Raw genomic sequence first — 119541 nt, 5'->3', positions numbered from 1 at the left:
AGTTCTGCTCTAATTCCTCTATTTCTGCTTTCTTATATTTGCATTGCAACTATTGACTTTTTTTTGTAGGTCTAGGCTTTGGAGATCAACCTTCTGGTAGGCTCACAGCCTATCTGCATATCACGAGTTTTCCCTTGCTTGACTCGTTAAGGCTCGAGCAGGAGCATCTCGCTATAGTGGGCTGAAGTCCATATGCACCTCATGTGGATCAACTCTCTGACCTGGGATAAGGTAATAAAAAAATTTCATTAGTTATATTTATAATTTACATGTATTAGTTACTCACCTTTGCAATTTGCAGATTCATAACGATTGACTCGAGGAGCACCGTTGTGGGTAGTGGTTTCGGGCGCGCATTCAAGTGTCTTTAGAGACTACGGAACCGCAAGGCTTTTCAACCGAATCGGAAACACGCTAACTAGTCATAGAGACTAGCACGGAGATAGGAGTCGCCGCTCGAATAATTCACCGGGACACTTTTACTAATTAATGATATTTTTTAATTCCATAAGGAAGCTTTACACCAGAAATCCAAAGATAGATCCGGAAGCCAACTTCTCTATTTGTGTATCTTTGTCTTTAATTTTATTGTTTAACGTGCCATTTCTATAAATGTAATAGTTATATTTTTATACATCAAGCACTACAATATGTGAGATCCACTTAAGTCTAGTCCATTTTATTAAATCCAGCCCACGTTTAAGGTTATCAATCTAATTTACCAATTAATTATGTACAAGACCTTTCTAGTCTAGCCCAATTATAAATTAAGCTTTGGATTTCAATCTTTAAATCTAACGGACTACCTTTTATGATAAAGCCCATTTAGGTGAGCTTAAATCTAATGTGTCTCAATTAGCCTAATCAAAACATGACAAATCCCACTAGGTCTATATTGATTTTAGAATTTAAAGCCAATTACCATTAATCAATTTAATGGATTTTAATTTTTATGCCAAGTCTAATTTTAAGGCCTAATATTTATATATCCAATTTTAATTAGGTAACCATAGTGCATCTATTTGGCATTCATCCAAAAAAAGGCGAGAAATAAAGTGCAAAAAATAAATATAGCTATTACAATCTACCTACAACTAATGGACCTATACTCCTTAATGAATTAAGGCGACTTGATCTTAGGGATTAAAACAGTGAAAGTATAATTAAGGAAAGATGGGTCATGACCATTATTCAAGATACTTAAAGCAACATTACAACATCATCATGAACAATATGCCAAAATCTTTGATAAAACAAATGAGACATACCATTAGGTCCAGGAGATTTTGAAGGATGTATATGTCTCAAGGCTCTGTAAATCTCATTTTGAATGTAAGGTTGAGTCAATTGTTCATTTATTTATATTGTGACCCTAGACTCTATTGAACTTACAACTTTGTGCATATTTTTAGGGACATTAGACTTGAAAATATTCTTAAAATAATCAGTCATTACCAGAGCAACCTCCTTCAAATCTCTCCACCACTTACCATTATCATCTCGAATTTCCTCAATCGAATTTTGTTTATGGTGCCAGGTTGCTTTCCAATGAAAGGAAGTAGTATCTTTATCACCCTCTTGCAACCATTGAACCTGAGACCTTTGTAACCATAGTGATTCTTTCAGCAGTAATAATTGATTAACTCTTTCTCAAGTCTCTTACATTTGACCATGTTATACTAAGAATGTGGCAATCCTTGTGAAATCTCCAACTTCCTTTGAGCCCTCACATACATTTTTTTTCTCATATTTCTGAATACCTCTTTGTCCCATTTCATCAACTTACTTCCGCATGTTTTTACTATGTCACAAAAAGTACCACCCGACCAACCCTTTCTAACAATCTCCTTAGAACCCTAATGGTGAAGACACATTCTCTCAAATTTGAATATTCTTCCTTTTGTCCTTCGATTATATGTATCAATTCTTTTGCCTTCTACATTATAAGCCATCAAGAGCAGGGAATGGTCAGATTTGATGCGTACAGGATGTTGCACCTAATAGTTAGGGAAGAGCATGCACCATTTATCATTTGCCAACACTCTATCCAACCTCTCTATGACTTATCCAATAATATGCAAATATAATTATACATTTAATTTTATTTTTTTATAATCTTAATTAATTAATATGAGATTAATAAAATATCTTTATAATGTCCTATAGATAATGATATAAAATAAAATTTAAAAATATATAAAGAAGAACTAGCAAAAATAATAATAAATTACAAAATATCGACATACAAAAAAAAACTAAAAATCATATGATATAATTACTTTCATTTCTAAACCAACAATCGAGATATTTGCATAACTATTAAAAGATAAAAATATAAAAATTGATGGTTTTAATTCTTGTTTTAGTGTTGCTTGTAATGGCGATGGTACTTCCCAGAATGGTCTCTGTGCCTTTTGAAATAATGATATGGATCTCTCATTAATTTCTTATTCCATCCGTCAGTCTCTTTTAATGTTAATTCTCATAACTTTTCTCAGGCTTGGGTATTTTCAGGAATTTATGGTTGGCCAAAATCAGATCGATGTCACAAAACATAAAACTTGATGCAATCTCTAAAATCGAGTGTTTCTGATGCTTGGATGGGGGATTTCAATAAGATAATATGGTCTTTTGAGAAAGTGGGTGGTAACTTAAGAGCAAATGGCGCTATATGTAGATTTTGAGAAACAACTAAGGCATGGAGGTTGATGGATTTAGGCTGTGAAGGAAACAAATTTACATGGACAAATGCGGAAATGAAAAAAATGGGATAAATATTGTCCGACAATATATAATATTTGATACAGTTTCAATCTTTTCTATTTAAAAAAAATGAAAACTAAAATTTTATACAGTATTAATTGTTTAGATAGCTGTGCTGGACCCACACAATGAAGCATTGATAATAAGTGACAAAACGACATGTCAATGCATTAAAAACACAAGAGAAGAGGGTCATCACGGTATTCCAAGAAATGGTATTTGTTTTGTTCCATTGTACAGGAAGATAAACTCTCTAAATTCAAAGATGACAAAAGTAGTTAGCAATAGTAACTATAGAATCTTAGGATGTACTCATAATACAGTACTTCCTAGTACTTTTAGTTTGTGCAAGTAATTCCAATAATAATAATAATAATAAATAATAATAATATTATTATTGTTATTATTATAAGTTAACAAGTAATAAAATATTCTTAAACTATCAATTAAGGTGCAATTGAGTTTTAAAATTTTAAAATAATTTAATTATATTCTTAAACTTTGAAAAATAGAATAATAATATTCTTAAAATTAATTTTATTTTTCTTACTTTATATTAATATGAGACTCGGTCAATTTTAAACAGTAAAAATATTATCTTAATTATTGCTCATATGTGAAAATGTATTAATTTTATTTTTAGTAAATAAAATTGTAAAATAATAATTTTTTTTATTTTAATAACGAAAAATAAAAACTATTATTATTAATTAAAATATTAGCTCTAAGAAATATTATACTTTTATACTTTAAAGATGCAATTAAACTATTATAAAATTTAAAAGTTTAATTATATTTCAATTAAAACCTTAGAGGCTTGTCAATTCTTTGTGCCTAAAATAATAATAATAATAATAATACTCTTTTAACAAACACAAACTTTCATATGCTTTCCAAGTGCTTTGTTGCCTCCAAATTTACCTTATTATTTTTTGAATTTATTTAATTTACTTAATATTAGGTTACATCTTTTTTACATAAAAAGTTCTATAATTAGGTTACATCTTTTTTACATAAAAAGTTCTATAAACTAATATTACAGGGCAAATATCTAATTTGTTAAGTTATTTCCAGGTTACATCTTTATTTTATCATTGCTATATATATTCATTTATCTTATCATGGTTAACTTTTTATTTATTACAAGTTAAATATATAGTATTGTTAGAATATATATATATATATTTATATTATCATATATATCAACTAGTGTAAAATAGTTTTACTGGTTTGAACTTAATTTTTTTTATTAAAATCTAAATTGCCTACGTATCTTTTTGGATTTAAAAGAATCAAAATCTACGTAGTTATTTATTTAGTTTTTAAAAAAATTATTTATTCCTTACCCTTTTAATTTAATTCTTTTTCTCACATTTGAATCGAAATAAATGATTCCAATTCCGACTGGGTTGAGTAATTTGAATCTAATTTTTGACTTATTTTGAATATAATTTATTCGATCTGATTTTAGTCCGAATCGACACGTAGTCCAAAATATATATATATAAAGCTATATTATTTTATTTTTTAATGAAAAATGACACATGAAATATTCATAAAAAATATCAACTATAAATATTTTAAAAGATTTTAATGTAATTTTAAATGCTGATAACTAGTATGATAAAAATTAATAACTTATTTAAAAGCTAGGATTATGCCATTTAAGTCTAATTTTGAGTTATTTCGATCCAATTTTAATCAATCTATTTTTAAGTCGAACTGATATGTCTCTATAATATATAATATATATCTAAAAAAAGGTTAAATTTTTTCATAAGATTCTATATGGTAGAATTTTATAAAGCCATAATATGTTGTTTTTTAATAAAGACATTGCATATTTACAAAGTATTAATTATAGTATTTATAAAATAATTAAACATGATCTTAAATGCTAATAATGAATATGGTAAAGATTTATGACTTATTTAAATATAAGACTATAATATTCTTAAAAAATAATTATAATAAGTATAATAATTATTGTAGCTACTACATATTAATAATAAATATTATTATCTTTCTAATATATATATATATATATATATATATATATATATATATGTATAAAATAAAAGTAAAAGAATAAAAAGTTCTAAATTTGGATTGTAAAAAATGTTAAAAGAAATGTGTGACACATTTAAAAATTTATTGATCGAATATAATAATTAGAGAAAAATTTCAATTTATATGTATTTAATATTAAAAAGTAATAATAATAAAAAATAAAAAATAAGAATTCTAATAATATGATTTTTAAAAAATATATTTATTATATGGATGTGAGAACTTATTAATGCAATGAAATAGATAAAAATTAAAATTGATAAATATATATACTTCTCATGTCTATTTACCTTAGTATATAATAAATATAAAATTTTCACAAGATTACATTATATATCTTTTATAAATAACTAATATAGATGTAAATAAAAATATCATAAAGATAAAAGTAAAACTTATATTTTTTTATTAATGTTATTATAAATTAAACTAAATATAATATATAGAATAAAATATAAAATGAATGAAATAATCTTGCAATAACATGAGCAAATTGCTAATATATATTGTTGATATATATATAAGAAATGTCAAGTTTTTTTTTATGAAATTCCACATCATAGAATTTCATAAGACCATACCATGTTATTTTTTAATGAGAAAATGACATGGTATATTTATAAAAATGCTAATTATAAATATTTATAAAAGAATTAAATGTGATCTTAAATGTTAATAATAAATATAGTAAAAAGAATTTATAATTTAAATATAAGAATAGTGTTACAAAATATTATAATAAGTATAATAATTACATGCTAATAATAAATTTTATTATTTTTATAACAAAATATATATTTATATTTATATATGTAAAAATAAAAAAATAAAATAGTAAAAATTTAAAATTTAAAATTTGGAATATGAAAACAGTAAAAAAAAATCTTTTAAATGTTAAAATTTATTGACATAATATAATGAATAGAATAAACATTCAAAAATATATATATATATCAAAAAGTAATAAATAATAATGAAAATAAATAGTAAGAATTTTAAAAATTGATTTATTAAAAATAATTATTATATATAAGTATATGTGAATTTATTAATGTAATATAATGGTATAAATAAAAATTAAAATATATATATATATATATATATATATATATATATTTCATATATATTTATCTTACTATATGATAAATATAAATTTTTTATAAAACTATATATTACATAATTTATATAAAATATTAATATAGATTATAAATAGAAATATCCTAAAAACATGAAAAATAATATTTTTATGTTAATATAATTTAAATTAAATCATATATAATATATAAATAAGACTTTTAAATATAAAATAGATAAAATAACCATCTAATAGTATGAATAGATTGCTAGTATATGTATATAAAGAAAGCCAAATTTTATCATTAAATTTAATGTGAAAAGTTTTATAAAGTCATGTTATATTATTTTTCAATGAAAATGACATGTTATAATATTTATACAAATATTAATTATAAATATTTATAAAAAATAAATATATAATATTAAATACTAATAATAAATATAGTAAAAATTTATGATTTATTTAAATACGAGACTATTATATTTTTAAAAAAATTATAAAAAATATAATAATTTTTTTAAAAGGATAGTAAGTATAATAATTATATGTATACTGCATATTAATAACAAGTCTTTATCTATCTTTTTAATAAAATATATACTTATATATATAAATAAAGAATAATAAATGAAATAGAAAAATTTAAACTTAAATTATAAAGACAGTTAAAAGAATTTGTGATATGTTAAAAACTTTTTAATCCAATATAATAACTAAATTTTCTTAATATATATAAATATCAAAAGTAATAATAATAAAAATAAATTATAAAAGTTCTAACAATTAGATTTATTAAAAATAATATTATTTAAAAATATAAAAATTTATCATTGCAACAAAATAAATAAAAATTAAATTACATATATTTTTTTACTTTAGTATATAATAAATAAGGAAATTCACTTAAAATGTATTGTACAATTTTTATAAAAATTTATATAAATTCTAAAAATATTATAAAATAATAAAACTTAATTTAATACTAATAATTATAGATTAAGTTATTTATAATATCTAAAATAAGATTTTTAAATATAAATAAATGAAACAATAATGCAATACCATAAACAAATTAATAGTATATGTATCTTTATATTAGATTTTCGGTTTAATTTCAATTAGATTTATTTAAATATAAATTTATTATACTTTTAAAATTGTAATAAGTATAATAATTATTATAGCTACTATATATTAATAATAAATTTTTATTATTTTTTTAATATAATATTTGTCTATATTCATATATATTAAAGTAAAAATAAGAATAAAAGTATAAAAAATAAAAATTCTAAGGTAGATTACAAAAATCATAAAAAGAATTTGTTATACATTAAAATACTTATTAGTTCAATAATATAGCAAATATAAATTTTTAGTATAAATATAAATATATGTATATTATTATATAATATCAAAAATAATAACAATAAAAAACAAAAAATAAAATAATTATTATAATAAGAAATTAAATTTTTATAATTATTTTTATATTTATTAATTTTAATATATAATAAATATAAAAATTTCATAGAGTATATTATAAAGATCTTTATAAAAACAGATATAGATAATAAATTATAAATAAAAATAAAATTTATTTTGTATCTAATATTATAACACTATTAAATTATATAAATATATAAAGTAGAATTTTTTAATACAAAATAAATAAAATAATTATATAGCCAGAGAGGGGGATTCAGAGACAGAGCAAAGAGGGACATGTGGAATTAAAGATCGGGCTTTTATGAAAAGAAAAAAGTAGTTGTCTCTGCTTTAACTCTGTATCGTGTGTATGTATCTGATCCATCTTTACAATTTATTTATTTATTATACCTTCAAAATCTCAAACCCCTAAAAATCCATTCCTTCTTCTTCTTCTTCTTCTTCACAGTACACAAATAGCAGCAGCCATGGTTGATGACCCATTTGCAACTAAAGATAATAACAATAGTAATAATAATAATAACACAAAGAGACCAAAAGATGATAGTAATAATAATAATAAAAAGAAAAAGAAGAAGAAGAAGCGTGGTGGAACCAAGAAAAAGATGACAGCGGAACAAACTTTAGCGTTCAAGGCTGTTACTGAATGGGTTTATTTAGAACAGCAACAACAACAGCAACCTTGTCCTTTGGTTTCTTCTGCTTCTTACGTTGTTGATGATTTTGGTGTGCAAAAGGCTAAGATTGTTGAGAAAGTTGTGTTTGAATTGCATTCTCATTCTAAATTCAGTGATGGGTTTTTATCTCCTTCTAAGCTTGTTGAAAGAGCTCATGGAAATGGGGTGAGTTCTCTTCTGAATTTTGTTTTTTACTTCTTTTGCACCTTTTGCTTTTTTATTTTTTTATTTTTTATGATGGAGATATGAACTGGGTATTTCTTTTTAAGTTGATATATGTGCCATGTGTTCATTGGTTTTTTGGCTTGTGATTGCTAAGTTAACTGGGTTAAGTCTGTACTTCTTATTTTGTTAGGGATTTAATGGCTGAAATTAGCTTTCCAATTAATGGCTTTGATTATATACTTTATGAATTTAAGCTTTTAATTTAATAAAACATAAAAAGAGAAAAGAGCGAGAGAGAACATGAAAATTGTTCACTTTCTGAAATATAATTCTTCCACATTTTGATTTGCCATGATAAAGGTGGAGATTGTCAATTATCAGCTTTTCTCTCTACTTGTTAGTTAAGTAATGGAGCTGCAATACTTCTACCTGATATAGTTTAGAGATGCACTGTAATCTAAAATAGAAGACATCTTTAGGGTTATAAACACCCTGACAAAATGGATTTCAGATTTTAGATTTATGTTTGGTTTTGCTTGATTTGAGCTTCAAGTGCCAATCTAGACTGAATTTGTGCCTTTTTCAAGTTGTCTTGGTCAGTCTAGATGCAGTTTGGCTTTGAATTGTTTTATAGACATTGATTATAGGACGAACTGAGATTACAAAATCTATGGTTGCAAGTCTCTTTTATAGGGAAGAAGTAATATGGTTTAGTTTCTTACCAAATCATCTAAAACAATCTTCTTCATAACTATTCGAAAGGAGCTAGTTCATCTTATCATTGGCTTAAGAAAAATGATTTGGAACTGATTTTGATGTTCTGAATTGCAGTGAGCTTTAGAATCATTTGTGCTTGCAGTGAAGTTTTTCGCTCTACTTCTGTTCTTCTTTTTTCTTATTTATTTACATCTTAATATTTGTACTTTTATTTTCAAAATGTAGTTATTGCATCCGCTGGAATATTGCAAATGACTATGCTTTAATGTTCTTATGCTTTGTGTATCAAGATTTAATTAGAACACTGCTCAGAACAGGTGAAAGTTCTTGCTTTGACAGATCATGACACAATGGCTGGTATACCTGAGGCTATAGAAGCAGCTCGGAGATTTGGCATCAAGATAATCCCAGGTGTTGAGATCAGCACAATATATTCTCCAAGGTATTTGCTATCATTTATTGTAATCCTTGTATGCAGTTCCTTGTTTACCTGTCAGACGTATATGTACTGTTTGATTAGTTACTTTATCTTTTGTAATTATACTGTGATTTTACTCAATAATCATCTTCTGAGCATAATAATGCCAGGAGAACCAATGCAAACAGAAAAAGAAAAAGAAAAAGAAATAAAAAATTAACTTCAAAAGATTCTTCTCCCTACTTCTGACTTGATTTACGACACAGAAATCCAGAAATAGAGGAGCCAGTCCACATCCTTGCATACTACAGCAGTTGTGGGCCAAAAAAGTCTGAGGAACTGGAGAAGTTCTTGGCTAACATAAGAGATGGCCGTTTCCTTCGTGCAAAAGATATGATCTTGAAACTCAACAGACTCAAGTTACCTCTTAAGTGGGAACATGTTGCCAGGATTGCTGGTAAAGGAGTTGCTCCTGGGAGACTGCATGTGGCTAGGGCTATGGTAGAAGCAGGCCATGTTGAGAATCTGAAACAAGCTTTTGCCAAATATCTATATGATGGTGGACCTGCATACTCCACGTAAAAATCAATTGCTTTTGCTACTAACTGATTGTTTATTCTTATTCAGAATAGTGGACTGAATGTATTTGTCTGTTCTGCATCAGGGGAAGTGAGCCTCTTGCAGAGGATGCAATACAGCTGATATGTGAAACAGGGGGTCTTGCAGTGCTGGCTCATCCATGGGCATTGAAGAATCCTGTTGCAGTCATCAGAAGGTTGAAAGATGCTGGTCTTCATGGGATGGAAGTTTACAGAAGTGATGGAAAACTGGCAGGCATGTCCCTCTTCCTCTTCCATTCCCAATTTTTATTTGTTCCAACTTCTAACAATAGTTTCTTTTAAATTGTTTTGGGAGAGGACCTATGTGAATGTTTTGGAATGGGTTTTTTTTTTTTTGGAATAAAATGCTATTGACTCGTAAAAGTTTATGTTTTTCTGAACTCTAAATACATTAAATATCAGTAGATTTGTGCTTAAAAGGGAAAGTTGATCCACTGTGTACCATCATTCTGAACAAAATTAATAAAGGTTAGCTAGAATTGATCCTCAGTTCATCCTTCTCGTGATAGTTAATGAATGCTAACCTGCTTTTAGAGGAGGTGCATCAGAGTTTGAACAGGTATACTTGCAAACGAATGGCTGACAGTCCTCATAACATATTCAGTATCAGTCAAATTGTTAACCAGGAGAAATCAGTTGTTATTTGAATTAATACACTTGTTTTTCTCTACATTTGATGCAAATGATAGATGCCCCCATTTAATCTATAATTTTCTATGTTTATTATTGCAACCTTGAAGCTTGACTTTCCTATATTCAGAATTCAAGTCCGATGAGTTATTTAGGACAAGTAGAAACACAGAGTGCAGCTCTTAAGTTTTTGTTTGCTTTAGATTTTTTATCCAATCATGGTCATCTGCATGATTCATAGATATTTACTTCGATATCAATAACTATTTTCCAGTCTCTCAAGTCCCATTGGATTTCCAGTGTATGCCAGTGGAGTTTTTTAACAGAATAGTGTCACTAGCTGTCTTAGGATACTTATCGGTACCTCTACTTGTTATTGAACCTAAATTTAGTGTTGATTTTATTTTTTCTCTCTTTAAACAGTATATAGCGACCTAGCAGATGTATATGGTCTTTTGAAGCTTGGGGGGTCAGATTACCATGGAAGGGGTGGAAATAGCGAGTCTGAAGTGGGAAGTGTCAATCTCCCAGTGTTGGCTTTACAGGACTTCCTCAAGGTAGCTCGACCAGTCTGGTGTGGTGCTATAAGGGATATCCTTGAGAATTATGCCGAGGAGCCCTCTGATTCTAATCTAGCTAGAATAGCAAGGTTCGGAAGAACACGAGTTTTAAAGGGGACTTCCACAATGAGTTGTGGAGCAGATTTGATCGAGCGTTGCTTATCATTGTGGTTAACAAATGAAGAGAGGCAGAATGCTGGATTTGAGGCCATTAAGCTAAAGCTTTCTCATATTTCAATTAATCAGGGGGGAATTCATGTTCCCATAGAGAGTAAATAACTCGATTCTAATATTTCCTTTGTACCAATTTTTCCAAAACGATGATGACTTTTTTTTTGCCCTTTTCTTTTTTGCTTTCTGTTAGGAGCATTAATAAGGATATTATAATAGCTTTTCCATTCAAATTTTCTTTTCCTGTTCTTTTGAAAAGCAGTTCTAGGAAAACAAAATGTTACCAATGAGATCTTGAAAAATATGCAAATGCAGTTACTACTTTTCTTCAGCTTTTTGGTTAAGTTGAGTGTTACTGATATACTTTCTTCAGTTCTTTTTCTTTCTTTCCTTTTCTTGTCTCTTTCATGTTTATTGATCTTGTAGGAAAGCTGATATTATGTGCATATGAGACATAAGCAATTGAATCATCTTCTTTTCATTCCAATGGCTGATAGGACACTGGCAAGAATTTATTAGGATCTTAGGAGGAAGCTGATTAAGACATAGCTGAAATTTACACGCATGCTCATATTCAGTCTTGTAGGAAGTTGGTATTGCAGATTCATTTCAGGATTTCAGGACTATTAGGATGAGCCTGGTTGGTTCAGTAATCAAATGTTAGAAAATTATAAACCAAAGTCAGAACCCAAATGTCTATAAAATTGAGCCGAACCCTTCAGTTCAACAATTTTGTCATACTCAGTATAATCCAATATATATATCTTGAAATTGAAACAAAGAAAAAGGTTTAACCACATTACCATGTAGGATGATTAAAAAATGATATTTTTCACTTTTTCTTATAAATACTAATTTATAAAAAATTATTTTTTTCTTTTTTAATCTATAATTGTAATAATATCTACTCTGTTTATTATTATTTTAATTAACTAATTTATTTATTTATTCTATTTTCATATGATAATATATATATAACAAATTTGATATTTTTCAATTTAATTTTTCTTTATTTTCTAACTTAATGAATTTTATGTTCACTTTTCTTTATAGTTTAATAATGTCTTTTGTTCATTTTTTACTTTTACTCATTTTAATCTATTTATATCTTTTATTTTTCTTTCTTCAGTAATTTATTTTTCTCTTTTTATTTATTAATTATAGTATAAATGTTGTATAATCTTATAATATTTTATGATTTCTACCTACAAATAGCTTTAAAGAATAAAATAAAAAAATTTATTTTAATAAAAAGATGTTAAAATCATTTAAAATTTTCTTTATAGTTTAACCATTTATTTGTTAAATAGTAATAAATTTAGAATTTAAGTATGAATTTGTTATTTTCTTTTGTATTTCATATATTCTAACATTATTTATATTAATTTTCAACATTCAGATAAAAAATTTATAAGTTAGATAAATAGAATCAAATTAATCAAAAAGAATTAGAACCAGCTCAGAATCAGAAGAATAGTTCAAAATCGGTTTTTTCTCTATTGAAATTGGAATTATTGAATCGAGTTCCAATTCAAAAAAAGTAATTTATTTTAGTTAAAAATAATATTTTTAAAATTATTTTTCATCATTTAAAAACACGAAAAGGAAACAATTTTATTTTTTTATTATAATTTTATTTATATTTTTCTATATAAAAAAAATCAAATGAGATTGAAATAACTGAAAAATCTTAGTTTCAAATTGAAAAGCCATCAAATTAGAATTATTTGAGGTTTCTAATTTGAACCATATTTATGAGCATTTATTTGGTCAATCTAGGGCCAGAGCCTCCACTTAATTTTCTGGTGCAAAAAGAGTGATACATTCATTTAGTTCTTCTGTTCATATTTTCAGAAAAAAGGACTGAATTCTTCGTTCAGGATAAAACTGACAAGACATGGCAGAAATATTTATTAATAGGTGGGGCCAAAAGGAAACGTCATCAAAACACCCATTTAATTATTTTATGACGTGTAATTTTATTTTTATATATTGATTTTATTTTTAAATTGATAAATCAGTTAAAATATTAATAAAATAACTATTTTTTTAAGAAAATAAAATAAAATATAAGAAAATAAAATAAAATATCATTATTCATTGTGTACTTTGGAGGCTTAGGTCATATACCGAGTTTCACATTGTTTTTATATTTGGAAAAATATATTCTTTAAGCCTTTGAATTTTTTATTTTCTATTTTATACTTTTATTTTTATTTTAACAACTTTTGAGTCCTCAATGAGAATAAAAATTATTAAGTCTTAATAAAAATAAAAATAAAAATAAAAATAAAAATATAAAAAATTCAATAAAATAAATAAAAATTTCAGACAATATTTATAAATTTTTTTAATCCATGCAAAAGTAAAAGTACAAAAATCTTATAGAATAAAATAAAAATTTAAAGATTGAGTAGTATAATTTAAAAACTCCAATGGCTTAATAATCATTTTTTTTCATTATATTTCTTTAATTAAAGTGATGCCCCATTCAAACATTTTTAGTTTCTTTATTTCCTTCTTAAATAGGTAGTAATGCGTTTTTCTTTTTGTTAAATGATGAAATGTATTAATAAGAAGAGTCAGAGTCCACAATATCTTAGAAATCCCTAAGAAGGATAGACAGTCAAGCAAAGGGGAGACTCCTATAAATAAACTAAGGCATTAACCATCTAGTTGTCTTATTGGCTGATTTGCCAATATACACAAAACTAATCCTATTAAAGCTTAAGAGTCTCTCCTTGTTTGGTCCAGATCGACAAACATCTTTTACGGAAGATCACGATTGAGAGAAAGGTATTATAAATGTCTTTACTTTCTACATAAATAACAAAGTCCTACCATTAAAGGCCTTGAGCAAAGCCGAGACTGAGATAGACAACAAAGGCATGGTCAGCGGCTATAGAAGCTCTCTAAACAAACAAGTTGCACAATCCAAAACCTGACCGTTTAGACTTCTTCATAGGATAGCAATGGCAATCTTTTTTGACTCCCTCTCCCGTTTAACTGCAATGTGGATCATAGCCCGAGGAACGAAGCAGGGCTGAGACTGAATGCACCTAGAGTTGAAATCTATGGGAACATTGGTCAGAAGAAACTGGTTAGCTAAATAATCACCTAGCGTAGCAACTTTAACAGGAAAAATGACATCATCCCCCCCTCCATATGGAGCAGCTAAGAAAACCTATCATGCTGCCAATATCCTTATTCTAATCCCCCTTCCACATCTTAGCCATAGTTTGCCACCAATTAAGATAAGATCCATGCCCTTCCATCTCAGGAGAATAGTGCAAGGAGGACGAGAACCACACTTGCCTCACCCAAGGATAGAAAAGAAATGCATGCTCAACTGACTTCGCACCTTGGTTACAGATCCTGCAGGAGTTGAATTGGACCTCACCTATAGAGGACCTCAGCCACGGGGATCAAATTTGATATAGCCTTCTAGATGAAAATCTTGATTTTAGGGGGAAGCTTAATGTTCCAAATAAACCTCCAGAATTTTGGATGGCCAATAGGGAGAATGATGAGGTTGAGGGGTTACTAGAGCTACGGGACCGTTGAATGGCAACATAGGCAGATTTTACATTAAAGGAACCAAGTTTATTAAACTGCCAAATCCACCTATCTTCCTTTAAGGCTAGGCCAATCGAGCAAGATTGAATAGCACTAAGTTCCATAGATGAGAGAAGGTCAGTTATAGGTTGTAGGTTCCACCTTTCCTGCTAAATGAGTTCAATGACTCTATGAACTTGACAATTCTCAGGTTTCAGGGAAAATAGCTTATTCTCGAGTAGGGATGGGATCCAAGGATCCTCCTAAATAAAGGAATTTTTGGCATTACCCACTACCTTTCTAGCTCCCAAAGTGATAACATGTCCGGCTGCCAACATGCTCCTCCACTCTCATAAAGGTCTAGAGCCTGTGCCCGCTAATCAGAAGCTATAATGAGGAAAATAAAAAACTTACATAATTCTAGCCCATAATGATTCAGGTTTAGAGATTAAAGCCCATGCCTGCTTGATAAGTAGGGCTAGGTTCAAGAGATGGAGATCTCTAAACCCCAGGCCCCCACATATCTTTCAGCTTAGACATCCTATCCCAACTGATCAAACTGAGCTGGTGAGTAGTCGGATCTTGGCGCCTCCAAAATCTAGCAATAAGCGAATTAAGATCATCGCATAGAGTTTTAGAAACTAGGAAATAAGTCATGAAAAATGAGGGTAGAGAGGTTAGAAATATCTAATGAGGACATCTCTACCACCAAATAATAATAAGCAGTGCTTCTAGGATTCGATTTTAGACAAGAACCTCTCCTTACGGTAATATAAGGTCCTTTTCTTACTGTTGCCCTATACCGGAGGAGTCCCCAAGTACCTATCTTTCTCATTGATCTGTTTGACCCCTAAGATGGAAATAATCTTATCTCTAACCAACCTAGGCAAGACGGTACTGAAGATCACCCTTAACTTATTGAAGTTAATTAACTGGCCAAAGGCTTCTTGGTAATGATCAATTAGACCCTTAATTTTAAGCACCTCCCCCTTATTGGCTTTGAGGAAGACTAAGGTATCATTCACGAAGAGCATATGGGAAAGGGGAAGGCATCTCCTATTCAGCTTGACTCCCGAAAAAATACCTCTTTGCACAGTCCTATTCATGAAGCTAGAGAAAGCGTGGGATATCATCAGGAGTAGATAAGGGGACAGTGGATCCCCCTTATCTTAGGCCTCGAGAGGGTCTAAAGGAAGATGATAGGCTCCAATTGGTAGGATTGAGAAGAAGACTATGGATACATACTGATGGATCATATGTACAAAGTCCTCCTGAAAACCATTCTTAGCATGACCTTGAGTAAAAGAATCCCATTCCACTCTATCATATGCCTTAGAGACATCTAATTTGAGGCCCAAGTTAGCATTTCTAGGGGAGGATTGCTTCTTGAGAGAATGAAAAAATTCATGACTTATAAGAATATTCTCCTAAATATGCCTTCCCGGAATGAAAGCAGATTGATTCTCATCAATTAAGGATTGAAGAAAAAGCTTAACCCTATTAACCAAAACTTTAGAGAAAAGTTTGTACGCTACATTACAGAGGCTAATTGGCCTAAATTAATCAATGGTTTTAGGATTAGGTACCTTGGGTATCAATACAATTTGGGTTCTGTTAAGGGCATTGAGAACATACTTGTAGCCAATGAAATGATTGGAAGCCCTAACTAGATCGGGTTTGATTGATGGCTATAATTTTTAGAAAAAGACCACAAGGAATCCATCAAGCCCGAGCCTTCGACCCTCGTACTAAATACTGCCGCTTTAATTTCTTCCTCAGTGATGAGTTTTAGGAACTGGTTATTCATGTAACCTTCGGTTGGATCCTCTCAAGAACCTCTTCATAGTCACGGATACCCTAGCTGGTATATACTTTAAAAAAGTGATTAGTGATCTCCCTTTCAACATCCTTTTCCTTGTCCAGCCAAACCTCCTAAGAGGATTTTAACACATGGATATTATTCCTGCTTCTCCTTTGGATAATGCTAGCACGAAAAAACCTAGAATTCTTATCCCTAAAGTTTAGATATTTAATTCTAAATCTCTGAAACCAATATTGCTCCTCTTGCTTCCACAATTCTTAATGAGTTCATTCTCTCTCGCCACATCTTGACTACTCGGGCTTTTTTGGATTGCACTGATTTTCCCTAATATTTGATTGATCTTTATCCTGGAATTACCAACCTTTCTCCTATGCCAAGATAGAAGGTTCCTACTATAATTAACCAACTTTTAACAAAACATAAACTGATGAGACCCTAGAGTGGGCTTTGCCTATGCCTTTAAGTTATGGCAGGACATGATTGCTCCTCAAGCCATTTGAGTTCAAGCTTGAAAGATCTCCTTGTTTTGATCGGGAGACCTTTGGGCAAAAGGTGGATTGGTCTATGGTCAGGACCAATCCAGGCGCCATGCTTCACCAGAGCATTGGGAAAAAGTTGTAGCCAATTGAAATTAGCATATGCTCTATCTAGTCTCTACTGCACACTGTGGATCCCTTGCCTCCTATTTGTCCAAGTGAAACGAGGGCCTTTAGAATTGATCTCTAAAACTTCACAACTGCTAACCCAACTATTACAGTGACTACTTTTAGATGGAGACACATCGTTACCACCCAATTTATCAATACCAGACCCTATGATATTAAAGTCTCCTATAATTATTTATGGCTCCTCATTTATTGGCTTTAAACTGGCTACCTCATTTAAAAAAGACTATCTACCATTTCTAGTAGGATCACCGTAACAAAATGATTCAAACCACACAACATTTGACCCAAGCAAAGAATAATATGCATGAATTATGTGATTGGATGAGTAAATAATACTAACCTAAACCTCTTGGTCCTACCAGACCGCCAAGCCTCCTAATAGACTAGTAGCGTCTACACAAAAACCATTTGTGTAATACCCGAAATTTTATATTTAATAATAATTATATTAATAATGAGTTTTTATTTAAATTAATTTTATTTTATCTTTATTTGGTCTAGTTGGAATGATTTAAATGCAAATTTTAAATTTTAATATTAGACTAATTAATGAGTCATTCTTTTTATATCCTATTAGTTTGAATTTTTAAGAAATTAATTAAGTAAATTATTGAGAAATAATTACATTTTGGTTATTCAAATTTTCCCCAAATATATATATAGCATATATATAAATAAATTTATATATTGGAAAATTATGGTAGAAATTGTAAAGGATGTTTTTATAAAAGAATTTTGGAGAAATGGGAATTTTAATTAGCTAGTGGTATTTAATTTTAAGTTGGAAAATATCTAGCAAATTGGTTATTTAATTTAATGGTGTGTTAGGACTAAATTGGAAATTTATTTTGGGATGAGGATTAAAAGTAAAATTTTATTATTATGGGGCTTAAATAGAAATTTGTATGTTTGGTATTTTTATAAATAAATATGTCGGTCAGGGGTATATATGTAATTGTGTATGTTTCAATAATTCTAATTTGGCCCAATTAATTAGTTAGGGGTTTAATTGAAAGGCTAAAGAAAAGTTTAGGGGTTAAATTAAAATTTCATAGATCAAAATTGCAAGTAATTAAGAAGGTTAAGGGACTAAATGGTAATAAGAAAAAGTTTGGGGGAATCTTGATATTGAAATAAAGGAAAGAAGAGAGTGTAGGGGGAGAGAAAGAAAATCGGGGAAAAAGGAAGAGAGAGAGAGAGAGAGGAGCCGGTCTTTGCGTCGTCCAACCGGCCGTGATGGCGGTGGCGGCCATGTGTGAGGAGAGGAAGCTAACCGAGACTTTCTTGCCGCCGTGTGTGCGTCTTCGGCGGTGGTAGCCGTTGATCTTGGTGGCGATCGACTCCTCTCAGTCTTGGCTTTATTTTGGCGGCGGCAGTGTCCACAATGGTGGCCGAAAACGGAGGTTCACGGTGGAGAGAGAAAATGGAGGCAGACGAGGTTTTTGGACATTTTCGGCGAGCTATGGACGATCAGAGGGCATATCCCGACTCTCCTCAGCTCAAGCTTCATAATGGCACCGGTTTCGTGGCCAATCGGACTTCGTTTGCGATTCGACGGCCGAGATCATCCGAAAATTCTCTCCAGATGATCGGGTGTCAGATCGGATAATCGGAAGTGGGGATCGTCTTCAGCGCGTCATTTCGAGTCCGATGGTGTGTTCGGATCGTCGATCGGACTCCGGCGGCCAGAGGCGAGTCGACCGAGCGATCGAGCGTCTCGGTAATTTTCTTTGGCTCGTTAATTTTGAAATTCTTTGATTTAATTTGTGTGTCTATTGATTGTGTTGAGTATTTAATGATATTTGCGAGTCAAAAATAATTGTTTGTCGGACTGCCTGCCATAGTCGTGTTTTTGTGCTGTGTGGCGGAGTCGAGAAAAATAGTGAAGTTTGGGGACCCGACTCCCATTGTTTGGTTTGTTGGATTTTTGAAGTGTTTTCTGGCAGGTCCTGGACCCGTTTTACAGAGGGTAAATGTCCGTGTTTTAGGGGAGGTTCTGCCGAATTTTCGGTAGAATTTACCGAGTCGGGATTCTTAGACAGTCAGTCCTAGGAGTCTAGACCTAGAATTAATGATCAATTGTTTCAGCGTTTTAACAAATTATTTTCCGTGATTGGATGATGCTTTTTAAAGTCATATATCGCTTATGCACGTGTCATGCATAAAATTTGATTTTGATACTGTGATTGTTCATTTACAATTCCAATTATTCATTTAATTACTATTATATGCATGATGCTTTTTAATTACTATTTAAATATGTTCTTCCTTTATCACCAATTTTAATATTGCATGATGACTCGGGATGAGGCTTTAGTAGAACATGCCACCTGATGGGTCGCATCAGGACCGCTTGCGCACCGGTAATGATCAAAGACAGGTAATAAGGTTATTATGAATTTGTTTGCCCTGATCGAGCATTGCTCTCTGGGCTGAGTTCAGTTGATTGCCGGAGTTAAGGTCCCTGATCGAGCTTGCTCTCTAGGCACCGGCTTAGTTGGAAATCAAGTGTTCAGGCTGGAGGGAAGGTCCCTGATCGAGCTTTGCTCTCTGGGCGCCAGTCCTGTTAGAATGAGAGAGTTGAGATATAAGTGACCAGGCTGGAGGCAAGGTCCCTGATCGAGCTTTGCTCTCTGGGCGCCAGTCCTGTTGGAATGAGAGAGTTGAGATATAAGTGACCAGGTAGGAGGCAAGGTCCCTGATCGAGCTTTGCTCTCTGGGCGCGAGTCCTGTTGGAATGAGAGAGTTGAGATATAAGTGACCAGGTAGGAGGCAAGGTCCCTGATCGAGCTTTGCTCTCTGGGCGCCAGTCCTGTTGGAATGAGAGAGTTGAGATATAAGTGACTAGGTAGGAGGTAAGGTCCCTGATCGAGCTTGCGCTCTGGGCGCCAGTCCTGTTGGAATGAGAGAGTTGAGATATAAGTGACCAGACTGGAGGTAACGTCCCTGATCGAGCTTGCTCTCTGGGCGCCAGTCTTGTTGGAATGAGAGAGTTGAAATATAAGTTACCAGACTGGAGGTAAGGCCCCTGATCGAGCTTTGCTCTCTGGGCGCCAGTCCTGTTGAAATGAGAGAGTTGATATATTAAAGTTGAGCTTAGTCGAGACATAAGTTTTGAAATTGATCGAGATGTTGAGTTAGGATTAGGGTTCTACTGAAGTACTCCGTCCCGTTGCGTGTGGAATAATTTTTGTTTAAGCATGGCATGACACATATGTTTTAACGTGACACGTATGGTTTGCGTGATTTATTAATTATTTTAAAATTAAGTGAATGTGATATTGAGATGTTTGAAACTGTTTTAGATATATGATTTTAGCTCACTCTCGAGACTGATAGTCTCCATTTACTGTTTTTCAGATTCGTGACTGTTAGTCTTCCCGCGACTCTTACTCAGTAACCCGACTTCTTCATCATCGGGTGGTGTTTGGGTTGGTATGTCAAATTGTAAAAATTTTAGATTCTCCGCAGTAGTAATAGTAGAGGTATCAGTGGTAATTTTCTGTAGTTTTGGGTCTTGCGTAATTCTTCTGGCAAACCGGTTCAATTGTGTAAGATTTAATGTTAAGATAATTTGTGGCTTTAATAATATTAATTTGAGATGAGATTTGTTTGAGTTGTGAGTGTCAGGCTTACTACGAGATTCGGTGGCCTTACGCCTACCCATTCCCTAGTGTCGGTCACGGGCCCACGAATGGGGTCGTGACAATTTGGATAACACATCTTACGCTTGATGTCCTCAACAAAAGAAGAATCTTGCTTCGTTTCAGACAGAAAACAAAAACTGGGGTGGTGAGCTTGAATATGCGCTTTAAATGATGAATTGTTAGGGACCTCCCTAAACCTTGAAAATTCGAGGCTAGGCAACTCATCGCTCATCGGTGGCTTTTGGTAAGACACCGACGCCTTTAGAAGAATCGACCAAACTACTTCCCTAACCTTTAGCATTTTCTTTTTGATCCACTTTCCCTGCGACATTGCGGGGCAATTCGTCAAAAAGCTCCTGAATCTTTAAAGTCTTTCTTTGTCTGGCAAGCAGTTTGATTTTCCTTTCCTTAATAAACCCGAGGGAAGCGAGCTCAGCACTAAGGCCCAAACTATTAATGAAAAACCCTATAGAACCTTTCGTTGAATCCCTTATATTTTGGAAATTCCCTTCGATCATATTAAGCTCCCTTACCTCCACTAGTTCACCAACTATCCATTCGATGACACTAGCCATAGCCTTAATCTTGCCTATCGGCTTCTCAATTCTCTTGAATCTCTGGACCTTTTTGACCCCCCAACTTAATGCCCTTGTCTTTGCGGGCCGGATTTAGATTCCCTCGTAATGCCTTGTTGGGCCATACCTTTGTCTGTAAGGTTAAGTCCCTAGATTCTGAACTAGAAGAAGAGTCACTGGTTTGGGCCAGCCCTTTGTCTCTGTCCATAGGCCCTTTTGCACTAATCCAGTAAAAGGTGTCCCTCTATCCAATGATTTGAGAGGGTCAGATCTCTCAGCTATGACTATTCCTTTATTTAGGCTAGGGAGATATTTGGCCATCGAGTACTGCCACCGCCAATAACCTCCTTAGGAAGTACCCTCAACTTGAGCTCTTGACTCAATGCCTTCCCCTAAGTGTTAAGTCTTCCCCCGACATAGGACAATAACCATATGATTTTATGATCCTTCTTCCATTGAGACCTCACTATTGCTTCACATTGGACTTATCCGAACTAATGTCCATTGGATCATCTTAAGAAGAAAACCGAGCACTATGGGTACCTTTGGTAAATGAACCACTTATTGGACTTTGCAACCTTGCATTGAACTTGAATTTCCCGGAGCTAAGATTGATTGATAGTATTTCTCATCTTGGAAGGGATAATATTTCAACATATGACCTATTCTGCCGCATAAGAAATAAAACTCTAAAAGACGCTCGTATTGGAAGACAACCTATTCATTTTCAGATTTCCCCACTGGAAGGTGCTTCCTATCATTCCAGAATCCTGTTGGGAGTGGCAGGTCCAACTCTACCCATACTTAGATCTTCATATTAAGGAAATATCTAAAGGATGGCTCCACTTTCTCCATCTTAATAAGACCTCTAAAAAGACGCCCAATCATTTTGGCATTCATGTCATTGATCTAATCCGAAGGTAGATTATGAACCTCCACTCAAAAGGCACACTTTGAGAAGTCCAATTAATCAATGTGGGTATTACTCGGCCACTTAACTAATACTAGCAGGGAGTTTGAGACCAACCAAGGGATACCCTCTACAATGCATTGCTTGTTACTCCCAGATTCAAACTAGAAAATGAACGTGTTCTGGTTTCTCTTCTGAACTAGGAAATCACCCTTAAGCTTCCATACCTTCTGAAGGACCCCTTTTACCATTTTCCCATAAAGGTTTTTGAAAGAGAGCAAACGCCCTACCAGAATCTTGTCCTTTTGAAACATTTTGGGCTCCGGTGTAGTAGTTAATTTTAGAGTCTTCTCTGAGCACCATAAATTTTATGTTCTTCTGATGATATCTTTTATGAGGCTCTCTTCAGACTTCGAACTACCCTCCTCCATTTTGCCTCCAAAAGGAGTCAATGCTCTTTAGAGAATATTAATAGATGCCATAGCTCACGAGTAAACGGCAGTAATAAATGAGACAAGAGGAGGGACATACAAAAAAATAAATGATACGAGAGAAAAGGAACCAATATGAAAAAATAACCCACAAGAAAGGCAAAACTAGGGCAAGCAATAAAAAGTAAGACCAAGTTACACATTAAACCCTCCCACAGCGAGGAGACCTTATGATGATGATGATGATGATGATGAGGTTGGTGGTGAGGTGTTGATACTCTTATTTAATCCTCCTATTATAAAGAATACATAATTTGTGCATAAGTTGCTTTCTCTAAATCACTAATTGAATACTAATAATGTCATCATTTAATTTAGAGATAAGTATATAAGAATCTCATGTGAGTTCATCCTTTTACAACTTTTAGTATGTGATTTTTTTAGACAAAAAGAGTTGTAGTCACAAATCGTGACAGAGAAAGGTATCTTACCGTTAAAAAGTTTCAATTTGCAGGATTCAACTACCTTTACACTGATCGGCCATCATTATCATGTTGTCTGTGTTTGATAAAGCGTTTTAGAGCTTAATAACTCATAATTTCAATATTTAACTATTAAATCGCGATTTAAGAAGTTATTATCCGACGATATCGAATTAATGGTCAAAAAATAACATTTTAAGTTGTTAAGCTCTAAACTTATATTATAAAATACGAGAAATATGATAATGATTGTTGATCGAAGTGAAGATAGCTAAATCCTTGCAAATTGAGACTTTTTAATGGTGAAATACATTTTTTTCATAATTTTAACATCTTCTTTTTATCTGAAAAAAAAATCACATACTAAAAATTATAAAATAATAAAACTATAAAATAATTTTATATACTTTATCTCTTTAATTTTTCTGTTAGGATGATTCTATCTCCAAATACATCAATGGATCTCTCAAATTGTCCTCCATAAAGTAGCAACAACTAATTCTCATAAAGGAAGGCCATTATTATATATATTTATATTTATGTTGCCAAATTATACATTTATATTAATGCATGCTAGAAGTTTTTTTAGATTGCCATTCTAATATACTATGAGTATAAGATATCTTATAAATTTATAATCTTAATATTCTTTTGATTTTAATAACTTATTAATATAATTAGTTACTAAGTTAGCCAATTATCTATAATAATTAATAAGATAAGGTTCAAAAAATTATTATGTATTTTGACGCTTTTGCACTTAAGGAATAAATATATTTTTTGTATCAAAATATTACCGTGTGTTTTATTTTTTTTTAACCTTTTAAGAAAATATTATGATTTTATCACTTTTCTATAATTTTGCATGGATTTAATTTCAACCATCATTACATCATAATTGTATAAGTAATATAATTTTTTATAATGCATCATAAGCTTTATAAATATGTCAAATGTTTATTTAATTTTTTAAAATTTAATTAAAATTTAAAATATATCTATTTTAATAATTTATTATAATTACAAAATGTTCAATCGAATGCTAACTTACTTAAAAGTACCTACTTTATTAAAATTTAATATTACATTAATATTCATGATATAAAAAAGAGAAAAATCATATTATGTATTTAAAAAGTGCTAAAAAATTATAATATATTTTACTACTCCGATGCAAAGAAATACTTATCCTTCAAATATAAAAATGCTAAACCACAAACTCTTAATTGGATTATTTTGGTATCAGAGCCAATTGGGTTCCGGGATTAGAAGCATATCTACATTATAAAGATTTTACATTCATTTTAGACTGCATCAGGTTTCCTATAGGCAAGTTCTGTTCATTTTATGCGCAGTAGTAAGACCCGACGGACAGGCGGTGAAAGTCGAGAGTGGTCCGTGCTTGTCTAGAAAGTTATTTTGGTTTAGGTTAAAATGAATTTAGAACCTTTTTTCTGTAGATCTTCTTCTTTCTCAAATTCTTCCGCCTCTGAATCATCGAGGTACAAGGTTCAGTAAATAGTGAAGAAATCACTATTGAAGATTTTTCAAAGCATATTGACGATTGGGAAATACCCAAAGTCCAAAAGAAACAAATTTATGAGTTTTCAAAGTTCCCTCTCTTCAAAATTGATTTTACAATCAAGATCAAGAAAGAGATATCCAAATTTCAAAACCTTTTGAAGAGATTTATCTCTTAAATCCAAAGACCCTCCAAAAGCATATGGAAAAGGATTATAAGTATATCCACATAGGTCTAGTCCAGGGTAGGTATTAAGCCCTTACCGGAGAAGGTCTAGATACTTCCATATTAGCCGTCCTTAGGGATGCTAGATTTACAAATTTCTATGATTCCTTGTTAGGAACTGTTGAGTCGAGCCTCAATAAATGACCTATTTCTTTCAATTGTTTTCCAAACATCACGATTTCTTTAAACGATAAAAATGTTTTAAAGAGCATCGTTCTTCAAATCAAAACTCACAATTACAAAATGCTTGAAGGATCTATTCCGATAGCATTAATTTTCAAAATACATTACAAAGCCATGATTTCTGCCTTTGGTTCCAAACACAAGCTTCACTCACCAAAAGGAGAAACACTGTTCCTACAAACAGATCTATCCAAATCCAACACAACTATTCCAAAGACCATTCAATGGAAAGACATTACACTTCCAGAAGAATGGATCCTTGAAGGTGCAACCCAACCTACTTCTCCAAAGCAAACAGAACCAAACACAAACCTTAAACACATAGCCCAATATCCAGATGGAAAGGTAAAGATCACATTCAACAGAAAGTCAACTTCCTCTAGATTTTCTGATGATGGTTCTTCAACCTCGACCATAGATATTGGAAGGGTATCCAAAATTCCTTCATTATCTATGCCCTTACAAAGAACCAATTCCATCTCAAACTCAACCCGGATTTTCAACATCTGATATTCCAAAAACACTCCAGAATGTTGATTACCAAAGCAACATCCCCAGACCAGTCTACACTAATCCAAAGAATGATGACAAAGATATAGAGATAACCTCTACCCCATCTTCACCATCACCATCGGCCCATTACCCAAAACCTTGGGCGAGAGATCAACATGATTTCAAAAGAGTTTGAAATTGATAAAAAAGTCTTGCATGAAGATTTCTATTCAAAGAAAAACCATCTTAAGAAACTTTGGTTTTTAAGAATTTTTAAAAGAAAAGATTGTACTCGGGAAAAATACTATCAATTTTGCATTCAAAACAAAGCCCAAATCAAATTTTTTGATTGGTTTCAAATTTACTGCAAAGAAAATGGTATCCTTTATCCCTTTAAGGATAAGTCCATTAGTCCTGTCACAGTAAGGAACAAAGCCCCTGAGTGGAAGGTAGGAGAAAACCTAACTGTCCAGTCTGAACATCCTCCCCTTAGGAAGATGACCATTCCTTATGGAGAGAGTGAGATAGAGGCTACACCTTACAAATTGGTAGGCGAAGACCTAGATAGGAATGTCAAGAACATTGTTCAGCAAAACAATTTCTCAAATACCTGTCTAAACACTATAGGAAAGCAACTGGTTAGAATAGAAAACCAGATTCAAAAGCCCCCTGTAGTGGCGACATCTCCAATCCCTAGTACTGGTCAACCAAAAGAGTCGAACCAGTCAGAAAAGCTTAAAAACCCAGTTTTTAAGCCTTATCAGCTTACAAAGCCTCCTCAATTGGGTTTCCTATTTCATCTAGGATTGGAGTTCCTTCTACTGTTGTTTGGATAGCACCTAGGATTTGGAGTTGCTGTGCTTGAGTGAGATGATAATCCCACCATCCTTTTAGCCGGAAAATCCAAATTTATCGGGAGCTCAAGAATGGCTCTATCGGAGGTACCACTTTGGGTTTTGTAGGCATTGGCTGCCATGGTCATCTGTTGGATTCCCAATCTGTTGATATTGAAGGGTTTTGGAATGGGGCTTTCAAGCTCTGAATCGTTAGACTCATCGCTTTGGGCTTGTCCTATAGCACTGATATTCCTACTACTTTGAGGAGTATCTGGTACTAGGTTTTTGGACGACTCAGAGGTTGCTAATCTACTTAAATTGCTCGATCGCTTTGGCAAACTCAGTTTGCTTTTGGAAATGGTCTTGGCTCGGCTTTGTAAGCTGATAAGGCTTAAAAACTGGGTTTTTAGGCTTTTCTGACTGGTTCGACTCTTTTGGTTGACCAGTACTAGGGATTGGAGATGTCGCCACTACAGGGGGCTTTTGAATCTGGTTTTCTATTCTAACCAGTTGCTTTCCTATAGTGTTTAGACAGGGTATTTGAGAAATTGTTCACCGAACAATGTTCTTGACATTCCTATCTAGGTCTTCGCCTACCAATTTGTAAGGTGTAGCCTCTATCTCACTCTCTCCATAAGGAATGGTTATCTTCCTAAGGGAGGATGTTCGAGTGGATGATTAGGTTTTCTCCTACCTTCCACTCGGGGGCTTTGTTCACTTCGTGAGGACTAATGGACTTATCCTTAAAGGGATAAAGGATACCATTTTCTTTGCAGTAAATTTGAAACCAATCAAAAAATTTGATTTGGGCTTTGTTTTGAATGCAAAATTGATAGTATTTTTCCTGAATACTATCTTTTTCTTTTAAAAAATTCTTAAAAAACCAAAGTTTCTTAAGATGGTTTTTCTTTGAATAGAAATCTTCATGAGTCTAATTCTCACAGAAGAGATTAGAGTAAAAAAGAGTGAGTAAGAGAGAGAGAATCTTGTAACTCCTCTTGTAAGTCTATATTTTCTTCTGTTTCAAAGTTTTACAAAGTTGTATGTTTATTTAAAGCTTTCAAAGATTGTTTATATGTTTATGTTCAAAGTCTGTTATTATTATTAATAAAACAATTCAAAGTTTATCTTCTTTATCTATCTTCTTCTTCTTTCCCCATCATCAAGCGTATGCTCTGTGCTTGCCTCGTAAGAGGATCCTGCACAACAGAAACTTGCTGATTCTTTCTGTTCAAATTTATTTTCAGATCTATAAGTTTATAGGCTGGAAAACAGATTCTGCAAGAGCATTTAAAGCTCCCACAGGCTGCTTAAAGCGTGAATCTGGTAACGACGCCACGATCTTAGATCTAAATCTTCACTGCTTATTATTTCCTTCTATTTCCTAGATCTTGGATTATTTTGTTTCTAGAAAAGGAAAAACAATTTTCGAATCTTTGGCTTTGAAAATGATACCAGCAGTTGTCACTTTAAAGGGAGTTATCAAATTGATAAACGGAGTCCCTAAGATGACAGTTTGCTGAAGATCCTTTGTAAGAATAAAAACATTTTTTAAAGCAATATTATTATTAAGAATTGCGGCTTTAGTTTTACCAGCAATCTTAATTTTTGAAGAATTGGCTGAAGTCAGCCTTTCTTTGGTTTCTTGATGAAACCTTCTAGGAACCAGTTCGCAGTTGATACAATTGAGGTATGCTCCTGTATCAAACAACGCGATGGTTTCTATCTGGAAATCACCAGGGAAAACAAGCTTTATTTGAATCAAATATTTTCTTGAAGTAATTTCCTTTAAAACATTGATAAAGTTTTCAGGAACATTTTCAGAAACTTCAAGGTTTTGAAAATCATTTTCCTCATCAGAATCAGAATCACTATTCTGTTTGAGGATCAGGCTTTGAAGCAAAACAGAATCATTTTGTTGTTTTTCTTTCAACTCTTTGAGTTCTGCTTTGATGGTTTTAATCTCCTTCCGGAGTTCCCCAATGAGTAGGAAGAGGGTTTTTCAACTTCTTCCCTTTGTCCAAAATCATAGTAAGATCATAAGTATTCTTACTAGAAGAAGGAACCAGAGATTCAGTTTTTAAAATTTCTTTTAAAACCTGTTTTTGAATAAGAGGATCACTAATATGCTTTACAGCCTCAAGAAGAGCTTCTTGTTGCCTAGTGAGCATATTAATGTTCTTAGAAGAGCTCTCTGAATCTGTCTCAGAACAATCAGTTGAGGTTTTGATTTCATCAATTTGAAATTCTTCCTCACTATTTGAGAACTCTGATTCAGATGAATCAACTAGAAGAGCAGAAATCTTTTGCATAACTTCTTCTTCTATTTGAAGCTCAAGAAGTCTTTTGGAAAACTTACAATACTTCGAAGTATGGCCTTTCTTACCACATTTAAAGCATGTAATTTTTGAAAAATCTTTTTTAGAATCTTTCCTTGGAAATTTAGAATGAAATTTGGAAGAAGATGGCTTTTTATAGAAATTCTCCTTGCTTTTAGAAGGCTTTCTATATTTGGAAAATCGCTTCTTTTTGAAAGACTTTGAATAAGAATCAACTTTGCATTTCCCTTTGCAACTAGACACGGGCTCTATTGGGTTGTACTCAAACTGGTTACAGAAACTACCTAGTTCCTGCCTAGTCTTTTCATCTCCCATTTGAAATTTGTCTTTGAAGCTTAAGGTCATGACAAATCTTTAAACCTTCTTTCTGGGTTAGACTAACTAACTCACCATAAGTGTAGAAATCATAAGGGATTTGACCGCTATGGGCTTCTCTTATGGTATTCCTAACTCTTTCACCTAAAATCTTAGGTAAATCGGCTAAGAACTTTTCTTTCCAGAAAGGTTGGCTAGAATCTTCCCTAAGCATGACTCTGGTTAGGAAAGTGTCTTTGTAACTTTGAAAATTGCTAAGCTTCTTACAGGTAAGATTGCTAAGGAGCTCGGCATTTTTGTCTTTGAGCAGAGAAGGGTCTCCTATGAAATGTAGGGAAATAGTGAGGATTAGGGTTGAAACCGCATCCTCAATTGGATTTCCTATTTCATCTAGGATTGGAGTTCCTTCTACTGTTGTTTGGATAGCACCTAGGATTTGGAGTTGCTGTGCTTGAGTGAGATGATAATCCCACCATCCTTTTAACTGGCCAGAAAATCCAGCTATCAGGAGCTCAGCAATGGCTCTATCGGAGGTACCACTTTGGGTTTTGTAGGCATTGGCTGCCATGGTCATCTGTTGCAAGAGACCAAGGATGTTGTACTCAGACATTCCATCTATATTCCATTCATAGACGGAGGAGGCATTGAATCTAGACTGGGTTAGGATGTTGTTCCTATTTTCAATTCCTAGATCTGGAGCAGTACTCCTAGGAGTATTCCAGGTCAATCTAGGGGCTTGGATTCCCAATCTGTTGATATTGAAGGGTTTTGGAATGGGGCTTTCAAGCTCTGAATCGTTAGACTCATCGCTTTGGGCTTGTCCTATAGCACTGATATTCCTACTACTTTGAGGAGTATCTGGTACTAGGTTTTTAGACGACTCAGAGGTTGCTAATCTACTTAGCTGTTCTCTGACTACTTTGGCAAACTCAGTTTGCTTTTGGAAATGGTCTTGGCTCAGCTTTGTAAGCTGATAAGGCTTAAAAACTGGGTTTTTAAGCTTTTCTGACTGGTTCGACTCTTTTGGTTGACCAGTACTAGGGATTGGAGATGTCGCCACTACAGGGGGCTTTTGAATCTGGTTTTCTATTCTAACCAGTTGCTTTCCTATAGTGTTTAGACAGGTATTCGAGAAATTGTTCTGCTGAACAATGTTCTTGACATTCCTATCTAGGTCTTCGCCTACCAATTTGTAAGGTGTAGCCTCTATCTCACTCTCTCCATAAGGAATGGTTATTTTCCTAAGGGGAGGATGTTCAGACTGGACAGTTAGGTTTTCTCCTACCTTCCACTCAGGGGCTTTGTTCCTTACTATGACAGGACTAATGGACTTATCCTTAAAGGGATAAAGGATACCATTTTCTTTGCAGTAAATTTGAAACCAATCAAAAAATTTGATTTGGGCTTTGTTTTGAATGCAAAATTGATAGTATTTTTCCTGAATACTATCTTTTTCTTTTAAAAAATTCTTTAAAAACCAAAGTTTCTTAAGATGGTTTTTCTTTGAATAGAAATCTTCATGCAAGAGTTTTTTATCAATTTCAAACTCTTTTGAAATCATGTTGATCTCTGCTTCAAGGTTTTGGGTAATGGCTGATGGTGATGGTGAAGATGGGGTAGAGGTTATCTCTATATCTTCGTCATCATTCTTTGGATCAGTGTAGACTGGTCTGGGGATGTTGCTTTGGTAATCAACATTCTGGAGTGTTTTTGGAATATTAGATGTTGAAAATCCGGGTTGAGTTTGAGATGGAATTGGTTCTTTGTAAGGGGCATAGATAACAGAAGGAATTTTGGATACCCTTCCAATATCTATGGTCGAGGTTGAAGAACCATCATCAGAAAATCTAGAGGAAGTTGACTTTCTGTTGAATGTGATCTTTACCTTTCCATCTGGATATTGGGCTATGTGTTTAAGGTTTGTGTTTGGTTCTGTTTGCTTTGGAGAAGTAGGTTGGGTTGCACCTTCAAAGATCCATTCTTCTGGAAGTGTAATGTCTTTCCATTGAATGGTCTTTGGAATAGTTGCGTTGGATTTGGATAGATCTGTTTGTAGGAACAATGTTTCTCCTTTTGGTGAGTGAAGCTTGTGTTTGGAACCAAAGGCAGAAATCATGGCTTTGTAATGTATTTTGAAAATTAATGCTATCGGAATAGATCCTTCAAGCATTTTGTAATTGTGAGTTTTGATTTGAAGAACGATGCTCTTTAAAACATTTTTATCGTTTAAAGAAATCGTGATGTTTGGAAAACAATTGAAAGAAATAGGTCATTTATTGAGGCTCGACTCAACAGTTCCTAACAAGGAATCATAGAAATTTGTAAATCTAGCATCCCTAAGGACGGCTAATATGGAAGTATCTAGACCTTCTCTGGTAAGGGGCTTAATACCTACCTGGACTAGACCTATGTGGATATACTTATAATCCTTTTCCATATGCTTTTGGAGGGTCTTTGGATTTAAGAGATAAATCTCTTCAAAAGGTTTTGAAATTTGGATATCTCTTTCTTCAGTCTTGATTGTAAAATCAATTTTGAAGAGAGGGAACTTTGAAAACTCATAAATTTGTTTCTTTTGGACTTTGGGTATTTCCCAATCGTCAATATGCTTTGAAAAATCTTCAATAGTGATTTCTTCACTATTTACTAGACCTTTGTACCTCGATGATTCAGAGGCAGAAGAATTTGAGAAAGAAGAAGATCTACAGAAAAAAGGTTCTAAATTCATTTTAACCTAAACCAAAATAACTTTCTAGACAAGCCTGGACCACAGCCTTTTACCTACTATCACAAGCATAAAATGAACAGAACTTGCCTATAGGAAACCTGATGCAGTCTAAAATGAATGTAAAATCTTTATAATGTAGATATGCTTCTAATCCCGGAACCCAATTGGCTCTGATACCAAAATAATCCAAGATCTAGGAAATAGAAGGAAATAATAAGCAGTGAAGATTTAGATCTAAGATCGTGGCGTCGTTACCAGATTCACGCTTTAAGCAGCCTGTGGGAGCTTTAAATGCTCTTGCAGAATCTGTTTTCCAGCCTATAAACTTATAGATCTGAAAATAAATTTGAACAGAAAGAATCAGCAAGTTTCTGTTGTGCAGGATCCTCTTACGAGGCAAGCACAGAGCATACGCTTGATGATGGGGAAAGAAGAAGAAGATAGATAAAGAAGATAAACTTTGAATTGCTTTATTAATAATCATAATAGACTTTGAACATAAACATATAAACAATCTTTGAAAGCTTTAAATAAACATACAACTTTGTAAAACTTTGAAACAGAAGAAAATATAGACTTACAAGAGGAGTTACAAGATTCTCACTCTCTTACTCACTCTTTTTTACTCTAATCTCTTCTGTGAGAATTAGACTCAAGAAGAGTTTTCTTTCTTTCTTTTCTCTTCTTTGGTTTTTTAAGAATTTTTTAAAAGAAAAAGATAGTATTCAGGAAAAATACTATCAATTTTACATTCAAAACAAAGCCCAAATCAAATTTTTTGATTGGTTTCAAATTTACTGCAAAGAAAATGGTATCCTTTATCCTTTTAAGGATAAGTCCATTAGTCCTGGCCATGAAGGAACAAAGCCCCCGAGTGGAAGGTAGGAGAAAACCTAATCGTCACCAACATCCTCCCCTTAGGAAGATGACCATTCCTTATGGAGAGAGTGAGATAGAGGCTACACCTTACAAATTGGTAGGCGAAGACCTAGATAGGAATGTCAAGAACATTGTTCAGCAAAACAATTTCTCAAATACCTGTCTAAACACTATAGGAAAGCAACTGGTTAGAATAGAAAACCAGATTCAAAAGCCCCCTGTAGTGGCGACATCTCCAATCCCTAGTACTGGTCAACCAAAAGAGTCGAACCAGTCAGAAAAGCTTAAAAACCCAGTTTTTAAGCCTTATCAGCTTACAAAGCCTCCTCAATTGGGTTTCCTATTTCATCTAGGATTGGAGTTCCTTCTACTGTTGTTTGGATAGCACCTAGGATTTGGAGTTGCTGTGCTTGAGTGAGATGATAATCCCACCATCCTTTTAACTGGCCAGAAACCAAAGAAAGGCTGACTTCAGCCAATTCTTCAAAAATTAAGATTGCTGGTAAAACTGAAGCCGCAATTCTTAATAATAATATTGCTTTAAAAAATGTTTTTATTCTTACAAAGGATCTTCAGCAAACTGTCATCTTAGGGACTCCGTTTATCAATTTGATAACTCCCTTTAAAGTGACAACTGCTGGTATCATTTTCAAAGCCAAAGATTCGAAAATTGTTTTTTCTTTTCTAGAAAAACCAAAAAAGAGAAATTTGAATCTTATCAAAGCACATTCCATTTACAATTTTGAAATCAATGCTTTGATCAAAGGTAAACAGACCCATCTTTCTCATCTTCAACAAGATGTGGGTTTAAAGAGAATCCTAGATCAACTGCAAGATGATTTTATTCAAAGAAAAATTTCTGATTTTCAAATGAAGATTGAGAATGAACTCTATTCTGATCTTCCAAATGCTTTTTGGAATCGAAAGCAACATATGGTAGATTTACCATATGAAAACGATTTTTCAGATAAGCAAATCCCTACTAAAGCCAGACCCATTCAAATGAATGAGTCTTTAGAAAGCCATTGCAGATTAGAGATTAAAGATCTTGAGTCTAAAGGTTTAATTTCAAAGTCTAGATCACCTTGGTCTTGTGCAGCTTTCTATGTCAATAAGAATAGCGAGATAGAAAGAGGAACTCCTAGGCTAGTGATCAACTACAAACCCCTAAACAAAGCTCTTAAGTGGATTAGGTATCCTATTCCAAATAAGAAAGATCTTTTACAAAAACTGCATTCTGCATTCATCTTTTCAAAGTTTGACATGAAATCAGGATTTTGGCAAATCCAGATTGATCCAAAAGATCGTTACAAAACGGCATTTACAGTCCCATTCGGTCAATATGAGTGGAATGTGATGCCTTTTGGATTAAAAAATGCCCCTTCTGAATTTCAGAAAATCATGAATGACATTTTTAATCCATTTTCAAAGTTCTGCATTGTCTATATAGATGATGTTTTAATCTTTTCAAATTCCATTGAACAACATTTTAAACACCTAGAAACGTTTTTCTATGTTGTTAAGAAAAATGGTTTAGTGGTTTCAAAGTCTAAGATATCTCTTTTTCAAACGAAAATTAGATTTCTTGGTCATTACATCTCTCGGGGTACAATTACTCCAATTGAGAGATCCCTTGCATTCACTTCAAAGTTTCCAGATAAAATTTTGGAAAAAACCCAGCTTCAAAGATTTCTTGGTAGTTTAAATTATGTCATGGATTTTTATCCTAATTTAAACTGTCTCGCAAAACCCCTGCATGATAGGCTAAGGAAAAACCCTCCTCCTTGGTCCGAACAGCATACAAAGATAGTCCAAAGCATTAAAAAACAAGTTTTAGAAATTCCTTGCCTACATCTAGCTGATCCTTCTGCATTTAAGATTGTAGAAACGGATGCATCAGAGTTAGGATATGGTGGGATTCTAAAGCAAGTTCAAAATTCCAAAGAATGAATTGTCCAGTTTACTTCTGCTCACTGGAATGATACCCAAAAGAATTATTCTACTATCAAAAAGGAAATCCTTTCGATAGTTCTTTGTATTTCTAAATTTCAAAGCGATCTTTTAAATCAAAAATTTCTTTTAAGGATTGATTGCAAATCGCGAAAGAAGTTTTACAAAAGATGTCTAAAATATAGCTTCAAAATGATTTTCCGCTGGCAAGCTATCTTATCTGTTTTTGATTTTGAAATTGAATTTATTCGAGGAGAATCAAATTCTATTCCTGACTTTCTAACCAGAGAGTTTTTACAAAAACAGGAGTGATACAAAATGCCAAGAAAATCGAAATCCAAAGAAGAAAAGTCCACGGCTACTTCAAAACCGGCCAAAATTCAAAGCCCAGTGAAGGAAGTTCTCCCTTCAACTTCAAAGCCCATCAGGACTTGGACTGAGATAATCCAAGAAGAAATTAATCAACCGGATCCAATTCAACATCAAATGGATCCTTTCAAAGCCGATCAAGCTAAACAAATTCAGGAATGGCTTGCCCAGCAAGACCCTGAATTCATTCAAAGAGTAGAAGAATACAAAAGACAAATGGTTCAATCCCTGTCTGAACCATCTACAAAGCAAATTATTCCAAAGCTAGAAGCGATTCCAAAGTCGTCATCCTCCTCCACAAAGGGTAAAGGTATATTATCTATCCCTTTTCAAAATACCGAGATAGAGATTTTCCCTCCAAATCTATCTCAAAACTCAAATAGTCTTTCAAAGCCAAACTCTCAAGAGATTGTTTTGACGCAATCAAAACGTTTTAAATCAAATGAGTATTTGGAAAAACCTATTTTTCAAAATGTTTTAACCATTGAGGAAGGATTCTGCACAGAAAGCCCCTCAAAATTGGTTTCAAAGATTTTTCCTCCAGGTTGGTTTTTTAAACCCTGGAATATTTCAAAGCCTCAGGCTTATTACCAGTCAATCCTTGAGGTTACTGGTTCAGCCAAATTCAAGCATTTCAAAAAAGACAAAGCCCATAAAGACCCTGCATATTCAACATGCACAATCCAAAGAATCCTTCACCCGTCTGATTGGGGTATAGATTTACACTCTCTTCGTTCCTTCCCTACTTCTCTAAAAAGAACCTACCCTTCAAATCTAAACACCTCTTTCTCCTATTGGGATTACCAGCAAGCCTGGTTCAATACCTTTCTTATCCAAAATGAAGGTAGAAGCCACTCCTGGCTATTCTACTTCGACACCAATATCCAAACCTCCAAAATCCCTTACTGGTTTAAACAGTGGTGGAATTACTACGGTAATGCCCCTGAGACTCTTATTCCCGAAGTCTTACCCCTGTTCAACCTCTTCAAAGCAAATTACAAACCAAATTCCATGGAAAAGCGTTTTCCCCCGCTTCTCCTTTTCTGTTCAAATTTCTTTTTACCCTGGGTATGTGTATGGTACTTTCACTTCAATCTGCTTCCAGATGGTGAGATTACACTTATCCGTCGATTTAAAGTAAAATGGTGGGATAAATTCAACCACCAAGACAAACTGTCCCTAAAAGCCGTTCAAAACTTCTTGACCAAACATAGCTTCTTTGCCTCCTAAAGAACAAACAACGTTCTTGGCATGTAAGTCTTTTCTCCTTCCAAAGCTTGCATGACCCCAAACCAAGAAGATTTCCTACAACTTATAAAACAGCCAGAGTTCTTCTAAAGGCAAATCCAAAGCCTCATCATCATCCTCTTCCAGCGCTAGTACTGCTGCATTCGATTTGGATGATCCAGCGGGAGACGATTGTTATGGGATACTCAAAATCTCATAAATATTATCTCCTCCTCTAAAAGCCCATGGGTTAAAAACCAGAAATGGTAGTCCAAGGTTATTTTTGTTGGGCCAAAAAGCCCACACTAAAGCCCAGTAAAAGAAAAGAAAAAGAAAAAAGAAAAAGAAAAAGAAAAGAAAAAGAAAAAAGAAAAAGAAAAAGAAAAGAAAAGAAAAGAAAAGACAAAAGACAAAAAGTCAAAAAAGCATAAGATTCCTTCAAAGCATGGCCGACAACTTTCTCAAAAAACGGTTGGCATTATCAAAAGACTCCAAAGCATGTGAAGCATCTTTGAAAATTGTCACATAAAAATAATAGTTTAACTACAACTTGTCACATAAAAATACTAAAGAATGATATTTGTCACTTTTCTTTATAAATGTTAGTTAATAAAAACTAAATATTTTCTCCTTCAATCTTTAATTATAATAATAATAACTTTTTAAATTTTAATTTTTATATGTACTTCTATTATTATTATTTTAATTAATTTATTTATTTTATTTTATTTTCATATAGTATTCCTTGTTATATTACAAAATCTTGATTTAAACTTAATTGTCTATTTGATATATATATATATATATATTTATTTATTTTTTTTTATTTTTTTTTCTAGAATTACTTAAATTCCATATAAAATGCAGATATTAAACTAGTTAATTAATAATTGACCAACAAAAGACATTACTTTTATGTATGAGACTTATAATCTAACTTTAGACAATTGTTTGATTAAAAACTTAGATCATTAGATAAATTATTCTTCCATGAAGTATTGAAGAAAGAATGGCAACATATCAATGATGTGGATAATCATCAGGAAGGATCAATCAGGTATGCATGCCACTTCAGAGAGGATACAAGACAGTAGTATTTTAAGTGGGTTCTTCTCAGTGGTATTTTCCATTAAAATCAGTTATCATGACATCAAAACACCACATCATCTTTTGGGTTAGTTTTAACCGGAAAATGATTCGGAGGATTTTATTATTATTCCAATTAAAGTTCAGAAGCCAGACGTTTACTGTTACAAAATTGAGAAGTAGAGATTATAGTGGCAACTGCCTCAAAACTTGAGGAGCATTGGTGCAAACTTACTCAAATTACTAGCTCAAAAGCATTATCTATCATGCAATAATTTGCTAACTGTTAGGGCTAAACCATGTAAATAAAATAAACTGCATGATCCCATCAACTTAGAAATTATAAAATCAAGAAACTTGCATGAGAGAGAGAGGAACTAGTTCACTGTTAGCTTACTCAAAATATTGGCTTCTATCTTGTGCAGTCTTAAGTTCCATTCTGTAGCTTAGCTCTACTTCACATCATCCTTGTTGACTAGGACCTCATTCTTACATACAAGCAAACTGTTCTGATATTCTGCCACAAGCTTTCTAGTAGATCCATCTTCTATGTTTCTTTTGCATCCATGCAGAATATATGTAACAAGTATCACTTCATTAATGACAAGCTGGGTTCATATTCCGATAACTACGCCTGGAAACCTCTAAACTAAAAGTAAACAAGAATGAACGTATAGTGACCAATGGCTCCTGAGAAGAAGTAATTCCATCACTCAAATCCATTGCTTCCCACCCTCCCGAGAATGTTGGGCAGGGAGTCGGACTGAAAATATCATCTGAATTTGCCAATTTCTACTTTTTTCTTGATTGCTCTTTGACCATGATACACAAAGGAATCCACTATTCCAGCAATTGTGAAAATACCTAGAAAGAGTAAACATCAACTTAATTACTGAAATCAAAAGGAGCATATAAAATAAAAATGAAAAGGTAAAAAATGTATAGAATGCAATTGCAAAATGGTCAAAAGATACTATCATTAACGACTACAATAAAGCAGCATCAGGTACAAATTACTGGTTATGTTATCAAGAAATAAAGTTGAAAAAAATGAAATTAAAAAGAAAGTACAACTCAGGGTTTCTGTTCTGATGTCCAAGATCACTGCCACATTACAAAGGGAAAACCACAGATTAGAGTTTGTTGGACAAAATATTGCCAACCTAACTAAACTTTAATTCCAATTCAGTTGGGGTTGCCTAAATAGGTCCAACTTATGACTCAATAAAAGTTGTACCAAGATTCCCCAAACTAGCTATCTTTGAATTCTTATGGTGGGACAGTTTGGCATAGCATCTCCACTTAGCTGTTTCTACATGAGAAAGCTGGATTATATCTATTTACAAAAGCTTCAGCAAAGCTTTTTCCAAATGCAGATTTTAGCCCACAGGTAGCTAACCACTTGAGCTATTTACACTACACTCGCACTTTATCTAGAATTTGGCCCAAAAGCTGCTGAAGATATTTGGGAGAGCAGTGCCAAACAGGCACTATATACTTTTTGGAATAGGTAATATCTTCAAAGGGGAGAGGATGTCATGGATTGAAAACCTAAACTCCTACACTACAAGGCATCTGATTACTAGGCTATATTGGCTCAATAGATGTCATGTCACTTTCCTAGCAGTCATAAACACAAGTAGAGTTACCAACATAAAGCTAATTTTAAGCCCCAAGTATTCTTTTGTTTCACAAAACAATTATAGTCTGAAACAGTGAAAATTTCAATTAGGAAAACCAGTCACAACATTGTTAAAAGTAAATACTATTTTTTTCTCAAAACTATATTGAAGATATTGAAACATGACGAACGACTTCCCTTTCTAAATCACCATGCAAATATCAATTATTGTATCTGCCAGTAGATGGATCAAAAGAGATTACCTCCAATTATTGCACAAATATTCGTCATGAAGTGTAAAAATGAAATATGCTCCTCTTTAAAAATCACCTGCAAGTGCACAAGTAAATGATAAGTATCACCAAGTGGCTGATACATCAACATAACACCACCTTCTATACTTGATGAAAAAATGAAGTAAATTCATGACCGTCTTTATTTTACTTTTCACATCAGGACTAGACAAACTAATTTCTAGAATTAAAAAAAGAAAAATTCATAACCAGAATCGACCACTCCTTGCACAGTTTATGCTAAAAAAGTAGCAAGGATTTCTTTTAAAATCAGAAAGAACTGTTGCGCTCTATAAATCATATATGAGAACCAGGAAACCGTCAAGCTTACAAGAAGTGGAGAAAGAAGGCACCTTAATTGGAGAAAAGTCATAAAAGAAGAAAACACCAGGAGGAGAGTCAAGTCGAGCAAATTCTGATTTCTTGAAATGCTCCGTTACAGAGTACTGTATAATGTCCATGCCAGAGCCTCTCAGCATTTAATTTCATGAGTACAAAAGGCAGAAGACTTCATCTTTAGAGCATTTAGTACTACCTGGTTAGAGCGAACAGTGCGGCCTCTAATATCAGTGTATATTGTTGGAACCACCTGCAAAGTTAAAATAGGAGTCTGTCTGAACTCTGAACATTGCCAGTAAAAAACTAAACATAATTGTGAGAACATTGCAGATGCTGACCAGAAACATCCATAAACAGTATACTCAGTTCTTCAACTACTCCATATTATAACATAAACAGAACACCTATCAACCAATGGTCTTCCAAGAAATAGTTATATTGCATTTCTTTCATATGCTACTGCCTATACACAACCCAAAACCAAAAAAAAAGTATATATTTTGTTGTGTTTTGGCGAAAAGTCGATGGGCTGGCACAATACAGGGCCAAGAAACTGCATATCCTAGAATCAGAAACTCAAATGCCTTCATAAATACCAACCTTGAGGAAATACTGGTGCATGCCATTTGGTGTTTCATGCACCCACGGAACCCTGAAAAATGACAGATAAGTTATCAAAGTTCTACTGATTGAAGGGGAGATAAAATCAAGAAACATTAAACACTAACATACAATGGAAGCTCGAGGTAATAAGGGAAAATCAAAACAGATAAATAAGTGTGCATGTGTGCTATTATTAATCTAACATACAGTCACAAGGGGATTTACCACACCAGGGAAGTAGTCACCAAGATGCTGATAATAATAACCTAGAGCATTTCTTATAATGTAAAAAGCAATTGAAAGAGAAGACAGAAACAATTACCCATCAAGAGGATTTACTACACCAGGAAAGTAGTCACCAAAGGCTAGCCTATTGATCGTGTGACTTATCTATATTAAGCAACAAAAAAATAAAACAGTAATCATCATAAATTCTCAAAATAAAATGGCATTAAACAGGAAAAGAAAACATGTAAGATTTCCCAGGAAAAAAAAAGTAATAAACTTCAGGTACCAAAATTTTTCTTACATTATAACTATCCCCTTGAAAAACAAGCAAATCTTGTATAAAGAAGCTTGACTGATGAAGACCTTTCCCAGGTGAAAAATGAAAATTTCCAGCTACTTTATTTACTTCCAGAGATCCATATATATTACACCCTTCACCTTCTTCATCTTTGACCTTCTGAATAAAACCTTCTCGTTTGCACTGAAACCAAAAGGGACATAAGAAAAACCTCAGTATAATAGAAGGCTCAGGATTAATGAACAATTTTAAGGCCATAAAAAGCAGAAAAGTTATACATTTCTGTGACAAAGACATGTATTTAGCGCTGCAGCATATTGCTAATGCTTTTACAATTATCATTTTATGGCCTTATGCATATATCAGAGGAACATAAAACAACTAGATTATAAGACTAGTGGTACAGAATCCTGCATTTACTCTTCATAACAATATGAAGGGAAGTAACAAGGTGTGCAACAAACAAAAGTGAGATATTCCAGCTGGTCAAAGAAAATACTTGAATAGCTTTATTGATTCTCCTCACCCCATGAGTCCTAATTTTAATACAAGCTTAACTTTCAAGAGGCCCTTCATAGAACTCTTTACGGTCTTGATGCAGTTGGAGAATTACAAGTTTAGAAATTATTTTAATTTCATTATAATTTATAGTTGTCAAATTGATGTTTTCTTTTTTCCTGTAGTCATATATTTAGGAGGTTTAGAATTTAGTATTATTTAAGAATTACATTCCCATTAGGAATATTTAAAAGCTATGTTATTTTTGTCTTATTTAGTATTGGGTTAGGATTTTCATAGTGTGTATTGGTTTATAATTTTCCTAGTTTAGCATTTCTAATCCTAGTAGTGTTCATATTAGGTTTTGGGTTCTTTAAATACTCATAATTGTTCTTTTCACAGGCTATGATATCTTATGATGTTCTCAGTAATAAATGATTATTATTTTTAAAGCTTTATGCTTTCCCTTTAGCTGTGTGCTTTAGGTTTATGTTTGTGTGTGTTGTAGTTCCTAGGTGGTTCTACATCAGTTTGGTATAAGAGCGAGTTTGACCAAGATTCTTAATTTTTTCCCAAGTTGCTCCTAAACAAAAATACACATATAACCATGTTTTGGCTGGAGATAGAAAGATGTAGGAATGGGAAATGCATATAAAATGTACTAATGCCAGATAAATAAATATCGATTAGCATCTTGTGCTCTTGTTAATTAGAATATAATATGCTAAGAAATGCAGCAAAATACAAGCAGTTGCAAGCTAACCTGGTCGATCAAATCCACACCTGTCAGCGCCCAACCCTTTTTCCTGTATGCCTCACGAACTTCATCACACGAGTTACAACAATCATCATCTGACTGCATGAGAAAGAGTCAAATAAGACAAATTAATACAGTACAATCACTGTAGATCAATGGTAAGGGAAAGAAAAGGATTTTTCTATGCTACTTTAGAGCAACAGCTAGAGGCCAAAGGCACCAAAGAAAAAAGTGCAAAATAATTAAATATACAGCAACAACAGCTATTGCATACCACATTTCATAGCACATGAAAACATTTTGTTTCAGAACCAGAATCCTAGAAAAGAAAAACATTCTGTTGTGAAGCTCCTCCAGTAATCACTGCATACCAAACCTATTGACTTAATGTCGTTTTGAGGTGAATTTGTTCAGTGTAACAACACTAGACAGAACCAGTTATAAATTATTTTTCCACTAGGACCAGTTTATGGGGGGATACTAAGGTATACTCTAATCAATAAATTCAAAATATGCCATAACATGAAAACTGGAGCCTTCTTTATATCAGAAATTACTTATTTAACAACTCATAATGGGCCCAGGATTTTAGTTACGATCACATAGGGGAAAAGTTATCCTATCTTCTTCAGGTGTATTTAGCGATAGTTTTCATTTTGCATGACCCTATGTGGTCCAACACCTAGCTAGTAACTCCTCTATTCATTTCATTATCCTATTTATAAATTAATTACGATGACTAAATTGATGCAAGTCATTATATAAACCAAGAACCTGAAATAAAAGCCAGCCTGCAACACGATATAAATAAAAGCACATGTAATTCAGGAGATAAACCAATATGATATCACCATTAATCTACAGGATATAGACAAAAGATAAACCAGAATAGCAATGTTAAGTAAAAGGAATATTAGGCAGCGAACTGTATTATTAAATTATTTGACCAATAATCTTTAGATGAAGATAACTTATCATGAAGAAATATTTTAAACCCAAGCCAAGCTTTTGGCAAAGAAGTTAATTATTACCAACAAGCAAGGTCAACAAACAAAAATGTTCTTTTTATAACCATCACAGCACTGGAAACCCTAATTTTAGAACACTCCTTACAAGGTCAAGGATTCATATGGTAAGCGCTAGTTTTTTGTATGATTTGGGAAGATAAGTAATGCAAGAAAGCAAATAGTTAGATTACGCATTGTTCATCAATTCCAATGAGACCCAAACATGTATGTTGCCTTTTCCCAGCTATATTTTATTAGATAAGCAATCCATTTTGCAACCAACATATTTTAACATTACATGCTCCCAATTTAAAAACAAAATGTGAAACAAAGAATGCTGGAGTTCAGATGTACCATTTCTGCACCATAACATGAACCGCAATAAGTTTCGTTGTGCTCAAGTCTGCCACCATGCCTCTGTAAAGGCTTCTCAATCTGCATGAAGGAAAGAAATAATTATAAAATGGGCAGCGGACTTCCAAGAGAAGAAATGCAAAATAAAATACAACAAATATTCAACAAATTAAACATGAATAGAAAAGGAAACTCTGGAGGTATTTCACAACCATTAAACACATTTAAATCAAAATTCATCGTGACATGAGCATCTCAGCTTACTGCGGCATATGGCCAATTTGAAGTTTAATGTAAATATCAGTGTAAATGCATGTGTCTTACAACAATATGATTAGTGCAAAAAAGTGGTACAGACATAGCTAAAAATGATCCTAACAAATCTATGCGATGGGGTTTTATCAGTTATCTATCCAAAAATTCCCTGCTCAGATTTCAGAAGGAGAAGGGGCATGCACACACACACACACACAGAGAGACACAGATGTATTTTCACTGACTTTCGGTGCACCAATCCCTTCCTTCCTGACTTCTATAACGTCGCCATGAGCATTGATTCTCTTTTTAGTTATATTATGTTTCTGCAGAAGAAAAATGCTGAGTCAGAAAAGGCAAATAAATAAAAATGTGAGTCAGAAATAGCACACAAGTACAGCTTTAAAGAACACAGATCAAGCACTAAATATCTGAACAGCCAAGGAATGCACAGATACAGATAACCAACAAACAGCTATAGTTTGTGTACATACTATATCAAAATGCTGCTCTCCCATGATATCCATGGCATCAAGACTGAGTAACGAACATGGAATGGCAGGAAAAGTGACATCAAACTGCAAATTCAAAGTAGAATGGGGATAAACCAAAATTTTGAAATCAATTAACACATAGTAGAGGACTCAAAGATACAACTCAGAATATTAATAGGTCAAACCACATCTGAATATAAGATATAAGGAGAAAATTAACTATCTTCACTTAATTAATGAAGAGAAAGGCAGAGCGTTTCCAAATAAAAACCACAGAGGAAGAATGATAATTACATTAATTCGTAGAATTTCCCCCCTTGCAGTGTCCACTAAAAGTTTTGTCTCAGTAACAGTGTGCAGGTATAATCCTTCAAGAAAAACAGGCAAACATAAATAATGGACAGGAAGCCATAACTATGAAATCTAGTGGGACCAGGTCCAGTAATTCATATAATGTTTAGGAAAGAAAGTAGAGAACATAAAGAAACATTATTCATTAAGTGCTTACAAGAAAACAATTTCTGAGAAAGATCTGCACATAATATTAAAAAGATAAAAGAAAGAAAAACACCAGGACATTAACAACAAATTTGAGAGAGTCCAGTCACCTAATCTTTTTTACTAAGCAGCTGGTCTATAGTAGTCCTCATCAAGAAAATTTCTATGCTCTGTACATAATCTGAAATTTCTTAACCAAAACAGGCTAAGATCATGATAAGTCATGATAGCCTGGACTTTGCTGAAGAACTATTCCACTAGGAATGTAAGGCGTCAGATATTTTAAATTTGAGGCAGTTTCAATTCAAAATCCACACACAGAGAGACACGCACGCATGAAGAAAACAAAGAGAAATGCAAAAGTCAATAGAGCATCATGATTTCTCAAAAAACAATGGTTACCCAAATGCACAAGGTAGTCTAAAAATAAGCTTCCCAAACACTATAGATCCTTAAAGTGTTCCTAAACATATAAATCATATGTATGCTTCCTAAATAATATAGATCCCAAATTTATTGCTATTTGAAATTGAGGGCCCATTTGGTTCAGCTACTAGTGATCCATAGTTGTTAGCTGCTGATAAAAGTTAACTTTGGTAAGAATTTGGAAGCTGTTATCATCTTTTTTTCTTAATCTCAAATAACCATTAACAGTAGATAATCTATTCTTTATCTTGTATCATATATTGGTTTCCACTTTAATGTGTTCAAGAAATCAAATGCCAAAAAAATAACATTGATTAAAAGAATTTATGGTTTATATGATTGTAATTAAAAATATTACCTTTAAACATAACTATCATCTTGTTCCAATTGTGTTATAATATTTTAATGATCACTTACTATTAATTAAAAATATTACCTTTAAACATAACTATCATCTTGTTCCAATTGTGTTATAATATTTTAATGATCACTTACTATTCAAAGTGAATCATACATAATTTTATCGCATAAAAAGTAATTAACAAATTAGTTTTACAATAAATTTAATAACGGTAATTTAGTCCAAATATAAGATGAAATCAAATAAATAGTTGATATTTTGATATATTTATTTTATTCCAACATGTTTTTACCTAGCTATTGAGAACTAAATGACTACCAGTCAGCTCTCCCTAAGAGTTGAGAATCTTTCTCTGTAAGATATGAAGTGGTTAAGGGTCTTGTTTAATAATGACAATAGAAATGCAGAAGTGCCTTGTCAATTTAGTATTCAAAACCTTTATGAGGACCAGATCTTTTGCCATGTTATTCCTCTGGACCAATCTCCTGTTTTACTTGGTTGCCCATGGGAATGGGAAGATGTCATTAAGTTAAGTGCAGTAGAGGAAATGTGTATTAATCCAAATTGAATGGAGAACATATTCAACTATACCCAAGAAGGGAGATGAACAGACAAATGAATGAAACTAGTAAAGAGCTAGTAACATTGCCTCTAAGTCTCCTTCAAATTAAGGAAACTTGAGGTTGTAGATGACTATAACCTCTTAGCTATCTTCAATGTTGTTGATCTCTCACTACATCATAAAGACATAAATGAAGACACAAAAAACTTGGGGGCTGGTGTGAGTCTTCTCTAACTAGGAGAATATGACACAAAACCTGGCTCATGAAATGCTATGTTTGCTTGTAACTTGTTGATTCAGAATTTTAATTTAGTGCATTTTTTGAGTGGCATCCAATTTTAGATTTTCAACCTAGGAAGACTAGGAATATACCATAACTAAGGTCCACGTGATTTTAGAAGTCTTCTTATTTTGTCTATTTAATAGAATACTTAGTGCCTATTTAACCTGTAACTAGGGCTACAAGGAAGTAATGCACTTTAGTTTCAGAGAGTTCAGTTTTTCAGTCTCAACAAAATTTAGATTCCTCTCTCTCTCTGCTCATTCCTCTCAGTTAACTTTGTTTTTTCTACAATTTTTCATTCTGCAATTTTATTTGTCCTTCAACTTCAGATTCCCCTCTCTCTCACATCCCTTTGTTTGTTCTACAATTACATAGTATCAAATACCAACTTCTTTATTTTAAAGACACCGTGCAGCAAGTGCCAATGTCAGTTACTAAAGTACCACCAAAATTCCTTACATAGCTGGACCTATGGAAGCCAGTAGTTGGTGTGTTAGAAACTATTGATGCGTCAAAAGGTCCTTGCTATTTCAAGCATCAGATAACCATAGTTCCAATTACAAAGGAAGAAGTTTTAACGTTTTATTGCAACAAAATAGCTGCATATCAATTAGCATTCAGAAGGGCACTAATTCCCTTGTGACTTGATTTATAGACAAATACACCAAGAATAACTTCTCTACAATTAGAGTTGAACAAACCATGTAAACACCTTCTCTAAACCTAAGCTCAGGATCTGTTGAAGCTGTTTCAAAGATTTAATATCTCCAAATGATCTTCGCATGCTTGAGAGGAGCAAGTTTATAAACAATAGATTAGGTGGCTCAGTTCAAAACAAAGTATTACAATGGCCCACCTATAACCAAAACCTATGCCTGGAAGAAAGTTCTCTCAGCACTGGTGAAACTCCCATTAATAACTGTTTGAACCAGATTTCATGTGCTAGTTCCAAAATTGCACCAAAATTAACCAAGAAAATGCCTTTTGAATATTATCATAACATATTGTTAACCAACAATACTAACTACTATGAAAATTAAGTCATAGTATAGTCCCATATTTCTAGGAGATAAACCGTGAATATATCCAACCCAGAAAACTTAAAGAGGTGGAAACCTTCTTATTAGCACTAGGCTCCCTCACAAGATTGTTTACAAACACAAAGCTAGCCTCTTCACAATGCTAAGCAAGCACAACCCAATTCGATTTCTGCTCATTTAGGAAGTATGTTTTTGAAAAATATCCTCAAGATTGATCACTAATCCAAAAAGAAAAAGAAAAAAAGAACTCAATTAGCCAACCTGAGCTATTCACAAATGGGTTAGTTTCATTTGAACATTTACCTAACCTGCAACTATCAATACAAAACCATCCCTCTTTCACAATTCAAATTGCTAACCAACAACTTAAATTCTTAAACATTGTATACCCACAATCCAATTCCCAAAGCAAACAGGCCCTTCAAAGGGTATCACCATACAAGAGGTATAATCATCAAATAACAGAAATACAGTGATTAAAAAAATTCAATTCAAGAAACACTGAGAGAGAGAGAGAGAGAGAGAGAGAGAGAGAGAAACATACTGAACTCGGAGAAGAAGAGAAAAAGCGTGACAAGAGAAGAGACGAGTGTAATTAGTCCACCAGAGAATGTACGGCTATAGAAATCTTCATTGATCTTTGGGTATGCATCTAATTTTCTGAGCTTCTGAATCATACTCTCGATTTTATTTTTTTGGCTTTTTGATGCAAATTCACAGCAATACCCAGAAACGCAAACCCTTCAAAGATTATAAAAAAAAACTGAAATTTATTGATATACGTAATAATGGTGAGACAAATGAAAGGGCAAAGCTGGACTGGACAGAGAGACGGCGATTACGAGAAGGAGGGAGAGCAGACGGTCAAAGAAAGAGGCTTTGCGTCAATGGGTGGGTCCACTTAGGTGCGAAAGACAAAAGAGACAATCCATTGACTGATTAACCTCAATCTCCGCTCCTCGTTTCAATGGTATGTTCTGTCCTGAAAAATCAATTTGCCCTTATTTAGCAGAACTATCTATATCATATAGTATCGACATTTAGGTGCAAAACATCATCCACTTATGAGTAAATAATATACTCTCTCCATCCAAAATAGTGATTGACAATTAATTGATATACGGATTAATGAATGTAAGGTTTTTTTGTTAATATCTGTACTAAGTTTTTTGAAAAAAGTTGTCATTTGAAAATATGAAGTATAAAAACTGCTTTCATATGATAATATTTATACTAATTAATAAATAAAATATTTAATAATTTATTTAATTTAAAATATCTCAAATGTAAAAACAAAAACTATTTTTAGAGCAAAAAATATATAATTATCCAAAAATAAAATCATTTTAAAAATAGATATAAAAATTGAGATCTTACTAAATTCAAATTATAATAATAATTATTATTTTCTCTTCGTTATAAAAAGGGATTTTGTTCACTTTTTGTTCAATTGTTAGTGTAGTAGATAGCAGTGAAAATTCCAATCTTTAATAAAACTAGTAATTTATTCATGCTAATTATTTTATTAGTTTTATATATAAAAAAGTATTTTTATATATTTTATATAATTTAATTTATAATATATTAATACAAAAATAAATTTTACTTTTATTTTTGTAATATTTTAATCATATATATATTAGTCATTTATAAAAATTATACGATCGAATGTTTATTCGGTTTTTGGCCACTAAAATTTTTATCTGGTCTTTGTAGCCATCTAATCCGTATGCATATGTATCCATATAAATAAAGGTAAGTGGAAGTAAATTAATATGATATAAAAATTCAAGATCGATGCACATGTGACCCTTTAGATTTTCTGAAAATAATTAGTTCTTATAACCGCCTAAACTAGTTCTTTTGGGCTATATAAATCTCATTTTAGTATTATTGGAAACGCGTGTAAGACAAACGTTTTAATGTAAAATTGACTTATATATGTGTTAAAAAAAATTATTGAAAAATCAGCTAGGAAAGCCAAAAAATACTCTTTAGAATTCTAAATTAAATTTTGGTTATTGTCACGACCCGATCTGTGGGCCCGTGACCGGTACTAGGGAATGGGTAGGCGTAAGGCCACCGAATCGCGTAGTAAGCCTGACACTCACCGACTTAAATAAATCTCATCTCAATTAATATTATTGATACCACAAGTTATCTTAACATTTACATTTTACATAATTAATTCGGTCTGCCAGAAAAATTAGGCGAGACCCAAAACTACAGAAAATGACCACCAATACTACTACGAAAAATCTAAGACTTTTACAATTTAATATACCAAATCAAAATATATCACCAGATGATGAATGAGTCGGGTTTACTGGATGAGAGTCGCGAGAAGACTAACAGTCACGAATCTGAAAAACAGTAAAATCGAGACTGTCAATCTCGAGAGTGAGTTAAAATTATATATCTAAAAAAAAAAGTTGTAAATATCTCAATAACACATTTATTTAATTTGAACTAAATAACAAATTATGCAAAAATAAATAAAATAATATTCACACCCTACGGGACGGAGTACTCTAGTAGAATCCTAATCCCAACACAAACATCTCGATTAATCTCCATACTGACATCTCCACTAATCTTAACTCTAAAATCTCGACTAATCTCTTTCCAATAGGATTGGCGCCCAGAGAGCAAAGCTTGACCATGGTCGTTAACTCCAGTCCGGTCACTTAATGTTCACTATCAGCTTTAAACTTTCGGCTCTCTTAATCCAATAAGACTGACGCCCAGAGAGCAAAGCTCGACCAGGGACCTTACCTCCAGTCTAGTCACTTAGATTTTCCAAATAAACCGGCGCCCAGAGAGCAATGCACGACCAGGGACCTTTCCTTTGGCAACCACACTCTACTAAGCCCAGAGAGCGATGCTCGACCAGGGCAAGTCCTAATCTTTACTTTTCAAATTTATCTATTTACCCTTTTTTCATCACTTTCGGACCTATACCGGTACACTCATCAACCTAATGTGTTCTACTGCCGTCTCATCCCGTATCACCATGCAATAATAAAATCAATGATAAATGAAGAACATACATGAATAGTAATTAAAAAGCATCATATATATATGAATAATAATTAAATTAATATTTAAACTTGAAATAAAATAATCACGATAGCAAATTAAAATTTATGCACGACACATGCATAACCAATATATGACTTTAACTCACAGCTTTGGCGACCTCTTAGCTCTGCTCCGGTGCCTCGGTTGGAGCGAGCCGAACAGACGGATTATCTAATCACGGAAAACAATTTATCAATAATACTGAACAATTGACAATTAACCCTATGTCTAGATTCCTAGGACTGACTATCAAAAATCTCGACTCGGGTAAATTCTACCGAAAATTCGCGAAAACCTCCCCTATAACACGGACATTTTCCCCCGTAAAACGGGTCCAGGACCTACCAGAAAAACACTACAAATATCCAATAATTCATACAACGGGAATTGGGTCCCCAAGACTTCACTATTTTTTCCGACTCCGTCACACAACGCAAAAATCACGACCACGGCAAACAGTCCGACAAACTATTAATTTTGACTCACAAATATCATCTAATACTCAACACAAATCAATAAGCATAAATTAAATCAAGGATTCCAAAATTAACGGGCCAGAGAAAATTATTGAGACGTTGATCGCTCGGTCGACTCGCTCCCAACCGCCGGAGTCCGATCGACGATCCGAACACACCATCGGACTCGAAGCGACGTGCTGATGGCGATCCCCGCTTTCGATTTTCCGATCCGACTCCCGATCACCTCGAGAAATTTACGGACGATCTCGGCCGTCGATTTGCAAACGAAGTCCGATCGCCGCGAAACCAGTGCCATTGCGAAGCTTGAGCGGAGGAGAGGCGGGATACGTCCTCCGATCGTGTATAGCTCGCCGGAGTTCGCCGAGAAAACCTGAAAACTAAGCTGCCTACACAAGGCTTCCTTTACCGAATCTCACTTCTTCGGCCACTACGGTTTCCTCCAAAGAGAAGCCTGTTCTCCGGCGAGTTGACTGCCACAAGACGCACCAGCCACCGTCGTCGGAAAGGCACGAACGGGGTCAAAGGAGCTGCTTTCCTCTCGCTGTTTTTTCTCGCCACCCATCGCCGCCGGAGTTGCTGCCGCTTCCTCCAGCAAGCTCGCCGGTTTCCGCTGCAGTTCCGGCCCGCTCCGCCGTGCCTCAGACGGATGGAATTCTCGGCTGCCATGGAAGCCGACGGAAGCTTCTCCTTCTCCCTGATCTCTCTCTCTTTCTTCTTTTCTTCTTTCTTTCCTTCCAATATCGACATTAGGCCCCTGAACTTTTACTCCTTACCATTTGGTCCCTCAACTGTTTTAAATACTTACAATTTCGTCTTGCGGAATTTTCAATTAACCCATAAGTTTCTTTTTAACCTTTCAATTAAACTCCTAACTATTTAATTTGGACCAAATTAGAATTATTAAAAATATACAATTACATATATACGTTTGCTTTTTAAGTATAAATTTACCAAAAAGCCCTTACCGATATATTTAATTATAAAAATACTAAACATACAAATTTTCATTAAAACCTCATATTAATAAAATTATACTTTTAATCCTTATTCCAAAATAAATCTCCAATTTGGTCCTAACACACAATTAAATTAAATAACCGATTTGTTAAATATTTTCCAATTTAAAATTAAATACCACTAGTTAATTAAAATACCAATTTTTCTAAGAAATTTCTTTTATAAAAATATCCTTTACGAATTCTTCCAATATATAATTTTATTTTATATACATATACATTTGAGAAAAATTGGAATGACTAAAAATATAATTTATTTCTCAAATAATTTACTTAATTAACTCCTTAAAAATCAAACTAATTGGATATAGAAATAACTCATTTATTTATCTAATATTAAAATTCCACTTAATTCATTCCAATTAAACCAAATAGAAATGAAGTTAAAATTAATTTGAATAAAAACTAATTTATTAATAATTATTATTATTAACATTACTAAATGAAAATTTCGGGTATTACAGTTATCATCTTCAATAAACCTATACTTTTTTATAATAATTATAAAATTTTGTTGTCATTTTGAATCTATTCATTCTCAATTTATAGTATTTTTTTGAGGAATTTCATCAAAAATAATTTATGCATTATATAATCGCCCACATTTAAATACATACCAACCAAGCTAGTGGCACAAAAAGATATGAGGATTTAGAATTTCAAAAAAACTAGTTCACGTGGCTATAGAGACCAAACAAAAATTCAATTGGCCAAGTGATTATTTTTAAGAAGTTCTAGAAACCACATATGCATTTAGTCGTCTTCTTTTAACATTTAGTACAAGTCAATTCCATGTTAGAGCACTTGTCTTATACTCGTTTCCAAGAATAACAAAATGGGATTTATATGGTCCAAAAGAACTAGTTCACGTAGCTATAATGACCAAACACTTGTCTTATACGCGTTCCCAAGAATAACAAAATAGGATTTATATGGTCCAAAAAAACTAGTTCAGGTAGCTATAATGACCAAACAAAAGTTCAAATAGCTAAGTGATTATTTTCAAAAAATTCAAAAAGCCATATATCTATTCGGCCAATTGAAAATAATAGAGTTTATAACTATTTTTACCTTACTTTGGTGCATATGAGCTATCATTTTCATAAATATTACATATATAAAGAATTAAATTTAAAATAATAAAATAATATTAGTCTTAAAAATGTAATTCAAAATTTTTAAATAATAGAAAAAAGAAAGTAAATGTCTAATAATGAGATATTTAAACCATACAGCTAATTAATTTCTATGATGTATACTCAAATTGATATATGGATTTATAAATACAACTATTAAATTAAACTTTTAATATAATTAATTAATTAAGCAAAAATAATAAAAATTACTAACTTGAATAGTACATAATCATAAAACTTCTTAACAAATTAACATAATTTCTTTGAGCATACATTTTGAGAGTTTTAAAAATAAAGTTGCAAATTATTCTAGTTTTTTTTCAAAAGCTATATTTTTTGTATTCTCTTCTATTATTTGTTCTTTAATTTTATTTGAGAATGAAAATAAAGATAAAATTAGAAATAAAGATGGATATGAAAAACATAAAATTTATGAATGATAAATAGTAATTTATATTATAATAGTTATGGTGATAAATAATAACTTTTTAAGTATCAAAATGGAGATCATGAAATACAAAATTAGCCCAAGATGTAAAATTAGCACGATATAAAAATTAAGGATTGTTAATGACATATATAATTAATAGAGGAGATGATATAGTTATATTAACTAGATTACTGCACGCCCATAAGGTGAGTTATTTTAACAATAATGAAATTATATTATTAAAAATAATAATTTTAAATAATAATAAAATTAATTTGGAAGATACATTGATATATTAATTAAAATAGAAAATTCACGAGATACAATAGAATAAATAACAAAGAGCGAATGAGAATAAATATATAACCATTAAAAAATTATTATCTAATTAATAAGATAATTAATTCCCATGAAAATAAAAAAAGTTAAAAACAAAACTATATTAAGAGTTTAAAAGTAAAGAGAAATATAAAATGTTGTCTCTTCAAATAACACTAAATAGGCTCTTAAGTGTCAACTAATTCTCATAAGAATAAAAGACATTTTAAAAAGAATATAATTAAGAATTTAAAAAGAAAAATAAAAGAATTGTACCCTCAAATAATTCCTAGTTTGAATTCGCATCGCGTATTTTTTTCTAGCAATCACTCCTTTTGGATATTTCCTGTTTTTTATCAATCTCTTCAAATAGTAGAACCATGGTTTTGCTTTCAGTCCTATATGAACTTGCATTATTCGACCCCTTAATAATAAGGCACACCTAATTTCATGATCACCAAAGGCTTTATCGAAAGCTGTGAGGAATTGTCCCACATAGATGATAGGGTAGCTAATGCATCCTTTTTTGTGATGTACTCAATATCAAACTCTGTTAGGAACTGGCCATCCAGTCAGCTTCCTTATAAGAGATGAAGCTTTAGATAGATATTCTAAAGAATTAATTTTTGAAATTGCCTGCATCCTATAAGACTTAAAGTAGTACCTCAACTTTCTTGTAGGCCATATCATGGCTAGACATGTCTTTTCCACGAGGTTATACTTCGACTCAAAGCGTAGCAACTTCTTACTAAGGTAATAGACTGCATGCTCTACATCATTAGGTTTGCACTGTACTACTATTATCCTTATGGCTTCCATCTTCAAGGCTAAATGTAGGATCAACAAATGACAACTTGAGTACTGGTGGCTTCATCAAATATTCTTTGATTTTATTAAAAGCCTTCTAACAATGTTTATCCCATATAAAGGGCTGATGCTTCCTCAAAAGCTTAAAGTTAGGATCATAAACCGTTGTGAGCTTGAAAATGAATCTGTTGATGTATTGCAAGCGTCCAAGAAAACTTCTGACTTCTTTCTCCGTCTTCAGCGCTGGCATCTCTTAAATAGTCTTAACATTATCCTGATCGATCTATATACCCTCCTGACTTACTATATATCCTAATAACTTTCCCGATGTAACTCTGAATACACTCTTCTTCGGATTGAGTCTCAGGTTATACCTTTCCACTCTTCAAGAGCCTAAAAGTGTCATTCCCTTATTTTGGACTTTATCATCATGTCATCCACATACACCTCCACCTTCTTGTGCACCATGTTATGAAACAAGATAGTGCATGCTCTCTAATAGGTTGCTCCCACGTTCTTTTGTCCAAAAAGCATAACTTTGTAGTAGTACGTCCCCTATAAAGTGATAAACAATGTCTTTAGCTTGTCCACCACTACTATCTTGATCTGATTGTACCTAGAAAACCTATCCGTAAAAGAGCATATTGCATTCGAGGCAGCACTGTCAACTATTACATCTATAAGGAAAAGGAAATTCACCCTTATGGCACACCTTGTTCAAGCCCTAGTAATCCATACACATTCGGACCTTACCATCCTTCTTCGGGACTGGAACAATATTTGCCAACCATTCGGAATAGTCAATCATGTCAATGAAATTGGCCTTAACCTGCTTAATGACATCTTCTCATATTTTCTCTGCACATTCCGACCTTAGTCTTCTCTTCTTCTGTTTTACCAGCATTATATACGGATGAGTGAGGTTATAGTGCTCTACTATTTTCCTGTCTAGACCTGGCATGTCGTTATAGGACTAAGCAAATACTATTTTTTATTTCTATTATTCTCTCAAATTTTCTCATCTCTCCAGAAGTTATATCATGAGCTATCAAAACATTCTATGGATTTACATTTGTGCCTAAATTAAATGAGTTAATTGGTATGAAATTGATGTCAAATATGCACATGTTATAATTATCAAAATGCACACTATCATTAGAAAAAATATTGTACAAGTAAGCAAAATCGTCATATCATTGATCTTGGAAAGGAAAGAAACATCGTCCTCATAAATGTCGGATGTTATTACATCATCATAAAAAAAACATTAACAATGCTATTTTCTATAAGAACAGGTAGTTCCTCTTGACTTATTTTCTCCGATAGGGCGGTGGACTCTTCTAGCTTCAGCTCCTCTATTTTGGTAGTGACATTCTCTCGGATTTCCTTGATACTCAACTCGAATATCCTGTCAATAACCAGGTTCTTGAAAATCTCAAATCCTAGTACTTTATTCCAACTACATTAACAGGTTTGGACTCCCCAAATAATAATAATGGTCGTACAACGCTCAGGCAAACGACTAGTATACATCTCTTCTTTTTTTATTTCTCTTTAATCATTCTTTTTTTATTTTTTCATTTCTATTTTTTTATCAAATTCTTTTATTAATGAGATTTTTATGTTTATTTGTTTTATATAACATAAAGCTTCTTTTTCAAATAATTGGTTTTAAAGTAATATAATCTCAGTTATTAATAAATAATAAATTAAATCAAAAGGAATTTGTTTTATATTAAAAAATCAATGAAAATATCGGAAAATTAAATTTGCTGAAAAAATAAAGGTTCAGGATGTGGGAATTGAACCCGACGTGAATCGAACACGCAACCTTCTGATCTGGAGTCAGACGCGCTACCATTGCGCCACGGATCCACCCGTTGCTACTTTAGCTACACAATTAATTGAAATAACATACAAGCATTTTTATCTTAATACAAATTGGCAAAGTTTCATGTCAGAGAAATTTACATATACCATGTTTTTCAATTTCATATTGTAGAAAACATAATTTGATATTTTATGTATAAAATTATAACTTTGATACGACTCTTATGGCTTTTTCTTTCTCTTGATTTTGATTAATCTATGTAAATGTTCTTTTAAGAAAAAAAGTTATTTGAGTTTACTCCTTACAACCACTATTTCTTCTTTTGACATATTTATTATTAAATTAAATACCAATAGTTTTTAAATCATTTAATCCTTCATCTCCTTTAGTAGTTATATAATATTATTAGTTTTTGTAAAATTGAACTAAAGAACTCTTAAGGTTTATGTATTTAATTTAAACTTTGTTAATTTTGTGCCTCACTAATTACTAACATTATATCTTTACATAAATTAACATTTTTTTTCCTTTCATTCTACCATATTCTCAAATTGTAATTTAGGAAATTGTAAGTTATTTTCACCATTACACCAATTTGTAACCTTATTCATTTACTCATTCCATTTACTTTACTAAATTTCATAATCATTTATTTATTGAGGTTGTAGATTTTTTATATACTATTTTATTTAGTTATATTAAATTTGACCTTTATTATTTTCACATATAATGATTATATTGATAATAACCAATATGAATATATATTTATATCTAAAATAATTATAAATTTAATTGCATATTTCTTTAATTAATAAAAAATATTTTTAATTAAATTAATATTATTTTTGTTAATCCCTATTTGATATAAGTTTTATGGCTTTTCATATTTTTAAAGGATAATCAAATTAAAAATTAAAATCAATCCATTAAATTTTTGAAACCATATGCTCTTTATTGAAACAGTAAATGTGATATAAAATTAAATGCAATATATTAAAAGTATTATATATCACATTATGTAAATAACAGTTGAGATAAATAAAAGTGAAATATTTAAAGAATTGTTTAATTGTGGAGAATTCATTTTATTTTAAATTTCCAGTATTTTTCTATATTTTCAAGCTTTCTTAATTTTTTATTTGGAAAATAAGAATTTAAGATAAGAGCTATAGAAAAGAAAAAAAAAAGTGTGTTATTCTGGATTTACATAATAAAAAATAATAATAGAATCTATTGCTATTTAGGTCTGTAGTTTTAAATATAAAAGAATCAAAACATAAAGATCTAGAAAATGCTTTTTTTTTTTTTTTGATTTTAGAAACTTATGTTAACTAAATGCGAAATTCTACTTTTATAATTTTTTGAAAAGAATTTTCTAGAATATAGCTTCAACAATTAAACATTACCCTAACATTTTCTCTGATGAAAAGAGTTTTAGGTTAATAATTGTCGAAGAAAATTACAAAAATAATGTCCTTTATTTTAGTGCTTTTGAATTTAAAAATATCATTTTCTTTCTGATAAAAAAGTATAATGTGATTTAATATTTTTATATTTTTACTATTTTCTAAAACTATGAGTCTATTTTATTTATGAGTTCATAATTCTTAAGATTAGACTTAATCCTAAGCTTATTAAGCCTTTGCCTTATATATAAAACTCATATCTCTTAATTTTTCTTTCTTTCTTTTTTTCATAACGTCTTATAAGTTTGTTTATCTAGTCTACATCAATTTTTAGCTTAAACTACCATTTTCTCTCTAGGGTATATAAACATAAGCATAGGCAATTGTAAAATAAATTAAAAAATTAAGATCATTTTAGAAAAATAAAACAAATATTCAAAGTTATTTTAGGGATCAAATTTTATTAATTATAGATTAATACTCCCACCGGATATGATTTAGTAAAGATATATGCAGGTTTGGTTTTAGATAAGACTTATCTCATAGATTAGCTAAGCAATTGGGACTGGAGTCAGTGTTTATCATATGTACCAAACGTAGTGTTATTTACTAATACTATGGCTTAGTTAAGCAATCCTATATACTAAATAGATTGTAATATTTTTAAATTTCTATAATTTAATATTAATACAATACTTATTTTTAATAAAAAAATCATTTATTAAGTGATTTAGCATATAACTAAGTACATTAAGAATAAAGTGGAACTATTTTTAAAATAAAAATAAAATATTTTTAAAAGTGTGTTGATAGTTAATTTAATAGTAAATCACCTATAAAATAATTTTATTATTAAAAATGAATATGATGCTAATATTAAGTTATAAAAATTTAAAGATATTAATTTTCAAAGTAGTAAAAATATAAAAAACTAAATTATAAAGTATTTTCTTATCACGGAAAAAACTATAATCATCTAAATGAAAAAATATATAATCACAATGTATGTTTTTGTACTTTTTTTCTAATTTAAAGATATTACGAGGACTTTATTGTACAAAAGAAACACTTTAGAGGACTGAATTGTAAATTAAGAAAACGTTTTCGGAATCCCAATCCAAAGAGACCCTAAAGAAAGAAACGAAGCCTGCCATAGTTCTGAATCCGATCCAATAATAAACCATAATGAGCTTATCACTCATCCAGTCATATTCTTCAGCAGACGAAGAAGAAGAACAGCACCAACAGCAAGATTACAGTTTATCCTCTGACGAAGACGACGATTACGACAGCCATCATCCTGCCTCCGCCGCTGCTGCCGGTGGTCGTACACTTTCTTATAAATCAGTGTTGGACCAATCCGCACCCTCTAATGTATCATCCTCTGGTCTTCCCTCTGCATTGGACGCGTTCTCTGAAGTAATCATTCTTACTTTGCTCTTTTTTCTTTTCTTTCTATTGGGGTTTGATTGGTTAATTAATGGAATTTAAAACTAGGGTCTAAAGTCTGATTCTTTTAGTATTATTTGTTTTGGGTGTTGAGCAAAAAAATACTAGTTTTGGCATTTCCTCTTTTTTCCCTCTCTCTATTGGGCTTTGATTGATTAATTCATGGAGTAGGGTTTTAATCAGAATTTGTGGACTAATTTTGGCATTTTTGATGTGGGTTTTGGAGATTTCAGGACCACCAAATTTTCTTAACAATAGTGTTGAAGAACTACAGAGTTCTGTAAAAGATGCTGAGAATCAGACAGGGAGGCATGGTGGCCGTTGGAGGAAGCGCAGGGACAAGAAAGACTTACCTGCCGGTAAATTTCCTGCTCCAGCTAGACTAACATAGAGGGTGTATTGGAAAAGATTTTTATAGACTTCTTTTAAGTAAATGACTTTTGTACATTTCATGAATTTTTAATGAATTATGTAGAGTTCATAAATTTATGAACAACTTTTAGAGATTTTATTTGGAGAACTTAGACATTGATAGACTTCCATTGATTTCTAATACTTATTTTGATTGAATAAATCTAAATTTCCCATATAATAAAAGTAAATTCCTTCTCATAAAAAAGAGTAAATTCTTAAAATAATAAATAAAAGTAGGAGCTCACAAATGTGCAATTAATTACAAGATAGTAAAATAAGTCTCATACAAAAAAGAAAAAGTCGTTCTTGAAAAGAATTATTTATTCTTTTACGTTAATGATTAATGAAATAAGCTGTTAATTCGAATTGGGTAGCCAAGTAATGATGCCCCTCCAACTATTTACATGTAAAATAAGGGTTTACTTTTGGCACTATAGATTGTAATATAATTGTTTACTATGTGAAACGGACATGAAAGTTTTGTGTTAAATTATCTATGGTTTTGTCTCTCTCAATTCCCCAAATTGGGCATAATTTAAATATTTATACAGAACTGACCTTAGACAATTAATAATTAAAAGTCCCAAAAGATTCAAGAAAAATACTAAAGTAATATGATAAAATCACATAATTAGCAGCCAGTATTTGTAATAATAATAGGTGAAATACCAGATTGTTAATGTTGCTCTTCAGAATCACTTTCTTTTTTCCTTCTCTGTTCAGTCGACATCTTCCATACCTAAGTAAAAGTCCATTGAAATCTTGATGGAAAGTGAAAAAAATTTGTGACTTTTTATATTTATACCACCACATAGAAAGTCATCTAAGATATACAAAAGTTTATAGTTTATAAAAGTTAATGACTTCTGAATACCGATTTACTTATATAAACTTTACAACAGTGTATTTGAATACTCCTTGATGTTCATTGACTTTTTTCAAGTCTTTAAAAGTCAATATTTAATAATCTCTAATTTTTATAGTCTATAAAAATTATTATTGAATACTCTCTGGCTTTTCAAATCCTTCAAAATCTTTAATTCTTCTAATGCAATAGAAAAGATAGAGAATTACAGAACAACATGGAAAATATTAGGAGATTTGATAGAGAATTACAGAACAACATGGAAAATATTAGGAGATTTGTTTAACTCTTTGTCCCTCTTAATAGGATATTATGACTGCATTATGATATATGGGAACTCTGTTTAATTATATTTACATTTATTAAGAAAGCAAGAAAAAGATCATAGGCTGAGGTGTAATTGAACTCAGTTTTGGTTTGTAAATAAACTTCATAGTTTCTTGATTCAGTTCAGTTGCAGCTTTTGAATAAATTCATGATTCTTGGTTTACTTGCATTCAGTTAAGGTTCATAATGAACTTTCATGATTGCTTCTACATTTTCATATTTGAATCACTGAAAAGCATTGGTATTAGGTAATCTGAAGATAGAAGATCTTTGTTTACCTTACAAAGAGTTTCCGGTTCAAGCTAAATCACAACAGTGCAAGGAAAGTAAATTCTTTATTGTAGGGAAGGTCCAGTAATGCCATCTATTTAGTTATTGCTAGAAAGGAAGTTTCCTTTTGAAGGCTGGGCATAAGACATCTTGTCTCTTTCCCCTTCTTGTTAGAATTTAAGAACTAAAGTATGGTCAAAAGAGCTCACTTGGTGTGCCTAAGCGCCCAGGCGAAGCACTGAAATAGCCCATTGCTCCATATAATATTTTTTGCGCTTCTTCAACGAAGCAAGAGTTTTGTGATTTTGTTCTTTTTTTAAGTTTAAGTAATTAGGTGAAAACTCTGGTTTTATTAGGTAATTTAGGGTAACACTAACTTGGGTAAAATAGTCTTTTTAAGCCTAGGTTAATATAAAATAGGAAAACACTTAAACAGCTGGCGGTCTTTCTATTTTATTCTTTTTTTGTCTCCATGTTTTGTCTCTACTCTCTATAATCAGCTGGAACAAGTATGTCCTCATGTGAGGTGATTTATTACAAGCTTTGATTATCACTGGATTTATGTTTGCTAAATATTTATGCTCTTTGGCACATATTTCTTTAGTTAATTTCTTTTTAGGACTTTGCACCTAGCCTCGTTCAGGCGAGCCCTTTTTTTGCTCTTTGCACTTCAAGGCGATAGGAGGGCATATTGCCTTGAGTGTGCCTTTCGCTTTTAACTACACTGAGTACGGCTTACATTGCGTCATCTAGTACACCTAGCTTTTAGGAATTTTTAGATTATGGAGACTGTGAATTTGGTCTTCATTGACTTTGAAATTTCCTATTTTGATTCTTATGACTATTGTCAGTGATATAATTATTTTACTGTTGTTCTTAATTTCCTGCAATCAGTTACATTGATTGCGTTGCTGTGGAAGTAGGAAATGGTGATATGTGGTTGATTAGTGAATAACTGTGTTGCCTTGAAACCACCTGTATCTGCTTAGTTTGTTATTATTTTTCTTCTGTGCTTTTGGTGATTTTTTTTTTCTTTTAGTGAGATTTATGAATTGTCTTGGATTAAAGAGTATAGACTCTTGAAACTTTCTTTTCCACAAGCAAGTTTGCAGAAAAATCTCTCTTTCTTCCTCACTTTTAACCTATTAAATGAAGACATTTTCTATATTAAACCATGTTTCTTTTAATTGCATTGATCTTGGTTGATGGAAAGGGAAAAGATATATTTCTACTACTTCTTTGTATGATAGGCTCTGGTCAAAACTGTGGTTTCATATCTCTTTTTCTCTAATAGCCAGCATGGCAGGAGATTTAGCATGATGTATCTTTTTGTAGCTATGGCATGCTGCTTTTTTGGATTTTTGCTAGAAGTCATATTGCCAAAATAGTGAAGAAGTATTATATTACAAATGTTGATAGTGGAGCATTCAAGTCTAAAAACAAACTTAGAGAATTTCTAGACTCATGCCAGTAATATTATACTTGCTTAATATTTGTCTTGGTCTTATACGTATCGATAATTGGTCCCCGATCAGGAGGGTATTAGAGTTGAATAATTTGAGTCCACGTTATCTACTGATCAGAAGAAACGATTAGAGGAGCACTAATTATTCGTGTATAGCCATGCACTCTGATAACAAAGTTAAAAATAGGTTGGAGAGATTGATAGAAATAGAATTGTTTTTTGGCATACGTGGAGATCTCTGTGCCTTACCCTTTGTATAGGCCTTTTTGTTTCTCCTTGTCCAAGTTTGATTGTATTGACTTATTGGACATGATTCCCAACCCTAAGCGAATTTTATAACTGATTGTTCGGAGATGATCTCTTTATTCTTGGTACCTTTCCCTGTCTTATTTGAATTCTTAAAGACAAGTATCATAGAACACACAGATTCTTCAGTGGCTCATGCATCATGAATCACACAGCTTGCTTGGTTATTCGGTTGTCATGAATTAAGCAACCTTATTAAATCTCTCGGTTATCATGAATTAATCAACCTTATTAAGTCTCTCGGTTATCATTAGTCCCTCATTAGTTACATGTAGAGTATTTATGCTCTATTATCATGTCCCTATGTCCTTTTCAATTGGAATAATACGGCACTGCATCAATCTTTTTCAACTACTATATTGCCTTAGCTTGTATAAGAATAATTACCAATAAGTCCTTTGAAGTTCTCTTAGAAAACACTTGCACTATATTTGGTGCACTAATTGTACAAGGGAAAAGAAAGGAAAATTAGAGAGAGTAGAGGGAAAAGAAAATAAATGATGGAATTTCATTTCTATTGTTTGAATATGTTATTTAGAATGAAGGAAATTCCATTTGCTTTTACTATCACATCTTTTCTAAATGATTCATATTTTTCATCTTGAAAATTTGAGTCTCATCAAACCTATTTCCCTCCATTTCTCTTGATTTCCTCATGAAATGGAAGGGAGTATTTAATAGCATCTCTTTTCAAGATGTTGAGTTCCCACTCAAATTATGTCGTCTAATTTTACAGTTTGTTAAAAGCACAACCTGTTTATCCTTGAATTACAATACTACATAATTTTTTTACCTCATCTTAGTTTCTTTCGACAGGATTGATTCCCTCGTCAGAGAACTGCCATTCACGCACTATCCACCTCACTATAAGAAAGGGTGATTAATAATATCGATAACCTCAAAAAGGAATGCATAAGTGAGCGTGTCCTCAGCTTTAAGAGTTTACTAGTTATAGTCTCTGAAAATTGATTTCACTAGGGTTCTTGAGTCGCATTCTTAAAATCATGCATCAATAGTAGTGGGTTTTTATTTCTGTTTCATAAATAGTGTACTATGCGTTTATCGTGCAAAAAATAGGAGGGGCTTTCTAGTAATTTTTGATTCCTTAAAAGGGCTTTTGAAGAAGGGAATCTTCACATTATAGCTCTTAAATAATTCCTTCTTCCAGGACCTTCACTTCTTTCGGAATGTTAATAACAGAGAAGGTGGGAGTTATTTTCACTGCTTGCTCTTTGCATTTGTTTCAGTTGTTTGTTAGCTAAGGCTAGATATAAGGACTTTGTAGTTGAATTCTTGAAATTAGTTTTTCCAATAACATTCCATAACACCTTATTTGTCTCTCAGAAGATCATTTTCTGGTCTCTGTTGATGAAGTGAATGTGTTTAGAAGCTCTTGTTTGGCAAGGAGAAAGGTCTTATTCTCATCTACTTTTACACTCTGAATTGGCATAGGTGGTTTGAATTTTAAACAGTGATTATACTTTTCAAAATCAGGTTTTATATTTCAATCTGCTATGGGATAGGGTGGTATTATTGGCTTCTTTACATGCGTATACTTCAGGGACATTCTGAGGAGTCCTTTTAAGTGTTAATAAGAATTTAGGGTTTAGGGTTTAAGTGTTAATAAGAATTGTGGGTTGGGCAAGTTCAACATCTTCGGTACTTCTATCCTTTTTAAGTTAAGATACCTTACTTATCATCCATGTTCTTTTCTTTTGTCTTCGTTCCTTTAGTAATTTCTTTTTACAAAATGCTAAGCACAGAAACTACGTACTACTTGAGGTGCAGATTATAATAAGACTATTTTGCTATACTAGGCAGTTTGACAGGAAGCAGTATTCTGCACTTTATCTCCTTCATCGGCCCTATATTATCTAATATATTGTCTGTATATTCCATTAGCCAGAAGGTATAAACTATTGTATGCATATTTCTCCATAGGTGTGGTAGTAGAGGCCAAACCTCAACTTGTTGGAATTCATGAGCGGGTGCGAAGCGATATCGAGGCTAAAGACCAACCTCTGATTAAATCAGTTCCTAGCACAACACAGGAAGGAGGAAAGCGTGTACCAACAGTAGCCAATCCAAATGCAGAAGATGCTGCAGAGCTACTGAGGTACATTATTTTGTTTTTCCTGAGAATGTCTCTACCTATTGGGGTTAATAATCTCTTCCTTTTCCCTGTTAACTGGTGCTAAGGATAAAGCCTAATGATTTAGACATCTTGTCATAAACTGGCATTTTTGCTAGGTTTTGAATAAGGTGTTGAAGGTAAAAGCAACTTGCTTTCAGTTTAGTTATTCTAAATGTCTAACCTGCTCTCCTGTTTATGCATTGCCTCTTAATTCTCATCAACTTATTTAATTTTTCCTGTCTGTTTATAGGATGTGCTTGCAATGTGGGATACCCAAGACCTACTCCAGCGCTCGTGGAATGGTCTGCCCAGTTTGCGGTGATCGGCCACCTAATGATACAAACAAAGATCTGAAGAAAAAGGGGTCTATGATAAAGGATAAGGAAAAGAGTAAAAGAATGAAGGGCCAGTCATCTCATGCTACTTGGAAAAGCGAGACGGAGATGCATTTAAGGCAGCAGTTTGACTAGCAGAACTAAGAGAGGAATTCTTTTCTCTTGTTGGGCAAACTGTTTTGTTTTATACCAGTGAGGGAAAATGTGTAATCGATTAAATGCAGTAGTCAGCAACCATGTAGCATAATTATGTACACCAGAGAATGTGTACTTTTTTTTCCGATAATTTATGGTGGTGTCCATTGTTTTTATATTCTTGTTTTTTGTTTGTTTGACCTTAGGATCCAGAGCAAAGGATCCTGTGGCAAGTATGGTTCCATGTCCAACATGATTTCAACCTGTTTATAACCCTGGAGGGTGGAGACAGGATATTGGTCTTCAAAAGCCAATTGAAATCATTAGATAAATGACAAAAGTAGGCAGATGAAAATATTAGGGCCCCTTCAAGCTTGGCTTGGAAAAAGCATCTCTGTTCCTTATTCAAAACCAGTATCAAACATTTTACAATTGATATTTTTGTTCTAAAATTTTGAACTGAATGTTAATAGTCTAATATGATTTATAAGATATTACAGATTGGTCCTTTATATTTTATGCAATTCCACACTTGAACACATTAAAATTATAGCTTCCCTGAATAATTTTCAAACAATTAAATCAAGGTATATGTTATCGTAAATCACCAAATAGACAATTTCCACGTTGCATAGGTAAATCACCAAATAGACAATTTCCACGTTGCATAGCACCTCAAAAAGTAATGAAGGGGTGCAAAGGTTTTCTGCTTAGATCAAGACTGACCTTCGAGTGCAAAATCAGAAGGAAGCTTGATTGCAAGACTCTTGGCCCTCGACTGCAAAAGCGGAAGGGAGCTTGATTACAACCTGTCTAGCAGAGGTGAAAGTCGGCTTAGTGCCATCACTCGATGGATAAAAATTACTTATTTTTTTGATCTTCCTCAAAAGCTCACATCTGACATAAGGTTTGCCACTTCGATATGGGCCTTTCGCCACCTGGGACTGTAATATGTTCCAAGAGTGAGCTGGCCTTTCGCCACCTGGGACTGTAATATGTTCCAAGAGTGAGCTGTTCGCCCATTTAAAGCGGCGTGCGAACTTGATTCATAAGGTCCTGAAACAGTTCTGTCTGAAACCACTGTCGGAGATGCAGTAAAAACAATCCAAGTATAAAATTAACAAAAAAAGACAGCAACACTAACTAAACGCGGAGATCCCAACAAGAAAATATTCAATCTTTGATCCCTCAATGTCACTAGTTTCAACACACTAGAAAACCATGGCTATTACAAATTAATAGGAAAATGCTCATCAGACCCAGTTACCATACAAACACACATGTTGGCTAGCAAGAGATTACTGAATTGTGATGCAACAAATAAAAGTTGTAACTGATTTGCTTAGATTACCATAGTTAAGAAACACTGATGTATAATTAATGGCTAGACTATGCCAACAAATCCATGTTCCTTTTAATACTCTATTCTTCTTCTCTCTCTATCTCACTTTCCCTCTCTTTCTCTCATTCCAGACACAAGCCAATAACAAATTTTTAAATCAGCATGAACATTGAATGCCGGTACATGTAGCAACTAACTGTTTACCAAATATACACAACATAAAATTAGAATAAGATGCAAGTTCACATTACACAATGAACAGACATGGAACGGTTTTTTAAGCTTTGTTTAATGCAGTAAATGATCTCTGATTTTACCAATCTAAGGAAGGAATTGGACATGATCATGTGGCATCCATAAATTTATGCTCCGACTCAATTACATCAAACCTTGGTCCCAAGCTAGTTGGCATAACAAAACGTGCACAATTAGGATAAATTCCAACACCATTGATTTACCTGAGCAATCGACATAATGAAAGCAATAAGAAAAAATCTCTTGAAATATGGCAATTAAGTAGAAGAGTGGACGATCATGATAACCTTTACAAGGGTAAACATCGACGAGACATCTAAAAAAATGAGGAAATCCAAACATAGAATTGAACAGGCATCTACGTTGGAAACCTCATTTAAGTTATTATACACGATGTACAGTAATCCAAAAATTAACATATTCTACAATGAGTGAGCGGATGTTAATATATAGTCATTGATTGTTGCCACTCATTAATAAGGTTTTATCTGCACCACTGGCAGATTCTTCCTGGCAAATCTGATCCTTGGAAATCACAGGTGGACTAGTTATGGACCCATGAACCTGTCAGTTCACTTCCATTGAGCTTACAATACGAAAAAGCAATTGAAAGATATATGAGTACACGAAAAAATAAAAGCTTACCATGGTGTGAGACTTCAGAGATAGTGCGTCATTAAGAGGTATCAGAGATGGGTCTGAGGGCCTATGAAACAAGAGGTGTGCTATAGATCGATCTATGGGATTTGTATCAGTTTCAATATCAAGGAATCCAGTGCCCCTGAATAAGAGCAAACATAAAAATTAGAGAGATAGAGAAGAGTATTCTAGACAAATGGGGTTGAAACTAACAAACAAAACTAACTACCAAAACCTTGAGGCAAGAGTGAAATGCAAAATGACGCCAGGGCAATTCGAATTCGATTAACATACACGGTATGCCATATCAGCTCAAGCGCATGTCCTTGGGCTCAAGTTGAGGTACATGATATGGGACACAGCATAGATATTAAGAATACAGGAACCAAGAGCATTACCTAAAGATAATAATTACTAAAAATCAAAAAGATCACTCAAGTATTCTTCTATCTACTATGTTAGACTGTCCGCCAAATTGCTTGTGGAGGGGTAATAAGAGGAAAGCCTTATCGCCTACCTCATTATTCTTATGCGATCTTGGATCATAGTCTGTAATAATGCTTGAAAGGTAGAAAAGGTCTTGAAAACAATAATCCAATCAGATGTGATTTCGAGTGGGTGAGCTGGCTTATCATTATAAGTTCACAAATCAGCCTGCCTGATAGCAATTAATATGCTAGACAGTTTAGAATTCACCTATGGATTAGATGAAATGTATTTCCAGATTGAACAAACATCCAGCAATTTACGTAATAATTACGAACATGACTACTGAATGCAAAGGCAGATTCAGTGTGAAGGCAGTGAGATCACATGCTCAGGGTAATTTGCCCCTGCAGACCCTTCCCCACAAGCCCTTTCCAATTAATTTTCCTATCCAAACACCCCCTACCCAAAGTCTATGTTTCACCCTGCTAGAACTCTTTACTCGTGGTAAAGTTATGAAGTTCTAATAGTTGTAAATATGGTGTTACTTTCTTGTGGGCAATGATAGAGGACCTAAATAATGCTTATTCCACATTTCTGATCACTTGTCCCATCATAGTTTAAGTAGTTAATTTGAAGCCATGAAACACAGAAAAGACAAGAAAATAAATTATTAGATGCTATGTGAATCTATAACATTGGATCAAAACTATAACAGTGTTTCATGTTCACATTGTGGATATCTCTAGTGGACAAAGAAGTAATAAAGAAATTCAACGACATCATATAGGCTATTTTTCTTAAGACTTTGGGAAGTAATATTCATTCACTACTAAGCGCCAGACAACTTAGACTTCAGCAAAGAAATTTTTCTATAATTTCTTTGCTAATAGCAAAACCATTTAGATTGTAATGTCATCCCGTCCAATCAATTAGCCGCGTCTCAAATATCATGTTGCTAAAAATATTCTCGTATACATATGTAAGACCTGATATATCTTTGGATTTGTGACTTATTAACCAATTATTTCCTTTTATCCTCAAGTATATGCTAGTAGTACTCAAATTTTGTAGATATATAAACATATGATTCCACAGTAATGACAGATGTAAATGTTTTTTAAAATATAAAATAACATGGACTATCATGGCTTTCTAGGTAATTCAGCTTGCTTAATATTATTTATTATTAGCCAGTTCGGTTCTCCAATAGTTTGGCCTGCATTGAATTAACACTGCAGTAAAGATTAAATTACTTTCTTTTCATATTTAAATTCTAATAAGTGAATGCGCAAAATTTGTGGCATAACTGATAAGCCACTTTAAAACCATGGCCAGTTTTCCACCAGCATTAATGAAATGATATATTCAGAGGCAAACTTTAGACATCATTCAGATGGCATGATAAGCGACTACTTAAAAAAAGAATAAATGAAAGCCATGTCAAATCAGCTTATTTATATCAATACTACATCGAGCAATAAAAAAATCGAACAGATGCATCAGTACCCTCAGGAAGAAAAGGAGAAAATTAAACAGAAAACATGCAAACATTTCTTCTGGAAAAAAGGGCTAAGAAAAGAAAAGAAAAGAAAAGGAACAGGGGTGAGCATACTTGTTTGTATCTTCAGTGATCAACTGGCCACTTGTGTCTCTATCATCTTGCTTACCACCATTTGCATTCCCACAGTTATGCCTTTGTTCAGCACTCCTAGCCAAACGATACAGACTATCTCTTATGCACAATTTTGTCCTAATATCCAACTGCATTCAAGAATATTCACCCCACCAAAGCCCATTAATATATCGAACATACAGAAAAACAATTCATTGACTTCATACGTACATTCAAGGCCAGCCAATAATATAGGTTTTCTTAAAGAGTAGAGCTATTTTCATAGTTTTAAATAAGAGACTGCTAAAAGCAAATAGCCCATTTAGAAGAATAAAACTCAATTTGCTTATAGATTCATCGAATGTCATATAGGTATGAGAATGAGTTTTATGCATATATATTCCAAGTTGTATAAAATATTATACCTGTTCCATGACTTGCTGAAGTTGGCGAAAACTAGTTGCTTCTAGCGAGATCTCATCTAATGCAGAGCTCATGCAGGAGCTCTCCTGTGCATTTGAATCTAGTTCTGCTGGAATCCTTATGCTGACCTCCTCAATCTCACTATGACATTCAACCTCATAATCAGATTGACGGTTTTGATTCTGAACTGAATCATAAAGTGCTGTTGGACTTGCAATATTTGCACATTTAAAATTCCTTGCATACTGGGCTTGCAAATCCTGGCAAAGATATAGTCTCTCCCTCTTCTCATTTATTATAGCAGGAGTGTCTAATGAGGGTCCATGAGAACTCTCTATGGACTGCAGTTGATTTGATGCAAATGAAGAGTCCTTTGGAGAAGGAGAAGGGAGTCCATTGCTTTCAGACTTTATCCCGGATTGACTTGGACAGACTGAAGTTTGATCTGAAGAATGACCATAGTTTATATTCATATATGGAATATTTGTCTGCATGTAATCCAAAGAATCTGATCTTAAATCTGGTTTACGATGTTGAGGATGTGGAGAAGAAAAAGATTGAGGAGACGGGTCCCCAAAAGAACATTTGGCATCTGCAACTTGCTTGAAGTTGCCATTATGATGGAAAGAACCATCACTGTCTAGGTTTCGTTCTTTTCTCTTTCCCTCTGAGTAATTTCGGTGCCTTCCATGACTTTTATGGGAACTGATCTGTCATAGCAAACCACAATCGACAGATTAGTGAATTCCAATGTCAGTGTTGAGCATACTGAAGATTTCAAGATACAAGGTTTTAGCATGAAGTATCTCCAGAAAATCAGCCTCGGGAAAAACATATAGCATGCATCTACTGAAAATTAAACAACCTTGATAATAATTTATTTCGATGAAACAAACATAAAAGTTTCATAAGACAGGATTGTACTTAACCTTTCGTATTACTATGCAACGCCTTGGGAGTTGTCTCATAATTATTTTAGATTTTCTGGTGAAGTCACATGTAGCAACTGAAATTTTCACTAATGCCCTCTTAAATCACTAAATTCAAATTTGTTACTGATAATAAATCATGAAATATTGATTGCTATAACCATAGGATTACCAAGAACTAATCCCAGAAAAATCACCAGGGCTTGCGCCTAAACATGCCTTTAACAACTACGGAGGGAACACACAGGGAGTAGGGAACTGGTGGTTTGGGCATGAAAGATCTGCGATAGGCAAGGATAAGTAGAAGGGGTAGACGTGGAGGGTGAGCAAGATGGTCAGAGTGAAGAGGTGTGGTTCATTGCTGAAGCAATGAAAAAGATTTAGAAGATGGAAGAGGAGGCAGCATCAGGGGAGCAAGATGGTCAGAATGAAGAGGCGTGGCTCATTGCTACGACAACGAAGTCAGAGTGGCATGCAGTGATCTCATCCATTGTGAGGTTGGCAACCATTCCAAATGAAAAAAAAAAAGTTCACATCACCTCTGTCATATTCTTCTAGGATTACTCATTTGAGAGACAAGTTAGAGAAAAAGAAATTAATGGCACAACATAAGGAGAAATTAGGAAAGAGAGGAGAGAGGCTGAAAGTAGAGAGAAACAAAACATTTGGCTGCCTCATTAACACTAAATAAAAAGAATCTGCAGCATCACCATGTAATTTTTGTTAGATGAATTAATGACTAGTTAATTACAAGTAACAAACTGAAATTTAGCGACTTCGATTCAAATTATTGACACGGAAATCTGAACTGGATATGACTGATCAACTCAGTGTCTGTTAGAATCACGCAAGAACCTCAGATGATCCCTAATTAAAACCATTATTCTAGCTCAATGAATCTAAAACTGAAAAAGTTAGGCATCATTTGAAAACATGAAACTGTTACAAACCTGTTCCTTTAGCATCGAGTTGTCTGTCCTTACAGATCTTGCATCTGATCCATTTGAAAATTGATAATGAGCAAAACCAGAATGGTCAGAAGCACCAGCATTATTGGAACTTGTTTTGTCACCCATTAATAGACTTTTCTTATTGGAAACATTGACTGAAGGACCAGCATTGTTTAGCCTAGAAGCTTCATGATGTTCTGATATGCAATCCAATGCACTTGCCTCAGAACTTGAAAACCTAGAAACCAACTTTGATGCATCTTCAGACCCTTCAGTAGAGCGAGATGATGAAAACCAGCACAAGTCATCCTCATTAGTGAGACTCTCCAACCCAAATGTCGAATCACAGCTTCTGCAAGATAAAAAGGAATATAAATCCCAGTCATATGTACATAAAATCTCACAGAGACACTCACAAAATACATATATTTTTATAAGATAGTACGAATGCTCCCAAGGGGACACCTAATGGTTTGAAACTTAGAATTCTAAGTAACATCCCAAACTCGTTTCCCACTATAATGGGGGAGGTTCATCATTATCATATAGCATAAGGTTTAAGAGTATCTTGATGAGCTAAGATTAAAAAGAAAAGAATACCTGAATACGCAAGGGCAAAATATTTAAAGTAAATTGGATAACTGTTAACTTTTTCCATCTACATGATTCTTAAAAGTGAAAATGTTCCTATATATAATTCCAAAGAACATGTCAGATTGTTGATTGGATATCTAATAACGTCCGACTAAAAGGATTTTAATGTGCATGGAGTATACTCCATCCAATATATTATGTATAAGTAAGAAGTCAACTGTGAGAGACTAGTGCCACACAATTTATGAACATCTGTGTTACATATATTTATGCAGTTTATAGAGCTGTCCTAGCAGTTAAAATTTTTCAAACATAGGAGAAATATAGCATAATGTAAGATAAAAGGACAAGTAACTGACTACCTGAACATCCTGTCAACATCCTCAAAATTCCCTATGTCATCAGGCCACCCATAATATAATAGATCGCTGCTTTCTTTGACTTCATGATCATTATCAAAAAAGTTTAGATCATTGTTTGTCTGAGATATGTGACTTAGTGGAAATCGGTACGTGTCATTATCATCTGCAGTACTCTTTTCCGCAAAGATAGGATCATCATCAGCAAATTCACCACCAACTGAACTGCTGTTCCCAGTTTTTGAACTCTGATTAGATGCCCTTGTTGCTTCAGATGCTATACTTGCAACTTCTTTGACTGAGCCACTATCACAGGAACCAGGAAATACACCATCAGGTGTGTGAGACCATGAAGCCTTATCTAGCATCCTATCTTTCTTAGTCAGCATATGCAAGTTAGCTTCCTCCTTTTTCTGAATGTACTTAGTAGCATCACCAATATTACTTGCAACCCCTATTATTTCGCGTCTTGGTTTCTTATGATCATCACCATGAACTCTAAACTGATCCCCACAGTCGTCAGTGGGATGAGGTACTATATGGTCATCACTCTCACTGAATTCATCCCACACATTATCTTCAAGCTGTAGCATTAGTAATAAGATATGAGCCACCGATGATAGTTAGTTGTCAATATCTTTTAAACAAAAATGTTCAAGAGTAATAGTAGATTAATGTTGGCAACAATTTGGGAGAATAATAATGGAAATTAAGGACCAATCAGTTTAATGAGATTATGAGTTTGTATAATAGAAACAGCAAAACTCAGTCAAATATCAAAAGAAATTATAATTTCACAATAAACAGATGGCATGAAAAAATGTGCGCCAATTAAATTTCCTTCACTATATTAGGAGACTGAATCATTTTTAATATCCTCAAACCAGCATTAGCCAACCTAAATGTTTGTGCTGTCCTCTCTCCATACACCCTAGAAAAGTAGCTTCTAGCATTGGATGGAATTTATTATTAAGCAGATCAGGTCCCACCATCAACTAATCTGAAAAGCGACCAATTACAAGATTTTTTCTCTCATAGCCATGAAATTAATCCAACAAGTGATTGCTCTCAATTGCTAGGCTCTTGACAACATACAAAATAAAAGACCAGATACCTAATATTGATGCTACTTGTACAAGCCCCATGAATAACCCTGGTGACATAAAATTTGTAAAACAGAGTATCAACAGAAAAAAAAATAAAAAATTTATATATATATATATATATATATATATATATATATATATATATATCTTAATCTTATATGGATCAACTACGCATAAAGCTACATTTATAGAAAGGTCGTGCTCCAACCAGTCTTCGCAATCCTAAGTCTACGTATCCTTTTCTTCACTCTTCTAACTTGGATTAGTAAAGCTAACATACAAATCTATCACAATAAAGCATTTAAAATAACCAAAACCATCTGGAAATTGAGAAAAGCAGACAAAATTCTGATAAACAGCAACTTCAGCAACTAAAAGAATTTCAACAACATGACAAAGGTTAAAATGAGGCCATTTTTTTATTAATTGAAGCATCAACAGGCCCCAGATAAAGCATTAATTGGTATCCAAACATGACGTGAAAATGCGAGCAGCTGGCGCTCTCATGCCACTTTATTCTTGAAGTATAAAAGATCACACTAACTACATATATTTGCAACAATAAATAGTAAGAATGGGGGGAACCTCAGTTCTAGGTTTTAATTAGAAGAATATGCATAAAGTGCTCCACTTCTAGCTGAAGTGGCTAACTGAGAGGTCCATTTGCTATCTCCAGAGGGTTATATTGATCTGGGCAACCCAAGGATCCTATTCTGAAGGGCCCTCATACAAATTTGGATCTTTCTTTAGATTCAACCACATTTTTTTACAACAGTCATTGACAGTTGAGCAGTCTTTAATTAGCGTCTTTCTAAAATTTAACTACTCTCTTCTCTTGCTTGTGAGTGCTCTTTCTGTCTCTTAAAAAATTTCCCCCCTCTTTTCCTTTTCTCCCTATGTTATTCTGATTGACTGCCCTATAGTGACTAGAGGCTTCCATCACTTAGTGCTGCTACTAAGTCCTCATTTTATAAAACCTCAACTATGTGACTGGAAAACCAATAAAGCCCACCCATTTTACAACTGATCCTGTATTACTCAAAGCTCTAGAGCAGCAGCTAAGAAGTTATTCTTCTTACCCTTCTTAACATGATTCCTCATGTGTACTCATAATAAAGGAAAAAGAAGAACCCATTTCCCTTAAGATCAAGTGGATATAACAGCCACTTGATAACTTAGTTTCGAAGCAGGTTGTTCTAGTGCACTTTTGTGTCTTTCAGCAACAATTTGATGCATTATGAAGACATATTAACAGAACCGAGTCCAGGATAAGACAGACTGTGATCAAGAACATGAGCGAGTGAAGCAAAAGAGAGTGATGTTCAGAAGAACTTTCTTGGGATACTTCAACAACTAAGACGCTAAATTGTAGCGAGAGATACATACACATGGCCATAACTATAAGAAATTATTTTCGTTGGAGTTGCCGGAAGAACAGAGTTTGAAGTTGAGAAAGCAAAAGTTCAGAAAGGATTGAGTTCTTTTAAAACTCAGATTTCATATAGTTCTCTCAAATGAGCTCTAATTTTAACGAGGTCACTGGGTTCTCTTAAGAGCGAGCCCTATACTCGAGAGACTGTTGAAATCTCTCAGGAACGAACCGCACTTACTAGTATGTTGGGGCAGCGCATAAACCTGGATTCATGGCGCATGAGGACAAATGCCTTATTGAGGAAGGGAGTAATGTTATGGTTCTTAATGTAGCAATAGGAATTCTGATGTTGTCAGTCATGTTCAGTTTTATTATAGTATTTAGATGCGTTTAATGTTCCTATGAATGTGGAGGTAGTGGATGTGGAATTTTATAAAGCGGCAGTTATCTCCACTTGTTGTATTTAAACACAGAAGTTTACGAATGATTATTAAGTCACATATCATTCAAGTTGCATTTCCTAGGGAAAATGGCCTGAGCACCTTAAGAACTTGAGATCCAAGGAGACTCTCTAATCAGACCTTATTATCCTTTTATTGCTAGTGCAATCACCCCATAACTGGATCCTAGAAATTGTCCCATAACAATAGCCTTTTCCACACAATCAAAACTATAAAAATTTTAATTTGCAGAAAAACAACAAGTTTTAGCATAGACACTAAGTTAACCACAAGATGAACTTTACAAGAAATAATAACAATAAAACCTTGAGACAAGTTGATTTTAATCTAAGTCATTCTAATTATATAAACATTGAGTGTATTTTCTTTTGTTGTTTTAAATTTGGCATGTGGTAAAATTAATATATTAATAAGCTTTTAATTCAGCTTTCGCAAACGCATCAGAATAATCCGAACAAGCCAAGATGATAGGAAAGAAAAAACTAAAATTGCAAAAACATTGGGATAAATCTGCATCAACCTGCAAACTTTAGGATTTTCATTGTCCTTAGGCCTAAAACAAATCCACTTTTCCCTTGAAAACATATAAAGACTAAAAAATAATAAAAATCTACTTTGTACTTTTCCCCAAACAATCCAACAATTTAGGAGAATTCAAATGAAAATTACCTTAAGACTACCACAAATCCAAATATAACTCATGTAAATTAGTTTTCTAGGTCAAATAATTCTCTAGGTAAAACTAGAATGGTATATATCAAACACGATATACTACAAGATATCATGCTCATGACACTTGTCCTAAACTACAGCTTAAGAATTCTAAAACTAGCCTCTTAACAGCAGAAAAGTTATAATTTCGCTCAGCATTGACAGACTAGTCTTTATTGAATAATAGAGAGATGAGGATGGGAAACTCCATCAGTGTAAGGTATATATATATAGAGGAACATTCCATTACTGTCATTTTGAATTTAAACTGATAACTAGATAACCTGATTGTTACGAATATATATTCTTAACAGATGAGAAATAGCTTTTAAGTTCTCCCAAATGATTTACCCAGATTCTCACGACAGCTCAATGTTAAACAAAAAAAGGACCAAAAATTAAGAAAAAGAGAATGTCCAGAAAGGTCTTGAATCCTGTTCAATACTCCTTTTAGATCTTCCGTACAAAGTAGATGAAGTAAGCATAAGAAGAAGAGTTCATATGCTTAAATGCGGACGAAGTCCTTTCTAGCTACGGTCTACATGTCTCCTAAACAAAAAGGAAACTTGTTTCTTCTATCTCTTGTACTTTTGGATTTTCTAGTAAGAGAAAGGAATGCCACTATACCTCAATTCTATAGTGTTATGCTTGAAAGAAAATACGATCTCATGTTGAAACAACTGGTATGAACTATTTCATACAGTGCTCAATTATTATGGCACAAAAGGAGGATATAACCACAATAAAACGAAAGTGAAAATTGAAAGAACTCCTACCTCATACATGCACAAGTCTGACATTCCTCACAAACTTTTACCCGCCACTGAAGATACAAATAATTTCTTGAATCATAGTCATTGTAGAATGCGTGCCCCCAACTATGTTTCCTGATTTTGGAAAAAGAAGCGCAAATACTGATGGTCAGTGTCTATGCATGTAAGACAGAAAATCCCAATTAGTCAAAAAAAATATCCAAAAGGAAAAACAAATGAAGAGACAACTGAATTTAGAACTTGAACAAAAGAAGCCAAAAGTAGCATTAGGAACACAGCTCGAGCAAGATAACTAGTTTCCTGAACTACATTACTAACTCAGGAAACATAGTTGGGGGCAGGCATATAACAATAAAGTACAGACATTTATTGATGGAAGATGTTACGGAGCACTTAATTTCAGACTACATGAAACAATAATAGTAATAGACGAATTGGTACAGTTGCTTTTCTATATCTAGTCTTGACTCTTGAAAGGTTAAGAAAAGAAAAAAGAAAAAAAAATACAGCAGAAATGAACAATCAAAACATATCACCCGACAATCAAAATACCCCAAATAGACAAAATATAAATTAATATAAAAACAAATTTAAACTTCAATAGCACTACAGAGAGTTTCACTTTCTTTATTTCCTTTGTCCATTTTTTTCAAAAAGCAAATAAACTACAAATACGAACTAAGGCCTTTCTATCTCCAGTAATTCCTCAGCAATCAAACAGTAGAAGACCCTAAAAGCATAAAAAAAAAATAACAATTAAACTACCGCACAAGTTTACCACAAAAGATCGAAAATCATGTTCATTTCTCAGTATCCAAACAGAAAAGAAAGTCAAATCAGTAAATAAGAACAAACCAGCAAGGATCTAACTCCAATTAAAGATTGACCTGAAATCCGAAAGTTTTAACCAAGAAAATAGTAAAATTTTCTCAGAAAATCACAAAATTTTCCCGGGAAAGTCAGAATTTCTGAGTCAGCAGGTCGAAAGCGAGAATCTTCCCAAGCAGTAAGAGAGCAGAGGTGACACTTTGCCCTAATCAGAGATTTCTGGTTGTTTCTAGAGGCATTAGCTCTCTCTCTCTCTCTGAACAAAAAATTTAATAATTATTTTTTTATTTTATTTTATTGTTTTTATGAGCGTATTAGAGGGTAGTGTAGAGGTCGACACGTGGCGAGGAGATCAAAACAAGCAAGCGTAGATAACCGAATTCGTGGACGAGAGAGAAGGATGAGATCCGATCACTTTCCGCTCTCGGATTGGTCCACGTAGTCTCTCGTCTTGCCGATTTGACACGTGTCCCGGGACACTCCTTCGGGAGCCGGTGCACGTGGGCTCGTGTTGTGACGTCATTTTTTTGGTATGGGTACCCTTTTGTCTATTTTGGGGAAATAATAAAATAATATATCGAATTATATTGCGTGTCAGTGTGCTGGCCGTTGGTTGTTTTTCTGAGGCAAGCGGTTTTTGGTTCTGTAATTTGTAAGCCTTTCTTATTCTTTTTTCTTTTATAAATATGAGGTGAGTTTTAAATCGTACCAAAATTAAAGATCAAAACAAAATGATAAGTTCAAATTGTCTTATTTAGTTTCGTTTTGTTTTTACTAAAAAAATTTAATTAAATCAAATGTCAAATTTAAAATTTAATTTTTAATAATTTCATTACAAAAATTTAATAATATTAAATAAAAAAATTATTTATTTATTGTAACACATATTTATTGAAGTGATTCTAATACATACGTGGCATAACGGGTAATATGTTATAATAAATATATTTAATATGGTACAATAAGTTAACAAGTTGAATTTATGGTCCCTCCTCGCTCGTATTGTTGACACGTGTGACCAATAGTAGAATTGTCACTTGCCGCATTAGGTGTAGCCAAAAACTTATGCTTCTCATTTTTTGTTTAAAATTTGTATTGCAGCAAACTTCTAAAAGTCCGTTTGTTGTGCTTGCGATATGTTTTTGTCGTAGTAGTTCTTCAAAGGAGTTTAGAAACCTAGCAATCTCTTTTCAAAGGAGTTTTTGTTTACCTTTCAAAAGTCTTATTTGTTTTAAAAAAAAGAAAAAAAATTTATCAATCTTATGCTTATTATATTATAAATCATGTGCTTAATTTAATTAATTAATTTTGGATTTGTTTACGGATACAATTCTTACAGCTTGCATTTGCATTCTTGATATCATACAGTTCAACGTCATGCTTCAGTTTCTTCTCCTTTTCAACAGTTTGACAAACTACTGAATAAGTATCAAAGCTTACATGCAAAATCGTGCGCATGCTATCACTATATGCTTTCTTTAAAAATGGGAATGGTGGCTACATGAAAAGTCACCTAATATAAAATGAATTCAATAACTATCAAAGCTAATGTTTAGTAAAAAGTCATAAAGCAATATGATCTCTTTATATGTAATGAGTATAGCATGTTGCTTAAAAAGAAGCTTTAATCAATCTAATTCCTAACATGTGATGAAAAACTATATGTGAACTGCTAATGGCATCCAAAACAAATATACCAAGTGAACAAAAACTGCAATTTCAGTAATTTTTGACAATAGAAAAAAAGAGGAACAATAATAATTAAGATAAGAAGAAGAAGAAGAAGAAGAAGAAGAAGAAGAAGAAGAAGAAGAAGAAGAAAATATAATAAAAAAAAAAAAGAAGAAGAAGGAAGGTAACCAGCTGAAAAGGTTACAAGTTAACTTCTCATATTTGTCATTTATTTAGTAAGTAGTAGGTAAAAAATTTAAATGGTCATGATTAAAAGTTGGAGATCTAAAGACTATAACTTAATAGGTATAATATACTAGGGCTGAGTATGGATCTCGGTGATTCCCGCCCGAACCGAATAATCGTATCAAAAAATACCATAATTGAAATAACTAAAAGTTTTTATAACCGAATTGAACCAATTCGAATTTTTTTACTATTACGGTATGGTACTAGTTCTTTAGTAAAAACTGTACCATAACCGTACCAGAATCGGTCCGTCTTGTACTGATCCGGATCAAACCGTAGAATCAAATTTTTTGCATATATTTATTAATAATAATATATATTAAAAATTTGAAAGCCATTATTGCAACATAATGTCAAAGAGTCTCTTTGACCACTGATACTTGGACAAGTGTGCAAAATTTAAGCTATCTTTGTTTGACTGCTCATTTTATATATGTTGATTGGAATATGCATAAACGGATATTGAATTTTTGTGTTGTTAAGAGTCATAGAGGTATAAATATAGGTAATGCAGTAGATGCTTGTATGGAGGAGTGGGGTATGAAAAAGATCATGTGCATAACTATTGATAATGCATTTAGTAATGACACTGCTATTCAACAGTTGAAGAAAAGATTTTTAAAGAAAATGCATTTATTTTGGGTGGAGATGCATTTCATATGAGGTGTTTTGTTCATATTCTTCAATTAATTGTGAAAGATGGACTTCAAATATCTCAAGTTTTCATTAAAAAAATTAGAGATATTGTGAAGTACATTAAAAGTAGTCCTCAAAGAATGGATCTATTTAAGAAGGCTTGCAAGTTAGCAAATTTAAAGAATAAGTTCTCTTTACAGTTAGATTACCTAACTAGGTGGAATTCAACTTATTTGATGTTAGATTGTGCTTTGGGCTATCAAAAGGCTTTTGATATGTTAGAGGACATAGACTCCAAATTCCTGGCTGATTTTGGTGATGATTTACCTAGTGAAGTAGATCGGACTAAAGCTAAGGTACTAATAAAGTTTCTTAAAAAATTCTATGATGCTACTTGCAAAGTATCTAGCACATTGTACTCTACTTCAAATCTTTATTTTTCGAAGGAGATAAAGATTTAAAAGAACTAAATGCTTCTAAAATTAGCAAGAATAGTGAGCTAAGTAAAATGACCATTGAAATGCGAGCTAAATTTGACAAATATTGGGGTTCTTTAGATACAATGAATGTTATGTTATTTGTGGCTGCTGTTTTGAATTCTGGGTGTAAATTAAAATACTTGAAAGCTAAGTATACCATTTATTATGGTGAAGATGAGGCAAAAATTTTGAAAAAAAGGGTGCAACAGCTTTAGAGTTGATGGTAGATGAATATAAGATAATTGAGGATCAATTAAATATGGGTGAGGTTGTAGGGAGCTCAGAGAAATCTGCATATGATAGTGGGCCAAGTGATATGGAAACAGAAGAAGAGATTGATGAGTTCTTTTTAGAGGAAGAAGCCAACATAATTTGTCTAAGATATCTGAGTTAGATATGTACTTAAAAGAATTTGCAGAAAAATTCACCATTGATTTCGATATCTTAGCATGGTGGAAGGTGAATTCAGTAAGGTATCCTATCTTGTCCAAGGTTGCACGCGATGTATTGGTTATCCAAGCTTCAATAGTAGCCTCTGAATCTGCATTTAGTACTAGAGGATGAACTCTAGATCAATATAGAAGTTTTTACTTCCAACAACAGTGGAGGTCCTCATTTGTTATCAAGATTGGTTTAGAAGTTCAAATAAACATATCCAACTAGAAGAATCAATAGAGGATATTGAAAGCATAGAGTCAGATAACATTTCTTTACTTCTTACATATGTTTGTTTATTGTTGATGCTGTTAAGTTTTATTGACGTAATTTTTTACTTTTATTGTAGAAATTATTTAAGATCCTGAGATTGGTGAGTCCCTTATGCCAAGATTAAATGTTGAGTGCTAATTTTGAGGGGAGGTAATAACATTCCTTTGCTAATTTTGGACATGTATTTTAGTGCTACATAAAGTTTGTAAATTTATTTATTTTAATGATTGCCATCTATAAAATATTTTTATGCTAGCAGTAACATATATTTTAATGGTTTGTATTTGAATATTGAATAAATTATTATATTTGCAAGTGACTGAATTGCAAAACAGGTTGTTCAAGAATGTGATTGCAATTCTAATTCAGATTTTCATACTACTTTTTTTAAATTGGTAATCATATTTTCTCTAAATGTATTTGATTAAAGATGAGATTAAAATTATATTTTTTAAATTTTTTAGAACCCAAAATAGCACCGTACCGAACTTTATTTAACCATAAAATTGCTACAATACGATATTGGATCCTTTTATGTTTGGTACAGTACTGGTACGTTCAATTTTAAAATAACCGAACTTTGGTATGGTACTGGTGATTTATAGATAACCGAATTGGACCGATCTGTGCTCAGCCCTATAATATATACTAGATCCATACTAGAAAAAATCCTTATTCATAGGTGTAAAAGAGGTATAAAAATAGAGTTTTATTTACTAAGAAAATCTATTTATAAAAATAATGATAGACATCCAATATTATCCAAACACTTCATTATTATCATAATACTACCCCTTGAATGTTTATTAAAATAAATATGCCTTATTAGAACCTTACTAAGAAAAATTCTGTGGAATTCTTAGTGAAGGAAAAATAGTACATTATTCATATAGAAACTTGCGTCGTAACACTGCCTCAATAAAAACCTTGCTAGAAAAATTCAATGGGACAAAATCTAAGCTAAGGGAAAAAGAGTACAACGCATTAAAATTTTTCTCTCATGAAAGCCGACTTTTACCAAAGATCTCTTAGTCATCGCATGCTTATTTTATTCGCCAACTTCTCAAATGTCGTTATAGAGAGTGCTTTTGTAAACAAATCTGTCAAAATTTTTAATAGATCAAATTTGATGAACATTTAAAATTCCTTGCTTCTGAAGCTCATGTGTAAAAAAGAACCTTTGGCAAATGTGCTTGGTTCTATTTTTGTTAATGTATCATCCTTTGAGTTGTGTAATACAAGCAACATTATCTTCATATAGCACTGTTGGACTTTTTTTTCAAATGGGAGATCACATGTTTCTTTGATATGTTGAATCATAGATTTTAACCATATACATTCTCTACTAATCTCGTGCGTTGCTAATATTTCAACATAATTAGATAATGTGGTTGAACGCCAAAATATAGCAGTGACATCATATATAAATAAGTAATCCGTTTGAAATCGAGTTTTATATAGATCAAATAAATATCCAGTAACTACATATCCAATTAATTCTAACTTTAAGTCTTGTAAATAAAATAAATCCATATTTATATACAACGTAAATAATGAAAAACTTATTTCACACTATTCTAATATCTTCGAGTTGGTGAGAAACTATATCTTACTAGTAAACTTACAACAAATACTATATCAGGTCTTGTACAATTAGCAAAATACATTAATACTCCAATATCACTAAGATATAATACTTCTAGATCAAGCATTTATTCATCATCTTTCTGAGGACGAAAATGATCTTTTTTCACATCCATGTGTTTAACAATCATGGGAAAACTCATTGAATTGGATTTATCCATATTATAATATTTTAATATATTTTTAATATAGGTTGACTAATGAATAAAAAAATTTCTAAATAAAAATTTGATCTACATGCTGAGATAAAATTTTTTCCGTCCTAATTATTTCATTTCAAATTAATTTCTTAAATAAGTTATTGTTTCTATCAACTCTTAAAGAGTCCCAATGATGTTTAAATCATCAACATAAACCACAATTACAACAAAATTAGAATTTGTTTTCTTAATGAAAACACATGAATAAATTAAATTATTAGTGTATCCCTCATTCAAAAGATATTCACTAAGTCGGTTATACCACATTTGTCTAGATTGTTTTAATCCATATAAGGATTTTTGTAGCTTAATTTATACATTTCTCGAGGTTTTGAGCTACATGTTTCAGTAATTTTTAGTCCTTTAAGAACTTTCATATAAATGTTATTATCAAGCGACCCATATAAATAAGTCGTAACAACATCTATAAGATACATATGAAGTTCTTCTAAACTTGTCAGGCTAATTAAAAATCTAAATGTAATTGCATCCATAACTGGAAAACAAATTCTTCATAATCAATGGCAGGTCTTTGCAAAACCCTTGTGCTATAAGTCGTGCTTTGTATCTCATAATTTTATTTTTCTGTGTTTACGCATAAAAATCCATTTATAACCTACTGACTTAATATCTTCAGGTGTTAAAATAATAGACCCAAAGACTTGGTATTTTTCTAATGAGTTTAATTTTGCTTGGATTGCATCTTTCCTTTTATTCAATCATTTCTTTGTCGACATTCAATAACGAACTTAGGTTCAATGTCTTCACTTTCTTTTGCAATATCAGTTTTTATTGCATATACAAATATATTACCGAAAACAATTTCATTTTGGTTTCATCTCTTACCTGAAGAGACACAGTTGATTGAGATCTCATTGTTTTTATCATTTTCAGGCACTTGAACCTCTTATGGGATTACTTGTTCATATATATCTTCTATTATAGGCTTTTCAAAAATATCAATTTTGTGATGTCACTTTATTTATTTTGTTCCATTTTCTTGAATTTTTATCCTTAGAACCAGATGGTCTACCATGCTTCTGACATATCATGGTGCAAGTATTCATTTTTCGAATCTAGATATTGAGAGCATTATGAAAAATTCTATGATGAAAGTTACAGTTTTTTCTCGTGTTCCGAAGACCGAGGGTGGACGAATCTGAGATTAGGGTTGAGAATGCTTAATTTAAAATCACTTTTCTAGAATCAATTTGAATTAGTTGTCAGAAAAAATTAAGCTTGAGGGGTGAAACAGTAGTTTTTGCAAGTTTAGAGATGAAATTGTAAGATTTTTAAACGTTCTTGCTCCCTAGAGCCAATCGGCTCTGTGCAAAGCCGACCGGCTGCACAATACCAATAAGCGACTTTTCGTGATTCAATATCGTTTTACATGTATTTTGGCTATTAAACACTCAAATGAGTTTGTAAAAGGTCTTTTATGATAGTTATTGAGATTTTAAAGATTTTTATTGAATATAATTGATTGATATCAAAAAAATCTTTTAAGAACTTAAAAATATGGTTATGTTCTCTAACCCAAGCTCTCTCTCTCTCTCTCTCTCTTAGGTCTAGGGTTATTGATTATTAGCAATTACTAGCAACCTAACAATTATTTTGAAAGAGCTAAAAAACCTACATCCAAAAGCACAGAGAATCTTTTAGGAGGTCAATAAGAAAGAACTACACATTTTTTAAAACAAAAGTAGCTTTTCCAAATCTCAAGTAGCACTAAATTCTTAACCCATCTTTGATTCAATTACTTCATTGTCTCCTGAGACTCATTGAACAACTATTTATGGTTATAACCTGAAGGTTCTCCTACATCCATCATCATTAACATCATCTTTTCTATTAAACTGATTTTTGTTTTTCTTTATAATTTTAGAAGCATGACTAGGTTTTATTTTTTGCTTTTTTTAAGTGTCTAAAATGATTAGGATATGATTTCGTGTGAATTAACATATTTATAACAATGCCGAAAATTGAATATGATAATATGAATATGTTAGGAATTGAATTTGATAATAAAAACATGTAGGGTTTTGAATATATTAATATGTATGCTTTTGGCTTTTTATATTTAATTAGTCAAATGATTAGGGTTGCATGCTATATTTGTAATCTCTTTTAATTAAAATTGGATTTAGGGTTCCATGATGAAAACTTGACATTTGACGTTTCCATTTACTATCATTATTTTTAGGGTGTGTATGATTTACTTAGGGTTTCTACTTAATTTTATGCATTTTATTTAGTCTCATATGTTTTTAACTGATTTTTTTTTATCTCTTGTGCATGTGGAATTAGCTCTGGGAAATCAAATCGAGGAAAAACCTGTTAAAAAATGTCAATTAAAGCCCTAGAGCCAATAAACTCAGTGCAAAGCCGATTCGTTTTATCTTGAGCTGATCGGCTGCTCTTCTTCCAGCCCTAATTTCCTAGATTTTTTATGTATTTTCAAAATATTTTCATACTGCACTTAGTTATAGGCCTTTTTTTCTTCAAATTCTTAGTTATATGAGGGTTGTAATAGCTAGAATTAATTTCTTACACTTTATTTTGGATGGATGTCAAATACCTTCTATGTGATTGCCTAATTAAAATTAGATATATAGACAATTAGGCCTGAAAATTGAACTTGACATGAAAATTATAGTCCATTAAGTTAATAAGATTATGTATTAGGCTTAAATTTAAAATCCATATAGACTTAGGGGACTTTGCCATGTTTTGAATTGAACTAATTGGGTCACATTAGATTTAATATCACCTAATTGAGCCTTATCATAAAAAGTAGTCCATAAGGTTGAAAGGCTGGAATCAAAAGCATAATCTATAAATGGGCTAGAATAGGTGGACCTTGTACATAATTGACTAGTAAAATTAAGTTAATGAACTTTGAACATGGGTTGGGTTGCTAAATTCAGGTGGATCTCACATGATGTAGTGCTTAATGTGCGAGTATAACTATTGCATTTATAAGGAATAACCCATTAAACAATAAAATTAAAAACAAAGATACGCAAATAAGGAAGTTAGCTTCCGGATCCATCTTTGGATTTGTGGCGTAAGCTTTTTTATGGATTTGAGAAATGCCACTCATTAGTAAAAGTGTCTTAGTGAATTACCCAGGTGGCGACTCCCATCTCTGCGCTAGACTTTGTGACTAGTTAGTGTATTCCCGATTAGGTTGAAAAGCCTTATAGTGCCGTAGTCGCTAAAGATACTTGGGTGTGCGCCCAAGACCGCTCCCATAGTAGCGACTCAACTAGGGATAAGAGAAGTTAATTTCAATTTATCTTTATTTTTAATTTTATTATTTAACGAGTGATCTTGCATCACTATACCATTTTTACACTTTGTGCACTTTGGTCCCTATTGCCCCAATGGCATCGGTTAGTGCTTCTCTATTCCATTCAAACTTTGGAATTGCGACACTGACTAACCATCACTCATATATAATGAGTGAATTTTCTTCGTTGTATAAACCCTTGAGTGGGGAGATGAGTCAAAGAAGAAGACTTTTTTACTTGTGGGAGCCTTTTATCCTTACCCAAACTCACGATAATGATAATAGTAATCTCCCTTAGGAATGCTATTGCTTGCTATTTGAAATGTTTCTCATCATAAGTACTTAAAGCCCACATATTGCAAAGCCTTGATCCAAGAACATGTGGAATTAGGCCCAAACCCAAAGTATATAGGCTTCAATACTTAAATTGTTAAACATTGCCTTGTTTTATTTTATCCGCTTTGAGAGCTTATGGCTTGCACGTTATACCTACTATCCTTTGTTGATAGAAAGCCTAGACCCAAAACCTTGGGGAAGAAAGACTCACCATAAACCATCTGCAAAAGTAATAATGTTGAAAGGATGATTTTGTATATTAATGTGTATGCTAACATTTTTTCTTGTCTTTATGCATATCACATGCATCATGTATTTCATGCATCACATGCATCATACTAACCTTTTTTTAGCCATATAGACTCTCATTTAGATTGGAAGAGGCAATATAGTGGAAGGCTGGAAAGAATACCCATCTATCCAAGAATTTGAACTATGCCAGAGCTCCTTGAAAGACTGAAAACGTCAAATATCTACTAAAGCTACAACTAAAATGGCCAACGAAAGAGCTAATGAGGAGGATGTTCAGATCCTCAAGAATGCAATCATTAATGATCTGAGGGGTATGATCCGGAAGAAACTCTAATAACTTTTGGTTGGGATAGCTGCAAATCAAGCCCCACCTGTTAATCCGATTGCACCAACTAATCCCACATCGCTATTTTCAGCTGTGGTTGCAATTAAAACTACTGCTACAACCGCGCATTCTTTTCATTTCGTTCAAATAAGATTTATAATTTTAAGCATATTGAGTAGCAATGTGCAATTCTTTTTCCTTTTCTTTTCAATGGAAATAGTATATCTAGTATGTAGATAATAAGAGTGGTTTTTGTTAACAGCAATAGCTCAAGCAATTCCAGTCTGCTCTATAATTAGTGATGATTCTTCAGCGATTTCAAGAGTATTGATAGCTAAATGTTTTCTTTTTTAGTTCAACTTTCTTGCAGGCAAAATTGGTTACAGTCCAACTTTCACATGGAAGAGTATTATTGAGGCCCAAATAATAATCCTTTTTCATCATCTCAGCTGCTCAAAATTGGTCTTTTGTTTACAAACTATCTTTCCCTCTAAAAGTTCTTGGCAAAGGTATTTTTCCAACAAAGGGGGCAAAGTTTTGATCGGATTGGAACTGGTAATATGAGTTGTCATAGATTTGGGAACAAGAAGGAAAGCCTTATTAATGTATTTAAAGGCCACCCTTGAACCAGGAATATTTTATTTCAGTAGAATTTGTTTTTTTTTTTAATAATAAATGATGAATATTATATACTCACGGCTCATGCCAATCACAGTACAACAAATTCCTCAAAATGGGAGGAGGAGAGCCTAACCAAGTCCAAACAAAACGTTGGTTTACTGATTCCCTAGCTAGAAAGTTTGCCACAACATTAGCAGATCTATCAATGGAAATGACTGACAGAACATCAAAATACAAACAAGGAGACTTTATTTCTAAGACTATGGCCTCGATCTCCCAAGATAATGAATCACCTGTTCCATCGATTGATGCTACCAGAATTGCACTATCAGACTCAAAAATGGCTCTCAGAATGCCAAATAGGATTGAAGACACTTTCATTCTCATTACACTACCCCCCACAAGACTGCCCTTGTCATTTCTAATGAGGTAGCCAAACCCGCACAACCAGAGATACTATCAAGAGAGGCATCAAAGAAAAGCTCTGCCTTTTCCAGATGCTTTCCACAACTTCTAGAGACCTGATGGTGTAAAACACTGTTGGTTGTCAGGCAAGTAGGAGTATCTTTGAACTCCCCAAATGCCTCATGAGTAGAGATTTGAACAAGAAATTTATTGGGGATCTTCCAAATGGACCATCAAATAAACATAATCTGCTCCGGGGTTTGATCGTGGTGACCGGGCTTAAACAAGGCAATCAACCTTTCCCACCAGCTATTTACTGAACGAAATCCCAACAGGGAGGAGGAGCAGTCCACCAGGCTTGCAAACCACACTTGATGCGCACCCGGGCAGAAAAACAAGAGGTGTTCTGTAGTCTCAACCTCGAGCTCACACACCACATAAATAAGAGAATTAACCAATCTTCTCTGACATAAATTGGCCCTTGAACTGATAGTATTCTTCATTACCCTCCAATAGAATGGTTGGAATTTGATTTAGTCATAATTAATTTCTGAAATTTAATTATGCAATATTTTATATGAATTTTTAATTCATCTAAATACATAAATTTTAGATTTATAAAAGTCATTTGCAAATCCAAATTATATGTTTTAAATGGATTGAACGTTAATTTAGAATTCTTCATAATCAAATTTGTATAGAATTAGTTATATTTAAATCAAATTCTAACAAAATAGGTAGAATTTTCAAATACATTCTATATTAATTTGTCAATATATCACATAACATTAAAATGTCTCTTTCAACTTTATCTTTTTCGTTTTATTGTCTCTCAAATGAAGTAAATTCTTTAATGAATTTTGACGAAATATAGTATTACAGAAAATACTTGACATTTTAGGCTAAATTAATTTGATAATATTTTCTCATTCCATGGTTATAAATTATCAAATAATACTATGGATTTCTATAATTAACAAGAACATGTTAATGCTTTATATTACGTATTGAAAAAACAAACATTATGACCATCTATGATAACAACCTCAATGATCAGAGAAAAGAAAAGACTTTATGTCCTTGTATGTTTTCAAAACTGTCACATGTAATAACCATAGGTGCTTTCTAAACAGCCCTAACAAATGGCTTATCAGAGGTCTGCCAAATCAACAAGAACGGTAGCCTAATTACAAGAGGAGAATCTGAAAAATCAAAGATACTAAGATAGTTTAAGAGATCCTAAATCACCAGATACCCTTTTTTTTTCCCAAAACAAAACCAGTTATTGGTTTTAGAGGCATTTCAAATTGTCAATCAACTGGAATGTATAACCAATAAAATCCGAAATTACGAGCATCTCCCATGAAATTGCTCCATAAAGTAACTCCAGAAGGTAGCATTCCTTTTTTTTTTTTTTTTGGCTCAAGAAAAATAGAATTTCCAGAAATGTTGAATTCTTGAAGTAGTTCTCACCAGTACATTTTATAGAAAATTATCTCCCATGTAGGAGTGGGAAAATTTAGTTTCGAATGAGAATGTCAAATTAAAAACATATTTTGACTAAAATAGCTTTAAGAATAATTTTTCCAAATTTTTAAAAATATTATTTTTGAAAGACCTTATATGTAACAAGAATATACATATTAATTAATTACTAAAATACATTAGATAAATCATTCTTTTGTTTAAAACACATCCTTGAAAGCTACAAAAGGCTGCAATCATTGAATGTGCTTAGGGATTTCACCTTTTCTTAGTAAGGAGAGAGCATATTCAGCAGTGTCAATAAGGTCATCTATATTATGGAGGGATCTTTCCTCAGATGCGACCATGAAGATGGCACGAACTTCAGCCTTCTTAGCCAGTCTAGCAGCCAAATTAAGAGGCAAACTTGGAGAGTTGAGGCTGCGCAACAATTGGCGATAAAGAGAGAGAACACGTCCTCTATTCCTTGCCAAATCTTCTGCTGTTGCGAATATCAGACCTTTCGCCATTGCTAAACAGGGATCAGAAAATCAGAATTAAGACTGATCAAACGGAAAGACAGGAAACCCTCCTACCAGTCATGCACTACAACTTGGAATTTAGCTAGCATGCATTGAAGTATAATATTGTTCTTTTCTGTTAACGTTGGTCCTTCTTTCTTTCCATGATACTACAGCTGAAAGAAATCTTTTGGTCTCGAGGTGCGAAAAACTGAAAATGTATTCCTCAATTTAAGCAACTTGAATAATCTTTTAGATAAAATAAAAGACAGTTACATAAGAGGAAAATGAACAAGGTTTCTAATTCAAATTATTGATACACTAATCAAAATCATCACTAGAGTACCTTAAAAAAGATATCCACAACTAATCCATAGAAGAGGAAACTAGGGTAAAAAAAGTTGATGAATATTTAGACTAGGACTAATTATGGTAACAAATTGTGAAAGGCAATACAAACAGATTTTCTATAATAAATTTTGCCACTGAACTACATTAGAACTAGAGTGTTCAGAAAATCAACAGCCAAATTGCCAGATATTACTAAGTAGTGAAGACCTACTGAACTATAACGACCTGAAACAGTTTAAATTTCCGAATATTACAGAGCATTTTAATTTCGGATTAATAAAACAAAATAATAGTAGTAGTACTAGACCAATTGGTACAGTTGCTCTTTTTATATCCTACTTTCCAGTCTTGACTATTGCTTTTTTCTTTCTCTTTAGAAATTTACAATCGAGGAGAGACTTTGCTCAAGTTAAATATGTACGTACCATCAGGCTAAACCTGTGAGTACATTCCAGTCTTGTCTCGTGAAGGTACAGAAAGGGGAAAAAGAAACCAGAACTAAAATACAGCAGAAATGAACAACTAAAACATATCAACTAACACTAATTGATAAAGAAATTTGAAACTTCAGTAGCACTAACTCATTTTCAATATCTCTATTTCCTTTGTCTATTTCTTCAAGCAAATCAACTAAATGTGAGAACTACAGACAATTTCTCAGCAATCAAACAGTAATACAATTCAACTACACACAAACAACTAAAATATTATAAAATTGATACCAAAAGATCAAACATCCTGTTCATTTCTAATAATTTCTCAGCATCCAAACAGACAACATCTAGCTACCTCAACAATTCAGTAAAAAAAGAAAAGGAGCTCCAATTAGAACCTAACCTGAAGAGGTAGTTTTTTATATTTTACAGAAAAGAAACTAGCATAGAATAAGACCTAGAAATTACCTCAAAACGGTGAGTTTTGAACGGAAGGTGGTGGTTCGGTGGCTGACGGTGTTGGTGCGCGAGAGGCTGGATTTGGACCGATGGGATGTGAGAAAAGAGAGGCGTGATATAATTCAATTCATGTCATAAAACGGTGAGTTTTGGTAGGCTGCTGAAGGGTAAATTAGTAATTTGAAAATCTTTACCATAGGAAGGGAAAAAAAAGAAAAAGAAAAAGAAAAAGGAAAAGAGAAAAGAAATAAGAGTAGCAAATGCCATGGCAGGTTTCGATCAGAATCGGAGATTGGAGTTAAAAGAATTAGAATGGACAAAGGAAGCAGTGGCGGGGAGAGATGGAAAGGAGCAATAGCAAATATAACAGAGATGGCATCAAATCTTGATTCCCTTCACAAACTACTTATCAAGAAAGCTGTTTTTGTTGATGAAGATACCTTTGCTAAAGCCTCTCTCACTTCTGAACAAGCACGTACCATCAAGGTATATACTTTGCCTTTCATTTTGATTCGGGGACCAATTTTATGATCTGGGTCTCGTCTGTAGATCAAATTGTTTGTCTTAGTCTTGATCGTTTGTTACAATTTCTGACTTTTGAAAAATGAGTTTTTATTTTCATTTTCAATTTCACCTTTATTGGTAGCTACTGTAATTTGGTGGGTGAGACCTTGAATTGTATTGATGAATTGTAGTGGGTGGTTTTATGTTTGATGCTATGATGTGGTCTGCAGTTGGGGATATAGATTGTTCGTGGATGCATGAAAGATTGGTGGTTCAGTGTAGAAAAATAAAGTGATAATTTCAGATGTTGATAAGAGTTTGTAACTTAGGTGGTCGCAGCGCTGTATTCTTATCATTCAAATTAGTCTATATTCATCAATTTGCATATAGGTTTTTGAATTTGAAATGTTTTATGCTTACCTCCTACAGCAAACTCTGGACCTGTACACTGTCACATTCAGTAAATGCTGATCATGTATACGTGTGATAAAAAATCTTGGTGAAGAACATGGAAAGTTTAATATATTTGTGGTTTATCTCATATGATACTCACAACTTTTGTGTTTCTTATAAAATTATCTTCTCGACTTAGGCTACTAAGAGTTCTCCTTGATAAATTAATTGGTTTCTCTCAATGTGTTTAGATACTTTATTTTAAGCTAGACGGCAATGTTTGATTCTATTTTCTGCATGCTGTTGTGGATTAATATAAGTTGTCTAATCTGCAAAGAACAACACTGGCATAAGAAAGTAGAAGTAAACAGCTTCTCCATTAAACTAGCAATTCCTGAAATTTGTATACCTTAATTTAGAAAGAAAAAGTTCTTTGGCACAAAGTAGTCATCACTTTATCTATATATCTCAGCAATTCGTGTTTAGTGCTTTTGAATGCTTAGAATCAACTATAATTATTGGAAATTTAGGGAATGTCATGAGAAATCTGCTTTGATCATATGTTGATGAGACTGATGGTACAAGGCTATACTTTGAGTTATCCACGTCTTTCATCCGGCTTGAGACACTCTCAGACATGCTATTCTTTTCACAAATGCGCATAGACGGGTAGGCATCTGTTTGTCTATCTGGAAACTTAGCACAGACATTGAAATTCTTGTATGCTGTGAAATCAAATATTGAATATGTATATGTATTTGATAATGGTGGATATCTGAATTGTGACTTGTCTTACTTGAAGCTTATGTTTTTGAAACAAGGTGCCTAAATCATCAGCGCAGGTACAAGAAGAACATTACTACCTTCCTTTTGCATTCAGTATTTGTTTTCTAATTAGCGTGATTTAATAGGCACATTGACTTGAATGTTGAGGTATCCGATGATATGATTACATCGGATTTGGAATTTTGTTCTGGTATTTGCAGGCACAAAATCCTCATTTGTATGCTAAAACTCTATATATCAAACATTTTAAATGGTAATTTATCTTGCTTGGAGTTAAATATAATATGAACAAGTGGATATACATGCTTTTAAGGGCATCAAATTTTAATTGACAAATGTGCCACGAAATTCATCCTTAAATATTGTTAAAGGAACTAATATGAAAAGAAAAATTAAGGAGCACTAAATTTTTATAGTTTAGGGCTTTTGATTGATTATATCTACAAGTTAATTGTAAAACGAGTAATTTATTAACTCAGATTTCAAGAAAGTAATTGGATTGCTAGCATACCACTTACTTTAAAGATGAAGCTTTTAACATTACATTGACTGCTTCTATGTTTTTGCTGCATGCCATTAACCACTATGTTTATGGTAGCATGTGGTATCTCCCTTCTTTTCTATTTCCCTTGCAAATGCTTAAAGGCTTGTCAAAATATTTGAAATTTGTGAATAATGCAGGTTTTTTTTTTCCTAGGTTCTTGAACAAAGGGTGGACACTCTAGAAAGAGAACTTGATGCCGCCATTTCTGCTGCTGCTCGTGCCCGTGCAGAAAAACGACAGGCTGAGGCAGCACAAAAGGCTGCTGAATTACGTCAACAAGAAATTACTAGAGAACTTGAGAACACCACAAGTATGTTCATCACGTCTTTATAATTTATTGACACATTAGTCAGACAAATGAGAAGGGAAAATAATTGTGGCAGTGTTCTAAAAGTATAAATTTGAAATCTGTCTTTTTAGTTACAGTATTCAATATCGAACAATTTAGCTATAGTGTTACACTAATATGACACCTGAGATTGGAGGGTGAAACTTTTCTATTATTTTTCAGTAGTGTTAAAAGTAGGCAAGACCTCCATCAAAATTTCTGTATTGTGGAACTGAAGCAAAGCCAAGTACTATGGCCCTGGGCTTACCATTATCTACAATAATTGGATAGGATGTTAAAACTAACAGTTGCTTCATGCCTACTCATGTAAGAAGTTTGTATTAAGATGTAAGCAATTTTACATTTTAGATATACTATATGCTTCTGTTACTAGGTTGTTACTACTGTACATGAAAATAAAGCTATGAAGTACTGACACTTCCTGGGGATTACAATATGCATATTTCCTGATACTCCAGGACATAGATATGCCAGGGACACGATGAAAAATATATGGGACACGCATGAATCTATGTCCCTTTTGTTTCTTATTGCAAGTTCAAGACATGCTTGGACATGACCGAGACACGTAGGGGACACGACTTCGGGGCAAATTGAAAAAAACTAGGGTCTTGGGTTTTTTCTAAAATTACTCAAAAAATGTTGGTTCACAGTATAAAAATAGAAAACTTACGCTTTTAAGGAAAAACCCTAGTTATCATGAATGTTGTTTGTATGTATACTTAATTCTTTAAGAAAAAATTGTCATGTCTCTGTCATATCCTTGTATCAATTTTTTAGAAAATTTTGTTTTCTGCACCCTTATTCGTATCCATACCCATGTGCGAATCCATGTTGGTGCTTCCAGAAGTAAAGAAGCTGGAACCAAGATTAATTTAGCATTTGTGATTGGTAATTTTATTTATTTGTTGTGTTTTGGCTGCAGAGGTGTTTGAGCTACACATGGAAGAGCTGCGTGCAAAGCAAGATGAAATTTCGAAGCGTGATAATGAAATCAAACTTTTGGAAGCAATAATTCAGACGCTTGGTGGCAAAGAATTACATTCTACAAGTGGGTAAATGTCCACTCTTTCCTTTTCCTTTTCCTATTTGCCTTTTCATATTGTCAAGTGGGTTGAAACAGGTTGTAAATTGTCGCGCAACTCAACTTTTGTAAATTGTTCGATTCTGCAAATACATTGTTTAATGATGTATAAGCTTCTTAAAATGTGCATTGATTGGTACAATGAGCAATTATTCGATGTTAAATTATAGGGAAAAGTATAAAAGAAGTATCTTATAGTTACGCCCTTTCTCACTTAAGGGCATGAACATTGTTTCTTGTCATTTCAGGATTTTTTGGTTGCATTTGTTTTTCACTTCAGTACTCTCCCAACTAATATTGTTATATAATTTGTTATGTTATGATCTTAATAGACATTTGTTCTCAATAGTGGAGTCATTTCTTAAGTGATTTACTATCAAATTGATCGGATGGAATACTTTTCAAAATGTCATAAATTCATTTTAAAAATTATTTCCTCTTATTCCTTGTAAAATTAGAAAATGCATATTATTTTTATTAGTCTGGAACCTATTATAGTTAATTATATGATAAAATACTTAATAAATGATTTTATTATTAAAAGTTCGTATTATATCAAGAGTAAAGTTTAAAAAAATTACCTTATGGTCTGACGCTGTTACACTTGAAGGAAAGAAATATTTTTTCTTTATCAAATGAGTAACATGTGTTTTCTTTTTTAGCAATTTTTAGATACATTTAATATTTTTTTATCTTTTAGATTGTAAATATTAATAAAAATATATTTTAGATTAAATTATTAACTTTTCAAATTTTTTTTTTATTTTAGTGTTTGGATTGTTCTTCTGTTCAATCAAGTGTCTGAACTTGCTAATTTATACATATTATGGTGTCTCTTATATGTTTTACAGATTAAAGTAATTATTTAACTCATTTTACACATGAAATAATTTAAATATCTTTATTCGTCTTTATAAACTTTTTCTTTCTTAATTTTCTTTGATCTTTTTTCTATTTTCTGTCAAATCTTCGTTTAGCGCTAATAAAATGTTGGATTAAATTATTTTAATTTTTATCATTTTTTTAAAAAAAGAAATTTACTCATTATTTTTTTTATTTCTAAAGTTATATTTTCTAGAACACTTAATATTTTCTTATTTCTTTTCTTATTGTTTTGAAGTGACAGAATATATATATTTTTTTGAGATGAATGTATAAAAATAAAAGAAAAATAAATAACATTAATTTATTTATTTTTCAATTTTTATTTGAATGAATAAGAAAAATAAAATAATTTTTTACTTGTGAATAGATGAAGGCCATTTTTATGAGTGGGTTTAGGTTAATGCTGTGTCAAAGCACTAGAAATCATTCTTGGGTTAACTGATTTTTGAGCTTGCGAATAGGTTTAGTGACCGGTTTGATTACCTTTGACCGATCAATTTATTTTAAAGCAACTTCTTGATGACGAATAAATCGGGTCGGGTTTCATTTATGAATCTCAATATTGACTAAGGATGCCAATATTTGAATCTTCTTAACGTGCTATTAGTCAAGAGCACTTATTAATGAGAAAGAGAAGAGAAAGAGAAGCTGAAGGTGACTGAACAATTTGGAATTTATTTGTCCGATGTTATATTGCTTATGAAATCATAATAATTCAGTGATTATTTAAATTAAATATATATATAAAATTATTTATTTAATAATAATTTAAATTAAATATATATAAAATTATATAAAAAATAATAAAATATAAATTTATATTTAAAAAATACTAAAAAAAATAAAATACGCGGTATTCATTTTAAAAAAATATTTCCGTTTCTCGAATGAAAAAATATCAAATCACACGGTAGTTTTAGAACTTTATCCTTCTATCAATATAAGATTATAGAATTTTAATGATATTACTCAAAATAATTTTAATCTAAAAAGAAAAATAAAATCACAATATTCTAAAATAAATATATAAGAAAAAGAAAAAGACTTTTCAATCCTGTATAAATAGACTTTTCAGTCCTCTATTCTGTTCAACATTTTGCAAGATGGATTTAACATAATCCAATTGACTTTGACCACAAAATTTATTATTTTTTGTTATATATTGATGTGAAATGATGTGATTGAGTTTTTTCCATTTAATGTTTAGTTTTCCTAAGTCAAAAGTGGCATTAAATTTATTTTGAATTTTTCATAATACTTAAAATTTATACTTCTTACTTGCAAGCTTAATTAAATTTATAACAAAACAACCCATGAAATTTTGGTAAAATGCATCTTCTTGTGAATTTTTCTTTTTTTAAACTTAACAAGACCATTAGTTTACTTAAATAATATAGAATATTGTCAAGAGAAAGATATATAGCATTATAGGATAAATTACGTTATCAATTAAAAATCACATATTTAAAATTTAAAAATAAGTACATAATACTTTTTTTATATTTTTTCTTTAAAAAGACGGTTAAGTGAGTGTCTTAAGGTATTAGATTGGAACTCTCTTCTTTGTACTAGATAAATTTTCATCTTTATAACGAAAATAAAAAATAATTATTTTATATTATATAGTTCACAGCCCATTTACTCTTCTATAAATATTTTTTGTAAAAAAAGAAAAAAAATATTGTTATAAAAGGATATAACATGTCCACGTTCAACTCAACATTCTAATCGACCCATTCAAAATTTCAATCTTTAAAGACTTCAACATCAAAAGCCTTAAAAATCTTCCAAGTTGCAACCTCAAGTTGTTCTTTATCTTCTCCTTTAAGGTTATGCATCAATCCCATTAGTCATTGATGAACTAGGCAAAATGTGCCTATTGGTTACAAAAGTAAAAATTCACCAAGTTTATATAATAATAGGCCTAAATTCAGCCTTAAACTTTCAACTTTTGCTAGTAGCAATAATTTTTTTCAACATCACTATTTGGTGAGATTAAATAAAAAAAAATCATTAAATAACTCTGATGTAGCATTTAAAGCTTTTGTAAGTAGAAAATAATAATTTCCTTGATGGTTGGTTAAAAAATTGATTGATATCAAATCGTACCGTTTTATTAAATTTTTTTAGAAAAAATAAAAAATAAAAAGACAAGTCAAAGTTAATTATTCCTAGTTGATCAATATTTAGGACCAACAAACTCCAAATTATTCGGCGAGTTGACTCAATGTAGCACCAAATCACCATTATTAGCAACAACTGTGATCTTCACCAACAGCACATTAAGAAGATTCAAATATTGGCATCCTAGGTCAATATTGAGATTAATAACATGAAATTCGACCCACACTTTCCTTTTTTGATTATTTTCAAGGGAGAATATTCTTCTTTTTACCAAACATATACGGATCCAATCACGATTTTATAATAAGAACAAAAGATCTTTCTCAATTAATCCTTTTGCTCCCTCATTCTTCGAGAATCAAAAAGATTCTTTTCAAGTTTGAATTTATTCATTTGAGTTTATTCGTCACTAAAAAGTTACTTTAGAATAAATTGATTGCTCAAAGGTAATCAAACCGATCATTAGACCTATTCGCAAGCTCAAAAATTAGTTGGCTCAATCCAACCCAAGAAAGCATTAACCTAAACCCACTCGTAAAAATATATAATACACATGTACATTAACCTATTCACAAGCTCAAAAATCCATTAGCTCAATCCGATCCGACCAAAGAAAAAAATATTAGGGTTGGGCAAGCATCCATTTTTAACTTGCCTATCTATATAATTGAGAGAGTATATTATGGTTACATGCTTTGCCACTTAAAGGTCTAGGATTCTTTTTTTTTTCTTTTCTTATATATCATTTTAGGATCTTGTAATTTCATTTTCTTTTCAGTTTAAAATCATCTTGAGTAATATCGTTAAAATTCTATAATCTTATATTGATATAAGGATAAAGTTCTAAAAACTATCATATGATTTGACGTTTTTCTCACTTGAAGGACGAAGATTTTTTTTTTCTCAAATGAGTACCACGTATTTTTTTTAGCATTTTTTAGATACATATTTATATTTTTATTATTTTTTATATAGTTTTACATATATCTAATTTGAACTGTCACTAAATTACAATTTTATAAGCAACGTGGCATCTAACAATATATTAGAATTTTATTTAAAAATATTATTTCTTAAATTTGATTAAAAATCAATAAAATATATATTTTAACAATTTTTTATAATTACAAAATGTCTAGTCGAATGCTAAATTACTTAAAATTACTTATTTATCTAAATTTTATATTTTTATTAATACTTACAATTTAAAAAATGAAAAATTATTAAATGTACCTAAAAAATACTAAAAAGTAAAACACAAATTACTTATTTGATATAAGAAATATATTTGTCATTAAAGTCTAAAAACGTCAAAGAAAAATTATAAACTTGATGTTTCAACTTTTATGTTTTCTCTATATTGGTGTCTTTCTTTATTCAATTAAGTATTTGAACCGGTTAAAAATATTCAATATAGTTTATGTAGCCAATTTTACAGGTTGAAGTGTTTATTTGACATATTCTAAATAATAAATTGACTTAAATACCCTCATTTAAAATAATATTATATTTTATAATTTATTTTTATCCATTTTCAGCACTATTTATTCTAAACATTATTTGTTTCTCGAAAGATTAAAAAAAAAGTAAAAACTTTATTTTTCTTATTCATTCAAACAAAAATTAAATGTCATTTATTTATCTTTTATTTTTATACATTAACCTTAAAAAATAAAGATAAAATATATTTTTTCACCTCAAAATAATAAGAGGAGAAATAAAGAAATATTAAGTGTTCTAAAAAATTAAATTTAGAAATAAAAAGATGATGAGTAAATTCCTTTTCTAAAAAATGAATAAAAATTAAAATAATCAATCCAACATTTGATTAGCGCTAAAAGAGATTTGATAGAAAATAAAAAAAAAAGATTAAAAAAATTAAGAAGAAATAGGAAAGAAGAAATATAAAAAATTATAAGTAAGGACGAATAAGAATATTTAGATTATTTTATATATAAAATGAGCTAAATTATTATTTTAATTTATAAAACTTATAAGAGACACTATAATATATATAAATTAGCAGGTTCAGACACTTAATTGAACAAAAAGATCATTCAAATACTGAAATAGAAAAATCAAAAAGTTAATAATTTTATCTAAAAATTTATATCTTTTATTAATATTTACAATCTAAAAAAAAGAAACATTGAATGTAACTAAAATTATGCTAAAACAGTAAAACATATATTACTCATTTGATAAAAAAAAATATTTTCTTTAAAATATAAAAGCGTTAAATCATTATAAATTTTTAATGTAAAATTATTTATTAAAATACCTTTTCAATACTTTTCTCCTATAATTTAACATCAAATAATTGCTATATAATATAACAAATATAAAACTCATTATACCAATCAATGCACATTTTAAGAAGCTTATACATCTTAAACAATGTATTTGCAGAATGTATTTCAAAATCTCATCTTCCATGTGTAAGTTCAAACACCTCTCCAGCCAAAACACAACAAATAAATAAAATTACAGATCACAAACGCTAAATTAATCTTGTTCGAGCTTCTTTACTTCTGAAAGCACCAACATGGATCCGCCCCATGGGTATGGATACGGATACGGGTGGTGAGTGTATATTGGAATTTATTAATTTATATTTTTTATTTATTTTTATATTCTTAAATTTATATTAAAATTTTTAAATTTATTGATTACGTTTTTCTAATTGATCGGAATATGAATTTTGCTAATTTTGGATTTGCAAATAGTGATTATCCTTTATTCAATTTTGAGATATAAGTATCGAAATGATAATGTAATGCCTCTACCTAAGAAATAATAATAATAATAATAATAATAATAATAATAATAATAATAATAATAATGATGATGATAACAAGAAGTGTGATGATGATGATTTCAACTAGAAGCTTTTTTAAAAAATTTATTAAATTATGTGAGATTAAAGTAATAAATTGTATTTTCAAAATTCTCGATAAAATATAAAGGATCATTATTGAGTCTTAAATTTAAAGAGAGTTTTAATGCTAGATAAAAATAAAAGAGTCCATTAAACTATATCTAATTATTTTGATTTTTAAGTAATTAATTAAGTGAGTTCTAAAAAGGGTAAATTACTTTTTATAAATATCACACTCTATAATTCCTCAATATGAATATATGAATTAAATATTATATTTAGAAGCTATAAAAATATTTTTATAAAATAATTTATTGGGGAATACCAAATTTTAATTAGCAAATAGTTTTGGATTTAATTGAGAAATAAACAACAAATTAATTATTTGAGTTAATAAGTGTTAGGATTAATTTGATAATTATTTACAAGATAGGGGCTAAAAGTATTTTGAGTTAATATGAGGTTTAAGTGAGAAAATAGACTTGATGGCATTTTTGTAAATGAATGTGTCAATAGGAGCATCAAGGTAATTTTTAATTTAAAAGTGAGGTCAAATAGTTATCTTGTATTTTTCAAATTTGTAATTTATCCCAAAATTAAAAGATTAGGGATTAAATTGAAAGGATAATGTTTAGCTGATATTTTTAGGGGGTAATGGTTAATAAGTAAAAAAATTGAAGGATTTAATGTTGTTATTGTAAGAAAGAAAAGAAAAGAAAAAAGGGAAAGAAGAAGGAGACGAAGAAGAGGGATGCGGAGCTTGGGACCAGCCTTCGGTGGCAGTTGAGGAAGGAGTATCGTACGTGGTTTGATGGTTGTGGCCGGCAATAGAGCAGATGTCGATGAGTGAAATAACAACAATGATAGCGACGTTAGGTGGCGTAAAACACAAGAATAGGCATCAACGCTTCTTGACGTCGTTCATGGTGTTTTCGACGACCATTGGCGGCATTCTTGGGCTCAAAATGCTCAGCAGCTCCTGGGCTTTTATTACCCCCCATCTTCACCCCCTTTAAGGCTGTCGGAATATCGAGATAAGAGGATGTCACAACCCCATCCGTGGGCCTATGACCGGCACTAGGGAATGGGTAGGCGTAAGGCCACCGAATCCCGTAGTAAGCTTGACACTCACTGACTCAATCAAATCTCATCTCAAATTAATATTATTAACGTCATAAATTATCTTAATAGTTATATTTTATATAATTAATTCGCTATGCCAGAAAAATTAGGTGAGACCCGAAACTACAGAAAATTACCACTGATACCCCTACTATTACTACTACGGAGAATCTAAGATTTTTACAATTTGACATACCAAATCAAAATATCCACCCGATGATGAAGAAGTCGGGTTACTGAGCAAGAGTCGCGGTAAGACTAACAGTCACAAATCTAAAAAAACAGTAAATTGAGACTGTTAGTCTCGAGAGTGAGTTAAAATCAAATAATCTAGAGACTATTGCAGTCTTCATAGAAAATACTAATTATTCGAATCAGTATATCAAACCCTAAACACAAATACAAATCAAAATATAATCATACCATAATAATAAAATATATATATATATATATTTACTTTTACGGGACGAGTGGCTTAGTAGAACCCTAACCCCAAATTCTAGTAGCCTTTTGGCTCTCTTAATCCAATAAGACTGGCGCCCAGAGAGCAATTTCAATGCATTTTTTGGATTTATTATTGGGTTAGATTGATTTCTCAATCAACATCGATAAGGGCCTCCCACCCCTGGAGGTAATCCTCCGGGCGAGGGTCTTTCATTAAAAAGGGGGAAAGGGTGGGGTTTGCTCGACCAGGGACCTTTACTCCGGCATCTCATTCCAATAGGACTGGCGCCCAGAAAGCAAAGCTCGACCAGGGTCCTTAACTCCAGTCTGGTCACTTAGTATTCACTATCTGCCTAAGCCTTTCAGCTCTCTTATTCCAATAAGACTGGCGCCCAGAGAGCAATGCTTGACTAGGGACTTACCTCCAGTCTGGTCACTTAAGTATCCAAATAAGCCGGCGTCCAGAGAGCAATGCTCGACCAAGGACCTTACCTCCGACAGTTTACTCAAATCAGCCCAGAGAGCCATGCTCGACCAAGGCAAAACTCATAATAATCTTATTACCTGTCCATGATCATTACCAGTGCGCATGCGGTCTTGATGTAACTCACCAGGTGGCATGTTCTACGAAAGCCACATTTCCCAAATTGCAATCATCACATTTAATAAATATCATTGTCTAATGAAATCATTCAACACATATCGAAATAAAGATTAAAAATTTAGGGTAAAACAACGTGCAATTCGTGTGAAAAAATAATAATATTTATATTATTATAACGTTACTAATAATAATATTTATATTATTTTTAATAATTAATAATCAAATGAAATATATTTATATTGCAATACTAATAATCATATTAAGCATAAATTTCTAAAATAGTATATTAAATTCAGACTTAGCAATAGTGCAACGATTAAGTGACTTTAACTCACAGATTGGCGACCTCCTAGCTCTGCTCCGGTGCCTCGATTGGAGCGAGCCGAACAGACGGATTATCTAATCACGGAAAATAATATATCAAAACGCTGAAACAATTTATCATTAATCCTAGGTCTAGATTCCTAGGACTGACTATCTAAGAATCTCAACTCGGAAGAATTCTATCGAAAATCCTACAGAATCTCCCCTAAAATATGAATATTTACCCTCCGTAAAACGGGTCAGGACTTGCCAGAAAAACACTACAAATATCCAGCAATTCAAAACAACGGGAGTCGAGTCTCCAGACTTCACTATTTTCTCGACTCCGCCACACAGCACAAAACACAAGGGCAGGCAAACCGACAGACAATTACTTTCGGCTCACAAATATCATCTAATATCCAACATAGAACAATAAGCATAAATTAAATCAAAGAGTTCTTAAATCAGCGGGCCATAAAAAATTACTGAAATGCTCGATAGCTCGGTTGACTCGCCTCCGGCCGCCGAAGTCTGATCGACGATCTGAACATACCATCAGACTCAAAACGACGCATTGATGATGATTGCCGCTTCTGATTTTCCGATCCGACCCCCGATCATCCGGAGAAATTTACGGACGATCTCGGCCGTCGATTTGTAAACGAAGCCCGATCGCCACGAAACTGGTGCCATTGTGAAGCTTAAGCTGAGGAGATTCGAGATAAGTCCTCCGATCGTCCATCCTCTGCCGGAGCTCGCCGGAAAAGCTGAAAAACGCGGCTGCCACCTACTTCACCAAAACTCCCTCCTCCGGCCACCAAAACCGACGCCACCACCGCCAAAGGTCGCTCTCTCCAAGGGGAGCTGATCGCCATCGAGATCGGCTGAAAAGGCCGCTGGAAACGGCCGGAATGGCCTCCGGAAGCCGCTACTCCTACGAGCGATTCGCCAGCCTCCAAGACCGGCCACTTCCAAAGTCGCCACCGACGACGCACGCCGCCACCTTCCCCTTCTTCTTCTTCGGCCATCTCCCTCTCTTTTTCTCCCTCGATCTTGTTTCTCTCTCCCTGACACTCTCTTCTTTCCTTTCTTCTATATCGACAATTGGTCCCTCAACTTTTTCTTATTACAATTTAGCCCCTAACTTGTTAATTACTTACAATTTCATCCAGCAAAATTTTAATTTAACCTCTAAACTTTTCTTAGCTTTTCAATTAAGCCCCTAGCTAATTAATTTGGGCCAAATTAGAATTATTGAAAATACACAATTACATATATACTCCTGGCCGACATATTTATTTACAAAAATAGCAAACATACAAATTTCTATCAAAACTCCATAATAATAAAATTATACTTTTAATCCTCATCCAAAAATAATTTTTTAATTTAGTCCTAACACACAATTAAATTAAATAATCAACTTACTAATTATTTTTCAACTTAAAATTTAATACCACTAGTTAATTAAAATACTAATTTCCCCAAAATTCTTTTAATAAAACATCCTTTACAAATTCTTCCATAATTCTCCAATATATAATTTTATTTATATATATATATACATTTGGAAAAAATTTAGAATGACCAAAAATATAATTTATTTCTCAAATAATTTACTTAATTAATTTCTTGAAGATCCAACTAATTGGATATAGAAAAATAACTTATTTAATTGTCTAATATTAAAATTTCCATTAACATTTCAAATTAAACCAAATAAAAATAAAGTAAAATTAATTTAAATAAGAACTTATTTATTAATTATTATTAATATAATCATTATTAAGGGATAAATTTTGGGTATTACAGAGGAGGTCATGTAAGGCAGTTCATTTTTCTCATTTTTTGGCCAATTCCTTCGTGCTTCAGGTGATCAGAGAATATTTTCAGACCCTACTCATTGCAATCTCTCCAATGGCATCGATTTTTCTTTGATCGGACTCCTTTAGAAATTAATGATTGGAAATTGTCTGTGATGTTTTGGGATGATTAGGAGCTGGATCGGAAAAGCAGAAGCTAAATTCATTCTCTATGCATTATTTCAAGTCCGTAAATGCGCTCGGATTGTCGATCGGACTCCGGTTGATGGATACGAGTCGACTAGTTTATCTATATAAATTCTTTAGTTTGTTGACTTTAAAATTGCTAATTAAAAACTATATTAGTATTAATTAGAAAAAATGAGTTAATATAAGTATCTTTGGAGAAATTTAAGCGTGTTATTAAAATTAAGTAAAATTGAGTAATATGTTTAATTTTCAAAAGGTTTTATTATTAGTTGTTTTATAATATTAGAAATGTGAAGCTAAATAATTAAAATAAATAACTTAGTTTACCCTAAAGCGATAGCCATAAATTCCAGCAATTAATTAAATATATGCGATTGAGATTTTAATTAAGTGATTAGTCTATAATTAAATTTAATAATATTATTAGTAAAAAAATGATAGATAACAATAAAATATTATATTTTATTACAATAAACAAATTAAAAATTTATATTTAAGAAATTAAAGAAAATAGTAGAATTAATATTGGCTATATTATAAATAGTACTGTGAGTGTAAGATAATTAGTTGGTTTAATTTCTAGATTTTTGAGATGGATTTATTATTATATATGTAAGCATTGAAGTCAATTATAATAGCTAGTGAATAAGTAGTAATGTTGGAAAATAAATAAATAGGAGTAATAATTATTATTAATATAGTTATTGATTGGTATAAAGTGAGATTTAATTTAATAAAACTAATTCTAGGAGATTGAATGAAACTTGTTGTGGGATGTGTTGTGTAAATTTTTACAGGTTTTGGTATCGTCATTACGGGGGAAATTAGTCCATATTATAGGAGAACTGCTGCTAAATTTTCGGTAAAATCAATTAATTAAAATAGATAAATAGTTAATAGAATTATGCTAATATTAGACTAGGATTAGGATTGGATTTTAGATATAGATTAGTAGATATTGGTTAAGGATTATTGAAAATACATTTAAAATTAATTCTAAAGTATATTCTTGCATGGAATTCTAGAATTGTGTGCTCGAATAGAAATCCAAAGGAAATTAGCAGAAAATGTTAGTGAAGGTATAGTCGGTCGTGTTCTGCACATCAAGTAAGTGGATAAATTTATAACATCATATTTTTCAGTATTATATTATTTATGATTAATTTCTATGAATTATTTAAATGTCCCTACGAAAAGTTACTTTATTTCTAAACTCTATTATTTTCTATAAAATTGGGAACAACAAGTAGTATTTTAGTTTTTCTCTTATAAATGAATATAAATTTATATAGCTCGATAAATGGGCATACACTCATTTATGTGACCTATGAGATCACACCTTGGACGCCGGTTGTAAATAGATCAATACCGTCTTTAGGACAACGCCTAGTATACGCATAGTCTTTGGGGGGTATGCTAGGTGGTGCCTTTTGAGGGCTTTTGTCTGCTTGCATATGACTAGTTATTTGCATTTTGGGATCTGTATAGGTGAGACGTCTGAGCGTTCAAAGTTACTAGGGATCATTAGGATATATCCATGAGTATATTAGTTTCCACTAAATTATTTTTGTTTACCCTTGGTATGATATCAGAATTTAAATTAGTATCGATTTTCCGGATTGGATCAAAATTTACAAATAATTGAATTTAAATCAATAAAAGAATTGCATATTTATATATACATTGAACTATTTCTTTATTTAAATAGTTATATAAAATTTCATTTGGCTAGCTAGAATTATTTTACCAAATATTTATGATAAGAATTTTAACAATATTTTTCTCCAGCAGAAAAGTACGGTATTGTATGCATTTTTAATATACATCATTGTTTGTTCCCCTTTATTATTTGTTTATCCTTTCAGTGAGTTTTACTCACCCTTTATTTTTTCTTCACCAATTTTATGCAGGATGTTAAGAGTCAGATCATATTAGAAGTCGAGCAGTTAGAGCTTCGGGTTACTAGACTCCACAGTCCAGGAAAGTGAAGATAGAATATTAGATAGTTAGCTTTAGTTTAGGCAGGACCGTTATAGTTGGTATCACAATATAGGTTTAACTGAACTCTAGTAATTGAAGTATCAGGTTTAAGATTTTTATTTAGATATAAGTTAGGGTTAGTAAATCATACGCCATTATTTCTAGAGAAATTTATAATTAAGGATAAAACCAAATAGAAATGAAGGTGTAAATTATTAGTGTGCAGAATGTATTAGATTGCAAAATATGGTTAATAGATTAAGTATTAAAGAATTAAGTGTGATGGTTGAACATCCATGAGGATTCTAATCCTTGAGAGATTTGAAGTAATTTTTAATTCTAAAAAGTTTTAAATGTTTTCTTAAGATTGAAAATCTAATTCCATTTCAGTATGAGAAATGAGTTTTTCCTTATGATACGAGATTTTCTATTACAAATTTTACAGAATTTAGACACTTTTGACAGCTGAAGAATTTAGCCTCGATTTGACGATAGCAAACAAGTTTGTTGATGGTAAGTGGTGGGTGATGTTTTTATACATAAGATTTCAAAAAAATTTAAATTTCATGAGAAATTTTTTTCTTTTGGGACTTGACTTCTTGTGTCCAGGATCTTGTCATGCAATCTACATCGCATCAAGAGTCACCTAGCATCATCATTGCATCATGATCATTCATTCATTGCATTTATTATGTGTATATAGTTTAATGTTCTAGACACAAGGACCCAAGTTCCAAACAATGAAAAATGATTTAAATGATTTAATGATCTTTATTAAAAGTTTTAAACAACGTTATTTTAAGAAATGACTCCAGAATTTGATTGAAATTTCAAGATGGATGATGGGAGATAGAGTTCTAGTTACCACTTTAATTTCTCTAAAAACTAACAGAATTCAAACTTATGAGTTTTCTTTATGTGATATAGCTAGAGATAAATATACATATGTGTCTTCTGGTGACTAGATATGATAAGTATATGATTTGATCAAGTTATCTGAGTGGGCATATATATATATATGGTTGATTTGACAGTTGCAGGCTATTGATGCTATACTTATAGGAGATTTTATTAGTTTCATGATGATGCCTAAATTGTTCTAGGATAGGAAAATGAAGTGAAGCTCATATGATGATTAGTCGCTTATATATAGGTGGATGATAGTTTAGAACTACAGTTGTACTTGGTTCGAGAACTCACAATTTTCTTAGAGAAATAAGCAAGTCATGGTTAAGCTAAACCAATTTTAATTCTTGTTAATAGTAGTCTGCATAGGTGAGACGTCTGAGCGCGCAAAATTGGTAGGAATCACTAGGATATATCTATGAGTCTATTAGTTTCCACTGAATTATTTAATTTAATTATTTTTATTTACTTTTGATATGATATCAAAATTTAAATTAGTATCAATTTTTTCGGATTAAATCGAGATATGCAGATAGTTAAATTTAAATTAGTAATTGCATATTCAAATACATGTTGAACTAATTCTTTATTTAAATAGGTCTATAAAATTTCATTTGTCCAACTAGAATTATTCTATCAAATATTTATGATCATAATTTTAGCAATATTTTTCTCTAGTAGAAAAGTATGGTATTATATGCATTTTTTTAATACAAATCCTTATTTGTTCACTTTTATTTGTTTATCTTCTCACTGAGTTTTACTCACCCCTTATTTTTTTCTCCATTAGTTTTGTGCAGGATATTAGGAGTCAGATCAGACTAGAAGTCGAACAATTATCTATTTCTTTAGCTTTGCAAGATTTCATTTGTCCAATTAAATTTATTTGATTAAATATTCATATTCTTAATATTAATACTATTTTCTCTAGTAGAAAAATATTAAAGGATTAACTGTATTGTATAAATTTTATTCAATTTTTTATTTGTTTCCTCTTGTAATTTTTTTTAGTTTCTAATTAAATTTTTACTTACTCTTTTTCCACTCACCAACGTTATGCAAAATGTTTAAGAGTTGGATCAGAATAAAAATATGACAGTTAGAGCTTCGTATTGCTAGACTCTATGGTCTGAAAAAGAAAAAATAAAAATTAAATAGTTGGGCCCAGTTTGGATAAGACAGTTATATATTATTATAACATATATAAAGTGCAAAAGAGGAAAAACAAATATACTAAAACATTCTTACTAATTGTTTAATTAATTAGATTAATTTAGTCATCTTATTAATTAAATTAATAAATAATATTAATAATTTTAGAAATTTAACTCTATTAGTATTTTATGTTGATTATAAAGTAAAATTTTAAAAGGTAATAAATCTAAATTAAAAAAAGAAAAGGAATTATAAGAAAAAAGAATGTGGCATTGATCAATTAGATTTCACTATTACCGAGATACATGCTCTACAAAATCGAAATCGAATATTAGTTTCTAATAATGTTTATTTAAAAAAGAAAAACAACTAAATGTTGTATATATTTATATAAATATAATTCTTTATACAATTGGGTCTATCAACTTTAAAATTATATATTTAGCTCTTTTTACATAATTTTTTTATTCATATATATATAGTGTTATATAAGAAATCATTACTTTTTTAAATCACTTTATTAAAAGTTCTAGATAAGTATAAGTAATTTTTTATTTAGTAGATAGAGGTGACATTGAATAATAAATTATAATATGATTATATTTAAATAAATAATAATTAACGATAATGATGATAGTAACAATAATAATAACAACAACAATAACAATAACAATAATAATAATAATAATAATAAATTTTAAAAACATTTTAAAGACTTTTACTAGTCAAGTCTATTAGAAATTAATATTAAAAATTATATATTGTAAACTTTTTAACTAAAGTTCTATCTCTATCAAAAGTTTTATTAGTTTTAAATATAATTTATTATTTGCTAATTATTTATTACTTAGACATATTTACATAATTAGTAATTTCTTAGTTAAAATCTTATATAATTATTTTAAATTTACTAGTGGGATATTTTCTTAAATACGAGAATATAATTTTTTTAAAGTAGAAATTCAATTACATAAGAAAAAAATGTAATATATTATTTTTAGTTGAATCTTAAAAAAATTAAAAATACAACACATATACTAGGATTAAGCTAATAACAGAGTGTATTAAAGAGTAGAATTAGTAATATCCACATACATCGCATGCATGAAAAGTTACACATTTATTTATTTAATTTCGTAATGATAAATAACAAAATAAAATATTTGAAGAATATAATCATAATTAAAATTTATTTATTCAATAGTGCCATGCATAATGCATGTTATCTAAAATAATGAATTATTAACTAATCATTAAGTTTTAACAATAATTTCAAAGTTTCAAAATAATCGACATGATTTAAACATACAAGTTTTGTAAAAATTTTATAATAATTTGAATAATATTTTATATTTTAAAAATTCCAAAAAAGTAAAATCAAGCGATTTAATTACACTTATCATAAACAGTAAAAGTAAATTATCAAGCATCCATAATTATATTATGGCTCGTCAAGTTATTCTAGTAGCTCGAGCTTAGCTCGAATAAGTCGGCAACGAGTCAATTTCAAATATTTTTCAAGTCAATCCCAAATAGTTTGTGAGCGGACTCGACTTGGTTACACTCTGATTAATTATTGTAACGCCTACTGTAATACCCCGAATTTTTATATATTTAATAATGAGTTTTTATTTAAGTTAATTTTAGCTTTATTTTTATTCGGTTTAATTGGAATGATTTAAATACAAATTTTGAATGTTAATGTTAGACAAATAAATGAGTTATTTTTTCTTATCCAATTAGTTTGATTTTTAAGGAGTTAATTAAATAAATTATTTGAGGAATAAATTATATTTTTATTTAGTTATTCAAATTTTCCCCAAATGCATATTTATATAAATAAAATTATATATTAGAAAATTATGATAGAAATTGTAAGGGATGTTTTTATAAAAGAATTTTGGAGAAATTGGTATTTTAATTGATTAGTGGTATTAAATTTTAAGTTGAAAATTTATTATTTAAATTAATTTTGTGTTAGGACTAAATTGGAAATTTATTATGGAATAAGGATTGAAAGTATAATTTTATTTTTATGGGGTTTTAATGGAAATTTGTGAGTTTGGTGTTTTTGTAAATAAATATGTCGGTTAGGGGTATTTTTGTAATTATGTATTTTCAATAATTCGGACTTGGCCCAAATTAAATAGTTAAGGGCTTAATTGAAAGGATAAAGGAAAGTTAAGGGGTTAAATTGAAATTCTGCAGGATGAGATTGTAAGTAATTAAGAAAGTTGAGGGACCAAATTATAATAAGGAAAAGTTTGGGGCCTAATGTCGATATTGAAAGGAATGGGATCGGGGAGAGAGAAAGTAGATCGGGAGAGAGAGAGAGGGTGATAGCCGAAGAAGAAAAAGAGGAAGGCGGCGGCATGCGTCGTCGGTGGCGGCCAAGTGCTTGGATGGCCGTCGAAGCGGCGGCCGGAAGGAGAACAGCGTCTGGCGAGAAATTGCGCGTGGGAGCGGCAGAGGCCGGCGTTGTTGGCGGCCGAGTCGGGTGGCGATTGGCTCCTCTCGGCGTGAGCTTTCTTTTGGCAGCAGCGGCGATGCCTGTGGTGGCCAGAGACGGAAGATCCGGTGGAGAGAGAAAGTAGGGGGCAGCCGCGTTTTTAGGCTTTTCCGGCGAGCTTCGGCGGAGGATGGACGATCGGAGGACGTATCCCAACTCTCCTCAGCTTAAACTTCGCAATGGCACCGGTTTCGTGGCGATCGGGCTTCGTTTGCAAATCGACGGCCGAGATCGTCCGTAAATCTCTCAGGATGATCGGGTGTCAGATCGGAAAATCAGAAGCAGGGATCGTCATCAGCGCGTCGTTGTGAGTCCGATGATGTGTTCGAATCGTCGATCGGACTCCGGCGGCCGGAGGCGAGTCGACCGAGCGATCGAGCGTCTCGGTAATTTTTCTCTGGCCTGTAATTTTGTAATTCTTGGTTTAATTGTGCCTATTGGATTATATTGAGTATTTGATGATATTTGTGAGTCAAAAATAATTGTCTGTCAGTTTGCTTGCCTCGTATTTTGTGCTGTGTGGCGGAGTCGGGAAATATTGAAGTTTGGGGACCCGACTCCCGTTGTTTAAATTATTGGGTATTATGAGTGTTTTTCTGGCAGGTCCTGAACCCGTTTTTACGGGGGGTAATGTTCGTGTTGTAGGGGAGGTTCTGCCGGATTTTCGGTAGAATTCTCCTGAGTCGAGATTCTTAGACAGTCAGTCCTAGGAGTCTAGACCTAGGATTAATGATCGATTGTTTCAGCGTTTTGATAAATTATTTTTCGTGACTAGATTGTCCGTTTGTTCGGCTCGCTCCAACCGAGGCACCGGAGCAGAGTTAGGAGGTCGCCAAACCTGTGAGTTAAAGTCATTTAATCATTGCACTATTACTAAGTCTGATTTTAATATGCTATTTTGGAAGTTTATGCTTAATATGGTTATTAGTATCGCACCATAAATAATTTCACTGGATTATTAATTATTGAAGATAATATAAATATTATTATTAGTAATGTTATAATAATACCAAATATTATCAGATTTCCACATGAGTTGCCTGATGTCTTACTCTTAATTGTTAATCGTTATTTTGATATGGTTGAATGATTTCATTATACAATGATATTTATTAAATGGATGATTGCGTTTTGGGAAATGTGGCTTTCGTAGAACATGCCACCTGGTGGGTTGCATCAGAACTGCGTGCGCACCGGTAATGATCATGGACATAAGGTTATTATGGATTTGTTTGCCCTGATCGAGCATTGCTCTCTGGGCTGAGTTCAGTTGATTGCCGGAGTTAAGGTCCCTGATCGAGCTTGCTCTCTGGGCGCCGACTTATTTGGAATTCAAGTGTTCAGGCTGGAGGTAAGGACCCTGATCGAGCTTGCTCTCTGGGCGCCAGACCTGTTGGATTAAGAGAGCCGAAAGGCTATTAGAATTTGGGGTTAGGGTTCTACTGAGCCACTCGTCTCGTAAAAGTAAATATATATTTTTATTTATTTGTTTATTATGGTATGACTATAATGTGGATTATATTTACGTGCATGGTTTGATATACTGATTTGAATAATTTATGTTTTTTGAGAAGAAGCAATAGTCTTTAGATTATTTGATTTTAACTCACTCTCGAGATTATTTGATTTTAATAATATAAAGTTGAGATGAGATTTGTTTAAGTCAGTGAGTGTCAGGCTTACTACGGGTTTCGGTGGCCTTACGCCTACCCATTCCCTAGTGCCGGTCATGGGCCCACGGGTGGGGTCGTGACACCTGCATTTTCTCATCATCCATGTTATGTGCATTTACATTTAATCATTGGGCATATGATGGTATATCAATAATATTTTTATTTTATGAGAATATATATATATATTAATTATAAGTAGAGAATAAGAAGCATGATATTAGATTATTAATTTAGATAAGTTGATTAAGTACTTGGGTTATGTGTATTAAGCCTTAAGACTTAATTGAACCAATAGTTGAAGGTTGGGTAAATAGATTGGACTTAGAAGATACAATTAAAAGTTAGTACCTATATATGGTTAGTAAGAATTAATTTAGGATGATAAAACTAGTTTAAGTAGGTGGTGGCATTGAGAGATGAATCTTGGAAATTGGAACCATGAGCAAGCTCATTTTACCTCTTCATTTCTCTAAAATTCGTACATGGCCAAAAATACAAAATTTGGAATAAGAGAGAGGAGTGGAATACCTAGAAAAACTTAAGATTAAGATAGGATTTTACCAACTATTGAAAGAGCCAAGCTAAAGCTAAAGGATTTAAGCATATTAGCAACCCAAAAGCTGAAATTGGTAAGTTGTTAATTGAGTGTTATTAATTTGTCATTAGGGTTCTTGATTAAAAATTAGAAAAACTTTAATTGATGCTCTCATTGATTAATTAAAGATCTGATTATCATAAATTAGTAGAGTATTGAATGCTTGCATAGAGATTAAGCTTGATTTAAGTTTAAGTATGTCAAGATAGAAAACTGTCAAAATTTCAGCAACCTTGATGTTCTGTATTTTAGGCATAACATGGGTTATATAAGTCCAAATTAAGCTTAATTGATGTCTATGGAAATTTTGAAGAGTCCTCTATAACTTTGTAGTTTTGTAATTTTGCTATTTTTGCCGTTTTTGTTGCTTAAATTGAGCAAACAGATTTCTGCTCGGGTACAACTAGCTGTATGACCCTTGCTCAGTAATTTGAAGATAATTAAATCTATAGAAGTCGGAATTGAGTAATTTTTCTTGGAGATGAAACTAGACGCATAAACGGATATGTCTATTTAATATGAGATTTTTTTATTAAGCTAATTTTGCCCAGCAATAAATATACCTTGGTACTAAATTCTGTCTAGAAAACAGAGATGTTGGAGATTAGTTTTGTGCAATTTATTTGATGTTAATTTGAGTTAAATTAGTATTTAACTAGATGGAAAATGTTTCTATGATATTAAAATAATAATTGAGAGTTTTAGAGGAAGAGTTAGACCTATGAATTTAAGAGGGGATGATCTTGTAATGCATTAGAGCTAGCGTTTACATGAATATTTGGAATATGCATGAAATGTGAATTGATGAATGTGTTGACAGGTACTCAAAGGCCTGGAAAGGAAGTTGTAGAGAAAGGAGGTTCTTATATGCTAAAGGAATAAGTGTATTTTGAGTAAGTAAATAGTTAATATTTGCTATGTTTATATATTTAATCAAATATTCCGCGAATGGTGGTGTTTGCTTAATATTGTGTTATGCTTGAATGAATGAGATGGAAATGATTGGTGTTGAGTGGAACAATTGTTATTGCTTGAATATGATATAAGTGAAATGATTGAATTGTGATGTTAAGTGCATATGTGCATGTGAATGGTAGATTCCCCTGTGAAAATATATATATATATATATATATATAAAGCCTTGGGAGGCTAAAGCCTAGAGAGGCTATAAAAGTATGTAATGTGAGGATGAGGCGGAGCAGCTTACGTGTGCGATAGGTGAGGATGAGGCGGAGCAGCACATTAAAGGGGATCCACAAGCCGTGAGAACTAACCATAATTGTTGAATTGTATTTTTTCTATGATGGTTGTAATGAATTGAGTAGAATGGTATGAATTTATGCCTAAACTATGAATCATGGAAAGTTATGTGATTGGGTGGAAATTGTATTAAGTGTATGTGATATAGATTATGTTGATTATTTATTTACTGAGATGGAGGCTCACCTCTCTCTAAAATTTTTCTTTTCAGGTTTGTAAATAGTAGTGCATCCGTTGGTTGTATGCGAAGTCTAGATTTTAGCAGTTCTGTCAGGTTGGGCCAGTTTTGTGGAGTCTCCTCCTGATGCATTTTGTATGCAGTTATGTGATATATATGGAAGTATGCCTTATAAGGCATAAGAAGATGTTTGAAATACTTGTTAAATGATGTTTAAGTATAATCATATGTTTATATGTTAATAACCTTGTGTCTTGATTCTTAACAACCTGCATATTGACCTATCTACATGTAGTATATATTCTACGACGCTTGTATGCTTCCTGGCTAATGTCTATTGGTTAGCATGTAATGGAGGTGTGACAATTATACATCGAGTTTTATATTTGTTAAATTAAAGATTGAAATTTTGAATTAGTTGATTAGAATGTTGAGGTTGAAGGTGGAGAAATTTGATTATAGAAACAACCTAGCTAGTTCTTTGACCCTTTTGGTATCCCTAATTATGAGATAGAGCACCAGATTTAAATACATTATCAGATTTGTAATTGGCATTTTTCAATTAATTTAGGGTTAGATTATTCGTATTAGTTTTAATTTCGTAGTTTGTCAACTTCTTTCTTTATTTGCAGGAAAAAAGTTTTATTTTTTCTCTTTAACAAATTAATGGTGTGATTTACTCCATAATACTATCAATTTTTGCTAATGTGGCACATCTTTCTCTTCTTCTATATAAAATTCACATACGCAAACTAAGAGTATTATGGTGATTTATTAAGAATCAAATTTGACGTATTTAAAGTGAGATCAAACCACAATTACATTTTTTTTTTTTTTACTTTCTATGCTTTTAAAATTTCTTACACTTTCATAAAAACAGCATATACAAAGTTGATTGCAGTAAGTTTAAAATAATTATACGACGTGCATATCTGAGGCCTTATATCCTACAGTCCGGATCACATTGTTATATGGTCCGGCCAGCTACTAACGTAACGTAACGTATGTTCTTTTTAAGAAAAAATTATGTTCATTAAATCGGTACTAAATATTAATTATTTAAAGATTAAATATTCATTATTTTTAACATTATTTTACTAAAAAAATATTTGTACTACAATATGAATATTTGTAGGATAACTTTAGTTTAACTTATTGACTGTATAGATAATTTATATTATATCTATGTTATATATATCCATTTAAATAAATTAATGAATATGGAATTCATTAGTAATGAATATCCATTAACAAACTAATAACTATTATCCTTATAAATAACGAATATTTATATTAAGCACAAAATTATTTCAATATGCATTACAAAAATAATGAATCTGACTTTCGTAAAGAATCAATATTATTTTTATCTGAAAATAAATATTTTATGGTGATTTGAGAAACATATATAAATTTTTAATTATTGAATTGACAATAACAAATTAATAAACATGTAAATCATAAATGATGAATATCCTTCACTAAAATAATGAACATTTAAAAATTGATTAAATATAAAATTAACATTGTTATAGTAAAGAATAAATATTATCCTATAAGTGATGAGTATTGATGTCCATTATAAAATTGTAACACTTTTGGTTATAGAATTATCAATTACATATTGATAAAATACTTAAATTTTCAAATAAGCCAAAAATTAGTTTCATTCACTAATATATAAAATTTTAGTATATAAAGAGTTTCTAATAATTATGCTATATTAGTTCTAATAGATAATTTATTTTACCATTTGCTAAAAATATATCGATTTTTAATTCTATAGAGTATGATTAATTGAAAAATAATAAAAATATATATGTTACTAATTATGATAATTTTTATATTTTATTCACCTATAATATATAAATATAAATATATATATGTATATATATTAAATTTTGAGATATATTCTTTTAACATGTGTTATTATATTTTGATACATTTTGATATTTGTACTATTTTTAACATATAGAGTTTAAATTTATGTATAAAGAAAATTAAAAAAATATTAAAAATATTTAATTATTATTATTCATAAAAATATCAATAACTATAAAATATTAAAAATTCTATTTAAATTTATTTATAAATTTAATTTATTTTATTATTTAAAATTAAAATAATTATGACAATCGCATAACGTATAGGTAAAAATTAAATATTATAAAATATAAAAAAATATTTACTTAATATATAATTTTAAATTATATAATATTAATTTTTATAATTAATTTTATTATAATCTCAATTTTTTTAAGTAAATTGCCTATATATCTTATCATAATTGTAAAAGCAACCAACATTTCTGGGGCTGTTTTTCATAAATTTGACTAAGTAAACAAGAAGTACAAACTTTTAAGTATTATGGCAAAATCCAAAGTATATCTCAAATCAATCCAAATCTATGTATATTAAAATCTAAATATCAAATGGTCAACATATAAGTATGTATACTATTCTTGATGATGCCACTTTGACTTATTCAAACGATTTGCAATAAGCATTGGAAAAACATTAAATATAAAGTTTTGCGGTCCACATTCATATGCTTGCTGTTGCAAAAATTAAACAGAGGATTGAAAAGTCTTATTTGTATATATTTGAAAATTCTTAAGTTGACAAATAGCTAAGGGTTCTTCTTGATTAGAGAGACTTCAAGCCTTATTTACTGAAACGTTTAGCAAAAGCCATTGGAGGTACAAATATGGCTGCAGAAATACTACATCTACATGCTTTC

The 119541-nt window shown here is 31.9% G+C and overlaps 7 protein-coding genes, 1 long non-coding RNA gene and 1 other non-coding gene across 23 annotated transcripts in view; 4 read left to right on the top strand and 5 right to left on the bottom strand.

Annotated features, from left to right (window-relative positions):
- The first annotated feature begins 7632 nt into the window (after positions 1–7632).
- On the top strand, positions 7633–13116 carry LOC8264063 (3',5'-nucleoside bisphosphate phosphatase). 2 transcript variants are annotated; one of them, XM_048372236.1, is made up of 6 exons: positions 7633–8202; positions 9237–9361; positions 9604–9915; positions 10002–10171; positions 11011–11464; positions 12990–13116. In XM_048372236.1, exons 1-5 carry the CDS (start codon positions 7828–7830, stop codon positions 11424–11426), a joined length of 1398 nt encoding a protein of 465 aa, XP_048228193.1. In that variant the 5' UTR covers positions 7633–7827; the 3' UTR covers positions 11427–11464; positions 12990–13116. The 2 variants fall into 2 exon arrangements, with proteins under 2 accessions (XP_048228193.1, XP_048228192.1); XM_048372235.1 differs by lacking the exon at positions 12990–13116 and having other exon boundaries at positions 11011–11649.
- A 24629-nt stretch (positions 13117–37745) lies between these two features.
- On the bottom strand, positions 37746–48535 carry LOC8264062 (endoplasmic reticulum-Golgi intermediate compartment protein 3). 2 transcript variants are annotated; one of them, XM_002530227.4, is made up of 14 exons: positions 48319–48535; positions 48021–48217; positions 44601–44674; positions 44307–44390; positions 44058–44138; positions 43558–43638; positions 42203–42295; positions 40945–41124; positions 40738–40805; positions 40413–40464; positions 40009–40062; positions 39827–39919; positions 39444–39510; positions 37746–38423 (listed from the first exon to the last, which is right to left on the bottom strand). In XM_002530227.4, exons 2-14 carry the CDS (start codon positions 48151–48153, stop codon positions 38332–38334), a joined length of 1152 nt encoding a protein of 383 aa, XP_002530273.2. In that variant the 5' UTR covers positions 48154–48217; positions 48319–48535; the 3' UTR covers positions 37746–38331. The 2 variants fall into 2 exon arrangements, with proteins under 2 accessions (XP_002530273.2, XP_025015075.1); XM_025159307.2 differs by having other exon boundaries at positions 48021–48535.
- A 1056-nt stretch (positions 48536–49591) lies between these two features.
- Positions 49592–50722, bottom strand: LOC125369459. The gene is made up of 2 exons (XR_007215117.1): positions 50664–50722; positions 49592–49839 (listed from the first exon to the last, which is right to left on the bottom strand). It is a non-coding gene; the product is annotated as an uncharacterized LOC125369459 (long non-coding RNA).
- Positions 50723–56546: 5824 nt separating this feature from the next.
- Positions 56547–56618, bottom strand: TRNAW-CCA. The gene has a single exon. It is a non-coding gene; the product is annotated as a tRNA-Trp (tRNA).
- Positions 56619–59107: 2489 nt separating this feature from the next.
- Positions 59108–65856, top strand: LOC8264060. Its single transcript, XM_048372207.1, has 4 exons — positions 59108–59399; positions 59656–59788; positions 65018–65192; positions 65461–65856. The coding sequence occupies exons 1-4, from the start codon at positions 59166–59168 to the stop codon at positions 65678–65680; spliced, it is 762 nt and encodes a 253-aa protein (XP_048228164.1). The 5' UTR covers positions 59108–59165; the 3' UTR covers positions 65681–65856.
- A 361-nt stretch (positions 65857–66217) lies between these two features.
- On the bottom strand, positions 66218–78744 carry LOC8264059 (protein LNK1). 12 transcript variants are annotated; one of them, XR_003080538.2, is made up of 9 exons: positions 78523–78744; positions 77639–77749; positions 73216–73796; positions 72260–72611; positions 70383–71090; positions 69958–70106; positions 67923–68058; positions 67340–67480; positions 66218–66760 (listed from the first exon to the last, which is right to left on the bottom strand). XR_003080538.2 is itself a non-coding variant. In XM_048372206.1 (8 exons), the coding sequence occupies exons 2-8, from the start codon at positions 77660–77662 to the stop codon at positions 66704–66706; spliced, it is 1983 nt and encodes a 660-aa protein (XP_048228163.1). In that variant the 5' UTR covers positions 77663–77749; positions 78523–78744; the 3' UTR covers positions 66218–66703. The 12 variants fall into 12 exon arrangements, 5 of the variants coding, with proteins under 5 accessions (XP_048228163.1, XP_015581528.1, XP_015581526.1 ...); XR_007215220.1 differs by having other exon boundaries at positions 66218–66751; XR_007215221.1 differs by having other exon boundaries at positions 66218–66747.
- An 11587-nt stretch (positions 78745–90331) lies between these two features.
- On the bottom strand, positions 90332–92654 carry LOC8264057. Its single transcript, XM_002530222.4, has 2 exons — positions 92520–92654; positions 90332–91277 (listed from the first exon to the last, which is right to left on the bottom strand). Exon 2 carries the CDS (start codon positions 91273–91275, stop codon positions 91003–91005), a length of 273 nt encoding a protein of 90 aa, XP_002530268.1. The 5' UTR covers positions 91276–91277; positions 92520–92654; the 3' UTR covers positions 90332–91002.
- A 51-nt stretch (positions 92655–92705) lies between these two features.
- Positions 92706–96399, top strand: LOC8264055. Its single transcript, XM_002530221.4, has 3 exons — positions 92706–92996; positions 94891–95047; positions 96012–96399. The coding sequence occupies exons 1-3, from the start codon at positions 92823–92825 to the stop codon at positions 96143–96145; spliced, it is 465 nt and encodes a 154-aa protein (XP_002530267.1). The 5' UTR covers positions 92706–92822; the 3' UTR covers positions 96146–96399.
- Positions 96400–119423: 23024 nt separating this feature from the next.
- The window catches only part of LOC8264056 (G-type lectin S-receptor-like serine/threonine-protein kinase RKS1), a 3818-nt gene continuing 3700 nt past the window's right edge, over positions 119424–119541 (top strand). Inside the window, exon 1 of one of the 2 annotated variants that reach the window (XM_048371529.1) lies at positions 119424–119541. This exon is cut by the window's right edge and continues 1231 nt beyond it. In XM_048371529.1, the coding sequence (XP_048227486.1) occupies positions 119509–119541 (33 nt within the window). In that variant the 5' untranslated portion in view covers positions 119424–119508. The other variant, XM_025159309.2, reaches the window with a different exon arrangement.

This window comes from Ricinus communis, chromosome 3 (genome assembly GCF_019578655.1).
Source record: "Ricinus communis isolate WT05 ecotype wild-type chromosome 3, ASM1957865v1, whole genome shotgun sequence".
NCBI classification, from domain to species: domain Eukaryota; kingdom Viridiplantae; phylum Streptophyta; class Magnoliopsida; order Malpighiales; family Euphorbiaceae; genus Ricinus; species Ricinus communis.
Note: the sequence above shows the minus strand (reverse complement) of the source record. Positions and strands in the feature narration are given on the sequence as shown.

Excerpts from the sequence above, each read along its gene's own strand:
- LOC8264060 (XM_048372207.1), top strand. The coding sequence starts at position 59,166 with ATGAGCTTATCACTCATCCAGTCATATTCTTCAGCAGACGAAGAAGAA. Across the intron at positions 59,400-59,655 it reads CATTGGACGCGTTCTCTGAA|ATTTCAGGACCACCAAATTT; the intron begins GTAATCATTCTT and ends TGGGTTTTGGAG. Across the intron at positions 65,193-65,460 it reads GATGCTGCAGAGCTACTGAG|GATGTGCTTGCAATGTGGGA; the intron begins GTACATTATTTT and ends GTCTGTTTATAG.
- LOC8264063 (XM_048372236.1), top strand. The coding sequence starts at position 7,828 with ATGGTTGATGACCCATTTGCAACTAAAGATAATAACAATAGTAATAAT. Across the intron at positions 9,362-9,603 it reads AGCACAATATATTCTCCAAG|AAATCCAGAAATAGAGGAGC; the intron begins GTATTTGCTATC and ends TTTACGACACAG. Across the intron at positions 9,916-10,001 it reads GGTGGACCTGCATACTCCAC|GGGAAGTGAGCCTCTTGCAG; the intron begins GTAAAAATCAAT and ends GTTCTGCATCAG.
- LOC8264062 (XM_025159307.2), bottom strand. The coding sequence starts at position 48,153 with ATGATTCAGAAGCTCAGAAAATTAGATGCATACCCAAAGATCAATGAA. Across the intron at positions 44,391-44,600 it reads GGGAAATTCTACGAATTAAT|TTTGATGTCACTTTTCCTGC; the intron begins GTAATTATCATT and ends TTGAATTTGCAG. Across the intron at positions 40,465-40,737 it reads GTAGTAAATCCTCTTGATGG|GGTTCCGTGGGTGCATGAAA; the intron begins GTAATTGTTTCT and ends GTCATTTTTCAG.
- LOC8264057 (XM_002530222.4), bottom strand. The coding sequence starts at position 91,275 with ATGGCGAAAGGTCTGATATTCGCAACAGCAGAAGATTTGGCAAGGAAT.
- LOC8264059 (XM_015726040.3), bottom strand. The coding sequence starts at position 77,662 with ATGTCAGACTTGTGCATGTATGAG. Across the intron at positions 73,797-77,638 it reads CAGACTTGTGCATGTATGAG|CTTGAAGATAATGTGTGGGA; the intron begins GTAGGAGTTCTT and ends CTAATGCTACAG. Across the intron at positions 67,842-67,922 it reads CTCTGAAGTCTCACACCATG|GTTCATGGGTCCATAACTAG; the intron begins GTAAGCTTTTAT and ends GTGAACTGACAG.
- LOC8264055 (XM_002530221.4), top strand. The coding sequence starts at position 92,823 with ATGGACAAAGGAAGCAGTGGCGGGGAGAGATGGAAAGGAGCAATAGCA. Across the intron at positions 92,997-94,890 it reads AACAAGCACGTACCATCAAG|GTTCTTGAACAAAGGGTGGA; the intron begins GTATATACTTTG and ends TTTTTTTCCTAG. Across the intron at positions 95,048-96,011 it reads AGAACTTGAGAACACCACAA|AGGTGTTTGAGCTACACATG; the intron begins GTATGTTCATCA and ends TTTTGGCTGCAG.